The sequence below is a fragment of the Anguilla anguilla genome, chromosome 2 (genome assembly GCF_013347855.1).
Source record: "Anguilla anguilla isolate fAngAng1 chromosome 2, fAngAng1.pri, whole genome shotgun sequence".
Taxonomy (NCBI): domain Eukaryota; kingdom Metazoa; phylum Chordata; class Actinopteri; order Anguilliformes; family Anguillidae; genus Anguilla; species Anguilla anguilla.
In genome coordinates, this window is record NC_049202.1 from 41,692,820 (window position 1) to 41,836,998 (window position 144,179).

Here is a 144,179-nt window from a genome sequence, read left to right on the forward strand (position 1 = left end):
CGATTTTTTTATTCTTTTCATGTTTGATGCAAAAAAAACAATGGTGTAAGAGATTGCTTGATGTTTTGGCCATGGTCACCATTAACTCAGTTGTTGACCATATCAGTGCATCCTTGCAATATGACACAATGCATTCATGTTCACATTTCACACTGTCTTTCGTCCCTGAGCACCACTGTGAGTACTTACCTCCTGCCAATCTGGCCTTGTCTTTGCGCTTGTGAGTGAACACGCTGTACATAACCTCAAAGGATGCAATTTCCTCCAGAGTATTAAACACTTCCTGGGTTGCCCAGGATGGGATCGTCAAGTTGTGAATTCTCTATGAAATAGAACAGACATTCCCATCTTTGTGATTACCATGACATCTGTAGCATAGCATAAACATTAGAATGATTATAATATGGTCATAGAAATTCAGACTGACAAATGTAAATGATTGATTATTTTAGTCATAGCAATGCAATTAGCTAAATACTTTTTCTTCTCTTGATGCAACTCTTACCAATCACGTGTTGAAATATTAGCATTACTTATGATAGTGATTATCACAGAAGTGCCATGATGGTATGTAGATGCATTACTATTATCACAGTTAAAGCTAGCACCAGAAAGTGTGTCCATATCAGTTTTGTATCAACAACTTGAAACTTAAATGACAGAGGCTAGCACTGTTCAGCATTCATCAATGGGGGTCAAGTGCATGTAAATCCTATCGTCAGTACCTGACAGTAGAGGGTGTCATAGACCCTCCACACTTTCCGCACTGCCAGTCTGTCCACTGGGTAGCCAGTGTGGTTTGACAATTCTTGAATGAATCCCTGAGCAGTTTCCATAGAGAGTTGCATGACAGAGAGAACATGAACATGGGTTAAACATTGAGAGAGGAAGTAATGTGCCATTGTAGCAGAACATACATTTTAATGGTCTCTGAGCATGAGAATAGAATGAGGAACAGTGACAAAAGGCAAAAGAGGACATGCAGACAAAAGAGTTCCATTGCTAGAGTTCTGTTGCTAGTAGCAGTGTAGTCAGCAAAACATTCTGCAGTTCTTCAATGTCTCCACCAGAGGGAGAATGAGCTCTACTCATTGGAACCACCTTGGAACAGGCCTCACTAATTCAATCACTGGTTTAATGTGATTCATGATAGCCTGTTTAATTAAAGGCTGTTCAATTTAATTTTGTCACTAATTTAATCCCTTGCTTAATTTTCATATATGAATAGCGAAAGAATTCATGGGAGATTTGAGAAACAATGCAAGATGCAGATTCAGACAGACTGACAAAACAACAGGCTGATGAAGGACCTACAGTAAGACTTTCAAATCACATAAAGAGACAGAAAATATGTGCATGTATATTAATGTTTAAATTATGTGGTCATGCAATTCTTCTTTATATTATTATTATTCTTATTATTATTATTGCTGTTGTTGTTTTTACCCTTTTAACTTAATATTTAAAGAAGCTCTGGTAGAGTTTGTACCATGCTTTTTTATATATATAAATGCCTCTATTCTGTCTAATGGCAGTGTTCTTTATTTCTCTTGTAAATATCATACTGAATATTGTACTAAGGTACATTTTCTAACCTTATAGGTCTTGAGAACTTTCTGGTAGTCTTCACTGCGAAAGGTCTCAGCCATCAAATCTCTGAATTTGGGGCAGTGTTTAAATGGTGTCTTCAGCAACTGAAAGTTTAAAAAACAGTGTCATTTCACATCATACGTTTTTGTTCACACATGAAACTGTGGTTTGGTTATCACACTGACTGCAAAATATCATTAGTACCCTTAAAATAAAATAAAATAAAATAAAATAAAATAAAATAAAATAAAATAAAATAAAATAAAATAAATATAATATAATAAAAACTGAAATATAATGTTAGTAATAGAAATAAAATACAATACGAAGCTCCAAAAATATATTGCAATACTTCACAATGTATTGGAAAATAAGCTAATTATTTTTTAAAAAGACATCGCTCTGAATAAATTTGTCAAAGTCCACATGAATTGCAGTACACATGATTCCCATAAGGGCAGGAAATGTGTTCCCTGGCGGACACACTTCAAATTAAATAGTGCACTACACTGGTTCACACTTTAGAGCTCACGCAAGACAGACAATATAAAACCTTTAGATAGAAAACTGATTGAACAAATACTTAAAACTCAACCATACATTAAAACCAAATGATGCTTAGCACATATTCAAAGTGAATTATTAGTAAAATCCTGCTTTCTCGTGACAAATGAAAATATAGAACACATAAAAATAATGAATATATGGCTACATTAAGGCCTCCTTCACCATTTCTGGTAGAATCAAAATAATAGTATACATTTGTAAGCGGTATTAAATAAGAATAACATTTATTTCACACTTATGTTTTATACTTGAAAAAAATTAGTTTCATGGCTTATTTTATGGCAATAGTGTTTCTCCCATGAGTAAAATAATCCCTTTAGTCCCATTGATACCTGAGTATATAGATTAATCCCTCAATTTTTATTTTTTATTTTTTTTTTTACATCTGATAGATAGGCTATATTATGCCTGTGGCAATAGAAAATAAAAACCTAACTTAAAACATAATGTCGCTGTACTGGTGTGTAGTAAAACTGTCAAAAAAGGGTTAAGGAGATATTATAAAATGACACAATTACCATGAGGTGAAAGCCTTATTTTAAGTGGGCTGAATCTTTACAGTAAGTGCTGCAGTAAGAGGTATGCCCAAAGAAATACTATGTACAGTATCACATGGGCAGCATTGCTTTCTCATTTATACCAGGGCAAATGATTAATTGCCAAATTCAAGCTGTTGTTGTGTACAGCAAAAACAAATGGATACTAGTCATTCTCGTGATAACATGGGAAGTACATTAGTATATGGAGGCAACCAAAATATGGCCAAAGGGCCAATTTCCAATGAAAACACTAGGCGCAGTCACCTTTCCCATCTCCGCTACCCTCTAAATTCAATCAAAACTGCTGTATAGGCATGACCAGGGACACTCCTGCCAGAGGAAACACAGTTATCATGCTACTGGGGCTTATCGGACATTCTGACAGCCGGCCACGATGTGACAGTGGCAATTACAGTGGCAGCAGTGTCACCATCCCCTCACCTTGTCCTGGAATCTGGGGACAGTGTGTACTGGGACCGGACGCCACAGCAGTTGGTGCTGGATGGGAGGCGGGCGCACATTTGGGGGAAACAGCCCCGCCAGATTGGCTTCAGCGCTCATAAGCGTGCGATCGTAGTCGGTGCTGCGCACGTACACCTTTGGGGGCGGGTGGAGAAAGACAGCAGTTACGGAGAGGTCAGGTCTCGCTCTGCATGCCCGAACATGAGTGAACCTGGCTCCCCTCTCAAGCAGACAGCACACCTGTCATATGAAGTAACTCCCTGTCTGCTTGCGGTTGATTACCTGGACTTTGTTGGTCAAGATGTAAATGACAGATTCTATGAGAATGGGCAGATTGTGCATGTTGTCATTGCGGAAAGTGCTGAGTAAGGAGAATTGTGTGTGGGGGTAAGACTGGGAAGGGAGGGGGCAAGGATGAGGTGATGAGGTGAAGGGAGCGGGAAAGGGGAAGGATGAGGTGAAAACTGAGAAAAGGGAGAAGGGAGAGGGAGGGGGAAGAAGAAACCACCAGTCGAGGTTTATGAGTGACAGAAGGGTTGCACAGACAAATGAAGAAGGAGACAGAGACAGAGCGTCAGCAACAGTGGGAAGGAGAGAATTATAATTATGGTAGTAATTACATGTTGCTTCAGAGAGTGAGAATGGAGAGGACAGAAACAGTAGGGGGAATCTGAGCTGTGTAATTACACCATAGACACCTAGTGGGACACAGAGAGCCAAGAAACAGTGTCATCCTACAGTATAACTGGCATAAGTCCTGCAGCCTACATTCATTGCTCACCAATTGTATACACAAACACACACACACACACACACACACAGAGTTGTACAGAACATCATTGTAGTCACATGTACATATACTGCATAATAATTCAGTCATAGAGAACAAAATTACCTCTTTGCAGTTGTAATCTGCACTGAGGAATTTTTCATAGCGTTTCTTCAGAAATCTTCCTAATTCATATTGCTGTCTCATCCCCAACTGAAGACAGAAATAATGATATAACAAGGTTGATTTAAAACTTGATGCAGTAATAAAAATAAATATCAACATAATGCAAACATGTATATATTCCAGATATTCCGTATAAACACAAAATATCATACCCCAGCTGTTTTTCATAAAGGACATCTCTTTCTATAAAACATGAACTTCCATTTTAAGCCCATTAATATGTACCAATACAGTAAAGATGCAATGCACACAAGGGCAGCATAAATATAAGTTTCAAATATACGTCTCCAGATGCTTAATGGACAGGCATATTTGTCATTTAGACTGCTTTTTCAGTTCTTGATTATTTTGTGATATAAAATCAAAGCTCCAGTGAAAGGGTCCATTGTACAGTGGTGGGGTATGATTGTATTGCTTCAAAAAAAACCTGACATTGCACAGATCTTTGATCCTGAGTGCACTGAAATTAAGGTCAGCAGAAGAAAAGGGCAAGTGAAAAGTAAGAGCCCCTAGTACAGTAAACACATGCAGTACTGTACCTCTGTCAGTTGTCCAAAGCCTTGAGCCCACACTTCTTCTTTGTGAGGATCGTTAGGAAAAGACTCTATGGGGGACCGATCGCCGTGCCGAAATACCTACAGTCACATCACAAGACAGGTAAAACGTCAATAACATAGTACAGCAAGCATGTATATCTAGTGCAGAAATATACACCATGTTGTGCATGTGCATGCACACACACACACACACACACACACACACGTAACATATGGCACACAAAACTGACACATGCTGCGCTCTTAAAATGAACATAGTGTTACAAAACACCCTGAAAGTAAAATACCATAAACAGCAGATGAACACCATCCACACGTTCACACGCACAGTCACAGCACAGCAGTTTATAATTCAGCGCAGTAAGATATGGTAGGCAGAAAACATACAGCCACAACAAATTTTAGGATACGTGGCTCTTCTGATGAACAGCAAGAGAGGATCAGAAGAAATCCCAAATACTTCAGTGTTGCCAACATCTTATTCTTCCTGTGTCCTGTTATAGCTGATCAAACACTGCAACCAAGGAGAGAGAAATTGATGAACATACTGAATTGTCTACTAATATGTCCATAAAGGATGTGAAAGTAACCCATACCCCTTACTCAGATTTATTTAATGAAATATATTCCTCTTTAAGTTTGAATTTTATATATATATATATATATATATATATAGTTGTTCATTTTGTTCCACAAACTTTTATTGTTAAATATAGTAGGTTAATACAATATTGAATCATGTGATAATCTGAAATGTCCTTGTTCTTTTATACAATATAGATTTTCTCCATCCTTTACTTTTCCAAGTCCTAAAGTAAACATAAAGCAACCCATTGTATTCCTAAAACAAATAATTTTCCAGAAAATTCAGCACACTATATATATATATATATATATATAGTTTTAAAAAACGGCCATGTAGTTACCTGTCTGCTGCCCTTTCAGTGCCTAAAACGCCATTTGTCCTTCTGTTCCAGCCTGTTCCTGCGCCTCTACTTCATCTCTTCACCTTTATTGACTTGTTTGTGAAAATGAATTTACAGCCTTGGTGTGTTGGAACATACATGCAAACCAAAACTCAAAATGATGCACCAACGCGTTTATAAATCACTTACCTGAAGTTCCCGCCTTTTCTTCGTGCGTATGGCATAAATACCCATTATATTCTCGTATGTCATTCGTTGAGGTTTTGTGAATAAGGGTTTGTCATGCTGTAGATGTGTTTCTTGGTATTTAAAGAACAGTCAGTCTGATGTCTGTATCAGCTAACCTTCAGGTGAAAAAAGTATTGAACAGGTTATATTTATAATAACAACACATAATTATGAGGTCTGAAATTATGTTGGCTTAGTAACCAGTTTTTATTTGTCAAGAGCTGTTTTTTATCTCCATATTTGAACAACTTGTTTCCATGTAAACATGGAAACAAGTTGTTCAGTTATATTAATAAAACAAATTGTTATAAATATTGCTAATACAAAGCTATACCAAAAAGTTTCAGTTAATAAATCACAAAAAAACTATGTAGGCTATAGCCAAGTTAAAAGTTTTAGTTTCTGTGAGTAAATGCCTATATAATATTCCAGCATACATGGCAAAGTTTATTCAATAAGCCAGCTGTTAGGGCCATTCTTTAATAATACGGTTTGAAACTATTAGATATCTTACATAAAAATAATAGGCACAAAATACAAACTTTCATGATTTAGGTTAGTTTACATCATTTTATTTTTTCACTTCATGACTCATAAAAAGCATGTAAAATTTTGTGACATGTTGTCTTCCCTAGCTGGAAAGGATAAAATTTGACACAAAATGAGCTAGGCTGCCTTCATCCAACTGGATTTATGTAATTGGTCCACTACATCGATAACATTTGTTCTGAAACAACACATCCAGTACTACTGTCTCTTCTGGCCTTCTGACCATCACATTATTTTCTAGGCTGTAGGTCCTAGGCTTCTCCTTTCTTAATAAAAGGTGTTCAGGTGAGGTTCATAATAGATGCATGGATTAATTGAACAAAAACAAAACCACATGATTTATATCAGGCCAATTCATGAAATACCATATCTGTGTCATGTTGCCATGTCAGTCCACTCAAGATCATGTCTGATCAATTAATATTGGAACAATGTGCCTATAGCCACGAGCCATGAGAGCACATCAGAAAGGGAGACAGAAATAAAGAGATAAGGAAAGAGTGTGAGAGTCTAATAATGGTAGAGACCATGAATAGGCAGAGTAAAAAGAGAAATCAAAAATAGAGGGTTGAGGAGAAAAGCTTTGGGCACAGAGATGATTGTTCATACACGCACAAACTGAGTGAACACCACAGTACACAACACTACACTGAGAGAGAAGGAGGGAGAGGGGATGAATGCAGCAGTTTTGAAAGAGCTCTTGGCTCAGTTCAAATAGTTACCATGGTTTCAGGATGGTTTCCTTGGAGACGCAAGCAGCCAATAAAATAAATTTGAAGCGAATCTTTGCAGAGAGACAGAGTGGGATGGAATGAGAGGAAGAGGAGGAGCTACAGATACACAGAGTGACTGAACATTACAGAACATTAACACTGCACAAGGGTGGGGTGTGGATATGAGGGGGCAGAATGAGAGATTGGGGTTGGTGGGAGAGAGAAACAGAGTGGCTGGTGGGGAGAGCGGGAGAAACATACTGAGGAAGAGAGGAGCGAGAGGGCTATTTTAGGCTGCAGGTTGTCATGGAAACAGCAGCCACACTACAGAATGGAGAAGCTAAAACACATGGATAGATTAAAATAATTATCAGAATATTTATCTTAAAGTTTATCAAACCATTGTAACCTAATCGATCAATTTTTACAAGTCCTCTCTGTCAGTCATTGCATGTGTAATATAATAGTGTCTAGTCAGTGTGTTATCTATCAGCATTTCCTTCAGTGCAATGTCAAGGCTAATAGGCTGCAGTGTACATTCAGTCTGTCAGTAAGTCAGCCTGTGTGTTTCAATTAACACCAATACTCCACTTCCTCTTTCTCCCGATTTGCTCTCTGAAGGACAGAGGTATTCCCACATTTCTCGGTCGCCATGGCAACGCTGCAGCAAGAAAGAGAGGGTGCAAGAGGAAGGGGGAGGGGACACAGGCAGAGGGATGTGTGCACAATGCTAATGCTACTTCACTGATCATCGATTGTGTATTTATTCTCTTTCTGCCTCTCTGTCCTCCATGTATCCCCGAATTCAGTCTATATCGCAGTCAATTCATCCCTTCATCCACTCTTTATCTACCTTTCTACATAGATTGCTAGTGCGTGCTTATCTTTGTAGTGGTGTGTACACAGCCATTTTTTCATCAGTGTATTCTGGAATGATATGTAGAAAAATCTCCCTTCTGACTGCCTCTCCCATGATAATTCATCTTCATGTGAGAGGAATTTATTATGCATTTAAGCAGTCACACTATCCAACAATGATATGAAATCAGTGTTTTCCCAACAAGAAAATAATTCTAAGAAGTCATTAAACACAGTTGATAGGACTATACCTACTTTCAGTTAAATAAATAAAGGTACTCATTACTGAGGCAAACAGAATCATTACAAGGGAAGTGCTTTGGAGCTCCCCAAGGCTGGTGGACCTCAAAAGCCTGAATCCCAACGAAGAAAAGTGCTAGGGTGTCAAAAGCACATGAACATCCAATATAAGAACACACTGCACAAAAGATTCATGAAGAGAACAGGTCATTTAGCTGCTGCCTCATTATTTTGTTTATAGTTTACTGTGGGCCAGTCTTTGAAAGACTCCATATTCACAGCTGCATCTTGTCTGACTGAAGCTACATGTTGAATATGAATATCTGTCACATATTCTATGCCCGCAGGTTTCCCTATACACAATGGGTATGATGTGTCATATTTCTTTATTTTGCTATGCATGTGTGTCTATCATTTTCTGTGAGTGTGTGCATTTGTGTGTGTATGGGTGTGTGAGCGTGTTTATGCATGCGTGCAAGAGAGCATGCGTGTGTTGGCTCATGTTCGTACGTGCACATGAACGCAGCTATGTGTGTGTGCATGTTTCTAAAGTGCACATGTACACAGCTATGTGTGTGTGTGTGTGTGTGTGTGTGTGTGTGTGTCTGTATCTTGCATTCTGTATGTCACTTCTCCTCCTCCTGCTCCCTGGTTTTTAATCAATAACTCATCTGTCGACGTCGATTCGCCACAGGAAAACAAATGCCCTTCTTAGGGGTAGAGAGGGAAAGGGATATGAGGAAAGGTTCACAAAAGCACACCGGACAAACTTGTTCGGGGCTCACAGATGGAGGCAGGGCTGGTCCGTAGCTAGCCAAAGGGGCCGGTCAGGATGAGAGGAAGAGTGTGAGAGAGGTGTGAAGAGAGGACAAGAAGCCGTGTAAGAGTGCTACAGAATGGCTGGTTAACCCCCATCTCCAAGGTTATTCTTAATAAATGTACTACTGCAGAGAGGGGGGGGAGGGGGACATTCCCATACATTAGCAAGAAGCAAGACAGGGAGATTGATAAGAGGCATCAGGCACACTGACTGACAGACGGAAAACGACAGAGTACCGGCTCGCAGAGAAACAGATTAAAGAAAGAATGTGGCAGAGACGAGGCGAGCGAGGGCCTGATCGAGTAAGAAAGAGAAAATGAGAAAACGTTCCAAATCATCAAACTGCGAGAATTGACCTTTTCAAGTAGGAGAAAAAAATCCTCCATTTTTTGCTCTCTTCATCATTTTGTACACCCCACCTCCACAGCCCTTCATTCTGCATCTTCTTCACTTACCTTCTTTTTCCTTTCCTCAGTCCCCTTCAGCCACCATTTACACTCCACAACCTCACAAAGTGAGATTTCGTATATATCTGTAAATTCCTCCTATATCATTTTTATATTTGTTTGTCATTTTTTATAATTTTTCCCAAATTAATTAGATATAACTCATTCTGGAATGGTTATTTCCCTCTTTATGCGCAGATCCAAGTGTTTCCCACATATTATCACAACTTATGTACACCTTACACTTCATTTCTAAACCAATATTTAAAAGCATCTATTCAATTGTTTTGTATCTTAGACTTTGTAGTAATTTGTATATTAAGATCATTTAAGTACAAAAGTGATTGTTCGTATGAGAGACAACTTGTGATTACTGCACATCACCTTCTCATAAAACCATAAAAGCATAGGCTGTATTTTCCTCATTGTTCTAAATTGGTTGGGGTAAATGTAGTCACACACTGATGCGAACCCAGAACCATCTCAAACTGATACTTGCATCCTTATAGGCCAAAAAGTGGCCCAGCGGTGAAAAATGCAATCAAGCACACAGTCAAACAGATGTGAACACAAGGCACGGTGAACTCTGGGTCAACTGAAAGGTGCCCTGTGGCTAACCAAGAGGGATGGTGTCAAAACAGCATGTAATAATACATAAATACACTGACCTATTCCCTGTAACCATTTACACAACGCACACACACACACACACACACAAACATCCAATTGTGCACACACACAGACTGAAAGACACAAACACATCGTTTTAGAAAACAACAATGTCAATATTTTATTTCATAAAGTTTGCTCAGTATGGCACATTAACATATGATGGTCAGAAAAAATGTTTGGCACGGATCTCTTAACTGGAACATATCTGTAGCCTTTACACATATACTGTATGTGTGTATACACACAGATACACACGTACTTTACACACATACACATATATGCATATATGTGTGCGTGCATACATATTTGTATATATATACACACACACACACATACACACGTAGGTAGATTATATGTGCATATACTTCCATTTGTGAAACCACACTGATCATTATTAGAATCACAAAAAAAACAATAACTATTTTCAAAATCATAAAAAACCAAAACAACAAAAAAACAAAGGAACAGATGGAGGTATTCTTTCATTTAATAGAATAAAAATAGCTGAAACATCAGTAGGTTGTGTTTTTCCTGAGAGAAATGAGATGAGGTTGAACACAAAAAACAAGCATTGCGGTGTAAGGATGTAGGGAGAAGGAAAGAGGGATTCATGTTTTTTTTTTACCTCTGTCTTTCAGAAAAACCAGGACACAATGAAAGAACACGATAAAGAGAGAGCCGTTCCTTTTTATGACTAACTCCCCTTCCTCTCTGCACATCAATCATTAAAATGTACCTTCCATCAAAAGAGGGCCATTGCGCCACTGAAGTTTAAGTTTCAGATGCAGAGTATGAGACAGGGAAAGAAATTAACCTTGATCTTAAACCTCAAAATAACTTCATCAGGACAAAAGCTAACATAGCGATCTTCAGAGTAACCATGGGTATAAAACCACACCAATTTTCTCCTTTCTCAAACATGAGGATTAAAAGTCTTCACCCCCCCCCCCCCCCACGCCTGTCTCTTGCAAGCATTGAGTAATCCAGTTCCTCCCCCTCGCCCCCCTTCCCTACCCCCACCATCCTTGTCTCTCTGCCAACCCTCTTTTCCCCTCCCGACAGCTGACTGATGCTTTGTCATATAGGCTTTTCCTCTGCTCTCGTTGGCTTTGGAGTCACATTCTCCTGTGTTAAACGGGCCATATACCCTGTAGCAGCTTAAAGGACCAGACTGCTGAGTGAGTTACTTGTGGAGGGTGAGTGGAGGAATCTCCTGACTATGAGGGGTAGGACAAATTAAAAACAAAAGCCAGGGAAAGAGACAATAGGAAAGCGGGAGACCATAGAGAAGACATGTGAGGACAAGCAATGTATTAACTGTAACCAGCGAGGAACAAAAAGGTATGTATTGCATGTTTCAAGTACTGATCTATGGGGAATAAAGGTGAAAAACTGTATGTACGATTTATGCTTTAGTTTAGTCGTGATTTCATACCAATGAATAATGCGGCTGTTTCTCTGTCAAGTTGCTGCAGAAAAGTGTACTGGAATCTCAGAAATCATTCCGCTGAAAGCGCTTGCCATTAAAATGCCTACATGCCCTGGATTTTTTTTTTTTTTTTTTTTTGCATTTACTTTTTTTTGGACATCTATTTTTTGGCTCAACCAGTAAAATATCACCTGTACAGCCACCAGTGCAGAAGACCCCAATAGCTGTCTGTCCTGCCAAGGTGGCACATGATCCTCTCCAACTTCCGGGAACATCGACTTCCTTCTTGGGTTTATTGAGTCATTACATGATATAGTCATCTGACATTCTGAGGCAAAGCATTCTTGGAAATTTAAGACTGCCCTTCAAATAATACACACAGCAGCTCACAGCATGCACATCCCAGTTCATTGTGTGGAATTATTTGTGCTGGTGCTGCTTCAGTAAAACCAAAGTCAAATCTTAAGTACTGTAACAGCTAGTCGTAGAGGAATATTATGCAGTAGAAAATGGTGGTTTACTAGAAATTAATATACAAATTTTCCATTGGTACATACATCCTTGGAGGGCAGTATAGAGGATGTACATATGTATAAAGTAACACTGAACAGGTAGAGACCAAATAGATTTTGAAATCATTCTTAATATTCTAAAACACTCTAGAAAGCTCCAGAACACTATATTTTCGCTTTTGGACATAAGGACATATCCTGAGTATGCTTCATTGCCGTTTGTATTTGGAAGTTACAAATGACATCTATTAACTTAATAGTCTATCGAGTTGTATTTTTGAAGTACAATAAAAAGTTTAATGGCAGTAAGTAAACATCAGCATAACATAATTTCAAATGTGATGCAGGAATTGCTTTCCACAAATCACAAGAATCTATACTCTGGCCAGGGTATTAAACAAGTTGTTCTCTGTTGTACAAAGATGCCTCTTTATATTTTCGTAATATCATTACTTGAGCAAAAGATGCATAATAAGTATGAAACGGCAAACAGCAAGACAATGAGCAGCACGATGTCTCTCACCTCCAACAAAGCTTATTACACATCCAAAGCCCAAACTGTTAATTTCTGTGGTATGATTTGTTTATATTTGTAGTCATTTGTAACCTTGGAACTGAACTTCTTGAATATACTACAAGGTAGACTATGTTTCATAAAAATGTGCAAAGATTTTTAAGCTTGGTACATATTTGCACATTGAGAAAGAAGGCAATTTATCTCCAATTCAAGCAACTGATCAACAAAAAAACCACAGTTGAATAATTGCACAGTGCATAAGCTGCACGATGTATAACATATTTTAAGTAACAAAAATACAAGTATGAATTGCATGCATGCACACACTGACACACATACGCACGCACCACACACACAGACAGACAGACAGACACACATGCACACACACATACATTTCCCAACATGTTCCTGCCATGAGTCAGTGTGGATTCACCTCATTCAGAAGGAAGCAGCAGTCTACTTAGTAGCAAGAAAATGAGTGTCAGTTGTTAGCTACAAGCTGCAGAAGGCTCTCATACAGCAAGAACAACAACAAAAAACTTCCTGCTCTTTGTTTTCATTTTCTGAATTTCTACTCCCTAGAAAAGGATGATTTCACCAAAAAAACAAGTTGATGTTGGCACATGGTTAGTTTTACTTTACATCCAGAGAGCTTTGACCGTACCTTATCTGATGTCCTATGATATTTCATGATGAATAAAATTATTTCTGGTGATCTTGCTCAGGCACGTTATACAGCAGGTCATCACACTGAATTATCGCATACACTGCCCCCTACCTATGTACTGCCCCCATATCACTCTGACCCTGGTTCTCTTTGTCGCTGCCTACATTGCTTAAACTGTGAATGAACTTTAATGTTTGGTTTTAGCTAATGGGAGCAGGCGGTGAGCCTCTGAGCCGACTAGCTTGAAATATCCAATATCATTCACGACTTAAATAATGAAAAGCTCTAATTAAGTAAAGTCTCAGATTAATTAAGGGTTCAGTTAAGCAGCAAAGTGCACAGTTGAAACAAAGTCCATGGAACACGAGGGCTCCGCCTCCACAAAGGGCAAGGTTTAAGCAGAGGAGAATTAGACAATTGGGATGACTTGTAACCCAGTGAGGAATGCGGGAGCACAATGCAAGGGAAAACTTAAATAGTTCAAGTACTGCCAATGATATGTTCAGTTAAATGGATATACAAGCGCTTGTAGCCGATTAAAACCTACTGCACTGTTACAGACTGGTAGTCAATGATAGTGATACTTCCATCTCTTTACCTTCTCTTACACATAGAAAAAAAATGAAAGAAAACAAACAAAAAAAGAGAAGCAATCAAAACAAATCAAGCTCTCAGCAATTACATGGCATTTGAAATAATAATGATAATACTGAATTAATCTTCATCACTGTTCTACAAACCAAGAAATGTATGTAATTCTTTCCAAAATTCATATAACTTAATGAAACAATGGCAATCAAACCCTTTACTGCACAGCAAGTGTCCATACGGAAAGGTTTCTGGGTGCATTTACAGTCTTTATCTTTTTCTTCAACCAAATTAATCAAGTCCTAAAGTTAACTGACAGGTCTCAGTGAAAATATCACTGCAAAGTCCTGCTACAGAAATACTGTCATTGAAAGAAATACTTTGGACACCATTTTTACATATTTTCATTCCTTGAAAGAACAAGTTGTATCTTTTCAAGTGATAAAACAGAAATTTCAGAGTAACCACGATGCAGCAATGTGCAACTGGTATTAAGATGTGCTGCTACAGATATAGGGCCAGATTTTTGTTGGAAAGGTGTTGGTATTGCGTAGCACCACAAACAGATCTATGATATTAAGAATAATTCAACAGGAGACAGCAGGGTGACTACCACTAGCTCACTTGCCATATTTTATGCAGGAAAGGATTCTAAATTGTCAGTAGACATTCATATGTGTTTATTCAAAGTATAGGTGGTTGAAGTTAGGAAATGTGATATTTCAATAATACTGAAACTTCTAACTGCCACTTCTTGCTTCACAGAGTACGTCCACCACTTTGTGTGCCAGATTTTCAATTTTGAAGTGACATCTGCTAACAGAACATTTTTTGTAATAATAACCATAATAATATTAATAATAATAACAATAACAATATTACAATTGAGATAACAACACTTAATTTAAAAAAAAGAAAAAATGGAACTAGATAAACACAAAAATGAGAAACACTTGTTATATTTTTGTTTGTTTTTAAAAGAAATCTTCTATAACTGCTTCTATATTTTTTTCATTTAATTGTCCTTTTTTTCTTTTAAAAAACTTGCCAAATGCCATTTCAATCCATCTTGTCTCAAATTCCATCTCGTTCATTAAACGGAATCGCTTACCTTTTGAAAATGTGAAAAAGTTTCCCCCGCTTTCCGCTTTTCTTTTCACTCCATTAGTTCAAACTAACGTGGCATTTAAGTTTCGTTACGACCCACTGTAATCCACCAGTGTTTCTATCTGCTTTATTTTGTTTGAAACAAGCAAGAAAAGGGTGGCTTGACAGGTCAAGTTCTTTGTTGTACAAAACAGAGAGGGGGAGCATGAGGAGGAAGCTTTTTGTCCACCTGGAGAAAGCCCACTGCTGTTTCTTTCTTTATTTCAACATATGAATCATTGTTGTCTTCAAACGCTGTTTCTGTAGGTCCAGTCCGTTTCTTTGTAGCTGTTTTGTGGCTGTGTGATTGTCACCATTGATATCCTTTCCTGTAGACACTAACTCGCAGATCAGATCACTCTCAGGGTTATGTGAAATACACTCATTTTTATGTGTCATCCTCCTATTCTTCTATTTTTTAATGAGTCACATAATAATAAAAGTTATAATAATAATAATAATAATAATAATAATAATAACCATCATCGTCATCACCACCATAATCATCATTATTTTCATTATTATAATGTGCATCGTCTTGTCATCATGATAAAAACAACATGTAAAACAGTGTGGTTGACCCGAATTTATAAAAGTGCAGTTCTCTAAATGTTATATGTTCAATTCAACAAGAAAAGTAGAGATATCCAACTGTTCTTTGTACATTAATGCTTTTAAATATTTCAAGATACAAGTAAATTGAATGGTACAATCTTATTTAAATTTATATGAAGTCATTTTAGAGAATTTTAAAGATCAAGATGGTTGCACAGTACCAGCTTGTTAACCACAATTTATGCGTAATATTACTATGTTACACATATGGCCATCACCTGCATTAACATAAACCAGTGCTAATAGTGACACACATATGGCTGTTATTAGTACACAGGCAAAGAACATCATTAATGTTTAATGCTGTCTTTTGTAATCCCTTGCCAAAATATCAATTTGGTGCAATGGGAACAATACTTTCTATCAATGTGGTAGTCATGAACTGTATAAACAGCACGCTACAATTCATTGCAGTTGTCCTCATTATTATTGTTATTATTATTATTATTATTATTATTATTATCAACTGTAATAATAGCAACAGTAGTAGACATAAACACCCAAATCATATGTAAGTGGGTGAAGCTTGCTGCAAACTCATTCAGCTGTCACAGTGACAAGTATACCAGCACAAACATAAAACACCACCCACTCCATCTCTTCGTAGCAACAATTCAAGAAACCAAAAAAGAAGCCTGTTGTGGATTTGCATGAGAAACGGGCTACTCCTATTATTTTGCATGGCCAAAATGAATGCCAATATACGTCGAGTATTCATTCTTGCATCTTTTCTCTTCTGCTTCTGCCTCACTCCCCTCCTCTCACCTTCTGTCTTCACAAAACCAAGAGAGAAAAACGAGTTTTTAAATCAATCATAATTATAACAGCTGAAACAATACCCGCTCGTACACCTTTTAACATTTGTGTCCGTGAGTCTGTATTGTTAAAGATGTTTCATAATTTATTTCTTCAAATGAAAATATATTTATATATTGTATGCATTTTCACAGTTTTCTTTAATTGTCTTTTTCTCTGTCCAGTTCTTGCGTCTTCACGAATTCTTCATCCCCTTGCAAAGATAACCCTCCTTTAAGTGTATACGAGGGAGAGAGAATGAATGTATGGCACAGGTTTTTCTCCAAAAATCTTTTTTTTTTCTCTGGAGTTCCACTGCACACTACAGTGTTTTATTTTCACTATAATCTTGGTAGAATCAGGATTATAATGAGACTGCATTGTAAGGTGTAAGGTCTCTGAACTGCAGTGTTCTATACTGTGCGTGTCTCAGCTGTGGCAAACAAACTCTTAGAGATTAAACTATCTGGTTGATTTAATATTCTTACAAATATTAATGAAGGGAAAGTTTTGCTTTGGCACAGATTTATGCTGTTGTAGTATGTGTAAGGTACTTCATTGCCATTACCATTCATTAATACAGACACATTTACTCCATTAGAAGTGCCAGTGTTAATTCATGGCTCAGTACATTGTACATGTACAGTATTGTCCACCTGGGAGTGGGTATATTTTGATATCATCCCTCTACATTCTGTTCTTGTATCCCTTTCTTTCCCTCCGATGATGTCAATACACCGTAGTGTCTGACCCTTGACAATAATCCTACCTAGTACTTAAAATACAGTACTACGAAAATACCTTCACCTCCATAAAAATTGATCAAGGGTTAAAATAAGCATGGCCATCAATTCTATTTCTCTATCTCTCTCTCTTTCTCTTTCTTTGTTTCTGCCTTTTTCTCTCTCTCTCTCTCTCTCTCTCTCTCTCTCTGCCTCATTCAGATTTGAGTCTCTTGAACATTTTCCTTGGAACCACTCTTAAACAGAAGTGGTTCAACTTGAGGGTTCTGGCTCTGACTAATTAAACCTTTCAGAGATCCATGTAAACCCATGGGTGGCAGGGGGAGGGGAATTGGGAGAGGAGAGGACACAGCACTGGGGTTAGGGTTAATGCTGTTTCCAGATGTAGTTTGCAAATTGGATGAAGAGACAGGAACTTGTGTGCAGGAAATGGGAGTAGCCAGGGAGGGCTGCGAATGGGGGGATGGGTTGTTGTTATTGTTGAGAACCCCACCACATCCTACACCAGCCCCAGTCCCAATACCCATGCCCATCACATTGTTGTTAAAATGATGTGCCTTGTAATAATGGTTAAGATGCTCTGCTCTCGCTAGATTTGGAAGGTTGACAATTTCCGGATGGTGCAATCTTAAACTCTGCCCTCCACCACTGACTCCACCACCTCCAGAATGCATAGTGGATCCTCCAGAAATTCCACTCCCTCCTCCTACTCCACTTGCCCCTCCAGCTCCAATCTCATCCTCAACATTGATAATCTCGATAGCACGTGCCGGGCCATGGTGTTTGTGCAGCTGATGCTGCTTCCTCAACTTGTAGAAGACCACCAGCATCACTGCCGCCATGAACGTGATGGCCACAAAACAGCCGATGATGATTTTTGTAGTCTTCATCACATCATCCAGACCAGACATGTTGGTGACATCTGTTATTGGAACCGTGAATGCCCTTTCTGATGGCTTGGTTGTTCTGGCAGAAGAGGACGATGAAGAAACAGAAGACGATGTAGTGGCCAAGGTTGTGACCCAAACCTCCCCTGGGCTAGTAGGACCTGAAAAACCCACAAAGGTTTCATTTATGTACTGTCGGGCAGAATTCTCCTCTTGGCCTGTTTCGACAGTTTCCACCGTGACAGTAGTGAAATAGCTGTAGCTGTTACTGACATCAGAGGCCGACACGTTGAGCACGGCTGTCGCTGTGGTGTTGCCAGCCGAGTTAGTCACCATGCAGGTGTACTGGCCTGTATCCTGTACTGTGACATTGGTGAAATTCAATGTGCCATCATGCAGGACTGAGATTCGGACTCTGTAGGACCCATGGGTCATGAGTGTGCCATTTGGGGTGAGCCAGTTGACTGAGGTCATCGAAGTGCCCGTTCTACATTTCAGCTCAGCAGCCATCCCCTCGGTGACATTCAGGTCGGTCGGTGGTTCCACAATCACAGGGGCATAGCAGGTGAAGTGACTCTGATCCAGCTCACCAATGTACCTGCCTTTGAGACCAGGAGGAGCATGGCAGCGGGCACAGCAGGTGGTGTTACTGGGCACAGTCTCCTTCAGCCACCAGCTGAGCCACAGCACATCACAGTTACACACCCAAGGATTGTGGTTGAGGTGGACCCTCTCCAGCTGGTGCAGAGGAGTGAAGAGGTCATGAGGGAGAGAGTGGAGGGAGTTGTGAGACAGGTTCAGCTCCTCCAGGTTCTTGAGATCATCAAAGGCATTCCGCTCAATGACTGACACTTGAGAGTGCATGAGCCAGAGCTTGCGGAGCGACACCAGGCCCTGGAAGGACCCTGGTCGGATGATCTCCAGCCGATTCCCAGAGAGCTCGAGCTCCTCCAGTCGCACCAGGGGTGTGAGGTTGGGGATATCCTTGAGTACGCACATGCCCAGGTTCAGGTAGCGCAGGTTGATGAGGCCCTCGAAGGCAGCCTCAGAGATGTAATCCAGCTTCTTGAGTTCCCCCAGGTCCAACCGCCGCAAAGAGGGCACGCGGTGGAAGGCATAGGCAGGCAGGGTCTCGATGGGGTTGTTGCGCAGCCACAGCTCCCGCAGCTTGCTGAGATACTCAAAGGCCTGGGAGGGGACCAGCGTGAGGCGGTTGTCAAAGAGCTCCAGTGTGTTGAGGTTAGGCAGGCCATTGAATGCCCCAACTTCGATCTGACGGATGTGGTTTTTGGAGAGCTGCAAGATTTCCAGATGCTGCAAGCGCTTGAAAGTATCAGACTTAATCACCTGGTGTAAGAGACAGAGGACAAAAACAGACAGAGAAAAAAAGGGTGAGAGGTGTGTGCATATAAACCATACATGTTTATTAACATGATATAAATTATTTTCTTAACATGACTTTAAATTACAGGATGTGATGTGTTCACTCAATTACTCATAATGAGAGACTGCATCATATTTTGTGCGGTAGCATCAAATTATTGCTAAATCATTCATATTCAAATAGATTTGCAGAAGAGGCACTCACATGGCCTTGTGACAGAGGTGCCCATGTCTGTACGTCATTTTGACAGCATCATTCATATCCAGAGGGACATATGACAGAACAGCTCACATTCATATGGGCGTTTTACAGAGGCATTCAAATTCGTATCAAAATGGCATTCAAAAAGTGCCAGACACCCCTCCAGTGATGCAGCTTTCACTGGCCTTTGAACCATCTGAGAGATCCTGTGACCTGCTACAATGGCACCAGCCAACAGACAACAGCCCACGGCATGCAGAGGGACATCTCAGTGGGAGGATGAGCCGAGCTGTCAAGTGCTCACTCTAAGGGCGCACCGTTATAAGATAGCAAATGAAGCATGCCTAAAGGTGCAAAACACTTTTAGATTTTGAATCATTGCAAAGAAAGCTCCCCGACACAACTAAACCAGAAGAAATCTTTATATTAAGATGTAAATAGGACGCTTAATGCTAATATGTATCTTTTTAATGAGCACCCTCTCAACAGACCATTAAATGTGACTTGGGAGTCTTGGCAGAAAAAGTTGGAGCCAAAAAGGCAGTAATATAGAATAGTAAAAAGAATGCACATAATCTTCATAAAATTTCACATCAGAAGGGTTTCACAACATGGTGGCAGAGTGGAGTAGGGGTTAAGGACCTGGGCTTGGAACTACAGAGCTGTAAGTCCAAGACAAAGGTCTGTACCCTGAATTTAGCCTTACATTAGAAAATATTTCATTTTGGTAACCCTGGAAAAAGGCTAACAAATTAATAATGCAATGTTAAATTAATTTGCATACATGCCACAGTTATGAGTGTTATCTGCTTCACAGGCATTAAAAATTGTTACCCAAATATACACGCAGCCATCTTTTTATATGTGGACAACCTAAAAACTGTAAACATGATAAAAGCCCAAGTTAAATATTTATTCTAAACTATACCCTTCAATGTGTTGCATGTACTGACCAACACCAGAAAAAAATCTGCAACATTGCCTGTGCTGTACAGTATGCCCTGCGCCATATGTAAAATTCTGTACACTTTTCAACATGCCACATGCAACATACATTACGCTTTTCAACATGCGCTGCGAACTACAATACACACTTAAACATAAACTGTACTATATAGTACATTTTCCTACATACCCTATAAAATACATTTTCCTACATGCCCTATAAAATACTCTATGCTCTTTAACATACCCGGGAAAGTAGTTATTGACCATATCCTGCAAAGCACAGTATTCCCTACACCATACCCTGTACCATACTGTAGGCATACTCTACGTTATTACAACACATAAAATTTGGAGACAAGGCTTAACAAACACTGCCAAATATCACAAATCTTAGATTTGGGGGGGGAAGAAAGAGCTTTGACATTTTGTGTCCTTCTGAATGTAAGAGTGCTGAGGGAAAAAAATCATCCCTGACAGCCCCTTGAAATCAATCTAATAAACTTTATTGTTCCATAAATCTCTCCTTTATCCAGGCACTAATGTGCTTATAGAATTTTCCTCCAAGCAAGACTTTGTTTACTTAACCCTTGAATTGTTAACATTGTTAAGAAATTCTGTATTTTACTACAATAACAGTGAAAAGTTACTCCGGTGAACACGGTACTTTATGTAAGTCGACCCAGATTTAGTGCTTCATCAAAACACCTCATTATAGCACTTCATTAGCTGACAATAGTCACACTTTGCAAATAGAAATGTACAAAAAGAATCACAAAAATATGATCTTGTGACAACCGATCAAAAACTTTACTGTCAATTTGATATTACCTTTTGATCAAACTGTATCATGACTGTGAACGCACAACTGTATGAGTTCAGAATGCAAAGATATTAATCACATAATATTATCCTCAAACAATTATTTTACCTGGACCGTCCAGCACAGATATTGGTCAACTGTTACCCTGACAGTACCTCTGATAGTTCCAAATCAATTTTTGGAAAAAAACCTTCCCATATCAATCTATTTGGCCATCTTTGGAAAACATGCAATACTAATCATTGCTTCCAGCAGTATCTTATGAGGGGCTGTTTTGGCCATGAGCCATATCTCACACACACCATTATACTCTCTCTCACACACACCATCATACTCTCTCACACATGCCATTATACTCGCTCACATACACAATTATACTCCCTCACAATCACCATCATACTCTCACACACACCCTTATACTCTCTCATATACACCAGTATACTTTCTCACATACACCATTATACTCTCTCACATTCACATCATACTTTCGCACATACACCATTATACTCTCTCATATACACATCATACTTTCGCGCATACACCATTATACTCTCTCATATACACCATCATACCCTCTCACACACTATAATTCTTCTGACATACACACTATCATACTCTCACAAATAGATGTAAAACCTGTTATGCACACATACTGTATAAAACATCTAACACACAAACCTTTTCACAGACAAGGCCCACCCCCTCTAAGCAACACCTTGAGTGTCCACATTGACAGGGAGCTTCTAAATCAAGCTACAGTTCATTTAAATAACACTTTAAATTCAACAAATTCTAAAGAAAGATAGCAAGGTTGCCATGATTTTTCAGATCATTTACCCTCTTTTCAAGTTGTTTTTGTTTCAGGAGATGAATGGCAATGGAGGACATTATTAAGCTTTAGCAATATAATTTGATGTGTTCATGACATTCTAAATGAAACTGACAGCATGGCTTTGGAAAGGTTATGCAGGGAGCTTGGTGATCCCACAAGGACAGCATCTGCCTTTCTTTCGATTAGCCAGAAATTAGAAGAGTGAGATAGCAGAGAGTAAAATGCACTGCATGCAGTGTAAATATACGCAGCGTACATTTCTCTCCATACTAAATTACCACAAAAGTTCAAGATCAGTTGAAGTGACTCACAGGGCTATGTCTAATTCTTTTGTTCCTCCAACAATTAGAACTGATCATCCAGGTTACCCTCGGTATAACATATTACATGATCAAATTGCTCACAGTATGTCCCTTGGGATGAGTGGGCAAAGAATAACCTTATGTTTTGGGATCAACAAGCAGACACTATACAGGCACACACGGGAACTAGATTTCCTTGAAAACAAATAAGATGTAAACTTAACATCATAAGATTTGTAAAATCAGAGAAGCACAAACCCAAAAGCAGTTTTGTACATGTCGTTTTGCACATACCACCCTCATTTTATGGTTACAAATCATTATGCCTTCAGTTCTCAATTACAAGTCTTGTAGAATGCAATATTCATGTTTTGAGAGTAGTAAAATATGATCTAAAGGTCTTTTTGTGGTTAGAAATAGAGGTTTGTAGTAGGGCTGTCAACATTGGCCAGAAATGATGTTTGAATATTCCTTCTAAACATTTAAGTTTAAATATATTCAAATATATATATTACAATTGTAAATGTTGAATTACATCCCAGAATTTGACCAGGCTGTGTTAATTGTTCGTTATGTCTACAAGACACAAACTAATATAAACTGAACCATTGTTTGACAGCACTAGTTTTTGGTGGCAACATCAGGTCTTAACATAGAAAACTTGTATTGCATGCAATTAAAAGCCACTTGTAGGTTTTTAAAACAGCTTTTGTGTCTGCCTTTCTCTGTTTTAAGATTCTATAATCTCACGTGTTAAGTTTACATATGATTCGTTCTCAATGAAATCTACTCTCATTATAGAATAGCTAAAAAAAAAATCAATGTTCTCTTCTTTGCCATTCAACTCCAGAATCAAACTCTGAGATTGAAAAAGAACATAAGTAATTGGAAAAATCATGGCAACCTTGCCATCTTACTAACAAAACTTGTTGAATTTAAAGTGTTATTTAAACTAGCTGTGGCTTGATTTAGAAGCCCGCTGCCAATGTGGATACTCAGGGTGCCACTGCAAACAGGCAGACGGGCCTCGTCTGTGGCTGTAAGCCAATCAGGAACTGAGAATTTAAACAAAGTCAAAGTACCTTCCGTTTAAATCAAATTCTCAAACACACTACTCTCCTCGCTCACAAACAATCAAATGTTTGTCTAAGACATTTTATATGCGTGCATAATAGGTTTCGCATTTATATGTGAGAATATGTGAGTGTGTATGAGAGGAATAGTAGCGTGTAAGACGGTATGATGGTGTGTGACAGAGTATGATAGTGTGTGTGGGAGAGTATGATGGTGTGTTTAAGAGAGTATAATGGTGCACAGTATGCGAGAGAGTATGATGCTCTGTGTGAGAGTACGATGTTGTGTAAGAGAGAATATAAGGGTGTGTGTGAGATCAAGTATGATTTATAGTCTCATAGTATCTCAGTATATGACACACACCTTTACATATGCACACATGCACACAAAGGCATGACAAGTCACAAATTTACCTGTATTGAATTTTCCTGTAGGTTGAGGTATCGTGTGTTGACAGATATACTTTCAGGCACCTCCTCCAAGTTTCTCCTTGTACAGATGACTCTGCTTGCCTGATTGGAACAGCTGCAGAGGGCAGGGCAAGAAGAGGCAGCCCCTGCCAACTCAGGCCCAGCGGGGAGGAGCCACAAAAGCAGCTGAACCAATAAGAGAAGGAGGGGGGAGGGGTTGGGGAGGCCGGTCACCGTGGCGACATGCATGGCAACTGGGTCATGACCCTCCCCTTTCTTCTGAGTGTGTTGATTGGTTTATTCCAGGCAGAATGGTCTGTTTTCTTCCAGTTTCTTTTTTATCTTGTCATTTATGTGATTTCTGTACTTATTGGCTGTACCTCTTTGAAAAAAGTATGAAAACAGGACAAAAGGTTCTTGTATTTTTTAACATTTCATTTCAAATACTTTCATTTCTTTCTTCCTTTGATACCTTGATGATTTGTAATGTTCGTTTTCTTGCGTTGTATACAAAGATTTTTGTTGTTTGATGACAATGTCATATATTAATAAAAAAGGTGATGTATACACAGATGTTTATTTTTCAGTTTTTCTGGATCTGAGAGGTGCTTCTCCAGTTTTGTTACTGTAAAAAGACAGAAAGAATGAGGTTAATGCAGTCTACAGGAACAAAAGAGGAACAAAGTAGATTCCACAGCACACACGTACAGCAAAGCACCATAACCAGCTACTGAGGGCTGCTGTACATCAACACCGATGAAAGCTAATATTAAACAGGCTAAAAGAGCAAAGTAAGCACTTATTTTCAGATTACTTACACCAGGGAAGATCCATTCCCGGAGGACTATAATGCTGCAGAATTGCAATTAGCGACTGATTTGTAACTGTGACACCAGGCCAGTTGGTTTCCTATCCAAATAATGACTTCAATTAAACAATTACGGGATTAGGCAGGATGGAAACCACCAGACCCTGCGCCCCTCAAGCACTAGACTTGCCCTTCCCCGATTTACTCTGAAATCACCTTGAATAAAGGCATCAGTCAATATTAATTTATAATTACTACTCATGCAATACTGACCTACTGACAGATTGGACAGTACATGCATTAACATCAACAGTGTAAGAAGAGAGGCACAGAGAAAAAGGCTATTAAACTGATAGATGATGACACAGCTAAAGATAGAGAAAGGAAAAATCAACACTAATAGATTAAAACGGAACAGCCGCTGAGAAAGATGGAGGAGGGTAACGCACTTAATGCAAAGCACATTGAGGTGATGCAGGGGACAAAAAGAGAAATGGTGAAAAAGACAGAGAGTGAAGAGAGACATAGGAATGGTATGTGGTATCACTTGAACTTAAATAAAAAGTAGCGCATAAGCAGTGTGCAGTAATATCAACCAAATATCACAATCTATAAAGATACTGCTAAATGTTTTAAATGTGCTTGTGCAGAAAACACATTTTTATGCCTTCCTGAAAGCTAAAGAGGAACACTGGTTTTCCCAGAACAAATGTACAGGAAAAGTGAATTCACACATCATGGTTAATACAATGCATTTCGCTCTATATCAGTTTTGACAATAACCCGGTTCTGCATTTCCACCTATCACTACATATTGTGTAGTTTACATATAAGAATCATCTGCATGAGAAACCTCTCACTTCCGTGTCACTCATGTACATATCAGTTTTTCCTGCTAAGAGAATTCTGGGGTAACTGCCTCAATGAAATTTTGTGCCGCCTCCACAAAATTCAGACGATGTCGACATGAACAAAACATTATAAACACAAGTGCTGTGCATGGTGGAGTTCTGCCATTTGTAACAGCAATGGCGGCATTACTCCGATGTGGCGCTGTATCGTAATCAGCACCATGCACCAGGAAAGGTGCTACTGAAGGAGAATGCAAAGCTACAGCAGCTATATGAACGGAGTGAATTTACCGCATTCAGACACGTAAATCTTGTTTTGTTTAGCACCCGAGCATATCCAATATTTTCATTAAAGTTTCCTACATTACGTCCTATCAGTTTAATGTTTGCAACCAGTGGTCAGGCTAGCCCATGCAATGCTGCACCTTTGGAATGCAGGACATTCAAAATCAGCATTCTACACTAATGCACTTGTGTTCTGCTAAGAGCCACTATTTTTGCTATGACTCACATTAGTAACACAATAAACGTATCTCTTTTTGGCTGTTTTTTCACCTTAAAAATGCATAATCTTGTGTTAACACGACCACTGTCAACTTTGCAGATATGCCTTGTAGAATAACATTTTGTTTTAGAAAGAGAGTTTCCAAGGAGAAGAATGAAGGTGAAAAGAGATTACAGTCATCATCTGATAAATACTGGCCACTACAAAAGTATAATTCACATTGCTACCAAGATGAGGAAAAGTTGATCACGTGATTAGGATTAAAGTACCACCTCTGCCTCATTTTGAGCCAGGAAAAACCCTGCACATGGTATGCACTGTAAACAGAACTCTGAAAGTGCTCTTTTCTGATTATGTATAAATTCTTATTTGTGCCAACAATACCGTCACATGGGAGGGAAAAAAAGAATTGCTGAATATACAGTTCTGCAGAATATGTACTAAATAAGCTAAAGACATCACAGGCAACCTCTGTGAGCCTGTTTATAAACCTGCGACCTAAAGTCTAAAGTATTTCAGTTAACAACTGCCAATACAAGCTCCACCTCCCTCAGAGACTGGTTTCCGTGATATCTAGCTTTTAAAATTAGCATTGTGATTTGTTTTACTTGTGACAGAAATTTCATTCCATAGACATGCCATTTACTTGAACCGCAAAAGGGTCAATTCTATCAATGCACTGGTCTGAAAAACTCTGCATATCTCACACGTTATCCAATAATGCCGAGCCTGCATAACTCCATCACCCTCACCAAATCTGACCTTTCTACCGAATTTCACGAGCGAGCATAACCAGAATGGATCACAAAGGCAGTGTGTGTACCCTGACAGATGACGTGAAGCTCTGCTTGAAGACAGCTTCAGAACTTTCACTCACTGGCCGCCACTGGCAGTTGTGCTACTTAACAAGATGCTTAACATGTCCCTCAGATGTCTGGGCAGTTTGGGAGGTGTACTAAAATTATAACCCTCACGTTAAAAATAGCAGCATGTGCCTCAGATGGGAAATTTTTTTTTAGTACTGTACTGAATTTAAAAGATGCTTACAAGAGTTTACCATGCACATGATAATAATGATGGTTTATATAATTAAGACGATGATTAGGGTCCAGAGAAAATAATGGGTTACCTATTTCAGTCATCCACCCCCAAGGGATCAATAAAGAATTTATTGAAAGCCATATACTGTAGTATGTCCAACAATTGTTCAATTCATTGCAGAGATCATCTCAATTAATCACTCAATTTCCACTTAATCAGACACATGAGAAGAATGACAGCACATTTAAATTAAAACAGGGGAGCTGGGAATATCAAATATTTAAAAGAGGGAAAGGGTCTGCATTTTGTGGTAAATTTAAACATCATTGTCAGTTGTTTTATGGTCTCTACTTTCATTTATTGACAATGTTCAAGTAATATAAATGAAATGTAGTTGAAGCGAACATGTATTTTTTCCACTCATAAGACGTTTTAGTTTAATACAAGTTACAACAGTGGTAACCAATCATGTTCGTGGAGATCTACCACCCTGTAGGTTTTCAATCAAACCCTAACAAAGCACACCTCCTTCAGCAGCTAGAGGTCTAGTTGATCTTCTAATTAGTAGAGTCATGTTTGCCAAATTAGGGTTGAAATGAAAACCTATAGGATGGTAGGTCTCCAGGAACAGGGTTGGTTACCACTGAGTTATAACCAAAAGAGAAATTAGTATGAAAAACTAAATAAAACAATTTATTAGACCTATAGTAAGCTTAGACGGAAACACACAAAGCAAACTAAATCAATGCTCTTCCCCCTCTGCTCATGACATCATTACTTCAATGACACTTCTTTGAAGTACCCTAAATGTGCATGCTGTGACTCTGAGCCTCCTGGACAAGTACATCAAACATGACAAAACTGGCAGTTCACTAATACATTGCCCACCTTATTATTACCAAATTATTATTACTGTTGTTTCTATTCTGAAATCAGCACAATCTGAATCAAAATATTTTACATGGACAAGATATGATCAATCAATCTACAAAGGGACCATTTATTATTATTCTCTTTGTCTGAACTTCAATACAGCTTAATAACAAACCTGATTACAAGATGTTGAATTATCTTGCAATATCCGAAACTTACTTTCTTTTAAAATAGTAATATTTTGTGTCCTGTAATGAATTACCAATTTGTAATGTTCCCGTGTTAGCTAGGGGGGAATAAATTTATGATGAAAACAATTCCAAATTCAGGAATATATATAGTATTACTACAAATAAGCAAGACGTGGTTAATATCAGGTTCAGGTTTGAAATATAAATTATTTGCATTGATCTCTCTCAGCATTTTAAAACAGGGTCACACACATCTTCAATCAGCCAAAAGTTAGAAAAGAGTAGATTACATTTCTCAGTGAATGTTTGCACACAGCCATCGTTGATATTGATGCAAACCTTGTACTGTAATTGTACTTTCGAGAAAATATGAGATGGTCATCCACCTCCACTGGACTATGCTTTGTCACAAAAGAGGGGGAAACAGCAAATGACTGCAATAAAAGAAACAGTCATTTACCAAAGCGAAGGAAGGAACGCACTGGAATGCCATAACGCTTCTGTGGCAAAAGCATCACATTCTTCATTAATGGGGAGGACAATCTACCAGAAAGAAATCAAAAAGCATAAAGCTCTGCTTGGAGAAATATCAGTTCCGCATTGTCTCTTATCATTAATTTAGTGAAGAATGTCAACAAATTAAAAAAATTTTTTTTAACTAAAATACGTCTCCTCAATGTGAATTAATCTTATGATCTCATGCAATAAACAGACTGTCCTGTACGTAATTATCAATACTCCACACAAACAAATCAGATATTTTTGGTTGCATTTTTCCATTAATAATTCATATTCATGGCCTTTAAATTAATTTTATTTTGTAACTATTTTATGCCCAGTGGTAACACAAGGATCCTCTTAAACTGACCCACCTCTGCAGACTCACTTTTAGAGTCAGCTGATGTCAAGGCCCTGGCCACATGCATAGTGAGAGCCTTCACTGGGTGAGCCACTATTTCAAACTGTCCACTGCTTGCTCAGGCTGCAATTCACCTCAGTCAAACCATCTAATTGTCCTTGAATTTCATCTCAGCACTTGCACAGCAGAACAGAGATTAGACTCAATCTAGACTCAAAAGTAATTATCAGTGTTTACTATTCAAATGAAGTCTTGTAAAAAAACAAGCTTAAACCTGAGTAGTATCTTGAAGCTTACTAGAATCTGTGCGTAATGAATATATTGGTCTGTGTGTCTGATGAAAGTCATACCCTGTATATCGACATATTTTTAACTTAACTTGCATCTGCCTTTCTGGAAATCCTTGTGTCTACATACCTACATACCTCCTTTCACAGTCCTTGACTTTGCAAGAAGGTTGCCAGGGATACCTTTTCACCAAACTCCCTTTAGCTGTATTGCTCCCACTTCCGCCTCCCTATTTCTCCTCCTTTCTCTCACCGGAACCCAATCCACATCCAGCCTATCGTAAGGAGAAAGACTAAAAGAGGATACGTGAGGCAAAGACAGCAAAGCTGCACCTTGCACCATTCAGGTATGACATGCAACCACAGCAAGAATTTCATGCCTACAGAACACTAGCAGAATTAATCTAATCTGCATTTTATTTTTGGACTTTTATCTTTGCCACCATGTTATACTGCACACAGTACAATATATATCATGTCTTGGCTTGTGTAACTGACCACCCAGTCAATTTTGCTAATTCATGTATTCAATATTCAGAAAAAGGACTGGCCAGGAATTTTATGCCAATTTGGGAGCATTGCCTAGCTGTAGGACAGAGTTCTGTCCAATGAGTTTGGAGGCATTTGCTTGAACTCGAGAATATAAGCTGCTTCTGTACACTTCAGAATTCATTTTGCTGCTGCTATCAGCAGTTACATCATCACTGACAACATGTGAGCCAGTACCTTTGGCAGCCCTACATGCCCAAACCATAACACCCCAAACACCATGTTTCACAGAAGAGAGGGGATGCTTTGTATCTTGGGCAGTTCCTTTTGGCCTCCACACTTTTCTCTTGCCATCACTCTGCTACATGTGAATCTTGGTGTCATCTTTCCACAAGACCCTTTTACATAACTCAGCATGACGTGTTTCTTAGCAAACTGTAACCTGGCTGTCCTGTTTTTTCAGCTAACTGGTGGTTTGCATCCTAAAGTTTAGCCTCTGTATTTCCTTTTGTAAAGTCTTCAGTAGACAGGAGTCACATACCCATCCATGTCTACCTCCTGAAGAATGTTTCTAATCTGTAGGACCGGCTTTTGGGGGACTTCATTAAGGTGAGAATCTTTCAATCATCAACTGTCTTCCTCAGCCTGCCAGGCCTTTTCTGATTACTGAGCTCACCAGTGATCTCTTTCTTATTAAGGATGTTCCAAACTGTTGATTTTGGCAAGCCTAAGGTTTGGCCTATGTCTCTGGCAGTTTTTTCTTATTTCTCCACCTCATAAGGGCATCCTTGACTCTCAGTGGCACAAGTCTGGTCCTCATGTTCACAAACGCCAATAACAGACTGGCAATCAAAAGGCTAGAATCCAAAGTACATTCTGAATGCTGTCTTATACCTGCACAAAGGAAACAAGTGAACACACGTGAGTTACAAATAACGTGAGTAATGATTTGGCATGGTGTGGTTTAATATCCATTAATTAAATATATGAGTAGGTGTTGAATGAGCCAACAACCTCCTCTGACCCCCAGCTAACTCTCAACATCCCCTGGTCTGGCAACACTAATCTGACTACAGTCTCAGATCATCTATGAGACAACTGGAGTCACATACTGTCCATTAGAACCCCATATTCTCTTCTGATGTGGCATCAAGACCCTAAAAGGACCTTAGGCCTCAGTGGACGTGCTACCCATTTGACCTGCATGTAGTTTCACATTTCTAATTGGGCTTGATAAACTGTGCTAAATGCCAGCATCCACTGGTTGGTAAATCACTAGGGATTGAAACGGTCCAGGAATGCAGACACTGGCCTACAGAAATATACATGGGAAGTGGAAGTGATTATATGGATGTTGGAGCCACCATACAGCATCCCCAGGTGGAGGCTACAGACTGGAAGTGGTAAAAGCAAAGTGCGTGTAATTCCCGCGGGCCCAGAACTTTTCCACGAGAACAGCCTGATGCAAAAGCAATGGAATAACAGATGAGCACTGTTAGGACCATGGCAGGCAGAACTCTAATTCCCTTTGCTTCTCAAATTACATGTCGAAACCTTCAGGAACACAGCAGACTGTTATGGAAATATAATTTAATCATGTACATTACAGTGTGTGTAAAGATATGTAATCTTAATGATATTATTCACTTCCGAAGAGAATACAAAGCAAATAAATTAAGATGTTAAGAAGGCATTCAGAATTAGCTCATGTTTTCTCATATTAATTAGGACTAAACTACAACATCGGTTACAATCATATGATTTGTATTTAAAGTCATATCACCAGTCTAATAATTTTGAAGCAGTCTAACCATTTTAAGAGTGAAAACAAATGGCATTTGAGATTGCATATTACCATTACTCTTGGTAACCATCAAATGCATTTCCAGTCAAAGGTCTGAGGGCATGCACTGAATCTTTGTTTTTTGGACAAACATGATACAGTTCATCTGGACTGCAGTGTGGGAGTGTGAGGCCAGGCAAAATTCACTCATAGTCAGTGCACTGAGATATTCTGAAGAGGAGGCTTTGACTGGTGTAACAAAACGCTTTGTACAGCTAGCTTGGAAAATGTTCTCTGAGAACATGAAATTGTCTTCGCTCTATTCCCTCAACGAATTAACCACAGTACTCCAGCTGCAATTAACTGAAATAACAAGAATTTGTCAGCTGCATGCCTATTAGGGATGTATCCGAATCCGAATACTGTATTCGGGAAAGCACGAATAATGCGATGGAAACAGATATTTCTTCTACCCGAAGTTGCTCGTTATTATTCGGATTCAGAAAAAAAAAAAAAAGTTCTCATAGCCTCTATCTAACGTTACACGGGCCGGGGGGGGGGGGGGCACCAGTTACACACACCAACAAACTTTGAGCCACTGCCCTGCAAAACGTTTAATAAATAAGTTCTATGCGCCAGCCATTATGTTTCTTCAAATCGATTCATATCATTGTGGATGGCCACTAGATTTAAAAAAAAATGCCCATTCAGTTTGCAACATAGGACTTTGATTTCACTAACTAGTCGTTTCATTTACTACACATTATTGAAAAGTGATCGCTACATTTTGTAGTTGCCCCCACCGAGTCAGCGCACAGCAGGCAGCAGGGATGAGAGCTGACCTTTCCCGGCTATCACTCAGGGAAACTCTCACATCGAGGAGGAGGTGCGGAAGCTAGCGAGACACAACCCTGGTGTGGCAGCCGGATTTCTTTCAAACCCCCGCAACCTATACATCAAAACAAGCTTAGAACCGCTGTATGTGTTAATTTCCTCCATTAAAAAAAAAACCCAGTCGAAATATTGAAAAAAAACGACGTTTTACCTTGTATTTCAGTCAATATTCATCCGTTTAAGATGTAACAGTCTATAGTCTGTATGTATCAGTCATAGGTCTTGGCTATAATGAACACGAAATCCATTCATGGTAACAGTTGCCACCAAGGGAAAATATGAAGACATCAGATGGTTTGCAGTCTATCCAAACTTAGTTCAGTAGGGGAAAAAATAAAAAAATAAATAAATAAAACAGGCAAAAAAAGTTCATGTAGGCTATTACTGTTATGTAATTACTGTTGTAAAGTAGTAATTCACGTTTCCCTAGCGAACTGCAGTAACGTTAACACATCAAGAAACGCGAACGCAGCATCATTGAAATTTAAGATTATTCCCTTTTTAGTGTTCTCGTAAGGGTGTAAGAACCGCAGACTAAACATGAAGCTAAACTAATGTCGTTGTCCTTGTACCACAAGACATGGAGAAAGTTGCGGTGGTCTTTGCGCACTATGAAACAGTGGAACATCTGTTGGATGTCTGCTAACACTGCTACTTTCTCTTTCTGAAAGTGGAGAAGAACCCCGATTAGGGTATTATTCAGATCCGGACCGGTTAGCAACACGTCGTTGAGAGAGACACCACAGTACTGGGCGCTAGAGTCAAAGACTACCCTGATCTGGTTGGGCTTTCGAGGATGAAGTACTCCGAACGTAGGAAGGCATTCCTCACCGTCCTTCAGCGGTGGTGCTACCTCGGCGTGTCCATTTTGGAAGATCTTGCCCATGAATGCAACATACTGTTCTTGCATTTCTGGTTTTCTTTTTAGCAGTCTCTGCAGAGACGCAAACCTGCTGACGGCCTGCTCTCTGTTGTTGGGAAGAGGCTGGCGTGGTTCCGTGAAAGGGAGTGGGGCAACCCAACTATTATCATCGTTTCTGTAGATGTTAGCATCCATCCTGTCCAGGAAGATGGTATCCTCAATCGACAGAGCAAGTCTGTTGTTGTGTTTCGTTCTGTTAAACACTGTTTTCCCCAGCGTCTTCTCTGTAGCTTTGGCTGCTCGGTTGAAGCTATCCTATGTTCCCTTGACATGCATTGTGCAGGGTTGAAAAACTGAATGACGACCACCTTCTAAATTGTTGACCGTCAACTTATGAACGTTTTGCAGGCACATTTCTCCCACTACCACCAAGCCAAGGTCTAGGCGTTGTGTGAACGGAGCATTGTGCAGCCTGTTAACCTGCTGTCTGACCTTGTGCGCTCTCAAAATGTCTCCCTATTATTACATGAATTTATATTATTATTATTATTATTATTTATGATTAAAAAACTGGGTGTCTGTGGCGACATTCCCGGGAAGAAATCACAAGCGGTGCATAGATAGTGACGCGTATTCCATCACCCATCAGTGGTTGGTCCGCCAGAGAGGGTAGGCGGAGCTAACGCAACAGGCTTGCTCTTCAACTCACTTGTGTGTGAGCGGCGTACTGGTTTTTCCGGTGTCTGCTAGCGTTAAGATGGGGGGGTTATGGAACCCTAATAAGTTTTTGTGTAACATGAGAGGTCATATTATTTGTTGATGTAGATTTCGTATTACATTTGATGACAATGTAACGGTACTAAATTACATAGCTATTTGCACAGCTAACGCTAGCTACCGGACCATGTCAATAAAGGCAACATTAGTTTAGACAACGTTGCGCACAGTATGCATCTCTCATATCAGGTAACATTGCGTTAGCTAGCTAGCTAATGTAATTAACACAATCTAATGTCAGCTAACGATTAGAAAAAACGCTAGCTAACGCTACCAACCGGTACCGACCTCGCAAACCGTCTCTCGAATGCAATGCTACCTTGTTGCAGCGTTGCAATGTAGCTAACTAAAGGCCAGTTCAGATTAATGATTTGCAACGAGACTGGATGCAACTTGCAAAATTCCAAGACGTCTGATTGTGAACGTTCTAAAACTGCACTTGGCGATTTGACAAGGTGGGTCTTTTGAGACCCCAGGCAACAGCTTCAGACGCTCTGCAACTAACCAGATCACACCGCTGCAATTTTCTCTGCAACATTCAAAAACCGTCTCGTTGCAAATCATTGATGAACTGGCCTTAATGTTACCGTTATTTACGTTGCCATCAAGTTCATCAATATATTGATCTGAATAAAGCCGGGGTATAGGTGGAGCAGAGCGGGGTCTGATTTCTGTGTAAAGATGTCAAGCCGGAGAAAACTAAATAAAAGAATACAGCAGTATGGATTAGCATTGTTATTATTTTATTACGCTTCCTCATATGTTCCTTCAGCCTTGATGCCCTTTTTTGATGAAATCTCCTTTGTTTTTGTTTTCTTCTTCTTCTGATTGCTAATTTAACACCCAGCTCAGCGTACACAAACAGTTTAGCTAGCAAAACCAGAAACAACAAGGCAGTTGTTTCAAAAATATCACACAACAATCATTCACGATGATGATGCATGAGATACATAATTGCACGAGCCACAGCGAATCCCGCAAATTCTTCTCTGCAGTGTAAAGATGTTCATACCGAGCAAAAGGTGGATAAAGAATGTTTCTGGAAATTGATCATCACTAATTCTACCCCAGGTCTGCTACAGCATTTTAACCCGGCTCGGCAGTGTAAAGACAGCTTAAGTTAGCCTAACGTTAGACAATGGTAAATGGACTGCATTTATATAGTGCTTTTATCCAAAGCGCTTTACAATTGATGCCTCTCATTCACCAGAGCAGTTAGGGGTGAGGTGTCTTGCTCAAGGACACTTCGACACGCCCAGGGCGGGGTTTGAACCGGGAACCCTCCGACTGCCAGACAATCGGTCTTACCTCCTGAGCTATGTCGCCCCCCCAATGAATGAGTATGTACATAACGTTACTTGTATAACAACCATTTTTTATTCAGTAAATAAGTGTAATAGTTGGCGTGGCCCAGGTGCCAACTGACAGACGTCACACAGGCGACACTGGTTGGATCCGGTTGGACCTATGGGAAGTGAGGTCCAAAAACACACCTGCAATTACCGCTTCTCGCCATTGGTACCACCAAAGAGAATGAAACGGAAATCTTTGAGATTGTAACTTTAAAAATTAAAAAGAGAGAGAGATGAAAAGTACAGTATGAGGATGTGGAAATATATTTCATAATTAATTATATGCCATTGAATTGCCAATGAATATTAGGTTAGAAAATACAACATTTGCCTGATTTAACGTGACTTCTGGTACAAACCACGCCCACTTCCGGTCTTCTATCCGAATACACATACAGATACAGATAATTTTGTTGGTTGACAGATACAGATACAGATAATGACGTCTCTGCACACCCCTAATGCCTATACTGTGAGTACATCTGCCATTATGATTACTGCATTCTTTTTTGGATATACTGTATGGGGAACACCTGTGCTCACCTGTGGAGACATATTTGCGATATCCCATCAACAAATTTGTCACTTTCAGCCGGAACAGATGTCCACAAAAAGGTATCAATGAACGTCTATGATGCCATCTATGAACTGATTCATTTTAGTCACGTTCTACATCAGTTGTTTCCTTTTTCATAAACGTGGCACAGCATGGTAAAGCATAATGCCAGCTGGACATCTTTTATGGTTATCAAGCTGTGAAAATGGGAGTCCATTTTTAACTGTCTCGCATGCTAGGCTGTGGCAACAGAGAGAAAACATAAGATTCTGAAAACCCCCGATTCTTGTATCCTGTGTTTGTGATCATAAACAGCCCGGCCACTGTTTATAACATCCGGTCTTGGATTTCATGGCAGCTACACCATCATTGTCATGGATGGCCTGCATTTTGACCTTAATGCCTTTTAATAAAACTACCTGTGTGGCGATTTATGCCTTTTTTAATAGTTTACACACAAACCATAAGTCATAAGAATAGAAATATAGAGATATTGGGATGGCAGGTATGCCATCCCGCCAAGTTACGCCTTGGCGGGGGCATGCCCCATACCTATACAGCCACAGACACTCAGCCCTTAAAAACATTAAATTTTGTACATTCTCACCCCATTTCAACAGACAGAATTCATACCCAACTTCACATGTCCACACAATAAAGCCCCTAACTAAGGGGATTTTGCGTTTTCTCCTTCTTCTTCTTCTTCTTCTTCTCATTCTTATTTTTCCTGCCACCTATCCCACTAACAACATGTCTCCCCATTGGACATTTTACCGACACCAGCCAAATCTTCACCTACACGACCCAATCAAAAACTTGCATACACAGGCAAAATACCCATACCTTTTTACTCTGAAACATTTCCAGTTTAAACAGCTAGTCTGCCTGTGGCCTAGTGGGCAAGGTTACAGTCTTGGGAACATGGGGTCCCAGGTTCAAGCCCAGCTAGGAACATGTTTCTTTAACCTGTTTTTACCCTCACTAATAATTGTCTACTACTTCTCAATTATTGCTTTTGCACCATATCTACCCGCCATTCACCAAACGTATACACTGCATTATGACGTACCATCTGCACGTTCAGTTATTAACCAGCTACAATATACTGCAAAGCCATATGGATTCAACGGGAGCTCTTCTGTGCTTACTGGCCTGTGTTCTTCTTTTAAACCACGGGCAGGTTTGCTAATGATATTTCACGCATTGCATAGCTATGTCATGGTGCTGCACTAACAAAGTCACAGACTGGTAAACCTCAGGTTAAAGGATTGAATCCCGCCTTGCCCTCAGGCAGATCATTTCCTCTTTTACACTAACGTTTTCTTACACTTATATTTGCTTTACCAAAACTCACTCACGGCCACCCATATGCATTTCATGACGGCACATGTATTCCTTTTATTAAAAAGTTACACCAGTTCACCACTGTGCCATTTCTACTAACTATATTTCTTCACTTGGCTACCATACAAAACCTTCTTATCAGCAAACGCCACATTTCTACATTCATGTTACCTCGCCCTGTTCTCTATCTAGCCACATACAAACAATTACTACGTATGTACGTTCTGCAACTCCCCATTAAAACATTACATTTAAAATCACCCTCCACTTTAACAACTAATGCTTTATACAGACTGTTATATATACCGTTCGATAAGGAAACTAAGCTCATGCATGGTCACTTCATTTACTTCGCACTATAGTCTGTTATCATGTCAACCTTCACCTACATGCCCATTCTGCTAAAAACATATTGTTTCAACTACGCAATTTCATAATTTCTCCTCATTTCTCTCACACTGTTGTTATTTTCTCATACGCAAAGCCTGCTGGGACATATGCGCCTGCTCCTATTCTCCACTATCAAGTTTTCCGGTTCTAGCTTAGCAAAACAGCAAAGAGGATTCCTACCTGCAGATAAGCCTATCAAAATGCCTTATAAACCTTACAAACACTAAAAGTGCATCTCCACGAAATAACAGACAACGGAGCAGGACAGAAGGGTACACAATTGCGACCTAGGGAGCTCCAATTCTACAGGCTTGCTGATTCTTTTGCCACTCAAGGCTCGTTGGATGGCCGTCAAATCCGTGAGTACATACACTGGCCATATTTCACCTGCGTTTCTGATGCGTTTACACTTACACCACCGCACCCTTTGTCACAGCCACTGTTTTACATATATAGCAAACCGAAACTGCTGAACGGTACACGCTCATCAGACTGTACAAATTCACACAAGGATAGCCATAATCCACAACCGTTTCTTACAGGGTCACTTCGCATTTCTCACTCTCATAATAAAACACTTGGCAAAAAGAAATGATATCTCATAAAAAACACGTTTTCAATGTACAAAAATGCCAAGTTACTCACACATACAAGACATACACCGTCTATAACTCATTCATTCAGACTGCCAAAATCCAGGCCTGCCATTAAAAGTATTGATATCAAAATGACACCAAGTTACGGTACTACAAACAATATAGGCTATCTTGCCACACCGAAATTAAATAAGATGCATTCCAAAGCAATGCTACCAAATATTTCCTCAATTCTTTCAAGTCACTTGGCCCTGTGTTTTGTAATCTTACCATTTTACAATGTCATGCAAACTTTGTGTCAGATCAAAGTGTCAAATATTTAGAATTGCCTCATGGAATAAATTGAAATTCATGTAGAAAACTGCTGGTGAGTAACTACAGAAAGCATATTTCTCCATAAAACATATGTTTATACTTGCTTCTGAACTGAATTTGAGTAAATGTACAAGTGATTGTATATTTGCTACGTACAATAAATACTGTATGTAAAATACATATTGTACATACATACATACAGAACTTCTTTATCCCCATGGGGACATTTCCCTCGCAGCATGTTACATTCACATTTACGAACAGACATTTAAACCAAGAAACATACAATCATTCACGTAACAGAAAGGCTGGGCAGCGAAATACATACATACCAATACAAATTGGACATATAGACGCCTATTCAATCAATCTTGACTGTGAGAAAGCCATCCACACATATGTTTGGCCTGTCCATGTACTGCATGCTAATACACACAGGGCCAAGTGATTTGAAAGAATTGAGGAAATATTGGGTAGCATTGCTTTGGAATACATCTTATTTAATTTCGGTGAGGCAAGATAGCCTATATTGTTTGTAGTACCGTAACCTGGCGTCATTTTGATATCAATACTTTTAATGGCAGGCCTGGATTTTGGCAGTCTGAATGAATAAGTTATAGATGGTGTATGTCTTGTATGTATGTGTGAGTAACTTGGCATTTTTGTACGTTGAAAACGTGTTTTTTATGAGATTATGAATATACTGTAAACAGTGCATAGTAAATAAATATACTGTAAGTACATTACAGTATTGATGGTATGTCAAAAAATATACAGCCATCCACATACAATCAGAGATTATTATTTATTATTTTTACAAAGATGAGTGTACATAGATATCAGTAAATAATAATAAGTCATTTTTACAAAAGGTGCATAAAAAAATAAAAAAGATAAACAATATTAAAATGACCGAAAAGGTGTAGGAAGAAGCCTTAGCTTATTTGACCTACCCTTCTTACAATATATCCTTAACCCTTTAGTAAGTTCAAAAAATGAAAATAAAAAAGGAAATAAAGAAGGAAAAAAAAGAAGAATAAAGAAATAAAAATAACAAACATATTCAAGAGTTTGGATAGTTTGGATAGGGCAATATAAAATTGTATTTCCACCAGTAAATATTGTGATTAATATATAGTTATTAGTATAGTTGTAAATTGTCCTTACGTGGGATTTTAATGTGATGTACTGGATTTCTTTTTTTTTGTGTGTGAATAGAAAACTCACATTTCCGCAATATCAATCATAACAGTAGGACCCCAACGGCAGAGAGCTTAGACTGAGTATTCAGTTATTTAGATATGTTGTATTCTGAAACACTGGTCTACATGAATCTTAATAATAGCTTTTCTTGAATGACTGTACATGCTCACTTCTAGCAGAATTGGTCTTAACTGTCAGAATGCAGGCATGTCAATATTTCCAGTGCACACTTTATAACCTAAAAGGCCCAGTAGTTTGAAGGGTTTCTGAAGATTGACATTTTCAGGCTCCAACCACGCTAACGAAGCCTAAAACCTCTGCAATTATTTACATAGGAGTCATAGGCTCAGATTGCTTATTATGAACAAAAGTAATCGAGTGACATCAGCAGACACAGTGATAAATGAATCGGCATTAATTATATTTAATACTCAGCATTAGCAAGATACTATTATGTAAGGTAAGCTAATAGAAGAAGCCAGTGCCCAGTCATGAATCAAACTATACACAGTATATACAGTAACCATTTACCTTGGTTTAGAGTAAATGCTATGAATCAAATAATTTAGACAGAAGTACAAAAACCTGAGGTTGTACTGTATGTTTTATGGATCTCGTGTTTCCAGCTAGCTGGCAAGGGTATAGTCAGGCTCAACCAAGAACAATCAGATCCAGTCATGCTGAAATCCGACCCGCTCAACTATGCCAACCTCACTCAGTGATAGACTCATTCCTTGGGATACACATTCAGACAGACATACATCATAAAGAATCTGAACAAATACTGCTACGGACACCTCGACTGAAGCTCTGTCTGGCTCTGACTGTAATAGTTTTTTTCATTTCAGACCAAGATCTGTTCAAATGGGAATGACAGAGAGGGGATATACAGAATCAGCTAAGGAATGAAATAATGAAGGGGTGAGGACAATAACTGTCACACATCTGTCCAATAGTGCACCTATCCATTTACCCATCCATCCATCCATCATCCATCTATCGAGGTCTTTGTATAATCTCTCCTCTAGCATTCTCTCTACCTTTCTATGATTTGTCTGTCCCTGTACCACGCTGTGAAATGGAGGCGGACTCTCAGAGACCCTGTTGCCGTGGTAACCGGCACACTCACCATCTTGTGTGTCCCTGGCTCTTCTGCAGGGGCTTGTGCCACCCAGCGCCCTACTCCACAGCACACGACACAGGGCTGCTCCATCACCCGACACAGTAGACCGGGACCCAAGCCTCGCCCCTGACTCTCACTCAAGGTGCAGACTACAATTGTACAAACAAATGCATAAACAGTCAGTTTCCTTCACCTGCTTTGGTAAAAAATAAAAAATAAATAAAAAAATATTAAAGAAATCCTTATTAATATTGATACAACATATTTACACAGTGGCACCAAAGGTTATCTACTTAGCCAATTATAAAGCAGTAGTGCTATAGCCTACTAATACAGCAATGGCATGACATCGTTTCAGTTCCCTGAAGCGTTTGGTGACAAGGATGTCAGTGAGACTGGGCAATTCTCCGTATTCTGCAGAAACATTGCACATGCTCATTGAGGCTTTCTCCTTTTGAGTCAACTGCCTAGGATTCAGCAGAGGCAAGGTTATCCATTATTTCATGAGGATTAAAAATTGAACTCCCGATGTCATTAAGGAATAAGAGGAAGCGTATTAAATTGTGGAGGAACACGGAATTCCTGTAAGAGTATACGATCCCTGAAAGTCCACTGAGACAGCTGCTGCTGAGACCGCAGGCTGTGTGGTCTTCTGGACTGTAAGTGGACCTGGAATCAAAAGAATGCAACTTCAAGCCCCCAGTGGGTCAATGCTGCTGCAGAATCTAACAACACACTAACATGCTCCAGTAAAATAGCCAGCTGTATAAAGGGTTAACATGCAAAACGTGTAAGCTACAGTGTGTATGCTTCCCTGGATAACAGCATGAGTGAGGCAAATAATCACAGCATTACATCCCTCTGCAAGGCACTGACTACGAATCGGAGAATACAGACATCACAGCTTAAACGCACGATTTCCGGTGAATTGTGTTTAAAATGACCAAGCAGGTCACAGGGGCCACCAGCTGCACCTCCTCAAGTATCCCAACAAGGACGGGTTTGATGGTTTCAAACATGTACATAACTGTAGCATCACATCACATCTGTATCTTCCAAATTGTGTTGGTCGTGAGCATGAAATCAGTAGTATTCTTCTACTCTTTAAACATTGTTAATTTGTTTCAGCCGAGCAATGTGTTCTGCAACCAAATTATATGAATTACTGCACAAAAAATCACTGGATATGTGCTACATTAATCCCTAGGATAGAAAATATCAAACAATGGTAGGAAATAAACCTCAAATATACCTCATATAGAAAAAATAATCAAACTCAATCAAGAGATGTATAACATTTACAAATTAATAGCATCCCTATATATCCCTACAAACAAGTGGCAGAGGACTGTAAAGCTGTCCTTTTAAACAGCACCTGCAGAAGTGCATGCCATTGATAGTCTGCAGTATTTTCTTCAGATTCAACATGCTACATGTGCCTTGCTCCTCACTTACAGGGCAGGGCTTTTAAAGGACTGTGTTCTCTTCTGAGAGCTGCTTCTGGCACCACTGAGCTGTGTCTATCCCCCTCAGAATGTGATGATGTGATGCTGCCTGAGTGTTACACATTCCAGGAGATATCAGGAAGCACAGCACAGAAATATCAGTTTTTTCTGGAGTGCCAATATACACTACATGACCAAAAGTATCTGGACGCCCCTAGGTCTGGGGCTGTTTTTCATGGTTCGGCCCCTTAGTTCCAGTGAAGGCAAATCTTAATGTTACAGCATACAATGCATTCTAGATGATTCTGTGCTTCCTCAACAGTTTGAGGAAGGCCCTTTCCTGTCTTAGCATGACATGACGGGTACATATATAAATGGTTTTGTCCAGAACAGTGTGGAAGAACTTGACTAATCTGCACAGAGCCCTGACCTGAACCCCATCCAGCACCTTTGGGATCAGTTGGAAAGCCAACTGCAAGGCAGGCCTAATCGCCCAATCGGTGCCTGACCTCACTAATGCTCTTCTGGCTGAATGCAAACAAATCCCTGCAGCTCCAAAATCTAGTATGAAGCCTTTCCAGAAGAGAGGAGGTTGTTATAGCAGTAAAGGGTGGATCAACTCCATTTTAATTGCCATAATTTTGGATGAAATGTTGGATGTCAGGTGTTCATATACTTTTGGCTATGAGTGTACCAAGAAACACATGAGCAAACTAATATTTACATATTTGTGTATGCACACCTGTGTGCTTCTAGATGTGTACAGAGTACATAAATGCATTTATAATTCAATATTTTCCATGGAAAATTATGTTTTCCCCTTTACATTTTAATTTATACTCCCTTAAAAAAAAAAACAACATCAGCCCATTTTTACTTAGCATGCAAATAGGACTTGAAGTCCACATGCATGTAACTAATGTCCCTCAAGAATCAGCTGCCCTTGAGAAATGCAATTATCCAAATCATGCATGAGATCATAGCACCCCGGTGCTGTGTAAATAAATAATTGGTTTTGCTTACATTGATTTTGCACATACCTACAGTAATATTCAGTTTTAGATAAGCATGTAGGCAAGCTCAAATGGCCCCGTAAGACAGACAAGCCCCAGACACTAAACCAGAGCATTGTGAGGCATGAATGGAGGCCATCACTCTAATGACCATAACAGAGAATTTGACTCACATTTTTTTTACATATCACCTCCTTTGGACAAAATCACACTGGTCACATGTCTCCAAGAATGGAATGTATTCCTTTTTTTTTTTCATAACGCCGATTAAATTTGTTTGGCAGATGAGCAGTATGAACTGAAGACTAAAGTCATTCTTATGATTGTTCCCCAGTACATTCCTTATCATCCCCTGGTCTAGTCACAAACACTAATGCATTCCCAGCACATACACCCTACTTTCTTAATCATATTCTCAACATTTATGCTCTCCAAAACTTAGGACTGCCTCTTTATACTGTGAATAGCATTTACATATGTATATTGTATGTCACAACAGAAATGCGTTCCCAAAAGATTTTTTGTCCCGCAGGCACCAATAAAGTTATTTTATCATATCTTTTCCATTCAAGCACTTGAAATGTATTTTAATTTATTTTTGTCCATCTTGGCAAACTGACTGGGCAATTTTGGAAAATAGTGTCTGATTTACTTTAACCCACAAGCTGCTGAAAAACATATGATGTCATACAAAAATGATAACACAGACGAAGAGGTGTTGAATTCAGTCGTCAACAAGATAATCCACCTTTGCCCAGATCAGGGTGTGCAGGCATGAATTACCAGGCTCTTGTTTGTGAGCATGTATTTACAGAGGCTCATCTACTGTAGGTGTTGCAGTCAGCGTCAAAGGCTACTACCTTTGATGACAAAAACAAATTTTACAATGACACTTTCAGCCTTTAAAGTATTTCTGCCTGGTTAAACATACTATTTTCAAGGCCTTTTAAAAAATTATACGTACAATCTGATAGAGCGCAAGCATGACTAAAAAAAACCACTGTGAACAATCTTTAAAGGGGAATTCCACCACTAAATAACATAAGTTACACCTTGATTTAACAGATCAAGGCGTAAAACTTATTCTCTCTGCATGGCTGGCCGAAGCAATTTATGTAGAAATTGGCCGCAAAAAGAGGTAAAAGTATACGTCATAACGGCACACACTGCTATTCTTCCTCATTTCTGAAGAACTTCACCGGGCGGGTAATTTGAATTTGGAGATACATTCAATGTAGGCGAAGGGGGTGTTGACCAAACTCACGTTAGAAAAAGACTCGGGGTAACTGCTGTGACAAGTAGGTTATTTCACTGTTGTTGTTTCGTTTAGAAAAGCAATGAAAAATGCCAATAAAAGAACAATGAATGAAACAAGCTTGATATTTTTGTCAAATAATTTATTGAAAAATGTAGATGTGGAGAATATCCCTATCAGCCATCGAATGAGGGAATGTCAACCATACATTTCTCCTTGCCTGGCTTAATGACTTTGTCTCCTCTCCCATATTCTTGCTCACATCGGTATTCTATAAAAACGTGTTCTTGCCGAATTCATGATGACAACCACATATTGCACAAGCCGTGACCATGTCTGAAATAACTTGCTATGAAACAACAGCTATTCAAATCATAAACATAAACCAAATCCAGAAGTGGGCAGAAACCTGGCAAATTAAATGCAATATAGCTAAATGCAAGGTTCTGCATGTAGAAAAATAAAAACATAAGGCAGGATTACTTTATGAGAGGAACACAATTTGAATGTGCTCAATTTGAAAAAGACTTGTAATGGTTGCCTTTCAGGTTCTAGGCACTGTGCTGTAACAGTAAAAAAAGAAAGAAAGGCCAATAGGATTCTAGGATATATAGCAAAAAGTATTGAGTATAAATCCAAGGAAGTTATACTTATCTCAGACAATACATTTGTTACCACACTTGGGGTAATGTGTGCAGTTCTGGGGACCGTACTACAAGAAAGATATAGAGGCTCTGGAAATGGTTCAAAGAAGGGCAACCAAATTGATTCCTAGTATGAAAGATAAAAGCTATGAGGAAAGACTTAAAATGCTTAACCTCTTCAGTCTTCATACAAGAATACTTAAGGGGGATTTAATTGCGGCTTTTAAATTCATAAAGGTGATTAACAAAGTGAACTACAAGAGATTCTTCAGGTTGAGTTCTGTTAGTAGAACAAGGGGACATGAATGGAAATTAGCAAAAGGTAAATTCTGAACAGACATTAGGAAGTGTTTTTTTTCACACAGAGTAGTCAATGTGTGGGATAGCCTGCCAGGTCACATAGTAGATGCAAAAACTTGAGGGATTTTCAAGACCAGGCTTGATATGCTGTTAGATACTATCTAGTCAGTAGGTAATCAGAGCACTAGGTACAATTTAGTTAGGAAAATGGTGAGCATTGTTGGGTTAAATGGCCTGTTCTCATCAATATGTTATGTTATGTGATAGTTACATTAAACCCAGGCAATTTGTCCCACTGAAACAAACTTTTCTTTTTATTAGAACCTTAGCAGTAAAATAAACAGAATTGATCACATAAACCTAGATTCTCTTTCGTTAGTGGCCAGCTTGTTACCCTCTTTCCAGCCAATTAGTAATTCCCAGCCCATTTGTATTCAGAAGGAGTGGCAACCTGTGTCAGGGATTGTCTGATGCCTGCCCATGAACTGTGTGAGGATGGCAAGCAGTCACACAGGAGGCCGACAACAGAAATAGGGTGAACAGTGAAATTTATTGTATTTAAAGTGCAAAAACCAACAAACTAAGTAATGACAACACTAAATAAGCAAATAAAAAAAAAAAGGCAATCACTTCCCTAACATTTCCTTTGGGAGAATTGAGTAGGCTCCCCACTCAATCCCAAGCTCTCTCAACTGATCCAAATGGATGAAATAGGTTAACCCCCCTCAGACCATACCATTCTTAGCATTAAAATCGATTAACTAAACATAAATCATAAAAAGTGCAATTTGCTATCCAATCTATAAAACATGAAAATACACAAACTCACACTCAACAAATATGCCTACCCCCCTACGAATACATCACAATTACATAGAACATTAAAACTGATTCCCCCTCTGCAATAAACCACTGTGAACTACACTACCCACAAGGCATACAACCACCATGATGAGTGCAACGCCCTCCTTTGCCCAAATGCTGCAGAAACGATTCACCGTGAGTATAAAGGCTAATTCATGGTCCAGACGTATCATTCACGGACCGGACTCCACTGGGGTCCGCGGTCAAAATGACGAAATAGCGGACCTCAGCGTACGTCCGCCTGGACATGTCCGCGTGAAGCTCAATTTTTGTGACCGTGCGTACCTAGCATACGCGTATCGGTGTCACACAAATCATGGCTCGGTATGAAACTGTTTCACATCGACATGCATTTCATGTGGCACCGGAAACACGTGGTGATGCGGAATATACAAAACAGACATGGAGTCAACATTTGAAGAGAGACTGGCTGAAGAGGTGAGAAGGCACCTATACGATTCATCCCAACAGGATTATAAAGATTTTCAGAAGAACAACAATTCATGGAGAGAAATAAGCACAACGCTGGGCAAGGACGAGGCCATGTTGTTTACAGTCTGTAACTTCCGGCAGAAAGGGAAAATGACGCGCAAAGATTGTGGGAAATGTAGGGCTTGGGTATGCGGTGGTACAACTGGACTATGAAAGGGCAAACGACTGCGGACTGTCCATCCGCACGGCGTATGTGCCCTGTACTTATAGACTATGTAAAAGCCTTTATTCATACTTTCCGCGTCCGCGTGTCCGCGAGGGTCCGCATAACGTAAATGTTGTCATCCGCCCATGTCCGCGTGGACCCCTATGCGGACGTCTGCGCGCAACCCAAAATTTGTGACCTCGCAGACTGTATGCATAGCAAGCGCGCCGACTGCGCATGCTCCAGATAACAAAATGGATGCTTGTTTTGAAGAGAGGTTGTGCAAGGAGATCCACCGTTACCCACATTTATATTGTCTATATGGGTATTCATGAAAATATTCTTTCACCACTCACCATTCTTTCATCATAGCAACAAGATAAACCCGTCAATAGCCCTAAGATATGCCAATATGGCAGTGAAAACGCTGCTCACTGAATAACGAAATAAACGAGACAAAGTTTTTAAAAATGATACCATGTCATTCTACAGTCAATATCTGGGACTAAATATTGAATAACTATACAACCTTCCCATTAGTTTTACGCGTAGAGATGTCCCTTTTGAGACTGAGTGGTCATATATTGTCTTGGACAATCCGGTTGTGAAATACACGCGCATATGTGATGCCTGGGTACCTTCCAAAATTGCTGTGCGTAATACCACACCTGTTGTTTACGGCGTTGTCACCCTTTTTAGTACAGTCTGTCTTGATTGACAATTCATGTATTCAGTAGGTGAGAGTATAAGCTTTCTAACGATGTATACCATGTCTAATTTTGCTTTTGGAATAGCGTTTTATAGGTCAGTGTAACCAAAAATTTTTTTATCATCGCATTCACTTACGCATTCACTCTGTGGTAATGGAACTGGAATGGAGTGTAGATCGGGAAGTGCTCATGCATGGAACGCCAGACCGATGCAGACCCTCAATTGTAGTATGAATGGAACCGCGTGCGCGTCTGCGCTACCGGTACAAGTCCGCAGCTGTCCGCGGACGCGGAACGCGGTAAGTATGTAGCAGCCTTAACCTGGATTTAACATAGCGTACTAGAGATACAAAGTAACGTGTGCACCCGTTAAAATGCATATAAACTGTTTGTAATGATTAAGATTAAAATGTAAGGTTTTGATGGATAACCTACTGACAATTCCCCATACAACTTTAACCAACAAACAAACATGAAACAGATGCGGTATGGCGTATTTAAAATATATACGCATGTAAAAAGACGCGCATAAGCGAGGCGTACTGCGAACTTTGGGGCGGAGAATTAAAAATCAAACAGCAAATTAGTTCTCTGTCACAAACTGTAAGTGCCTGCCTGCTGTAGTCTTTAGTAAAGCAGGTACCTGGCACATGCGCAGTAGTTTGGAGCTATATCTGCACTCGCTACAAGTAGAGAGCTGGTTGAGAGCTCATTTTATTCAGGAGGAGAGCTACTCTTCTACGTGTAAAAGTTCATTTTACGGTGGAATTCCTCTTTAAGGCAAATTATGATGAGATTTGCCAGCCATGGGGAAACTGTAAAAAGGCATAATTAAGATAGCATGCCACATACATGACACATGTAAACCGACTAATGCCTTAATGGGTTAAAAAAATTTAGTAAGTCTGAATTCACACTGGGCAAAGGAAACTGACAGTGCTAAGTGTAAATGAAAACCTATACTGATTCTAATATCCAATGTAGTTGAGTTAATGAATTAGCACTCACACCCTGAGAAAAAATGGCTCTAATACCTAAATTTCCAAACACTATATCAGAGGGAATTGATCCTGGGACTATTGATTGATGCAGGATTATTTATGGTGTGACTACATTTCGGAGGGGGAAAAGCTTGCCTAATAATAGGAGTGTTTCTTCTTCTGCTATTTCAGTGGGGAAAGCCTGTAAAAGCTGTTGCAACACCCCAAAATAGTAGGCAATTTGCTATGGCCTCCAAAATAAGGTTTGCTCACTCTTGAGTGATTGTTCAGAACTTGTTCCTGTTGAACTGTAGGGCCACTTGAGACACATCTTTTGACTACTACCAACTAAGATTCCTTATGGTGAATGTCGTGTGACATGTACACCACATCAACCTATTTTTCGAACATAAATTTCCCTCACAACTGTCTTGTCAGAATGAATCTTCTTGTTGAAAATCAAGCCTCAGAAAAATACATTAATTTCAACACAAAAATATAATAGTTAGGTTATTACACTTATTTAAATGTAAAACTGAACAACCTAAGTTTTAAAAACTAATGGTTTAATGCCATATTATTTGCACCTGTGCTTCCTCATTTCCTCCAAAAAAAAAAAAATACCATTTGATTTTCAAAAAATTTCCCAGCAGTTGTCTGCAGTCCAGTGCCAAACTTCCACACCTGAACAACACAAACACACAAGTGCATAAATAGGATGTACTGAATAATCTGTATTGCAGATGATGAGAAAAATTACCTGCAGGTGCATAATGTCAACATGTTGTCTGCTGGCTAGTCAGCTACTTCCACAGAGGAACAGCACAATCTCTGTAATCTCAAAGGACTACCAACAACTTACTGGAACTACTGCAACTACAGCTGCACTGCATTAGGATCTGTAAACATCCATTAATTAGTAGCTGGGTAATATATAGAGCCGATAACCTACTGGAAATTTCTACATAGAGAACAGGGAACTTGTGTGGTTTCCTGTATCACTGTAAGTGTAGCTTAGTAAATCTCAATACAAACTAAAGCATGACCCAGAAAGAGCAATTCAAACAAACTAATGTTTTTTTTCACAAAGCAATTAAAAAAATAGGAAGCACTACCGGAAGATTACCATTACCACCATTACCTAGACTAGAGTTTCCATTTAAGTTTACTTGGTCAATTTCAAAAGATTATACTTTTTTCTGATCTTTGTCATAGCTGATGTAGGAATACAAAAAGAATGTAATAAGAATGTAATGGTCAATTTTTCATCACTGCCGATTTGAAGATACTTTCAGACCCCATACCCACTGTACGTACTTTGCTATCTGACTTATCTTATACAAAATGAACAGAAAAATAAAACCAGCTGACAGATCATTCACCAGAAAGCATCTTATTGCAATAAACATCACATTTAGTGTTTACAGCATACAATAATTATGCACTGCTACACAGAGTCATTATACGCATTCAGTGCTCTCCTTGCAAGACATTTCAGATGTTATTTATATAATTGCAGAAACATAAAAACATTCCCCAGAGCAAAATAAAACCAAGGCAGGACTAAACTGAATTTTTACCCACCTTGCTAACCAAAAATACATGCTGAACGCAAAAGCAATAGCTTTCAACTAGAATTTTGCAAAAATGAATCATTTTGAATTGTAGATTCACAATCAGAAATTTTTTGTCCTAGGCTGAAAATATGCTTTTTAAGAATAAAATATTCAATATCTCCTTAAATGATTGCTTGAGGAATGTACATGAGAGAGTATAGGATAATGCTGACCCTACACTGGAGCACTTCTAGACAACTAAAGTCTGACACACTCTCACATTTAAAAACATTTATGGGTTTTTAGTCTTAGAGGTGCACACATCTTACGATTCTGCAAAGACTGCGAATCATGCAGCTTCACATTTATAAGACTCAAACAGGATTCTTTTGGAGATTTTTTTTTTACCTTCCGTTGTGCTGATGTCAGAAAAGACCTATTGGCTATTGGCAGTGTGGGATTATAATCACATCATTAACCATCACATATCTTTTGAGCCGAGACAAAAAACTTAAGGTAATATTAAACGTTTGATTTTGTCAGAACGGTCAAGACGAGAAAAAGACTGTCACAAATTAAGCCAGAACCATCTCAATACAATCTCACACTAATTGTGAGTCGGTAAGCCTGGCAAGATTTTACTACAACTGTGAAATCACTCAAAATATCACCAGGTGTAAGGCCAGTATAAGATATGTAACAACGGCCATGATTTCTAAAGTGATATTTCAACTCTGTACAGTATGACCAGCATTTTGCTCAAAAAACGAATCACGAATGTCCAAGACACCTAAAATGCAACTACTCTACTTCTAAATGGTCTATAGGACCCCCTTGAAAATGAGATGCTACATCTCAAGGAGCTATCCTTTAAATAAAATTCAAATTCAAATTAAATGAATGTCAAAATCCATACTGTAGTAGGTCCCAGAACATTACACATATGGGGTTCTATTTTCACAGTCAACATACAAGTGACCAACATGACTAGTGACTCATGACTGTGGCAAATTAAGGCATGTCCAACTCAATTTCAGTAATTTTAGGACTCATTGTTATTTAGCATGATTGCACAGTATGCACACAATGAAACAAAATCACATTCACAAAAACAAAAAATAATCAACAGCTTTGAAAGACATAAAATATATTTGAGAAAATATATTTTGATTGTTACAGGTCTGCAACTGGATTTTCCAGCAAGGAGGGTGGTTTGCCTGATATATACCAGCAGTTGTGTCTTTGCTCTGTTTTATGTGTTCAAACCCATCTGGCAGACTTGAGTCCCAAATTTGTCAACTTGACCCTTGCTTGGCTATATTACATAAATGACTTGACTTGAGTTAGACTTGGGTATTCCTGAATTGGACTAGATAAAGATGACTTGAAAATACTTCCTGTAATGTGCTCTAGGGGCCAGAATTCCAGTGTCCTGAGATTGCTCAATTCAGACATTCATTGGCCAGATCTGGCATCTGAGTGAAGGGGCTAATTGATGTTTTTCTTTCCTTGCTTAGCATTTAATAAAATTTGCTGAAAAATCAATCAATGTTTTTTTCTTTTGATAGCCATACTTTTCTTTACATGACATGATCATGTAACATCTTAAATCTATGGATCATCTTAACTTGTGGATAAATGCAGGCTCTTCATTCTACATGCATGGATTCATGAAGGCTAAGCTAGGTTATGTCTATATACATCTTTTGTGTGAAAATATGGCAAAATAATGCATGTGAAAAAGCACAGGAACTGAATTAAGCACTGTGATCCAAGCTGTATAGTTATACAGCTAACTGTGGGGTTAAGTTAAAAGTTATTCTTTGATTTTTACTCATATATTCGTTTGAATTATCTTACCAGGCATGAAGAAAGAGAATGCTACAATGTGGGACACGGATACTGAGACTTCCACTGTGGTCCTGAGGTAGATTGAAAATAAAATACAACAAAGACATTTTATTTGATTGTTTTTCCACTGTACTCTGTACAATCTATGTTAACTCATGTAAAGCTACTATAATGAGGCTACACATTTTAAGTTCAATGTGAAAACAATCAATAGTACTCTTATGATTTACACTGAAGCAGTACTATTTTCCATACAAATAAGCAATTAATAAATTATGAATAAACTAATGAACAATAATTACTCATAATACTAAAAAAGTAACAATAACGTTTTTCAAGAAATTTAAATTTCTTGATTCAAATTTTGTGGTCAATTTATCATATTAATTCAGGAAACCACAAGCTTACAAAGATGTCCTGTATCAGTCCCTTTTCAACAAATATATAATTTTCTGGCAAAAAAGTATAAGAAAATAAAATAAAAAAATAATTATTTGACATAAAACTTGCACAGTCCTTATAGACACACTCCCGACTGTGTCACCCATCCATATTTACAAAAATAGGTTTATTGCTAACCCTAGCCTTAACTAACCAGGTGAAGGTGAAAAATATTCCCTTTGTGCAGAACAATACTGCCAATTATGCTATTGCCTAAGCATGTTTGTGCTACTGTTGCCACTGAAGTAGGGCCCATGTATGGGTATGATCAGTTTGCCAAGCACAGCGTTGCATGGAGCTAGGCTTTAAGTGGTACTGACCATGCCACCCAAACATACAACCCAAAGTAAGTAAGCATAGTAAGATTCTAAAGTAAGCAGCTCAGTGCTTGGTTAGTGCTTTCTTCCAAAGAAACAAGGGTGCAGCTACTGATGTACCAACCCACAAAAGGGAACCCTTCTCTATGGACCAAACAGCAAATAGAAAGCCAGTACTGGGGATGTTATCCCAAGGTCTTGGCCCACAGTGGCAATTAAAACTGCCAGAGAACTCAGTACATATGGGTGTTTGCTCGTGCCCTTGACCAAAGCTAGCTCTGATTGATACTTCCACTCTAATCTTCTATCTATCTTCTTTAATTGGATAAATAAATAATTGTCTCCCCATCTCAGCAATGTGGAGAAGAGTCTGATGTAAAATAGCTGACCTGCATCGCCCATATGTGCAGCTGACACTGGTGGCTCAGGTAATTCATACCCAGCTCCATCTACTAGGGAAATACTTTGAAATCTTTGAGAAGAGATTTATTAAAGAAAGTTGTCAACATTATTAACCAAAGTAACAACTGAATCTATCTACAGAAAATTTTTGTATGCTCATATTATTCAAGGATAAACATGAGAGATACCAGTTTATCTAATTTATTTCCATGTTACAAGTTATTGGATAAACTCCCTGTTTCAATATATTTTTAGCATTTACATGCTCTTATCCAGAGTGACTTGTTCAGCCTACATTCTTTTACATTATAATCCATTAATACAGTTGGAGGGATTTCATCTGTGTTGGGGGGACATCTGTGTCCCATCATGCACCAGTGACCCCCTCTGATTAATCAGACCCCCACAGTATAACAGCACAAGCTACATATTAAATGTTCCCCTCCAACTTAATTATCTGTGCTTGCCTGGAGTGAAAAAAAACGGTGGTTTATGATCTCAAGTTTTGGAGGAGAGCTCATGCTTGTCTGTATTCTCCCAAATGGCTAGAAGAGGCTGCAGTGATGAGCACTTTAGATCATTTAAAATTTTAAGTGCTAGCAGTAAGCTCATGAAAGTATTCTTAAGAAGAGGCCATGTCTTGTAACCAGATTAGTCAGTGAATAATCTGTGATAGTATAAACTAGGAGGTCCTAGAACTTTCGCCTGAAAACAGGGAACCCAGAAAGTTTCTCAGTTTGGCACTAATGTTATAAAGAACATGTAACATTTCTTAATGAACTGATCCATCTGACTGCAACCCCACCCCACATATTAATCCATAGAAATATAATTGATATCACACTCAAATTCATATTTTTAAAATTGCCAACCCACATTCATTAATTAATAATGTGAAGACTGTTCCACTTTTTCTTGTTCAGTGGTGTAAATTTGATTCCAAAAGGGGGACACATTTTAAGGTACTAGAGATATGAATATGTGTGTCTTTTTGGATGTAAAATAAATACAATTTCTGATCCTAAAAGACCAATAGCTCCCTATTCAATCAAAATTCTTAGAAAAATGGTTTTACTTATTGATTAAACATTGAAGGTTGCTCATCCAGTTAAAACACTTCAGCACAGCTCAAATTGCACCAGCAGCTATACGTTCATTGCTGTCAATTCTCTGTATGTTTGGTCATAATGCCCTTTTAAAAATAACTACCATTTAATCATGTGTGCTATGTTTAATAATCTGTATGGCCGTGCTGTCGCCCTTGCTTTTGGAAACAATTCTATAGAGTGGTTTTTAACTGTATGTCAGGGTGGTGATTTTCAGCAGTGTTTTCCCACAGTATTTCCATCACTTGGACACATACTCTTGGTAGCTGGCTTGTCTCCCAGCTCTTTTATGTCATGCTTCCAAACATTCATGTCAACCACAACCCTGCTGTGTACAGTCACAACAACCTAGCAGCAGAACATCCTTGGGTAGTTCCAGTATATTAGTAATGTTGATTGGAGAAGGATAGGGTTTCTTCGGTGATCACTTTAGCTGCCATTCAGCCTTAGTAAGCTAACTTTAGGAAAGACAGAAATGTATAAATAGGCCTATATCCAGAAATGTAGGCCTAACAGCCATCCACATATAATCTAAGATTTAGAGAGGGCAACGAAAGATTTTATTTACTCAAAGCAACATAAATATTGTGATTAAAATATTAGTACAATATTAGTATGTATTGAGGACATACACTGTCCTTAGGTGGAGTTTTAATATGATACACTGACAATTTTTGAAACTTTAACCCTTTAAGTTTGTTTTATGGATGTGCACCAGCTGTTCCACTCTTACTTCACTCTAGCCTTCGCACAGGTGAAGTTGCCCTTGATATCAGCGTTGATAATCATTGTAATTATTTTAAAAATCACATCACATCAGCGGATCCCGACCACCTTCACCCTACAGCACTTGACAACATGGCTCTGCATTGTGTTTATGTGCTTTGTTTAGCAGCTAATGTTTTTATTTTTTAAAAGCCTAGCCTTTATCTTCAATGTTGCCTGCTTTGGATATCTGACTATTTCATTCAGCTCAATATATACATATACGACAAATACAACAACACTAGATGTCTCTCAGCATGTGTCAGGCACAAGGGGATCTTCAGACTTGTTCGCTAGCTGCACTGTCTATTTCATCTGAGACATGAAGGCTTCATATGTTGATCAAAGAGATAGTCATTACAGCAATCTCCCCAACTGAGCAGTTGTCTGGGTGCTACACAACACAATCCTTATGTGTATACATGCTGTGATTGGTCGGAGTAATGTGGGCATTAGAAAAAATATGTCTTAAAATGTCATTGGCTGTTCTAGTCTCATTTGAAATAAAACAATATGTGGATTTTTTTACCAAATCATGCCACAAGGATTGTCTCAAAAATCCACAAATAAATGCAAGCAACCAGTGACGCACAAATGTGAACCAGCTGCATTTATTTGTGATATAACCTGGAGAAGTTTCTGACATTGCTCCTAATTTGTATATTATTGCTTTAACTATGAAAATGTTTTGTGTTCAATAAATTTACCAAATGCATCTGCCTCACCTGACCTTTCTAAGAAAGCAATGTTATCTCAATTTACATTAAAACTTGTTCAAATCTCTTAGAAGCCTATGAAATTCTGAAATGGAGGGACCTGGACCTTACTAAGGCAATGCACTTCCAAATTTGACTATGATAGATGCAGACAGATAAACCGGCATACAGTCTGTTTGAATGCACAATTTGAGTTTTTCTCTGTGAATTTGTAGCCCTGAAGCTAACTAGCAATGCAAAAACGTATCAACCCAAATTAAATAATAGTGCATTAACACTGAATGCAAAAGGGGTTCTGACTGTCTCTGTGTACATCTATGCTCAATGGTAACAATTAATTGAGACTATGTCTTCCGGATATTGCATTGCTGTCTGTGTTGCTGAGGCCCTTCCATCTTCCAAAGAACTCCCCCAAATATTTGTTACCATTGTATACATACACCCCAAAGCAGATGCTAAATCAGATGCTGACACAATTCTTACAGAGACACAAAATATGCAATCAATCTCTCCCAATGATCCGGTCTTTATGCTGGAAAACTTGTAACCACTCAAATTTGAAGAAATCTAGCAGTTTTTCTCAATATGTAATGTAACTTGTTATACATGCTGCAACAAAACTTTAGATCACTGCTATGGGCTGATTAAGGGAGCATACAAGACTGTCATGGTCCATGTTGAGGAAGGAAATAGGTCCAGAAGAAGTTAAGGTCTTTACTGAGGTTAGTCTCTTCAGCCCTACAAGGATGATTTGAGTGCACGATGAGTACTCTCACAATATAGGTGAACTCACTGATGTTGTTTGCTGTTATTTTTCCCTTTGTAGTGACTCTGTAATCCCAAACAAAGTGATAAAAATCTCCCCAAATAACAAGCTTTGGGTACCTAAAGATCTAAAGGCTAATTCATAAAATGAGGCTAACGTTTAAGGATGTGGACGCAAGTAAACATAGGGAGACTAAAAAGCAACTGAGATCAGGCCAAACTGAAGAACAGCGAAAGATTGAGTTGGAGCTTACAAATAACGCAAGTGCTTTAGGGGTATCAGCTTGGATGGCACTGACTTGAAGAACTGGCAGATGAATTGAATGATTTTTATCTGAGATTCGATCACCCATATACATCTGACATTAATGAGTTATGAGAGAAGACAAAAGCTGGTCCCTCATTTCTTTTTAATATCAATAGTATTAAAAACATTTTGCAGCATCAACATCATCAGGAAGAGTCCTGGGTCTGACAACATTTGTGGCCAGGTTTGCAAGATATGTGCTGTACAACTTTCTCGTGTCTTGTGTTCCATTTTTATGTTATCTCTCCAACTACAGAGGGTTCCAGAATATGGAAACATTCTACAACTAGCCCTGGAGCCAAGAACAATACTCTCATGGTGTTAAATGATTTTATGAAAACATTTAAGAAACAAATTATAAGGGAAGTCTTGCGGCAGGTGGAGGACATGCTAGATCCCCTGAAATTTGCTTACTGGTCCAGGAGCATAGAAGATGTTACCTAAGTCTTAGAAGTCTTAGGTTGGATTTTAGACTTCTTAACTGACAGATCTCTGTTGGTGAGGCAGGTCAGAGCACCATTGGTCATAAGGCGGAATTCTTCAATGCCCACTGGAAATTTCTTCAGCATGCATTCATTCACAATATATGGAATGATCTGACCTTGGTTGCCACAATCACATTCTGAGTTGTCCTGGAGCTACCACTTGAAGACATGGTGTGCAGTCCTGGCATGTAGGCTGTGGATCCTCTTGAGGGCAATCCACTTTCAAATGTCAAGGTTGAGTCCTGGAGCCATCAAGGTAGGATCTTGCACATGCTTCTTGGCAAAAGCCAGGTTTTCCCAGAGATTGCACCAAGCCACCTTTGGATCAAATTCTGCTTCATTCAAAGTATCTACAGTGACCCAGAAGGATTTTCCTGATTTCCCAGGATAGGCAGATTCTCTTGTAGGGATGGGTAATGAATTGATCGATTACTTGTCACATACTTGTGCGTGCCTACATGACCTTTATAATTAAGGCTGGCTATGCATGTATAACTGTGTTTGAACTTGGCTCCACTTATTAATTTATCAAACAGTATGTAAAAATGAAGAAACATTAAAATAGAGCATATTTCTTCATCTAATATGAACAGGATAAAGCAAATCAATTTTGAAATGCATGTTTTGATTGCAACCATGCTGTTTTTTGGTAAGCTGTTTTATAAGCGGGATAATGTCTGAGGGGCTGAGCATTACACAGTTTGAATGCACAGAGGGAAATTGCCAAAGGCAAATGTATAAACTCCGTCAAGTCAATTGTAATGAAAACTTTCATTTCAAAATATGCAATGGAAATATTACTAAAGTATTCCAGCAAATATCCTATACCCAGTACCACTTATAGCAACCATCATCTTTCTAGTACCTCAATCAGGTTACCTAATGTTAAAATCCAGTTTGGTTTTTAGTCAAAATGGTCTCACAGTATGCTTGGATATCTAGCCAGCCAACTACTGCATTATATAAAAAATATTAAAATATAAATATAGCCAAGCTATAGCTAGACTAGCTATTCTCTACACAGTCATTTGTGGACATCAAGCTAACACTGTTGCGAGGATGATATTGTAAGTACAGGCTTGCTTACAAATTTCCACTTTATTTATCGAGTTAGTGATGCACATTAATTTAGAATGGTGACAGAACTTTTGCATATGATGCTTTCATATGCTGCTAGTTGTGTACTTGGATTTGTCAATCAACACATTAAATGCAATGTAGGGATGTTAACAATTTATTGTTGATCGATTAATTATTCTTCATTACACATTCATGTGGATCAAGCTATTTTGGGTAACCTAACATTGCACCCCTCTTTTGGAGAAAATGTAGAGATTAAACTAGTCCATCGGATGGAGATGTATATTTTAACCTACTGAGAGACTTGGACATCTACATTTGGGTACTGATGCAGATACAGTCAGTAATGCGTCCTAGGCAGAGTCAGCAAGAGGGAAAACAATCCCACGTCGATCGCTGTTCTTAAGAGGGACCCATTAAAAATCAAGCTATATATCATTGCTATTTCACTTTAATATCAGCAAACTTAACTGTAATTTAAATATGCTATATTTATAATATTTAAATTGATCTCTTATTTAATTTTAATATCACAATAATATTGAGAGTATTCTCTCTCCACAATTCTGGAGGATAAGAGTAGAGTACGTACAATTGTTGGGGGGGGGGGGGGGGGTTAAAAGGGAAAGCAAATTCAGTGCTAGTCAAAACTAGTTACAACTACACAGATTACACAAACCAATCAGATTACATGATATTTTGCTCAGCCAGCCTCACACAACTATAACTAATTTTTAATATGATTTACAGACATAGAGTCAAGTCTAGTCCTGTTTAGAAGGGCGCAAGACTAATGGTGTACGGACGTCCCGGGGACGAAAAAAAATATGTGTTCGGGAGGATCAGAAACCATCCCCAGGACACCTTTCGTATGACAGGGGGAAAGTTTTCTTTTTTTTTTTTTTTTTTGTTTCTTTTATCCTCATTTGTCACATTACTCAGATTGAGCCAACTGAGCACCCAGCCACTTTCTCTAGTTGACGCTGGCTGACACTGGCAGACAGTATGTGAAAGAGGTGCAAAAATAATATGTCAACAAATCTAATTCCCGCAGTGCCGGCCATTGCGGCCAACCTTCCTCGTACAATAATCATTACTAGCTCAATGCAACGTGTCCCACTATCTGAAGAAAACAGGTATACAGGGGTGTTATTTCAGGAAAAACTTGGAGATGACAAAAAATTGCACAATCAGTTTTTGGTTGCAGAACAGACAACATGTCTATAACAGTGTTTAAGAGACCAGTTATATATCCAAACTCATTCTTATATTCCCAATGTTATATTGACAAGGGGAGTTCACATGAAAATAGTAACTCTAAACATGGTATGAAGCAATAACAAGATGTCCAGTAATACTTGCTGAACATAAACTAAACTGGATGTACTGCAGGATGCTACGTGTGGAACGACGCATAGCTACAGCGTTGAGCAACATAAGCTACCGTAGCCACCGAGTCCGCTAAACATGATTTTAGCCTTTTATTCCCCCTGAAGTCACTTGAAAGAAATAAGAAGTCGAGGGTTGCGGTTTTGGGCAAGGACACTAGCTTTTTTATTAATTCTATTATTAATTTAGGTATTCAACCCCCAGCGCCGGTCTGCAATCATGAAACCCAACCATCGAATCGTAAATCCTGTAGTCGATTGTTTATCGTACCTAATCGTTAGCTGAGTGTATCTTTATGTCCTAATTGAACAGTGATATTCAGACAGTCAGCTGTTTCTAAATCTGACATTTAGCATACTAACAAAAAAACTGACAGTAGTATTCTGCAAATTAGCATAGCCTATTATAGCAATGCAAGCAACAGCCTCATAGCTAGGAATACTGGTTGCCAAGGTACTTTTGACTACAAATTCTATTTTTAGTTACAGCTGTCCTATAGTGCCACCAATAATGTTTTGGACAAAGACATATCTTTTTCTTGATTTGGTTCTGTTCTTCACAATTTTAGATTTGTAATCAAACAATTCACATGGGGTTAAAGTGCAAATTCTCAGATTTTACTATAGGGTATTTTTAAGGCATTTTGGTTTCACCATGTAGAAATTATAGCACTTTTTATACATCCATCCCAATTTCAACTTTTCAAATTTCGGGCAGTCCACACTCAGTCTGGAGCTGTGCAGTATAGACATATTTTCAGCTTCTCTCTTCACCTATACTTGTTGCCAATTTTCCTCCTGTTTTCTTTTCCCCTTCCTGTTCTTCATATTATTAACCCTTCCATGCTTGTTGAATTTGTGGAACATTTTATAAAAGCATGAAGTTCATGGCTTCTTAACATTCAATTCATTCACTAACCTCTGGAGGAATTTTTCTTAAATCTATTTTAATATTTGCAACTGCAGTGCCATCTGAATCCAGTATAGCTGTGAATTTAGTAGGACTTAATAGGACAATATTAATAGCTAGCCAGCTATAGCTATTCACCTTGTAAAATCACACACTGCCTCTACTCCAAGCTTTTTAAGCAATTTAACCATTACCCCACTACTTCTTCGTTTTTGAAACTTTAAACAAATCTTTTCCACTTTTGATAACGATGCCTGTCTATCTGACTGTCATACCAATTGGTTTCCCATTTAAATACACTGGCTAGTGTACCACATCTACAATCTACACATGTATAATTCCCAGAAATACAGTCTTAATTGAATCTTTAAATAATCAGAATCTCTTCAGCCAAAATAAATTCTGAGGTTTTTTCATTGTTGCTTAAAGCTTCTTAATGCTGCAGATATGCATTTCTTCAGTTTAAAAAGGATGCCATCTTGCCCCTGACAAAGGCAGTAGTATTGTTCTTCTCCCTCACTACATCTTTTGATACCACTTTTACTTATTTCCAGTCAAAAATTACCTCTTCACCATAAATTTATTAGAAAATGCTATCATTATACAACCCCCACTTTATCACCTGTTTGACCTTGGTTTCTACCGAGCATTGCAAATACCACTGACAGTAGACACGGCATGAATCAACTTCAGATTCCGATGCCAATATTGACATTTCAAGAAGCTTCTTATTCAGGTACAGTGCAATGCACTGAAAATTAGCCTTCCCTGATAGGCAAGCCTTATGTTCCCATGAGACTGGGGTCACAGGAAAGACTGCTTTTGACTGCAATGTTCTGCATGGTCTTGGTTTACACTTACAAATCATTCACATGTGCAGGCAACACAGCTAAGTGAATCCTGATTATGCTTGATCAAAACATTTCCTCACAACACCACAATACACCTGTGTTTTCGTCGACCTGACTATGTAAAATATTATACATAGTCACAGTGTATTTAACTTGCACACTGCAGTCAACTCATGCACGTTCCTTGTGGTGAAATGACATTCATTGCCATTTTTCAGGGTTTGTAATCAGAAGCTAAACCGTGTCTCAAATGACCCATGTTGTTTGCACTGTGAAAGATCACTGTGCTATTCTTACTATTCTTTGCCTCCACATCTCAAGTTAAGTGCTGCACAACTTTCTAACCCCTTAACTATCTATGTCAAGTGGAAATAATCTATGTCAAAAAGGGCCAAATCTACTCCTGGGGAAATTTGAAACAACAGTGTAAAGACATGTTTCTAACTATATAAGGCATTTTATCTGAGATGGGTATGAAAATAATGAAATTGAGAAATCTCCTTCAATCGATTCAAAACCTCAGCATTGCCGTTAAAAAGCTTCCATTTCAAATGGATAATATAATCACAATTTGGCTCATGTAGGCAAGGCCTGCAAGCTGAATGCTTAGAGAAAAAATGCAAATTTAGGTTAGATTTAATTTATTCATGAAAGCGATTATTTTTTACTTATTTTGCTGATGCACACATCCGCACAAACTTGTCAACAAGACGATGAAACTCACATGTTCACACTACTGCCCACATAAATCTACACAGATGCTACCAAAAGACACTGCAACATAAACAGACTTGTCATATTGCAATATACCCTCTTCTCAATAAGTCACCCATGCATACACCACAGATGCATCACTCTCATTCCCCCCACTAAGGCAACAGTATTTCAAAGCATTTTCCCACCTCATTCCTACAGTGGATGTGTAACTGGAATTTGAATTCAATTTGGTGTTTTCATAGAAGCCATCATGTGTACATATACAGCCGGGTGACAAATTAAAGGAAAAACCAACATAAAGTGTCTTAGTAAGGTTATGGGCCACCATGGGCCACCAGAATAGCTTCAGTGTGCCTTGGCCTAGATTCTGCAAGTCTCTGGAACTCTACTGGAAGGACAGAACACCATCTTCCAAAAAGATATTCCCTCATTTGGTATTTTGACAATGGCGGTGGAGAGTGCTGTCTAAGGCTGGATTCAACCAGATCAGCTTGCTGCAGGGTTGTGCGGCAAAAACGGCTGTCTTCCCATTCATTTGAATGGGGGTAGTGCGTTTAGGCTGCGGCAGTGGTTGACCGCATGGGGTGCCGAAAAAAAACGCAGCGGCCTGCGGCAAGAAAGTTGAACCCGATTCAACTTTTGCCAGAACACAACCCGACGTCACACTGCAGTGGCCAATCGTGTAAGTTGTTTAAATTACCATGTAGCAGTCCGCTGTTTACCGAGCAACTGTCAGATGAATTACTGATGCGATTCATTTCCTAAGATTTGCTTTTATTATCATCATCGTGATTTGACAGTACCTGGTAATGGGACGAGTACCGAAACAATAATTACTAGCCAAATATCAACTCCGAACGTCAGAATTAAACTGTATAAAAGATTCGCTATTTAGCAGTTCTTGCATGTTAGTTTATTGTACCTAGCACTATGGAGTTCATGGACCAAACGATGATACTCTCCCAGTTGTGTCCTCGCTTGGTTTATTTCGTGTACCCAGCTTCGACGTCTGCGTCTGCCTGGCAGTCTACACTGCAAAATAATGATAGCAAGAAGCTTCCTTCGGTTTGCGTTTTTGTCCATTTTTTTTTTTTGAGTTAGCGGACAGGAAATGAAGGGGGGGGGAGTTAAAGTTCACAACATGACGTCACACAAATGGGCCATGTAGTGACACGCCCACATCACCGCACAACCCTGCGGCAAGGTGCCGCACTGCCTGATTTGGTGTGAATGCAGCCTAACACGTCAGTCCAAAATCTCCCATAGGTGTTCAGCTGGGTTGAGATCGGGTGACTGCGAAGACCATAGCATATGCTTCACATCATTTTCAAACTCAACGAACCATTCAGTGACCCCTCATGCCCTGAGGATGGGGGCATTGTCATCCTGAAAGAGACCACTCCCATCAGGATATAAATGTGTTAAATGTTTAGAATAAAGGTGATCACTCAGAATAACTTGGTATTGATTTACAGTGACCCTTCCATCTAAGAGGACAAGTGGACCCAAACCATGCCAGGAAAATTCCCCCCACAGCATAGCAGAGCCACAGGACCCCCTCACTGTAGTGGTCAAGCATTCAGGCCTGTACTGTTCTCTTGGTATACGCCACACATGCACTCACCCACTTGTCGAGACTTTGGTGAAGGATGACTCATCTAACCCATATCACTTTTTCCACATCTCTGTAAACCATTGCCTAAGGTTTTTGCACCATTGAACTCTCAGATGAGAAATCTGTCTTTTAATGAGGTGTATGCACTGCAATCCAACTATAATAGCCCTCTCTATGTAGTTGTCGACAGACTGTTCTTGCTGACACATTCTGATCACGTCCTGCATTGACATTCTCAGTCACCTGAGGAAGAGTTGCTCTTCTGTTTTTCCTTATATATGCACGAGCATCAGTCATCAAATGTGCGCTTTTGACCACAATGTCCGCCCCTATTTACTGATGTCTTTCCCATTGATCTATAGGCACATGCCACTTTAGTCACTGTTTCTATTGAAACATTAGTCAGCTGAGCAGTCTTTGTTAATGAAGCTCCTGCCATCTGTGCCCCAAAAAGTAACCCTCGTTCAAAGTCACAAAGTCTTTTACTCTTGCCATCTTGATCCAAAATCATGGTCAAGTGCACCTGATCAGCATTTTTATACATGCCACAGAGCATTATAGGATGGTAATTGCTTAATTGTATCATGCAGTACACCTGTATGGAAGCAGCTGCATTCGTTATGTTTCTCCACTCATTTATTCAGATTTTTCCTTTAACACCCATCTTTATTTTCAGTGTGTTTTTCCTGACTAGGCTTAAGTTAGTTGATTTTAACAATTCTGGCTAAAACCCTTGCTCAAGAACTACAAACACAGTCACAACATTCACTACATGGCCAAAAGTATGTGGACACCTGACATCCAACATTTAATCCAAAATTATGGTCATTAATATACAGTTGGTCCACCCTTTGCTACTATAACAACCTCTTCTGGAAGGATTTATGCTAGATGTTGGAGCATTTGTGCAGGGATTTGCTTCCATTCAGCCAGAAGAGCATTAGTGTGGATGGGCACTGATTGGGTGATCAGGCCTGGCTTCCAGTTGGCTTTCCAACTGATCCCAAAGGTGTTGGTTGGGGTTGAGGTCAGGCCTCTGTGCAGGCCAGTCAAGTTCTTCTACACCGATCTCAACAAAACTATTTATATATGGACCTCGCTGTGTGCCCAGGGGGACTGTCATGCTGAAACAGAAAAGGGCCTTCCCCAAACTGTTGCCACAATTTTGCAAGCACAGATTCATCCAGAATGTCAGTGAACAAAATGTTCCTTCACAGGAACTAAGGGGCTTATCCCAAACCATGAAAAACAGTCTCAGATCAAGGGGTGTTCAGATACTTTTGGTCATATAGTGTACAATACCAAAAACCTTTCTTGGATAACCTAAAATCTCCCTCAATCCCTATATTCCTTGATAGACCTAGATCACAGTGCATGCACTACAACAGTTATGTGCTTGAGTTTCTTTTTTTTCTTTTTTTTTTGCTGTAGTTGTGAATGGATTTGGTGCAGGAATGAAAGTCAAAATGAAATATTACCTTGCTTGATATATGGCATTAGTGTGAGATTTAAAAAAAGAAAAACTGGTGAAAGTGTGACCTACAGTATGCAAATTGTTAATGAAACACCCCCTTCAGACTGGTTGGAGCTAACTAGCTAGGCACCATGAAAATGTTAAATTTAAGTTAATTAAACAAAATCAAAGGTTTATTTAAATCAAGCAGGCTAGCTATCAGCTAATTTATCATAGCGTTAGCATAAAAGATTTTTCAAAAATTGCATATGCCTCCTGTTTTCTGAAAGAAAACTTCCCAGGGAGTGAAATCTTGTCATTCACTTCACTTTGTCACCACTCCTCATCTTTATACCTCATCCTTACACCTCCTGTATCATCATATCACCTCATTTCACCTCTTTTATGTACCACCAATCCAGATGCCTTTAATCTCTTGAAATGACAGGGCTGTATATTACTTCCTCTCAAATCCCTGTAAACTGCTTCCATTTCTCCATTACCTTTGGCTAATTGTCATACTATCCCCTTCTACCAAATTTTTTCTCTAACAAGTCGAGCCCTCACTCACAGTTTTTTTACTATACAAATATTCATTCATTTGCACCAAACACAAACATACACAAACAACCACACACTAATTATGTTAAAACAGACAAAACTATCCATTTAGACAACATTCATACAGTGCCTTTCCATGATTATCCAACGGAAGATCATCTTTTAATGCTTAGTGCGTTGCTACTGCTTAACTAATGCAAATAAATGATGTCCCTATACACTACACCAGTCTTTTAAAACTCCAGGGTCCCATGAATACATGTTTTAATCCCACATCTTCTGTCTTTTTACTATAGGTTGTATTCACTCTAACCGCAATATCTTGCATCATTGAAAAGCATTTAAATTATTCAAGTAAATAGTGCATGTTTCCAGTTATTTACATTGCATTTTACATTAATTACAAAAACCAGAATATACTGAGAAGTTAAAACATTCTGTAAATACAACACTAAAATCTAAAGACAGGGTGCATTGCAACTGACCACTCACAAAAGTGTTGCACCCCCCCTCCACCTTAGTTAATGTTACCAAGTCAGTCAAGATTTCACCAAAGATTCTACCACTACTACTACAATTTCTCTCAATAACAATCTGCCAGAAATAATAAACCAAACTACTCTGATACTGGACTTATTCAAAAGATGGACTTGTTAAAATTCCATTACATTTTAACCAGTCCATCTAGTTTACCGTGAATGGTTTGCTAGGTTTTTCAACAGGGATGTTTTATAGGTGTGTCATAGGGCAGGAATGTTGGCCCTGCGAGGAAGATGGGACTGACTGTAACATTTTTAAGGACTTAAATATTTAATTGGCTACACTACAAAGGTGCACACAATCACTCTCAGTTGTAATACCAGCAATGTTCTGAATCTGGATATTCAGTTCTGCCCTATTTCTGTTTTAAAATGTCTGCATAACATTTTGGTGCCTTGAATATACGCTTATTTTCCTGAAGGCAGCAACCGGGTCTGCAATGTGTTGTCCACCTGTAGATATACGTGATTTTCAAGTATCAGCATTAACAGATAAGGGGAGACTACAAAAGCCCTAAATTAGCACCCCGAGATAGCTAAATGAGAGAAATCTCACTGGTAGATGGGTATCTAGGAGCATACATGTTCCTACACAGCTAACTAAGGCAGATAAATATCACTTATTTAACCTAGCTTTGAACTGTAACTAGATAGCTGTAACATCACACCTAGTAACACTTTACATATTTTTCCTAGTACGCATAAAAACATCCTTAGGTTAACTTCTCCCAAGTCAGGTTGACACATACCCGGGGGTCTGTGTGAATTGTAAAAACTTCAAGGACTGTCCAACTGGTCACTATGACAATGAGTAGGCTGATTGGGAATTGCCGGCTAGCTATCAAACATTTTGTGCAATCAAAATCATACATTCCTAAAAGTTATTTTATATAATAAAGAAAACAAATACTCTGATATTAAGCTTATTTTATTAATTTGAGATTTTACTTTTTTTCTCTCCTGAAAGCAGCACAGTCCTTATACTGACCATGCCAGTGGCATTTGGTTTTGGTTATTTAGATACTATATTTATCTTCACTGTAAATTAACATGGAACTTACATTTTTAAAAATCAGCAGAGGGACCATTCAGGCCATTCGGATGTGAACTTGAAGTGAATATCCATGCAGCACAGATGGGTTGTGTCAGACCTCCAGCACTCCTACTTAGAATTTACATATGTCACATCAAAATAAATTTTATAATTTGTCTTCTTATGTTTTTGAAACATGTAAGAATATATTTATCTTGTGGCTTAATGGAAACTTTGAATGCAAGAAAAAACTAACTGGGTCATGAGACACTGCTCAATATCAAACAACTGTTGTTAAGGTTGCTATGTACTGATTGGTTAAATTCTCTGTCAGTCACAGTATCAAAGAACATTTGTGAATTGTCAGTGCTTTCAAAGCAGCAAAGTAAAGGTAAAGTATTTTCTTTTTGAACATGTCACTGAAAGCTTTTTCTCATCTTATTGTGGCTTGCAATCTCCTTTTCACTCTCAGGAAGCTTAGCAGAACCCCATGTTAACAGCAAATATGATGGAAGCTGATCAACAATAGTAGCACCATAATTTATCCTGAACTGGCTCTATAAAATAGAAAATGGCTTCCATTATAAATGGACCGCTGAATGAAAATCATAATCTTTTAAGTTATTCCAGTTATGCTGCAAATCTATTCATGGTTCCCCCAAAGCAAACCATGATGTAGCATGAGCATCCCAATGCAGGTTGTGCTCTTCAGGCCTCTTATGTTACGCAAGACTTGGCCTGATAGCAACATGTACCTATGTCTATGAGAAGCCATCTATTGACCATGAATGCATTGTAATACACCAGATATGGCTCTCTGAAACTTACCCCTACTCTGACAAGCTGTGGGATGTTTTGGTATTTGTAATTATTTGGACTATTTGGAGTTAACAATGCACATTTAGAAACTATACTGGCCGGTAGGTATTGCAGAATCCATTCCTGCCACTGTGTAACAAAGCAGTGTGTAGAGCAGTGGTGTCAAACTCGTGCCATGGAGGGCCGTGTGTATGCAGGTTTTCATTCCAACCAATTAATGCTGCCTTAATTGAGTCCAATTACTCATTCAGCCATATGCGTTTAACTGCATTGAAGCACAGAATATAAGAAAATTTTTATTTAGACAATGCGGGTCACCATAGACGTCGGGTCACCATTGTGCACAAACCTGCATCCCTAATTCAGCAAATAATTTAACTAATTATATAATCAAGATCTGAGGCTGGAATGAAAACCTGCATACACACGGCCCTCCATGGCACGAGTTTGACACCACTGGTGTAGAGTGTAATTTACTAACATGCACAATCAATTATAACTTGCCAGGAAAAAACTACTTATTCCTTAATATGCTGCAGCTAATCATACAATACTTCAAGTCTGGCTCCTTATGCTTAGACTGAATATTACACTATTTTTTCTTACACTTATATACATACACATGCACACACATGCATGAACATATGTGCACACACACACACACACTGTATATACACAGTTAAAAGCAAAAGTACTGGGACAGTCACACAACTGTTGTTGTTTTGACTCTGTATCCCTGCACATTGGATTAGAAATAAAACAATGAATATGAGGTGAACATGCAGCATGTCCATTTTAAAGGTATTTACAGCCATACTGGGTGTAGAAATGACAGCCCTTTTCATACAGACCCCCCATTTTAGGGGAGCAAACGTCATGGCACAATTAGATGCTCAGCTATGTGACTGTGCATCATTAGTTCATACACAAAAAAGCTTTAAAAAACGGTCTAGAGATTATTCTAGGTGTGGAATTTGCATTTGGAGTCTGCTGCTGTTGTCTCTCAATGTGAGGACCAAGTAAGTATCAATGCCAGTAAAGCAGGCCATCATGTTGCTGAAAAATCAGAAAAAAATCAATCAGAGACATAGCATTGGGTGTTTGAAAATCAGCTGTTTGATACATTGTTAGGAAGCAAGAATACACTGGTGGGCTCAGCAGTAGCAAACAACCAGTAGGCCATGGAAGACCATTATTTTGGATGACCAAAGAATATGTTCAATTCAGAAAAAAAAACCTTTTCACCTGTTGAACAGATCAAGAACTCTCTCCAGAATGTAGGAATAGATGTGTCAAAGACCGAAAAAGACTATGCCAACATAACCTCAGAGGGTTCACTGCAAGATACAACCCACTGGTAAGCCTCAAGAACATAATGGCCAGGTTACAGTTGGCTTAAAATTACATAAAGAAAACTGTACAGTTCTGGGACAAAAAAGTCTGTGCACAGCTGAGAAACATATTACCCTCTGCCAAAGTGATGAAAAAGGTAAGCAGAGAAAGAAAGGAACTGCTCCAGATCCAAAGCACCCACCCCCCCCCCACCCCGGATCTGTAAAACATGGTAGAAGTAGTGTTATGGCTTGGGCAAGACTGATGGGTGTAACTGGCTCAATTGCCTTCAGTGATTATGTGGCTGTTGACAGCAGCAGGAGGATGAATTCTGAAGTATACATCTCTGCTCAGATCCAAAAACTCAAAACTCATCGGATGTTCTTTACTTTGCAGCAGGACAATGACCCTAAACATACTGCTAAAGCAACCAAGGAGTTTTTCAGGGTCAAAAAGTGTAATGTTGAGTGGCCAAGTCAATCACCCATCCTGAATCCAACTGAACGTGCGTTTCACTTGCTGAAGACAGACTGAAGGCAAAAACGGCCAAGAAACAATCACAAACTGAAGATGGCTGCAGTACAGACCTGGCAGAGCATCAGCAGGGAAGATATCCAGTGTCTGGTGATGTCTATGGGTCACAGACTTCAGGCAGTCATTGAATGCAAAGGATTTAGAACCAAGTACTGAATATGACAACTATTTCAGATTATGTTCATTTGTCCCATTATTTCTGATCCTCAAAAAAGGGGGCCTATGTATAAAAAAGGCTGTAATTCCTACAAAGATCACCCAATATGGATGTAAATACCTTCAAATTGTACCTGGTAGTCTGCACTCTGATGTCATATTCATTATTTTATTTCAAATCCAATGTGATATTTAAAATCATATGTATATACATATCTGACTTTTCTAATAAAAGGTTATAAGAGTGTATCACCTTCATACACTGCCCATGCACCATTCTCATGCTCCTCTGTTAAAATTGCAGACAATAAGCAATGTGACGGCATCAGGATTAATGATATAATTTAGCCATTATTCTCTAATGACTGAAGATAGAATTCCATATGAAATCATATCATGTACAACTTAAGAGAAGTCTTTGACTTTTTGACTTAAGTGTTAGGTCTATGCATAATACAATAATGCAATATGAGGCAACTATGCTATAAATTACATATTTGGAGAATAGATTATGCCAATTGTATCAGTCTGAGTAATTTATTGGAATCTTAAGAACGAAGTAAATTTATGGTAGTAGATATGATACATTTAACAAGACTTTGGCCTGCTTCATTGCCACTTAACCCTAAGTCCACATCCCTGCTTACTATTCAAAATAAAACGGCTCAACAGCACAGCATTTCTGTTGCACAACTCAGCATAAATGTATAATACATCTGTGGTGATCAGCGTGCTCCAAAAACATTCTAATGCAGTGCCCAAACTCAATGTGTGGCAAAATAACATAATGTCAATTTATGAAATAATTAAGAATTTACTTGGATTCTGAGTAAATGTACTTTAGATAATAATATGCAGAGTAGCAGCTAGTTAAGAGTAGCTAATATTGGAACAAAGAAAGATTAAATGAAGGTCAAGGCGCTTAAGGAACAACGACAATTTAAGCACTACTAATGAGAAATACAATGTGGCATTTTGCAATGCTCAGGTGTAGGTTTTCGTTCATCAAGGTTAAGATCACATATTTTTAGTAGTAGTAGGTTGGAATCACTGGGAGGAGTGGTGGGTATTATACTCACAAAGACCATCACAACCCATCAACTCAAAAAATGGAGTCTGTATGCTTAAAATTTTTTTGGTGTAGGCCGCGCACCTATTTCCCAGTCTGTTTTCCGCATTTTAGTGAAAGATGGAGGGGGGGGGGGAAGCTTTCACAATAAAATCACCAACCTCACATCAAAAACAGTATATAATGTTGACCGCGACGATACTGGCACAGGTCATAAACCCCACTCAGTTCGTCATTTCCCTCTCTATATTACCCATTCCCCTCCTCAGAATATGGCTCTATTTTCTCAGTATTGCTAATGAATTGGAACGCACCGTCGTCTTGACAAGGTTTAAATAAATAATCAAGCCAGTTTCATAGAAATATCCCGAGCTCTGCATGCTAGTTATAAATACATGTATTTTCTGGAATTTGACCGAAATTCTGAGAATATGCCTATTTCGACACATACGTTTATTACACAAGGATTTGCGTTTAAGCTGCTGCCTGTTCACAGACGCGGCATCACCAAGAATTACACGAATAAATACAGAAAAACGCCCATGAATAAAACATAATCGCTGGTCAGGATCGCAGTAATCGAACACGCTTTCTCCCTACATGGATTCTCGTAGGCTACATACGATATCAGTCAACTCATGTAAATTTTTTATTTGTTGAAAATGAACATATCTTTCGCTTATTTCCCGTGAGCACAAATGTTTGATAATTAAGCTATATTATGTATATCTTAATGTTTATCCTAATTTAGATACGAATATAGCTATATTATGGCCCTGTAAAATATTAGCCAGCTTGACAAATGCAATCGCTCTCACACAGGCATACACTACACACACAGACTGCCGCATTAATTCTTTTTTAACGATTTCCACAAACCGCCATTTGAAGAACTACGCTATTGAACACGCACACGCATACACACACACACACACACACACACACACATATATATATATATATATATATATATACACACACACACACACACCACATACAAGCTTTACAATGACAATGTTTTCTTAATGGTCATATTGCACATTTGCAGCCTGCCACTACATGCGCAAAGGTGTCTATTTTCTGCCATAGCCTATTCACCATACCTCTTCGCTCGTCTTTTCCTTCAACAGCAGCAGCGTGCATTCGATGTCTTCTCTACCCCTGGCTTTCTCCTTCTCCCTTGCTTGCTCTTAACCCTCCCTCTCTCCCTCAGATTGATTCACCCTTTTGCAAGGCTTCGACCACAACGCTTCTCGTTCTCCAATGTATCGGAGAAGGGACAATCAGACGGCTGAATAAAATAGATAAATCTATAGATGGAAATTAAGAGAAGAAGAGAAAAGGACATACCAATTTGACGAAGAATGTTAATTACAATTCGGAAAAATGGAAAACGGGCCAAAATGAAGAAAATCGTCCTCCCATCTTCGCAGGCAGAGCACGCGAGTGCGCTTGAAAGGGGAAAAAACGCCGCAACTAGCGGTCCAGCATAAACTGCACCTCTACGCCAGATCCGTAGCTCTGCAGTTGAACGGCACAAACACAGCACACACTATGACCGACTGGGATCAACCAGTCTAGGGAGGAAACCTATTCAGAATTGGATATAGGCTACATAAAACCAGCTACATTAATGCGCTGACATCTAATTTCCGCCAATCATTCTCTTCTACAGTATAGACTAGCTGTTAAGGTCGATGCCTACAATTGTACTCTGTGTGGTGTGTTCCACAGCCACATAGCCTATAGTATGCAACACATCCCCTGATAAAATCAATCAGTATTCCGTCCTCATCCGACTTTAACCCAAGCCATTTAGATATTGTGGCCACTTATCGAAATTACGGCAAACAGTGAATGAAATATATGAACAGGGAGATGGTTTTATCACTTGTTGAGGGAAAAGAAGTGTTGAAGGGAAAGTCGCAGGCAACAGGCAGCAAGCTATATCGCGCGGAGGGAGGGTGTGTGCCAGACTAGAATAACGGAATACGTGAACTACGGGAAAAAAACACCTGTGCACAGACAAATAGTCATCTTACATGCCGCACAACCTGCAATACATGATACAATAGTCAGGTAATTTATAAAGCGCCCTGTTGCACCGTAGATAACATGCCATATTTTCCGTTGGTTATTTGAACTAGCCTGCACTTTCAAGCAAGACCAATTATGTCAATCGATGCTCTTTGCTGTATGATGCACAACCCCCCAAACGCGATTGTGTTTTTAGTATGACTGAATGTGTGAGATGTTCCGTGTGTATGTTGCAAATTGCAGGGAAAAATGTTCTAAATATATACGGTTCTGTATTAAATTGAAGTAGCCAACTGATGCGGTTTTACTGGAGAGACAGGAAGATGGAATGAGTACACAGAGCTCTTGGCGTTCCCCTTGGCAACCATCAAGCGCAATTGCTGTACTGTTTTATCCTTGCTCATACTGTCATTTACTGAGCCGACAATCACAAACCTATTCCTTTTTTCTAGTGTATGTAACCTGCCTATAAGGCATTGGTGCGCAGTAAAACATTCAGTGTTAAATCAACTCCTACGGAGTAGGCCTACATATGGTCCCATTGTACTCGTATGTACTCTGTTAGAGTTGAATTAACACTGGGCGTTTTACAGTGTTTGGTTGAAACAGCAGAAAAAAATATTTCTGCAGTCACTGTCCTGTGTTGGTTCGTTTATGTAAAATGCAGTGTTTTATGTACTGATGGCATGTATGTTGATCACTGTAAGGGTCAGTGCAATAAAAGCTCCGTTGTTTATTTTCGGTGACACACCACTCCTGGAAGCTATTGTTTTCAGAATGCCGGTCCCTGATGTGAGTACCAGAGTTGAAGTCAGCTTGTCAATGGCAGATAATCACTGTTTTTTGATGCCGTTTGGAGTATTTAGTGCAAAAGAGCTAATGGGAGAGTGAGTGCTTGGGAATGAGTTGTAAACATACCAAAGTGATTTTACAATTGTTTAAGAAGTCTGAATGGCTCAAGTATTAATTTGTTTAAATGTAACGGGAACCATATTAAATGATAATGTATTCTTGGTTTTCATGATTTTGTATTTATTTATTTATTTATTTATTTATTTATTATTTTTTAGCTTTGCTATTTATTCCTAGCCTATGGATTCAATTGAGTGTGTCACCTATGAAGACACTTTCACCCTGCAACAGAATCAACCTTATTACTGGCTACTGCTAGAACGCTCTTAATTTCATTGGGAGCCCACCAGTAGCCAAAGCAGCACTTTTGAAACTGCCTTTTATACGACAACAAAGGTAGTTTAAATGAGGCTCTGAGTCAAAGATTTTGCAGCATGAATGGAGCCAGTGAATCACTAGCAGTCTTATGATGTGTGCATCGATGCATCAAATATGGTATCATACTGTAAGCACCTGATTGGATTACCCTATCACAGCTCAAAAAGGTTCATGGTCTCTTCCTTACCTACCTGTTATTGTTTTCCTGTTTGTTTGTTTTAGTATTTAGCTATCATTTTTCCAAGTGTCCTTCATTGACTCATAGCTTCATGCAGCGTCCCACTCTTTGTGAACCATGCCATGAAGGATCTCTGAAATTCCATAACTTACAGAATTGACTATTGGTGTTTTATCACAATAAATATGAAGACCATTTGCCTCAATCGAGAGCAGTTTGATATAACCAGGGATGGGCAGTAGTTCAAGCAGATATATTTAAAATATACATTTGTATATGTGTAATTAAACTGATATATTAGTTTGCCTTTTTTGTATTTTTAATATCTCTGTGGCACCTACAAAGCAACCTACAGTACACCTTCACTGTTTTGACTGCAATTTATAGAAACATTTATTTGGGAGGAAATTTGTATTTTTAACAAGACTGTGGTTTTATCCTCATCTCTGAGCATGGAGATTTCCAACAATAAACCATACTACATCACATGCAAAATGTCACATTACAATAAATGTTGTGTCCATACCATTAGAGAGCATTAGCCCTCTTACAGTATGTACAAAACATTGCTTGTAATTAACCTTTATTGGTTAAATGTCTAGAGTCTATTTTCAAAATCTCAAACAAAGTTATTTAAGTTGAGTGATTACTGACATGGCCTTGCCAGGCATATTTGTGAAGATTAACACTTATATGAGACAATGTCTCATATATATATATATATATATATATATATATATATATATATATATATATATATATATATATATATATATATATATATATATATATATATAATTATTATTATTTTTTTTTTAACTAATGTTTTAATTTATTATAAACAACTGCCTATTTTGTTCCATTGATTTACATTGCTTTAGATATAGAGCACTTTTATGAAATGCAGTAATGTATACAGACCAAAAATACAGTAGTTCTCACCTTTGGTTTGACCCCTGAAAAATTTACCTGAATTTCACTGGTATGTGGGTAGTTACCATGTTGTTGCAGTCAATGTGTCTCTTTAATTTAATGAATTAAGAGACAAGTGAAAATGAGGTTGACTACTGCTACAGAAAGAGTTTCTGTGGGAATCTAGGAAAGAGTTTCTGTGGGAATCTAGGGCAGCCAGTTCTTGGGCACACAAACAAGTTAAGGAATATGGAAGTATATTTTTTCTACACTGCCCATAGGCTTTTATAAAGAGAGCTTGAGACAGTTATCTCTATGGTACTGCTCACACTTTGTGACAAAAAACGTGGGCACAGGTATGCCATCTTTTTCATGGGCTGGCTTCTAGAAAGTGAATCTGAGAAAGTGATATCCTTTCAAACTCAGTCAAGCATAAAGGAATTATGAGTGGCCTGACATTTAATATACAGAAATTAAAATGTAAGAATGGAAAGTCACATTAACATCAAGGTTTATTTCAAACGTGTGTTTTTTATCTGCTCTTGGAAATTACGAGTTCCATTAGGCTAGTACTAGGAATAGGTGGAATGATATGAACAGTAAAAAAACAGAGGGTAAGAGTGAGAAAAATATAAAAGATACAGCTAAAAGAAAAAAATGTCTGTGAGTGCAGTGAAAATGGAACGATAGAAAGACAGTCAATGAGGGAAGTGGTGAAAATAAGAAGGGGTGAACAAAAGAGTGACTGATGGTACTTTGATAACATTCTATATTCAGGCTCTGATAATCACTCATCTCTCTCCCTCTATTTTTGTACTAGCATGTGTCTTCACCATGGAACTCCCATTCCTCTCCCAATCTACTGATCTCTTACAAATGATGGCTGAAATACGGATGGAATGCAGGACAGCATGCTCACATCAATTTATTTTCACAGAAATCCAGCACCCATAAGATGGTTTGCACTTTGGAGAGATCTTAGTACCCCGGACAGACGCCTCCTCCCCTTGGCCTGTAAGTTCCAGTGCTATTATCATGATGAAGATGATGGCTGCTGCTAGCTGTGCAGAAGCATCCTGTGGATTTGAAGCAGGACAGGGCCATCTTATTGCAGGGTGCAGCTGGGCCTTGAGTCCGCTTACACCAACTGCATCCTTATTTCCCTCCTCTAAGCTGAAATGTGAATCGCTCCCTCCACTCCCTCCGTCTGTTTGTCCTCACCCCCTATGCCCATCTCCACGCCCCCCCCCCCCCCCCCCCAGACATGCTCTCGCTCTTTCTGCAGCATACAATAGAACACTCACAAGACTGATTCCACAGCTACGCAATTACTTCCTTCTCCAAATCTCCTTCCCCTGTTCGCATCTCCTCCCCCTCCACTTTTATGCAGTAGTGAGCATTGTTCATAACCTATAGCTTTCACCACAAATTCTAAACCAATGTGTAAATGTGTACTCCACTCTTACACTCCGTTCCTTTGCATCTAGCACTGCCCTCCCTTCTCTCTCTCTCTCCCTCTCTCTCTCTCTCTCTCTCTCTCTCACGCTATTAAATTTCCAGTCACACAACAGTGCAGTGGATATCCCTCCCTCCTTCTCCCTCTTCCCCTTCTCTCTCACACACTGCATTTTAAAATGTTCAGTCTCCCCAGATCTTTCTCTCACTACCCCTCTCTCTATCTCTGTGGATCACTCTGTCTCTGTCTCCATCCTCTTCCATCTCTTTTGCTACATGATATTATTTTTCAAATTTTCTCCCCACCTCCCTCTCCTCTCTCAGCGTCAGTGTTAATGCACTGCAGTGTCAGAGCAGGGTGTGTATCTTGGAATAATACCCCTCTCTGTATTGCTCTTGCCATCAGTATGGACAGCATAGCAGACTGAATGGACACTACAGGACATTGATCCTGATTTTGAGAGAGGGGGTGAACACAGTTACAGACTGACTGCAATACATTAGTTACACACTGAATTAAGATCTACGGGGACAGAATGCGTGCAATTTGGTATTGATGTGCCATTCACAGGCCAACATGGTATGCCCAGCACATTTGCGTTTCTTACTGTTTGGATGCTGAGGTGTATCTCTCAATATGTCAGTATGAGGTGGGATAAAATGCATTCACATTAACTGGGAGAGTTGGCGCATGTAATTTTAGAAAGCCAAAATGATTCTGTCCATTGTTAGTTTGCACCCCCCCCACCAACTTATACATTTGAGCACCACTCTTGTATACTTTCCATCAGAAAGAGTTGATTCTACTAGCACTTGCTTACATAGAGAGTGAAGCATACTGGCATCTGATTGAAGCAAGACTGAGAGCCATTTTCAGGGGACCCTGATGGTACTTCATGATCCGCTATTGTGATTGGAGAGATACATTTCAAATGGTGAATACACAGAATTCACAAGGACCAAGAAACAGTTTGATCCATAGACACACTTCAGCTTACATAATGGGTTTTTGACTGGACTGAGCTGGACACAGAGTGAAAACACAAACTAATACTGGATGAACACATCCACAACAACAGAAAGTGCAGCAGGTTCAAATCTCTCTCTGCCAGCAGGAACTAGGCACAATATCATTCTCAGCTATAAAGAGACTATATTTCTTACCTGGGTGTATCTGAAATGCCGCAAACTCTTCAGCAAAACTTTTAAGTTGTTGCCTTGACAAAAGCTTGCTTGAACTTGAATCGAGAACCAGAGATGGTTAACAATCTAGATAGTCTGCAATAGACACTAGCATATTTCTAAAGATACACTGATAAATATACAAAACAGAATTCTTTGGCCAAATGACATATAGCCAGCTGAAGAGAAAACCAGCAAAGCTTACAATCACATCTGTGACTGAGAAAATAACAGAGATGGATAACGAAAGGATTTAGAAATCAAACAATTAATTGTGAGATTACACAGTGTTTCTTACTGTGTGAGGGAGACAGAGAGAAGGCTGAGAGTGAGATGCCAGTGTCACAGTATCCTAGCAACTGCCTCCATCTCCTTGGAGACAGGGACTGACATCATTTCCCGTCTGAGTGTGAGAATGTGTCAATTTGTGTAAATGTGTGCATGTGTGTGTCTAAGTGTGTTTTTGTGTATGCGTGCGTATATGTGTGCCTGTGTGCAAGTTTTTGTACGTTCTTTCTTTACAAGTAATTTAGTGTGTACTGTGTAAGCAAGCAAATATCCCCCATGTGTGTTCAGTGCAACATGTGTGTACATATCATATATTTGCATAAAAAGGAAGATATGTATACTATTGTGTACTTGTAATGTTCACAGTGCTGATACATATAACTCATTGTCATGCATATAAGCTTGTGGCATTTTACACGCCTACAGGCTTTTACATGTGGCACATACTAACATAAAACGTATATTCCCAGTACAGTGAACATGTTAAAACATTGTACATATTTGTGTGGCCAAAATGCATTCAGTGGTTTCCATGAGTCTAAAACGTGTTCTCTGCCAAATTATATTATTGCCAAGTTGTGCCATCTGGTACAGCTACTTGCAGGGAGACGCTATCTGGCATATATTAAGCTTATATGGTTACACAACATATTAGTGTAGTTAAAATTAACACTGTGACACCATTTGGCAGCAAAAGACACTAAATAGCCTCAGTGTTTATCTATTTATGACACTCTCTCTCTCTCTCTCTCTCTCTCTCTCTCTCTGTCTGTCTCTCATATTGAAGCATCCATAACTGGTCCATAACTCTGTGTCACCTCATTTAATTCAGACCAAACTACCTTAATGATTATTTTATCAGGATAACTGATTTCAAATGTTAATTTTGAGAAAAGACTTCATTTGGTGAGTCAGGATGACACATACAAGATCACAAAAATAACCCTGGGCAGCCAGAAATGAATACTGCAGTATGTAATCTATGTGGTTCTGAGGGTTGTTGGCAGCAACAACAACAGGCTAATAATAATAATAACAATAACAACAATAATAATAATAATAATAATAATAATAATAATAATAATAATAATAATGAGACTGTCTGTGTGGATTAATTTCATTTTCAGCCCTGTACAGAATGTTATTTGGCATAATTTATTGATCGTGAGGCATATGCCGTGTTTTCCATGGATCAAACAAGTCTAGGCTAATATGTTGTCTACTGAAAAATGTCTTTGACCACAACAGCAGCAGAGGATGCTGCTGATCTGAATCTTAGACTATTCCTTGAGACCCCATGTGCAGAACCCGTTCAGACCACTGTTGTCAGGGATGGTGGTGTCATCCAGTTCTGTGCACTGTGTACAGCTGGCTAGCTGCTGCTCTTCATACAGCTAGTTATAATGTCCAGCAGCAGCACCTATATCCAGTTGCACTAAAATCATGACATTTATTCAGGGCTGGAATTTCAGTTGTCGCACAATCTGATTTCTGATCTGACAGAGTATTCCAAAATAAACTCAATTGTGCTTTATGCAGCAGATTTGTCGTATTCATAGCCTACCAATATGCCTATGAGTTTAGTAGCCTACTTTATTACTTCTAGACTGCAAGACTGACCTAAAGCAACTTTTTATTAAAAGGGCAAGAAGTTTATGATATTCTTTTCGAAGAGGTTAAAATGCATGTGCTGCTTCATTGTTTTCATTTGGCTAGATTTGTCAAACATGGCCCTATTGTTTGCACTTTGAATGCTCTTGCATTGCCTTGCGCTCTGCATTAAATGATCCAGCACAACCACAGTGGAGAGAAAAGCTGGGTAGTTGAAAAGAATGCAAGATCAGTCCAGGTGGCTACTTGAGGCTGGTGATAGGCTAAACAACTCTGAACTGTTGAACCTTGCAAGGCATTGGACTCACCTTACTTAAAAATGTTTTATAAAGAACTAACACCAAGGCCAGCATCTATGGTAGCCTATGGTACGTCCTGTGGCAATATTACTTTTTCTACCCACCCCCACACCTCCATTCCCAACATAGACTGCAAAGAGCGCAAATAAATAACACATTCACAATTACTGAATGAGTTGCTTGCAAATATGGGAATGCAACTATGGGAATGAAAGCTATGTGCAAAAACAGAAAGCACACAAGTTATATTCTGAAAAATAGCCTATACGTCAGTCAGTATACTACAAGGTCAAACAAAAGAAGGGGTCACTCAAAAAGAAAAGTCACTCAAAATAATCAATGAAATACAAGAAAGAAAATAATTTGCTGATGATTGCACCATTAGCCATTTAGCACACAAACTAGCTAATGTTATAGCTAGCTATTAAGAGCATCACTGATTATGAACCTTTCGCTTGCTAGCTAGCTAGCAAGACTAATGCCTCAGACTGCCATACCACTTGGAGTTCTGGCTTGGAGAGCTGATGAACTCTCTTCATGGCCGTCCCCTGGAACACTGACAGGAACTAGGAAATTAGTCTAGTTTTAACTAGCTTGTGACTAGCAAATTAAATTGTTGTTAATTTGATCCAGCACTCAAACATTTTGCTTTTTTTCCCCCTTATTCGTGTGGTTATTGCAACATTACCACAGAGCAGAAGTTAAAAGCAGGAACATATTTCAGTATTTCAGAGTCATGAATTGTATGTTTAAAGTCAGCAATTGAAAGTCATTTCTCAAGTTTAATATTTTTTGAAGAGTGTTCCAACTGTAAGTTGCAAAATATCTGAAACCCAACTTTCCAAATTCAGTAGAGGGATGAGGCACTTTGAAAAGTATCACATGACTAGAGGTGATAACTATCTGTATTTGTAATTAGCAGACAGCTGAGGGTAATAGAATAATTATTGGGAAATAGAATAATTATTGGCACTTGTTTTAATATACCTCAGCTACAAACTATTTTCTTATTACAAATATGATTAATTTTTTATTAAACTTTTTTGTGAAAGTTAAATGTTTTATCTTTTTTTTAAAAAGATGTAGGCATTTCCCACTGCATCTAAAAAACTAACATGCCCCTGTACAACATTTTAAAATACTGCATCATAATCTAACTGAATTTAACATGCGAGTGTCACTTGCAAACATCGCCATCAATCATCATCTGTGCTTACTTAGTGGCAATTACAATTTATTTACTTTTTAAGCAGATAAATTACTTCCTTGACAAGAACAACATTTTAGAGAAATTCCAGTTGGGCTTCCGTGCAAACCATAGCATGGGAACTGCCTTGGTGAAGATTGTAAATGACCTTTGATTGAGTGTGGATGCTGGGGTTGAATCCGTTCTTGTTCTTCTAGATGTTTCTGATGAATGGTGGTAAGTTGCAATTTTGCTGATGACGCCCAATTGTATATCCCTTTCCTACCTGGTGAAAACAGTGTTGTTAGCTCCTTAGAAATGTGCCTTACTGACGTTTTTTTAAACAAATTTTCTCTGTATGAGTACCCTTTTTCTTATCAAGTTTATTTAGCTATTTAGCTTGTTTTAGTATTATCTTTATGTCTGTTTTAAATTTTTTTGTCATTTATTATTACTCCTGTCTATTTTGTCATTATTTTACTAGATTGAATTATTCTTAATTTTTAAAAATTTCTTTCTATGTCTGCCCATTTATGTTTTTCCATATATGATATATCTGTGTTCCTTCTATGTTAAGCACTTCGGGTTACAATCCTTGTATAAAAATGTGCTATACAAATAAAAATATAAGAATAATAATAATAATAATAATAATTATTATTATTATTATTATTATTATTATTATTATTATAACCAGCTTAGATGATTGAGGTGGTGCAAATGGGATAATTGTTTGAGAAGTGGTTTGCCAAAGCAGATTGCAGAGGACTGAATTACCATGCAAAAATACAAGGGAAAAACAAACTGGTGGCCCTAATTATAAGTATTATAAGTGATCCATTTCTATGCACTTGTAGATACAGAATATATAAAATTGTAGTGTTTTGTTTTTAGGAGATGGTCAGTGACAGTGAGATTGACCACGAGGCAAGTTAGGTTCAGTGCAGCAGTGAAATGGAGAGTATTGTGGTTTCAAATAAGTTGGTGTAAACAAAATCTAGGGCTACACTATCGCCCCACCTTGAAAAAGGTTCTATGTTTCCAGTGTGTCCAAGCTTACAGTATCAAGAAGAGAAGGTTCAGAGACTAACATACCTAGATAATGCAGTTGGTGGTCGATTTACTACGGCATGTATACACTTCAGTAGGCCAAAAATTGGCCTAGGCGTTCTGCGCATGTTCCGTAATTTACATAGCATCTATACACTCACGGTGGCCAAGCGGAATCGATAATGTTTCAGAAAATATATAACTTTAAGAGATTTAATTCAATCTTCTTCTGGGACTCTTGCCGTTTATTGAGGGTATGACCAAAATTTTTGGTGCCGCTGACTATAATCAAATGTTTTTCACATTTACTGTTTGATTGAGCAAGTACGTACTCAAAGTACATTTTTATGGGTTAATGATGTCCGATTGTGCTAGCTACTTCACATTAACCTTGTACGGCGATCAATATAGGCTAACAGCACAGTCCCACTTTATTATTATCACTTCCATCACCACTGTAATGAACTAAAAAAAGGCGACAAACAACCTTTTCAGTGAGAAATGCATTGTCAAGCTCATGCGCATACACTGCTGGCGACATTCTAAAGCTCTGTTTTGCCCTCCCTAGTATCATGGCGAAAAAAACACATTTCTGGATGGACGAGGAGACCAACTTCATGCTATTGCAACTAAAGGAGTTAAATATCCTAAAATACATGGATGGAAGAAAAACACGGAATGGCTAACTATTCAAAAAAGTTGCGACAAAATTGGAGGAAGCAGGATTTATAAGAAGCCTTCGTCAAACCTTGGTCAATAAATCGATTCTTTCCGAGTCATGTATATTGGGACAACGACAATAATCCAATTAAATCTTATCTTTGGCCAAATCGAGCTTTTAATATAGATCGATTTCAACTGTGCATGTAAACGCACTGAGTGTTCTTTGAAAGACAGGTGTGCTTTCCAGTAAGCAGAAGTGTAGCTATCGGTCGGCAAAAAAAAAAAAAAAAAAACCAGGAAGTGTTAAAAGGGCCTATATGACAGCAATGATTTCAGTGCTGAAAAATATATAGAACAGACCAACAGTGATTTCAGTACTGAAAAATAAATAGAATAGATTAGCAGTGATTTTAGTACTGAAAGATAAAGCGAATTGAACAGCATTGATTTACCGTGAATCAGAGGGGAGATCAATATGTTCAGAATAACAATGATTTCTGTATGGATAGATAAAGGGATAGGCAGTGTGATAACAAGTGATTGGTGATTTCTGGACTGAAAGATAGAGAGAAAAGAATAGTGGTGATTTCTGTACTGAGAGATAGAAGAGATCAGTAATGTGAGACCAGAAGTGCTTTCTGTACTGGGAGGGAGGTCAGTGGTGTGCGAACAGTAACTTGATGGCTGGGGCTTGTTCACCAGTTTGTTGCTGTAATATGCAGTAAGAGATTGTCCCTGCTCATCCTTCATCACTGTAACCCAGAGGGAAAAGAAAGAAGAGAAAATGAGAATAAGGAAAGACCAAGGGTAAAGAAAGGACATGTTAACACCATATTCTAGTGTTTTCTTACTTTTTTAGCATTCCTAAATGAAAACCAGACATTGAGTGTTTTTGTTTTTTAATAAATTAATGGCATAATTTTGTCTCTATGCAATGACGTGGGCATCTTTATTTTGTCTTGTACTGTATGCTAGTAAAATAATATCCCTGTAACCTGATCCTTCATGCTCTCTGCTCACTGTAATCTGCAAGAAATCAAACCAGGAGGTATGCAGCTAACCTTGTGAAGGGAAACAAACCGGTCAGTCAACCCCCCACTCCCTTTTTCTATTACAGACAAATCTCAGCAGCCTTACTAAATTCAAGGGCCGGCACTAAAGTGCAAAATCTTGTCATATCAGCATGAGGCAGCATGAAGTGAGGAGCTGTGAGCCCTTGGAGAAAAGCATTGTACTATTTCTGAAAGTATGACACCACTGTGGCTAAGGTTTGTCTCTCTCCTGTATAGTCACACCTCAGAAGTAATACCTGGCGTATACTACGGGATTTTTAGTCACGATTTTGTAGATTTGAAGATCATAAGAAAATTCTAAGAAAATCACCAGTCTTTGCCTCATTGCTACACTCGCCCTCCACCAACAGTCGTTTAATATAAGATGGTCAGAGACTCAATCACAGCTCTCCTGATGCAGTCTTAACCTAGTCTGAGACTCTTGCGAGAGTATCAAACCGATTTGATTTTATCCTAAGTCTTTAGGAATGATTTGTATAAAATGTGTGATATGCTAATCTTTCCACATGAAATCTTCAACAGCCAATAAGCTTTCAGCATCACAATAGCTTGAGGTAAACATGGCATTGATGAAGTTCAGCATGTCACGGGTGTCATGGAACAATGAAGAGGAAGAGCTGTTAGAGCTATGGAAGCAACATCAGTGTCTTTTCCAAATGTATTTGTTAATGATAAGCTACCACAGTCAAATTGAAATGGAGAAGAACTGGGTAGAAATTACTGATGCACTTCAAATACCTGGAGAGTAGGATACAAAGTTTTGTTTGCTACTAGCTGGCTACATTACAGTTTCTCTTGTATGTGATTATGAGAGCAAAATATCTAGTTGACATTCTAGGCTTGTCACCATGTTACTATTTTGACACCGGCATTACCCGATATCAAACTCCCATTTATAGCTTACTGATCATTGTTTCCATTTGACTTTTCATAGATGTCAGTGATGGCAGGGCAGTGGAAAACATTGTTCAGCTTAGAAGTTAGTGTGGCGATATGCTGCAGTTATGATTTAGAATCTAGCGACACTGCTGAGCATGATTGACTGTGTGAAATATAGGTTAACGTTGCAGGGTGTATATAATACCATTAAACAAACAATGTGTTCACAAATTAACTTAGCACATCATGCTAACAAGAGACAAACAACAGCCTCTTTGCTGTAACTATCGAACAGTAGCTCACTCTCAGGTAATTAAAAACATAATCATCTAGCTAGTTATCGATAAACATCTAGCTAGTTAGCAAGCAATCTCATTCTGGAATGTGGTAACGTTATCAGTTTATTATAACGACACCATTTGTAGATTTGTCACGTTACATACTAACTAGCTAGCTAGCTGGGTTTTATTTGCTACAAATTGATTTGTCAGGTACAATATTTTCACTGGTTTATTCCCCTGGTAGGTTGCTGATATGATAATGTCACAAATCACTTCTCACAGGAGCAATGTTTGAACTTTTGTTCATTGCCTGAAATAATAATAATAATAATAATAATAATAATAATACATTTTCCTGTGCAGTAAGCTGTAAATGGCCATTTTTAAGGGTCAAATTTATTTGTAAGTTTGTAGCGTATTACTTGATAAGATATAGTATAGAAGAGCAGTAAGTTATTTAAAATAAATAAATATAACATTCAATAAATTTTTTTAGCTTTGTTATGGAGTTATTTTTATTTTTGTAAAATATTGGTAAAAAATTCTACGTTTTTTGAAAATTACTGGGATTGTGCAGACGTATTCTAGAATTCTACTGGGTTCTAAAGGGTTAATTATTATTCACGGCTTTTATCTTAGCTACTTAAAAAATGCAAGTAACTAAGTGTAAGACAGGATATAAATCTATTTCATAAGTAATCATGTTTACTTCACTCACCACAATGTTATGTAACTGTATTCATAGCACCATGGACAAGCAAATGTCCCCCACCCAATGAAATCGGATGTGGCAACACTGCATCATTGGTGGGGGAAAACATGTTTACTACTTGTTTCATTTTTAAATTGCAATCACGAAATACCAGTATTGATGGCGTGGAGATAACTAAACAGGTGTACGAGCCTGCACCACCCACTACTGGCTAACATTAGCTATCAGTTGAGCTAAGCTTGTTATTATGAGAGCTGCTTGCTAGTCAACACAGCACATGGAGATCTAATTCATTGTGATCCAAAATCCCGTACTGTGTGACCCCCTGTCACCATAGCCTGTGACTATGTGTGTAGTGTGAGCATTCCTAGGATGGAAATGCCAGCCATTTTAAGGCATACTATGCAGGACTTTCACCCTTGAAAATATAAAACAACCAAGCTCAGTCATTACTATGATATGCAGTGTGTTGTTCTGCCAAGTTCTTTCTTGTCTGTCTGGATTTGTTATTCTAAAAATCATTTCAGATGTTTCTGGGCATGACCCCTTTTCTTTGTGGGCAGCATCTAAAATGCAGGTGGCTGATAGAAGAAGAAGAAAGTGTGCGTTTTCAGCTGGGTTAGTGCTACAGAGATGGCTCGCCGGTGGCTAATGCTAACCAAGTGGCTGGCCAGCATTTGGTAACATTAGATAGCTGTCGTTATTGGATAACTAAATTCAGTTATGTTTGACATTAGTTGGCTGGCCATGATGGCCCGAGAATGTTCTGTCGGTATGTTCTATTTTACAAAGTAAGAACTTCAGGCTGAATACAATTTCAGTCCACTTGTCGGCTCATATGGGCATGGTAGCTATCATTAGCTAGCTAATATGGGTGAAGCGACCAGTTGGAAAATTCTACAATCTCTTTATAAATTAGATTTTTGATTTTTTTTTCTGGATATGTAGGGCAGCACGTTGGTTTGCATGTGCTCCCTGTGTTCTCCTCGTGTCCACGAGGGTTTCCTCCGAGTACTCCAATTTCCTCCCACAGTCCAAAGACATGCTGGTAGGCTAATTGGAGATTTTAAATTGATTCTAAAAGGTAGATTGGCGGCCTGTCCAGGGTGTATTACTGCCTCTCGACCAATGCACGCTGGAATAGACTCCAGACCCTGCCCAGGATAGGTGGGTATAGATAATGGATGGATGGACAGATATAACTGTAATTTGACTACTACAGACCAACATCCATCATGAGAGACACATTGCATTTTCACTAAATTCACACACTACATGGTCAAAGGTATCTGGACACCCATTAGTCTGGGCCTATTTTTCATGGTTTGGGCTGGGCCCTTTAGTTCCACTGAAGGCAAATCTTAATGTTACAACACACAATGACATTCTTGATGATTCTGTGCTTCCCCAGCAGTTTAGGGAAGGCCTTTTCCTATTTCAGCATGACTATGCCCCTGGGCACATAGCAAGGTCCATATAGAAATGGTTTTGTCGAGAATGGTGAGGAAGAACTGGCCTATACAGAGCCCTGACTTCAAGCCCATCCAAAACCTTTTGGATCAACTGGAAAGCCAACTGTGAGCCAGGCCTAATCGCCTAATCTGTGCCCGACCTCACTAATGTTCTTCTGGCTGAATGGCATCTAGTATAAAACCTTCCCAGAAGAGAGGAGGTTGTTATAGCAGCAAAACGTGGACCAACATATTAATGTCCATAATTTTGGATGAGATGTTGGAAATCAGGTGACCACATATTTTTGGCCATGTTGCATCTAGTATAAAACCTTCCCAGAAGAGAGGAGGTTGTTATAGCAGCAAAACGTGGACCAACATATTAATGTCCATAATTTTGGATGAGATGTTGGAAATCAGGTGACCACATATTTTTGGCCATGTTGTGTATATTAGGTGAATGTACCTTTGTTGCTGCAGAGTTTGGCTGGAGAGCTTCCAGGCTGTTTCCCTAATCTGCTGATGCGAGCATTGAGCTATGCAGCGAGAGAGGCGTACAACTTTGCTGCAATAGATACACAAAGCTAGATGAAAAAACCCCAATAAAATCAACAATGAATTAATATGTTTGTGAATGTGCGTGCTTCTGTTACAGAATTTTGCCATGCTTCTAGGCAGGCTAGAGCAGACTGAAACCCGCTGGTGCTGTGCTAGTAGCGGCTAGCATAGGTCCTTTCCATCACCACTGAGCTAAAGCTTGCTACCCAATTTGCTTTTTGCTGCATATCACATATGCATATCAAGTTTTTTTCCATCGGATATATTGGTAGAGCATTTTGACTTACTTGTGACTGTCTGACTGCTTTGAATGCAGCTATTGCTATATTTTAGAAAGAGACGTGATTCTAACAGTCTGCAACACAATGTTATAAAGCTACCGATATAGCTAGCTAGGGCTATATCTAGTTGGTTTGTTGGTGTGTGAGCTCCATCATATTGGCAGTAGTAGGCAGGGCTGAGAACACAAGAGATGTTTTAGATTGTAAATACGGAAGCAAAGTAAGGAAAGAAATCCTGCATAATATGCCTTTAAGAGACATTAAATGTGAGATGCTCTCAACTGTTATGCAGTGTACATATGGCATAACTGCACACATTGCAGCCATGGAGGGTGTAAATGTCAGAGACTGACAAGTACTGACAAGTGTGCTTTTTACAACTCAAAAACCTTGGAATGGCCATTAATTTCACTGCAGAATTGTATATACAGAGAGAGATATTTTGCGCATTGATGTTCAACTGATAATGATTTGACTTTCAGGAACACTATGGATTTCTTTAGAACTGTAATAGGTAGAGAATGTGATGTTTTTCCCTCAAGAACATAACCCTGAAAAAGACTAACTTTTCAATGAATGGATATTTCCTTATCTTTGTTACCTTTGCAGCATACTAAAAATACACAAAAATGCTAATAACAGGAGCATATATGGTGCTCTCTCTTCAGATGGTAGACACTGAGAGCTCAGGTCACTACACACTAAAGAACAGCATTGCTCCTCTTACTGGTAGAAGGACATCACTGCAGCTGTTTTAAGCACAGCAACACTCTCGACACTACTGTCCAGCAGAATAGACATTCAGCTTGCTCAGTTCTGCTGCCACCTGCTGTGTATATAGAAATACTACATTATTTAACTGAACTAAAACAAGTTCACAAAAATACAGAGATAATCATTTCATCCAGGAAAAACAGACCCACAAACCAAACAAGAAGTTACATTCTGAAATAAGAATTTATATTGAGTTTGTTATGCAGTCTGTGGAAAAAAACTCTAGATATTATCACCCTCTTATTTTTTTCACTGAGTAGGGCTGTTCTTCACTTTAAATATATGCCCCTAGGCCATGGCTGCCCAGCCCTGTTCCTGGAGATTTACTGTCCTGTAGGTTTTCATTTAAACCCTAATTTGGTGCACCTGATCTACTAATTAGCAGCTTGACGAGAAAGCTGCTGAATGAAGTGTGCTTTGTTACAGTTGGAGTGAAAACCTACAGGATAGTAGATCTCCAGGAACCGGGTTGCCTAGAACTAGAGCCCTGCCCTAGAGGACAGGATTAGCTCACATAGGAAAGCTTACAGCATGAGTGAGCACTACGGTCTCAGATGGAATCTGGACCATGCCAGTGCCGACTGTGGCCAGCAGCCCTGCAGGGGTGGAACTCAATTGGCTTTGCATCGCCCAAAGGATACATAGGCGAGATTCAGTCGGCGGAATAATGGCTCGAATGACCCCTGTTGGCCGTCTGGGCGTCCGTGACTTGCTCTCTGTGCACACATATGATTGGGTCTCTTCTGCTCCTGCTCAGTGCAAATGTGGCTTGTGGGTGTGAAAAGAAGTAGCTGGCTGGCATCATGTGCATTGGAGGAGAGACAAGAGTTGTCTTCACTCTCCTGAGCCGGCAGCAGGGGCATGTATGAGGACACTTGTACATAATTCACAAATTGCACATTCCAAATTTGGGTGGAATTGGAGATGCCAACTTAAATATACAGTTTATATGCCCTTCCTGGGCAGCACGATCATGCTAGCAGTGTCACCTCAAAGTAAGGTCCTGGGTTTGAATCGGGCCTGGGGGGCCATTCTGTGTGGAGTTTGCATGTTATCCCCATGTCCGTGGCACTCCGGTTTCCTCCCACAGTCCAGAGACATGCAGGAAGGCTAATTGGAGACTCTAAAGTTCCCATAGGTATGAATGTGTGAGTGAACGGTGTGTGTGCCCTGCAATAGATTGGCGGCCTGTCCAGGGTGTATTCCTGCTTCTTGCGAAAAGCATGCTGGGTTAGGCTCCAACATCCCCGTAAGGAGTACCCAGTAAGTATGCAGTACCATCCTCTGTGTTCTACACTGTTTTATATTGCAAGTATGCAGTACTACCCTCTGTGTGCTACAGTGTTTAGAGAAAAATTTAATGGATGACCTACAAATTTAATCAAGATGAAGCCAGCATAAGCAAGCATGTCCAAAACAGCCTTCACAATCCTGTGATTTCCAACAGAGCAGTTCCTAAACAGGAACACAATTCTTCAATGACCATGCTTTTCCTGGAACTGTTAACTGCATTAACTCATAAAAGCTGAAAAAATGTCATTCTGCTCTGTTCTCCGAATTCATTAAAAGCCTGAACCAGTGATGCATTATGTGTGGACACACGCACATCTCACACCGTATGCTTCTGTTGCCCACTCTAAGTATTTTAAGTGCCAAGCAACATAATACAATTCTGCTGGATCAGAGTAAGTAAGAAGCGCAGTAGCACTGGGTCATATTTGCCATATTGGGCAAAGCTCTATATGGCATTGGAAATTAATGAATAATGTTGTGAAAATGACCTAATGTGAAGTGTGTTGCTAGATTTTCATGTTATTCCTGTAGCTACGTACAGTGAACGATACATAATTAATTAATAGTTGCCAAATTCTAAACAGTTGGACATAAATAAATCATTAGCCTAAAATTAAATAGAAATTTCAAGTCACATTGCACATTTATAAAGTGCAATTTGGTGCTATGGGTAGCACTGTTGCCTCCAGAAGCACTGAATGTCCTGGGTTCGGATCCTGGCCTGGACCTTTCTGTGTGTAGTTTGTATGTTCTCCCTGTGTCCATGTGGGTTTCCTCTGGTTTCCTCCCACAGTCCCAAGACATGCAGGTTATGTTAATTGGAGAAACTAAATTGCCCCTAGGTATGACTGTGAGTGAATGAGTGTATGAGTGGTGTGTGTGCCCTGTGATGGACTAGCGACCTGTCCAGGTTGCATTCCTGCCTCTCACTCAATGCATGCTGGGATTGGTTCCAGCACCCCCGTGACCCTGACCAGGAATAAGCGGGTTAGATAATGGATGAATGGAAGAATGTGAATAGCTATTTATATATTGAAATGAATTCATGCAGCAAAGTGTATGATCCCACATCAGATGCATGTATTGGCAGAAACATTCAATGCAATTGAAAATCAATTCAAAGAATCTAACAAGTTAAATGTAATAAGAATGCAACTAGTTAATTGTGCAAATTGTGGGACATCGGGGTCTGTTTCAGAATTCTGTCTCAGCTTCCCCAACAGGACAGGAATTTTAACACCACCAAAAGCTTCAGAAGTGACCTTAAAAAAAAAACTGCTTTGTGAAAGCTTTGTGCTGTTTATTCAAGCATTCACAACTGGAATTTTGAAAAGCTGTGTTTTTCAAAATTCATTAGTTTTTCAAAAAACATTAAACATCCACTGAGTGTAGGCTATCCATTTCCATTCAAGTGAAAATTAAATTAAATGTGTTTAATTTCTGAATTGAGCCGTTACAGCTAACATCCCCGTTTAATGTTTGGCACTCTGAATCCCAAACACAAGTAGATCAACACTTAAAACCCCTCACTTTTCGTACATGTAAAGTAAATTTGGTTCAATTTCTTAATAATTATCTGATATCAATTATCAATTAAGTCACTGAATTCATTGACAGGCAGAGTACCCTGTTGGATCAACTTTTATCAAAATGTACAACTCACAATCAGATGAAAATTAAGAGGCTTATTACAAATAGTTACAAATATGCAACTCCAATCTAAAAATGATGGTTGACTGCCTTAAAAAAGGCAATTAATGTTACATAGACAAGTTATTGTAACAAAAGAAATGAATGAAAGAAGATACCAAACCATAGCTTGTCTCTCCCAAGATAATCCCAAAAATGTCAAATCCGGCTCCTAGAAGGAAGATTTAATTTTTCTACTGTGGTGAATTAATTGGATAGTACACCACTGAAATTTCCCATCTGGACACAGCCTACTACTATGGAACATTACAGTGATGAAATGGGAATAAATTCAACAGGTATGAAAATAAAGTTGAACTCTATCCCCGGCTAGTCAACCATGTAACGTAACCAACCACGTGATATTTAGATGTATCAGTTGCAGATGGGGAGGTTTGTAAACTGGTGGGCTGTTTTAGCAAACTGCTTGTGAAGTTTGCGCTGGGGGCTTCCACACACTGTCAAAACGTGTCTTTTTGTTCATCTTGTTCGAAAAAACACATTTCATTTTCAGTATACTGGCACCTTAATAGTATGACATTTGCCAGCGTAAAGCTTCCCAGGCCATTCCTGTTGACACACACAATTTCACACATGCATACCCATACCCATGCACACACGCAAATTTGTACTTCTACATGGCTACCCACCAATACCTGCTCTGTATGTCTTATCTTTTCTTGGGCATAACCCTTGACGTTTCCTAGGGCCTGAAAATGAATTGAAAGTGAATTGGCGGTTCCTGGCAGGCCCATCCAAAACTATGATGTCATCTAGGTAGACTAGGCATTTAGTCTGCAGGTCTGTCAACACAAGATCCATCAGTCATAAGACACTGACTTCCCATAAACCAGTATCTGGGATAAAAGCTGTCTTGGGTCTGTCCTGGAGGTATATCTCAGCTTGCCAATACCCAGTACTCACTGAGGTGCCATCTTAATGTATTTTGCCCACATTCAGTGTCAATTTGGTGAAGGGTCAGGGGGTCCCACTGTAGTCAGAACCATCCCTACTGAAAAGGAGAAAAAAGGAATTATGAAGAAAAATTATGAATTTTCTTTAATTTCCTGTAGCTCAGATGGGCTGAAGCCCCTCTCACCTAACCACAACTGCTGTAAAAGAGCGTGTGTGGACCTGTGTACTGAGACCAGTGTATGAAAGTCGGGGTAGGAGAGAGGTTTTTTGTCATCAGAAAACAAATGATAAGACAGTCCATGGGAGGAGATGACAGAGATGCAAGAAGAGGAGAGGACCATGGGTCGAACCCTGGGGGACACCTGTTCAGAGGTTTTGAGGTGTCAGAACACATTTTACCTGAAAGGATCTACTACCCAGGTAGGAAGCATATTAGTCAGGGATGACAGCAGGAGGTAGTGGTCAGCTGTGTCAACAGAGAGCTGTGGCTTGGAATAAAAGTGACAGGCCCAGCTCAGCTTTTACAGCACTGTGTATGATGAACGTGCTCTACTCCGATGAATGTGCAACAAAACCTCACAAAGTGTTTAGCATAAGTGCAGAGGAAAAGGCTCCAATCCACTCTGCCTTGAAAAATATGCAAACATTCTATATACTGTGCAAAGGCATAGAGTGCATTAGTTGAACTGAAGCATACATTGCTGCAGACTAATGTCTGTGGGTTGCCTGATTTGTGCAGCTGTTTGGTGGCAGTGAAAAGCCTTTCTGTCCCCATTTTTGCTCTGCGCTCCTTTATTTTAGGAATTAAACTATAGTCGGGAGTTTTTTCTCTGAATGAAAAGCGCAGTTGTGCATGTCATTCATTCATTTCCTGGGATCGCAGCAGGACTCCAAATAGATGAACAAAGAGAAATCCCCCACATTTGTGTCAGCCTTTGCCTCTCATCAGTTCATCCAGTTTAATGTCTACAGCAGATGGACATCTGTCTGCCATCTTACCTATAGTAGCAACTATCTGCTTTCTTTGGGATCCACATGTCAGGTATACACTGGTCCTACACCTGCTGAAGCATACCCAGAAGTGTGATATTGCCTAATTGTTATAAAAAATGAGCAATACTGTGATTTCATCATATTCGGTATTGTGATTCATTCTCTCTCAGCTCATCTTATTTTATTCTGTGTGCTGGCTGCTGAGAGTGCACATGGGCTTTTGTTCACCATTATATTGTGGACACATTAAATATTGTGATTGTCCAAATCTAAATATATTAAAAGTCTGTTTTCTATAGTTATGTGATCATGATTTGGTGTGCGGTACAGTGCAAAGTTTTCAGATGTTTAGAGTTATTTAAAAAATTTAAACCTGGAAATGACTGAAGTGTTATTTTTTGGAAAGCACACTAAATTGGTTAACATATGTTGACTATGTTTACCTATGTTTTCCATTAATCTGTTCAATTGCATTGATTGCAGATTAAATACCACTGACTTTGTGAGGTGTCACAACTGAAACAGCAGACCAGATAAATTACACTGTCATGAAGATTAAGGAACTGGCCATGGAATTTTGAAATGAAGTTGTTAGGAGGCTATGAGTTGACGATCATAAAAATGACTGGCTGAAGAATGGCACAACTCAGACACCACCAATATTAGGCCATCCTATACAACTGAGCACCTGAACACGAAGGGCAGTTGTCAAAGAAGTGAATACAAGAGCGTAACTTAACAGCAAAAAAAACCATGTTCTTTCCTTCCGTGACGGACGGAATTAAGCAGGTAAATGCACCACGCTATCAATGTATTTTGTTCATATGCTGTTCCTAGCAGCTGGCAACTGCCTGTTGAATTTATTTATTGTTTCTTTAGAAATGTCAAGCATTTGTTACTGTTTCTAAAGTTGTGTATGTAATTTCAATAATTTCCCATTGCTGCACATGAGAGCTGTTAATTCGTTCAATCAATGCACGTTAAAAATCTCTTCCTTTCAGTTTCAACTTCTTTTTTTTGTGATTGTCAACAATTTTGTCTGACTGCTTCGCAACTACATCTAATATTTTTTGTGAGAAACACCCAGCAGCCTTACTGATTAGTACGCTGAGGTATTGTCCCCTTTGAACTCGCCAGAAACAGTCGCTTCATAGCTGTTCTATTAATAATTTTCTCCATATAATTTGGCAGAGTTAGAGGGAATTTGCATGGAGGAATGGCCAAAAATTATAAAATCTAAATGTTCATAAGACATAATAAAAGACTCAGAGCTATAATTGCTGCCAAAGGCCTATCTACAAAGTAATGACTCTGGGAAGGGGTCAATACTCTTGTAAATGAGAAATGTTTTTAATTTTTCAGAGAGAAATTGGCATTGCAAAAGTGTTGAATTTCTTGTGTTAAAGAAGGGGGGGGGGGGAATATTAATATTTCAAACCATTAAAATTTTGAGGTGTACCCAACCAAAATGTGAAAAGAGGTGAATACTTTCTTCAGGCACTGTATTTATAAAATAGTCAACGGTCTAGTTTCAAGCCCCTCCATGCAATGGGGAATATGTATATACTGTATATTGGTCTTTCTGGAGTTAGTTTAATTCTTATCTATCTGATTGGTCATTTTCTTTGTCTATTAGTGAGCATACAGTGAGTTCCCTTATGTTTGGGGCAAAGACATATTTTTTATCTTGATTTGTCTCTGTACTCCCCAATTTTAGATTTGTACTCAAACAATTCACATATGGTTAAAGTGCTGATTCTCAGCTTTATGGTATTTTTATGCATTTTTTTTAAAAACAGATAGAAATTATAGCACTTTTTATACATATTCAGAATTCAGCAGCTCGGCTTTTAACAAGAACTAAAATTTCAAATAATTTTATTCAGTTTTCTTCTATTGTTTTATTACAGTGGTTCCAAAACTCACTCCTGGGGCCCCCCTGTGCATGCTGCTTTGTGTTCCAACCACAATGGCAATCCCAGCATTGTAACAAGCTGTTAAATTTTCTTAATTAGATGCTTTTCATGCTTAGAGGGATTATTTATGCTCTCATTCCACATTGTTTGCAATACAGCACAATAAACAGAACATGAACATGGCAATTTTATTCATGGCATACATAGCTGTTTCTGACATAATGTGGCTTAAGAGGGTAAACAAACCCTCTAAACATGAAAAGCAAGTAATTAAGAAAAATGAACAACTTGTTAAAATTCTTGGATTGCAATTGTGGTTGGAACGAGACCAGCATACACAGGGGGGCCCTAGGATCGAGTCTGGGAACCACTGTCTTATTATATATTGTCTTTTAGCACTATAATATATGTTTTACCTTGACTTTTACTGTTGCTATTATCTTTTTACCTTGGCTTTACTTGCACCTTCCACTATATTTAAAACTGTATTTGCTTCTTTTTTGTTTTGTTAAATATTCTGAATGCATGTATTATCATTATTATTATTATTGTTGTTCTTATTATAGAATTAGCAAAAAGATAAAGTGCAATGGTTTTCCAGACTACTCATACCTTTAGACTTACAGCTATTTGCTTAAAAATAATCAAGGTACAACACTTTGTACATATCAAGTGCACTTGTAGGCAACTATCTATTAAAAAGCATGCTGCTCCCATTGATGTCATAGGCTTAAAATTATACTACTCATAGCGGTTAGCCATTGACACAAACATAGCCTCATTAATTAGAAGAAAAATGTTGAAAATGACATCAGATCATTCTTTTATCCTCCAGCGGAAGACTTTGAAGATCAAAAAAAATGTTTTCACTCAGTTCAGTTCACTTTATTTGTCCCAAGCACACAAATTAAGTTTGTAGTCACGGTTTCAAAAAACATCATAAAAATGTGCAATATGAGACAGCTATTGGAAACAAATAATCAACATTGCTACATAAAAGGTCAGGTGCTGAAAATAGAGGTACATCTTTAGCTAAGTGCAATCAGTAAATTAAGTTTCAGCAGCAGTTGTCAGGACACATTACCAATGCAAATATAAAATGCAAAGGGGTTGAACACATTAAGACAGCTTAACACATCAGTATATTCATTGGGTTTTGTCCTCCTAAAATCAATCATCATGTCCTTGGATTCAGAGGCATTTAAGTTGGGGAAGGATTTGTCACACCAAGAAACAAAGTCATCCACTGCAGGCCTGTGGTTTGTGTCATTCTGATGTAGAAGTCTCATAGCAATAGTACCATTGGCAAATTTCAAGACATGTCTGTTCTCATGGTTACTCCGATAGTCATTTGTATACAAAATGTAGAGGAGAATGCACCCCTGTGGAGATCCTGTGAGGGAGTAAAGCTTGCCATTAACTCTAACACTCTGTGACCACAATTTTTAAATCTAATTTGAGATTAGACATCACCTTTTCACCCAGAAGTTGAGGTTGGATACTATTAAATGCTGAAGAGAAGTCAATAAAAGCCTAGCATGAGTCATAGGCAGGGCCGTCGTTTAGGGGTGAAAGGTGATGACAATTCTAGGGGCCCACAGCCCTTGGGGGGGGGGGGGCACAAAAACCCCAGTAGCCTATTATGTAGGCCCCCCTTTCTATGACTAAAGTATTATGCACAGGCCTAACTAATACTCATACTAATGCATCAGAGTTAAAACAAAGCCACAGAATCATGCAATATTGATGAAAGACGTTCCTATTTTCCGACCAGGAGCCCAGAATATAACAGATTTTTTTTCGAAGAAAGGTGAGAGTATTAAGCTAGCTGTACAGGTGCCCTGTGGCTGCCTGGGGTTTAGCCAGCTACTAACGTTACTATGTTAACCGAATGACACTAACGTTTAACGTTACATGCGGTCAGCGGTGTAAAATAATCACCTGACAAGGCTGACATTACTAAATTATCCACTAAATATCATCCACAGAAAAGATCAGTAACGTTATAATTCGCCAAACGATACGCTGTCAAAAAAAATCCAGTAGCAGCAGAACACATTTTTCCATTCTTCATGAGTGTTTACTAAAACTAAACTGCTACATTAGCCTGTTGACATGAGTCTTGTTAACGTTAAGCAGGGACTAATCTTACAGCTTGCCTTCCTCATACAATAATAAAGTGTAAACCATAAATGTGTACAAAAGCAATATGAAATTGAACAATTAAACATTTGAGTACTAACAGCTCCACCTTGTGGAGTATCTTGAGCCAGTATAATGTGAGTTTGGGTGTGTTGCACCAGGTGCTTGATTTTTACATAATAATACCCAGTGACTCTTTGTTGAGTGGTTAATTGAAAAAAGAAAACTAATTGGGTGTATTGCGTCAGGCACTGTCAAGAACATAGAGGAACAGAAAAATAAAGAAAAAATGATTATACATAGTCTAAGAAAAAAAGTTGTGTAAAATTGACCTTTGGCGATGAAAATTCGGGGGGCGGGGGCCCACACCAATATTATTTCAGGGGATCCAGAATTCCTAGCAATGGCCCTGGTCATAGGACCCTGTAGGTGCTAGAATAATAATGAATCTTGAATGGTGAGGGTTATGTCTTCAACACCTCTACTAGCCCTGTATGCAAACTGTAGGGAATATAGTTGGTTCCCCACCTGCTTTAGACTTCTCTTTTAATCTATTTTTCAGAAGTTTTCATAACCAAGGATGTGAGAGTGACAGGTCGATAATCATAAAGTACTTCGGGAAAATGGATCATGGGAACAGGATAAATAGTAGCATGTTTCCGAATGTTTGGAATTCCTGGCAATTTGAGAGATTCCATGAATATGTACTGAAAGATGATGCTAAGCTGATCAGCACCTATCTTTAACGCACACCCACAGATATTATCAGGCCCTGGACGTTTCTTTTCCTTGATTTGTGTAAAAAGGTTTTTAGCACTATGTACTTGGTTATTAATGCAGCACAGGTCTGTCATAAAATCTTTAAAATCAAATCTAAGATTAAAGTCAGAGTTCATCTGTCAGCTTTTTATTACAAGAACAGCCATCAAGAGCAAGTGGAGTATTATCTCTAACATGAGAGCCTGCATTTCAGGCAGTTTTTAAATTGTTACTACTCAGCTTGTTCAATCTTTCTCTTCAACTTAAGTTTGGCCTTCCAAGCATCAGCCCTAATCTCCTTTTTGATTTCCCTCGCATTCACTGCTTTCTTACAAAGGAGACTCTTTCGTGATTTGGATAATATTTTGCATTTTTTGATGGAATCATAGAGTCCACACAAAATTATATGTAGCCACACACCACATCAGTTATTTAATCAATACTAGTGGGTAACTCTAGAAAGACAGACCAATCTGTGTAATCAAACCATCCCTGCAGAGGAAGAGAGCTGTCATTAGTCCAAAATTTATCTTGACGTTTTTCCACCTTACGCCTTCTCAGCACAGTCCTATACCTACGGTATACTGAAGCAGGTGAACAGCATCAGAGATCATGTCACGTTACATACTGGAAGTTATATCACTGCTCAGTCACAGTACCCCATAGGGGAAAACGATTGTTCTGTCATTTCTTTTTAATCTATTGTCTGACCCCTGCGATGGACAGGCGACCTGTCCAAGGTGTATTCCTGCTTCACGCCCAAGCCCCCCCTGCGACCCTTACCTGGAATAAGAAGGCTAAATTGTGGATCGAAGGATGTCAGACTTCCTCCTACCTCCCCTGTTTCCTGACATGACAGGATTTTACGAAGTAATTTGTGAAAATGTGATCACAGCAAAGTAAGAGCCCAAAGAATTATCCGGTCACAATCTGGCGATTCTGTTGCAGTCTAAGAAGAAACTCACATGCACACTGGATCCGATTTGTTTGTTGACCATACAGTTCCAATGTGAAGTTCAGATTAATTGCCATAATGAATACGAAGATGAGCCCCATTTCAGCTTGATCTCAGGACACATGAAATAACACTTCCACTTCCAGTAGTCACAAGGGACAACACTGATCACAAAAATACACTCATACATGAACACTCATAACAGCTTCCACAAACACTCAGGATGCACAAACACAAATGCACATACTGTACCTTCTGCCAGTCGCCACAATAGCAGTGCCCAACTGAATTTATAATCATTATTATATGTCAAGACATGATGTGTATATTTGTACCACTTATAATCAGAACCAACTTCCTGCATAAACGGCCTATGCAGTCATTTTAGGCTGCAACCACGGATGGGCTACACAATTCCGTTTTTCAAATGTTTTTTATTTTTTTGCAAACAATTAGGGCTGGCCCGTCCTACATGCAAGGTACGCATTGCGTGAAGGGCCCCGCCTCCCTCCAAAGAGCCCCACCTCCCTCCAAAGGGCCCCGCCTCCCTCCAAAGGGCCCCGCCTCCCTCCAAAGAGCCCCACCTCCCTCCAAAGAGCCCCGCCTCCCTCCAAAGGGCCCCGCCTCCCTCCAAAGAGCCCCGCCTCCCTCCAAAGGGCCCCGCCTCCCTCCAAAGAGCCCCGCCTCCCTCCAAAGGGCCCCGCCTCCCTCCAAAGAGCCCCGCCTCCCTCCAAAGGGCCCCGCCTCCCTCCAAAGAGCCCCGCCTCCCTCCAAAGGGCCCTACAGCTCTTGGCTTATGGTCAGGTGTAGAAAGACAGACCTATGTAATCACACAATTCACACTATTGACTGCAGCATCATCAGCAACAACATTCATTGTTAATGAGAGCTTAGAGACAAACTTAATCTATTTGGCCAATATGATGATGCATATAGATACGATTTACAGGATGTTCATCTTAGGTTCAGGTGAGAGCAAATATTTATTAATTTGTTGATTCAAAGAACAGTAAATCAATCAAATAATGCTTATAATGTGACATTTAGATGTAGCTTTTTTGGGGAGCATTTTATTTTCTTTTCTTTTGGCTGGGGGGGGGGGGTCTCATATCAATACAAATATATTGCCACCTTCTGGTGAAATAAAGACATAGATACTGTTTGAATGGGAACACATGGAACGAGTGATCTTTTTGATATCTGTTGAAGGAAAATAAATGTAAGATTAATTCATTACTATAACCCACCCTCCACCCCCTCCCAGAATGGTATTGGTATGAAAGATATTGGAATGAATGATATTGATTCAATTCCCCCTGGGCTGTGCTTGCAATCATCTGCACAATCATCTAGTCCATCATAACATCCCCTTAATATACAAGGCTGTTATGCTTCAGGAACTAGATACAACCACCAGATGGCAGCACAGTCTATATTCAGAGACAAAAGACTGAGCTGCCAATCAGGGATGCTGGAGTGGCAGATTGACAATTGTGGGAAGGGGGTACAGATCAATTGTATGGGACCACATATTGCTTTGACTATCATATAATATCAAGCGAAAGGGTATTTACATATTTTATGGAATAATAAGGGAGACAGGGAAATGCTTGGGGGTGATATGAGCAAGGAAAGGATCCTGAAGGAACACAGAGCTAAGCCAGGGACAAAGAGGCTTTTCATTGCCACTAAATAGCAGCTGCACATACAGGCAACTCACATTAGCTTCACTTCACTTCAGTTAATATACTGCATCCCCTAGTATTATGCATTTATGCATGCCTTCCACAGCAGTACATAACTCCACACATTCTGTGCAATATCATCTCCCTCTCAACACTGAAAACCAGCCAGTCAAGCTACACAGCAGAGAGCTTTATAGCACATCAAGCTGAAAGGCCCAAGCAGCGATGTTGTTACCTTTCAATTTAAACCAGAAATAAAAACCATGTGTGACTCTATAACTACACCAGCTCTTCACTTCACTAAACAAGAGTGGTGCCATGTACAAAAAAAGGGCCACAATGTGTCATACTGGGAGCTAAGGGATAGAAAAACAAATATGCATCAACAAAGACAGATCTGAACAGTTGCCCAGGAACATCTCTAAAAGCAATCTTGGGGATTTGAGAGAGATGAGAATACAGATACAGTAGCATTCTGGTGCAGGCACAGAACACTTCACTGTATTAAACAACAACAAAAAAACATATCTTGGCACAGTTTAATAGCCAGACACCTGACCTGTGGATCCTACAGAGAGCAGACAGAAGCTGCTATAAGTAGGATGGCAGACAGGTGTCCATCTGCTGTAGAGATTAAACAACCACAACCAAATTAACTGACGAGAGAGGCAAAGGCTGACACAAATGTGGGAGATTTCTCTTTGTTCATCTATTTTCAGTCCTGCTATGCTCCCAGGAAATGAGTGAAAGTCATGCACAACTGGGCTTTTTGTGCAGAGAAAAAACTCTATAGTGATTATTGTCAATCATGCTAGACAAAGAGTCAAGTGAATCAGTCACAGAGAGACCGCCTGTGACTCAGTGGGGCCCTCAGTGAGATCTTGAAAATGCGCCCCAAAGTAATAAATAATAAAAATGATAAATAAAAAAGACCACATAGGGGCCCCTTACCCAGACCAAGGCTCTAGGCGGTCGCCTATATGGCCTAATGGATGGGCGTATAGTCACATACATACAAGCATAATCATATTCTCCCATACAACAAAGATTTTCATCATCCAAGCCCCACATTTCTGTTGTCTTAATTCTTCTCAGTTCTCCCCCACACTTTCATGTGCCTGGGTATACTTAATTTCTGTCTTACCCTCTCTCTTTCACACACTCACACACACACACACACACTTCCTTCTCAGTCTAACCCCCCCCCCCCCCCCCCGCCCCTCCCCTTGCAGCTCACTGAACTGAATGAAATGTCTTTCCGACTAAATGATTTTTTTGCACGGTGAGAACGTTGCCATGGAAACAGCAGCTCCTGTCACCCCTCCCTCTTTCTCTTGGCTGAGGGAGCTGCCCAGTACGCAGGGCTGAAACGGTGCTAACTGCCATGTCTGTACTTCCCTGACATCTCTCAACCTTATTTTCAAGCTACTTTCAATGTTAATGGACTGTGTGGGACCAAGTCAATGGCCAAAATATAGTATTGTTTTCCCATTCATTATGTGTGTGCCTCTGTGGTACTCTCATACCCTGTGCTAGTGTCAGCATTAGCATACAGCAATACCCAGGCTTCAGTCAACATGAGTGAATTAATTCACAAATAGCTGAAAGCTCTCATATACCTGCAAGAAGGAAGCAATGAACACACCTGACTAATCAGAAATATTTGTGATGCCATTTGTCCCAAACATTATGGTGACAATAGGGGGGGGGACTATGTATAGAAAGTGCTGTTATTTCTACATGGAGTAACCAAAATGTATGAAATACCCTTTAATAAAAGCTCATAATCTGCGCTTTAACCACAAATTAATTGATTGATTATGAATCTTAAGTTATGGAGTACAGAGACAAATCAAGAAAAATATGGATTTGACTTTTTTATGGAGCTCACTGTATATATAAATACACAGAAACATTGAGTGAGACAGAGAGAGAGAGCCATCAATAGAGTGTAAAAGAGAAAAGCTCACAGAAAAACTTTTCAATTTCAAATTTTAAATTCTGATTTTCCAGAGAGAGCCCAGAGAGAAGTGAGTCATAATATTTGAGGAAGGTTGATGATAGAAAGATGATAATATCTTGCTGAGTTCAGGACCAAAACATTGCCTGAGACGACAGGCGAGTGGGAAAGACAGATGTTTGAACGAGTTTGATAAAAACCTTGAGGGTGGGGAGAAAGAGAGCATGATAGGTTGGGTGAGGACTGACGACTGCTTCAATTAGGTGAAGGAAACAGGAATGCCGGAAGCTGACGCAGAGGCAAAGCAGTGAAGCACACACCCACATACAGTGCTATCCTGTAATGAAAGAGAGACAGAGAGAGAGAAAACCATGGGGGTGGACGGAGAGTGTGAGAAGGAAAGCAGGAGACTTTCAGAATGAGAGCAACAGTATGGGCCCAAAATATTGGGATGGCAGGTATTCCACCCCGCCAAGTTATGTCTTGACGGAGCGGCATGCCCCATACCTATACAGCACCAAGAGGGTTCCCTACAGAAATAACCACAATGACCAGACTCTGAGTCCTTAAAAACATTCATGTCTGTACCTTCTGACCTCATTTCAACAGACAGAATTCAACTTCAGACAATTAAGCCCCAAACTTTTTTTGCGGATTATGCGTCTTCTTTTTCTTGGCGATTGCATCATCACAAATGCTTCAAGCCCATTAAGAATACATCTCCCCATTGGACATTTAGCTACATCAGCCAATAAAAACATTGGATACACATGCAAAATGTAAATACTGTATATAGAAGTTAGTGTTGTCACGAAACTGTCACATTCACCACTGTGCCTGTATTGGAAACTACTTTTTAACTAGGTGACTGTAGCTGCCCTGTAACGCTACATTTCTAAATTAATGTTAGCTAGGACTATAGATCCCCTACTGACATACAAACAATTAGTAGGTCTGTCATGTACAATAGCCCATTAAAAACACTTCCATTTAAAAATATGACATACACTTTCATTTATTTGTTATTCATGGTAAAGGAAAAATAATGATTGAATCCATGTCTATGTGTTTATTTCAGCTACAACGTAGGCTATATGTGTTCACATACATGTAAGTGTATGCATATCTCTCATAGCCTTTATTTATATGAATTCCTATTATCACACATAACAGAGCACAAAAAGAAATGACATCTGATGAAAGACATTTTCAAAAATGTCAAGTCACTCACACATACAAAGAACTCTCTATAAGTCATTAATTCAAACTGGCAAAATCTTGGCCTGCCATTAAAATAATTGATATAAAAATTACGCCAAGTTACAAGAAACAATATTGGCTATCTTAGCTCACAAAAATTAAACAAGCTGTATTCCAAAGCAAAACCCCAATGTTTCCTAAATTGATTTTAGGCCTTGCCAGTTTCAATTCACAACTTACAGACAGTGCTTTGTATGTTTAAGTAACTTGCCATTTTTGAACATTGAAAACGTGTTTTTCACTTCTAAATATGTTGTGCATGTAGTGCTGCTGCAAAAAATCTGTAATTACAAAAATGGCAACAAGGAACAAAATTCATATTGTATTTCCTTTATTTCAACTTTCAAGGCTTCCAAGCACTGTAATCATTGCGGTTCTTGTAAAATCATTGTCTCTATAAATTGTATTTCTCCACTGCCCGTTCATCAAATTTCTGGCTCCAGAATCTTACAGATTCTGTTTTCAACAAAATAAACTTATTTCAAAGGAAAACATAAAAAAACAAATATAAATACAATTTTATACATAATACAGTATTAACAATGTTATCATACTGGTCACTGTTACTATTTATATTTTTTCATTATCATCATTAGTAGTATTAGTATCAAGTTTGTTGCCTGTTTTTGCATTGAGCATCAGTTATTTAATTTTCACGGTATCGAATTGACATCATTCATGCTAGTATAAGCATGCAAACATTTTTCACCATAGCCATTCTGAACTGCACTGACACTGAACTGAGAGATAGCAACAGAGAGAAAAATAGAGTGTGAGAGAAAATGACAGAGAGAACAAGAGAGAGCATGGGTGTCCAGAGGCAGACACAGAGAGAAAGAGAGAGAGAGAGAGATTACAACAGCACTAACACTACAGTCCAAGACTCAAGAACACACAACAATGGCAGTACACAAAGTGTGAGGTAGAGAAACTAGAATGACAAAATTGAGATGTGGAGGTTAAGCAGGAGACAAAACAATGAAGACAGATAGATGTGCCCATGATGACACTAACTGCATGATGTAACAGACATAACTCCTGCCATCTTACATACCAAAATATAATTCATGGCATATGGGGGAAGTTCACACTGCCCCATACTAAGACCAGCGTGTATGAAGCACACTGAGAGTAGTGCCTATTATAGGACATATGCCTTGGTGAGAAGGTGTAATATTTGCAGATACATTGGACACTTCTGTGAATCAATACCTGAGTGGCTTTTCACATTTATGTATCAATGCAGGCAGTTTTGAGCAGCTAGTGAGACTGTAGTATGAGGGAACAGAAATAGCGAACAGCTCATAGAGAAGTACTCCAAACAGACAAACTCACAAAAGCATGATGTGTCAGCAAGATATGCCATTTAGAAGCACTGTCCAGTCAGCTAAGTTCAACCTTGAGGTGTCAAATTTCTCTCCAAATAAACTGAATGGTACATACACCATTCAAATAAGAACAGATGGAAAAAGTAGAAGCAGTAGGTGTAAGCAGAAGTAGTGATAGTAACATCCAAATGAATTTAGTTAACAATTAGCATAGTCATTGTTCTATAGTTGCAGTTTAAGTGTAAATTCAGACTGCAAAATATAAAAGAGACTCATTATAAGCTAGCTTTTAAGCTATGGCCACTTAAGGGACTCTAGAAGACCATGTATAGGCCGTTTCAAACTGACAACAATAACAAACGCTACAGCGCATGTGCATCAACCAAGACCCTTTTAAACTTCCAGTTTACTCCGGAAAAATATTGGGTATCGTAGGTCCCGACCACTGTCTCAGCTTTTCTGTGAACAAGCCTGGCCTGAGTAATAGGCCTAAAAATAATGAGAAACCGTGATGGAAATTCCCACAGTGAAAAAGGCAATCTATTTTGCAGGAATAGCCTCCCAAGGAACTCACTGTTACTTTATTGATAGAATAAACATTGATATTGTAGACAGATTGATTGGTTATAGGCTATCCAGGGCTAGCCTCATGAAAATGCCTCTGTCACATCTTAAACACAATTTTGAAAGACACACACGTTTTGCTGGTATAACGTTAGCCTAAACTACACATTTCGACATTTCTTCTATTGAAATAAAATGATTCCTCATGGGAAACTTGGTTTCAGTTAGCTTATGCCCATTTAAATTATGGCTGAGAGACAGGCCAAGACTGGTGCATTCTGACAATTAGTTTTCAGTGTAGCCTTTATTCCAAAATGCCGTCACAAAAATGAATAAATCATCTGCAAATAGTTACTAAAATAATTGTTTATTTAGCTATTTGGGTAACTATATTAATGAACAGTTTGGAACTGTTCTGTTATTTAACATTTGAATACATTGCTCACCATTATGTTGGTTACCGTTATGTTGTGCAACAAAATAAAAATCAATTTACCCAACAAGCTATATTTTATACTTGAGATGTAAAATCTGTCCTCAGAAGTATTACACAAGTCAAAGCATTAGAAACCATTTTATTATGAACATGATAATAACACTGGCTATTGCCGCTAGCTAAACTAGCAAACTAAACCGTTAGCTAACATTAAGCAGTAAGCTAGTCAGCTGTAGGATATGTCGCCTTTCCACTTCTTTAAAAAAAGTAAATAACCACTTGTTCCCGACCCCAAAGAACACCCCACTATACAACAAGAGCAATATGATTTACTCGTAATAACCTGCTAGCTTGCAGGTTTGCTATCCTTAATGTTAGCTAGTCTGCTAAAACAACTAAATCCTTAATCCTAATGTTAGCTAGTCTACTAAAACAACAATTGTTTGCTACACCGGAAGTTTGGAAGGATCTTGGGGTATAACATGGCAATGCGCGAGCGTTCCCCTGAAAGCGTCTATTGAAGAAAAAATGCATAGAATCAAGGTTTATTATAATTTCATGATGATGATGATTATGATGTTATCTTACTGATGTTACAAATAGAGTAATTCATTTTGTGATTAATGATAAGGCCCTCTACAGCCATCTTCTTCACACTGTGTTAACCTCCAGATCTCTGTATGTATTTGTTTGAAATAAAGTAGGTCATACTTGAGTTCCACTCCGACCCAAGAGATTTAGTTCAGCTCTATTTATAGAACATATAAAGTTTTAGTTCCCTTGAAATTGTAGCCATTAGTACCCCCTTATATATAAACACATAATAAAAAAGTACACACATAGACCAGAGGTGGGCAATAAGGACTGTATCTATCTCTAGTTTTCATGCCTAATTTTGACCTTAATTATTTAATCAGCCCTAACATTTATGCAATGACACTTAAGCTACATTTCTTGATAAGTGCATGACTGACAGCCGAAGACTGTTCTTGTATCCGTGTAAAACATTTTACTGTGATCTAATCTATTAGTGAACCAGCGTTGGTGTATACAGCCAATTACCTAATTTAGCCAGGGTAATTGGTGGAAACAAAACTTACATACACATCGGCCCTCCAGGACCAGAATTGCCCACCCCTGACATAGACAATTACATGGAGGCAGAAGGCGCACGCTGAGTGGTGCACTCTGAGTGGTGATACTGACTGGGCTCCATACACAAACTATTCCAATAACATATAGAACAGAACACAAGAGTTTGAATTTACAAATGACTAGAGAGTGAAAACGAGCAGGATGACAAAATTATGCCTACATATAGCCACACATACGGATGCACGCAAACACAGAAACACACTCACAAATGCAGAAACACACTCATAAACACTCATAATACACACTGAAATGCACACATGCACACACACACGCACACACACACAGAAAGGCAACAAAACAGTTAGTGTATCCTGGCATTATCCAACTCGGAGATTTTTGAAGTACAATGAGCTCCTCTTCTCAATAAAATGTCTTTTAGAAACAAAGGTTCTCAAAAGATTGTATCATAGAATAGACTGATAAAAAAATAAAGTAGATGATCAATCCTTTCCCGAAATACATGTTGCACATATGTATAATAACTGTGCAATAAGCAAGCTGATGCACCCAAAATGTAGGTCCCTTGGCAAATACGGCAGTTCAAACCATCGGTCCTTTAAATTTTCTTCAGAAAGGAAGTTTGCATGTCAGACAAAATGGGTGACATGGTTTGCCATGACACACTGACAGAGCAACTTTCCAGTGCTCTCTTTGTGGCATTCCCTTTTCTTTCAGGATAAAAATAAAAAAATACAATGAGGAACTGTTTATATGTTGACTATTTAACTAAATCATACAACATAAAAGCATAAACTGTATCCGCATGAGTTCTGAGAAGATGAAACATTTTTATATGGCATATAGTGATACATTTCAAGGCTGGTACATATGAAATATTTCATCATGCTCGCTCCAGCTGAATCAGTCAGTCCACGTTTCTTACTCCTCTGACACAAACTGCAACATGACAAAATATTTTCACTGGCTGAGAAAGGTAAATATTGCTTCTGGGTGGCTCATTCAGTTAAGGCACCACACTGTGGTGCAAGGATGAGCCCCACTGTCTTGAATTGAATCCAGACCGTGCCAGTGCCCGGTAGCTCCGTAGGGCAACATGCAAGTGCGTTGCCCAGGGTACGAGAGGGTTCAGTCAGTCAGCGGTCCGCGTTCATTGCTTTCTAGCACCCCCACTGGTCAAACAGGCACCCATGGACTACATGTCAAAGATGCATATGCTGTCTTCCTCTGACTCTACCCTATGCAAGCTTAACTATAGTCTGCAGTGTGAAAAGAAGCAGAGTGGCAACACAGATGTCTACACTCTCCCAAATCAGCAGTGGGGTTCGCTCATGAACGTGGCTGCGTTTGCAGATGGTTGGAAATTCCAAATTAGGGTGGGAATTGGACGTGTTGAGCCCCACATTGGGTGCCAAATTTTAAAAAAGAAAGAATGTATTAAATAAACATAATACTCATAATTTAATAAAAACTCTTATTATAGTTTAAAAGTCTACATAGATGTAATCATTTTGACTCAGGCTGTTTAAAACAAACCAAATACTTTTATGGAGAGAAATGTTTAACACACTATAAACTCCACCATGGTGAATCCTTTACTGTATGTTTATATACATCAAATCTTTAGATATCCACAAAATACTTTCTTCAGAATGTAGGTACATGTGTGGTCTACATGTTATCTGTGCATTGCACCAATATACTGCGCAGTCTATTTTGTTTGCACTGAGTCTCTGTGTATGTGAGTACTTGGATATGTACTGTGTGTGTGTGTGTGTGTGTGTGTGTGTGTGTGTGTCCGTGTGTGCATGTTCTGTCTATGTTCTGTGGCAGAACAAAGCTAGTTTATTCAAAGTGTCGGCTCCGCATTCTCTGTTCTGTGTGAAACTTAAGGTCTCTCTGCGCCTCCCTCTCCGCCTTTCTGAAATATAGATAATTAATTACACATGAGAAGGAGATTGGAGTCTGAAGTTGGAAGGAGGACAGTGCCTGAGAACCCTAAGAGAAAGAGAGAAAGAAAGAAAAATCAAACTGAATCAGTCTTTTATTGATGCCATTGATTTCCAGAATTGAGAAGTCCTTTCTAATTCAGGCCTGCAATTAGAGAGAAAGTTTATATAGGAAGTGCTGACATTTATATTGACTAGAGGGAATTGCGGTGAACTGAGGGGACACTAAGGCTAAACTGAGAGGAACGGAAACTTCTCGCAAAAGCAATTTACACAAGAACACAGCAGCGAGATGTTTTTACATTCCTCCAAAAAGACATGAAGCCATACAACCTCCTAGCTAGATGGTTCGTGACTGGAAAAAAAGGTTAGCCATGCACCAGTATTGACACAGACACATTTCTACAGCTCACACACAGGGCCTCTGGAGAGAACAAGGGTCACTTACAGACGCTGCCCATGATGCACCTCCTCTGTCTGATACAGGCAGACTGTGAGCCATGCACATACTCAAAGGTTTCTCTGGTTTAGAATGAGGCTACACGCCTGCAGTATAATCAAATAGAGATGTTAAGAAAGAATGGCTCACCGCTCTACTCAGAGTGAGGACTGTCCACTACAATGTTAGGCTTTGGGGACGCTGACGTGCTCTTTGACACAAACGTATTCATGGTCTTCTCCTGGTGAGGGAAAAGAAAGAAGTAAATGTATTTTGGGTGCATTTCCTATGATGAACTGAACAGAGATGTTATTAAAACTGATACAGTCACACAAAGCAAAAGACCTACAGTACAAACACTGAAACTACTGTAGATTAGATGTCAGATGAAAAACAGCATTTACATTCACAAATGTTTTTTTTAAATAATTGAGTAGAATTCTATTGGAACAGTTCAGGAGAACAGTGGACCTATTAAAAGAGAAACTGCATTCCTGAGTCGTGATTCTCAGAACATTACATGCACAGCACGACCATTTAAAAGATATATTCAAAATGAGTAACATGCTATGTTCAGTGACCATGATCCAGAAGGCACTATATATAGGCACACCGTCTTGTTTTCTCCCTTCAGTGTTATTTTCCTGTATTATTAAATGCAGTCTGGCAATTCTTTGCTCCAGAAGACATGCTAACAATCTTAGCTGATATTTTTTTATTTGCTATTTGATTCAGCAATGTTTTCTCTTGGCTCTCTTGCTAGCTGAAGAGTGTTAGAAAAGGTAAGAAAATATGAATATTAAAAGCAAGTAATTGGTTCTATTTGTATAGTATGATGCTGGCAACATGCACATTATTGATGCAATCTGAACAAAACATGACTTCATGAATTTTCAAACCGCAGACTGTGCAAGCAACACCGTTGTAATAAGAAAAGGACAGGTGAAAAATACTTCAGCAGTTTAACTCAGCAAGCACAGTAAAGTTAGACCACAATCAGACCTGCCAACCTTAGGAAAATATTTTGAGTACCACAATAGTCAGTGTAACGCTTAGTTCACATGCTTCCGCACCACTTCGCTTTGCACGCACACACAAGCCTTTATTCATAATTCTAGTTTCGACTGTAGAAGAGATCAGGCAAAATTGTATAATTTGACCTGATTCTAAAATATCACTTGCACCGCACTGGGCTATATTATGATATACTTTCAAGTCAAAAGTTCGAGTACACCTGCTTAAAACAATTTTTTCATGATTAATATTTCATATGATACGTGTGTGTATACAAACTGATAACCATAAGTGAATTGCATTCACTTATTTAATAAAAATGGAAATAATTTATTTTGTATATTGTAACATGTTTTCATTTTCAAGTATTTACAGAAACTTATGTTGTAATGTAAAAAAAAAGCTTATGTTGCGATGTAAAACACTGTCAATTATGAAAAAATCCAAGTTTCTGTTCATGATTTCCATTTTTATTTAATAATTAAATAATTGAATCAGCTTATATAGGCACACATCATATAGGCCTAATGAAAAAAATAGTATTCAATTGAAAAATTATCTAGGAATGTAGGCTTTTGTAACTAGAGGTTTAGCCAAATTATTACCTGAAGCTCCTTGGTGGCTAATGTCAAAATCATAATTGCACAATGTGCAAAATGCATGGTACGGACGTTTTGAGGGGCGGAGGCACGGCCATTGCTCCTGATATTTTGCAAGGAACTTCTGGGGGGCATGGACTCTCTTCTTTTTAGTAGGTCAGCTGCTGCTGCTCTCTCTCTCTCTCTCTCTCTCTCTCTCTCACTCCTTGTTAGTATCCTCGTCATCTGACGTCATGATTATTTTCTAACTGCAAGGCTGGTCGGGTGACTGGCTGCAATAATAGAATTTATTTGGTACGTTAGCAGTCTATAGTCAAACACCTTTGCAATGGTCACTTTGCTCCGACAGAGCGTGCGCGATTCAAAGTTTGAAGAGGGAGTCTCCGTAGCGTTTGAGTTACTGCAGCTAAATTACTCCATCAGTTATTCACACGTCTCGTAACGAGGCTAAATCGCATGCGAGCTACTACTACGGCTAACTATAGACACAAATTTATCTCATTAGGATATACCCCTTGAAATGCATCATCTCGTAAAGTTACCGAACATGTTTTACCGTTTTATATGTTAACATTACGGTCACATTTTTGTGCTTGATTATTACTCCCCACTTCCCATTTTACCTCAGCAATGCAGCGTTACGCCTCGGTGGATAATAAAGTACCGCTGCGTATCAGTGGATGTTGAGTGGGTCGGGGAGGGGTTACAGAACCACAAGCACGGTCGTAGCATCTGGTTCAATCCGAGGGATGTAGTTGAAATACCGAATAAATGTACGGTATTGTTTTGTATTCATTGGTTGTTTTCCGTAATTAAATTACAATAATATATTTTTTTTGGGTAGTTTCAGCTGGCATTTCGTACCTGCGTATTTTGACCAAGAAGTGCGTGGTTGGTACACAAAATGCGTGCAGGTTAGCAGGTCTGCACAATTAACTTCTCCACAGGAGTTGCAGAACTAAAGTACTAAAGTACTGTGCTTGCTGTTTTGGTTGCATTGACATGACAGAAATTTGGCAGTAAAGTGCTGACCTCAAGTGAGAATTAAAAAAGGAATGGGCGAAACCTCTAAATAATTAATATTCAAACTCCAAAAATATAAGTAAAATAGAAAAAAGCACCCTTTCCTGAACATCTGTGGTATTGTACAGCATTATCCATACAGCAATTATTGACATCAAGATAACAACAGACAACCAATTGATAGAATATTAAATGGCTTAAATATCTTATTGAAGCAGTTCTAGTTTCATAAATTGTATGGCACATAATTACATTTTATTATACTTGGAAGATGTCTGCATTTTAGATACTTAGCTTACAGCCTAAAATAGATATTAGTTTATACATATTTACTGAAGCAAAACCCTTGTTTAAGGGTCCAATACCCAACCTGATAATTTAACCAGGAACCTTGTCCTTACACATCCAATTATTAAACTGAGCTGTGCACACATGAATCATTCTTTTAATTTCACTATTCAGTATAATAATGTGTAAAGGATGGAGAAGTACAGAATATTTGATTTTCAATCAATGCAGTGACAAAAAGTAATTCTGATAGAATAAAAATTTTAAATTAAGTACAGTAATGAAGCTTGGATTATTGCAAGAGATAAATTCTTGCAGAATGGTGTGCCATACTTGCAATGGCATAATGTAAGGAAGGATACAGGTCACAAGCCCTTACTGTGATTCTAAAAGATAATTTCTCATTCCTGAGACGTTTTGGATAATTTCATGGCAACCAATGAAACATGCACCGCACACTCTGAAGCAGTGATCATGAAGATTATAGGAAGGCATTGGAAGTTGGCCAGGTCTTTACCTCCATCAGCTGGTGCCAGTGCTCAATGGGCTTCCGAGGATTGGCTAACATGGCCGTCCAATGTTCCCTGCCAGGTCCGTCTGCGTCACTGCCTACACGGCACATGCCTATCACTTCATTGTGACCAATGCTAACAGAAAAGGGGAGAGGGAGAGAGACAGAGAGAGAGAGAAAGTGAGGGAGAGAAAGAGCAAGGGAGTTACATGCTACTGACTCAGTCACAGTGGACAGACCATTTATTTCTGCTGAATTGGCATTTGAGAGGAACACAGAAAATGAGCCAGGGATATATTACAGACACTCTGACAGAATGACACAGCATTTTGTTGTCAACCAAACGCCACTGATTCATTTGGCTAATGTTTTATCCAGACCTACTGAACAGCAGCAAAATGGAGCTGGCCTATCAGACTGGTTTGCACAGCAATAATGGCTCACTGACAAATGAGTCACCTTATTCAAGGGTACAATAAATTATTTTATTGTTTCACAAAACTGTCTTGACCCCTCTCCAGAGTGCCTGTTTTACTATCCCATAGGGGTTGTAATCTACCCCCAGTGATGCTGAGGAGACACAGATGTTCAATATACCTTCTTTTTCATATAATTTATTTTCCTGAACCAGTGGAACCCAATCAATGCCATGAGGGGACAAGAGAATGCAGGTTTTTATTCTAACCAATCACTTCACCTGCTGATTTTACTCATGTGTTCTCCCTCCTCACTGGTTGAAGGCGTGTTAATTAGCGAAATCAGCAGGTGTAGAAATGAAAACCTACATACGCTCGGCCCTCCATGGCACGATTGGACACCACTGTCCTAAACCCTTCTCCCCCTTGCCCCTTGCCTGGAACAGTGCTTGACCATCTGGTGCTCTAACACTGCCTATTTGTTGCTCCATTCTATTAATATGTTCTGTGTCACTGTGTTCTATTTCCTCACCAGTCATAGTCCATGACAGCGATGATCAAGGACACACTGTCAATGTTCTCGTGAGGTATGTCAAAGACCAGCGCCTCATTGTAGACGGGGTTGAGGGTGTTCTTCTTGATAGATGTCTTTCTCTTCTTCAGCCTACGGCCGTCGCAAATCAGTGATGCTTTCACATATGGATCTGTCAGTGACAGTGTGTGATAAATAAATGAAATATCAAAAAAATGGAAAAAAGCAACAAAAGCACATTTTTATTCAGCTTTAGATCCAATGGCATCATGACAAAATTGTGACTGCTCGACATAGTCCCTCAAGAGCGCATCCTTTATTAAAAGCTAGTAATAAAAACTAACTACTTACACTCTTGGTAGCAATACTATCTTATCAATGTCATACTCATTATACATCCAATCTGTGAGAGGATTCATAATTAAAATGCCGAGGTTCAAGCAAGTTTCATTAATTGACATCAGCATGAATTGTAATGCTACAATAATTGTGCTCCCAATCCAATTACATGTACATGACTTGATTGATTGCTTAGTTAATTACCTGAGAAGCCAGTGAGGTCCATGGCTTTCAGATTAGTGGCCTTGATGACGGTAGCAGTGAGTCGGCCGGCCGTGGGTAGGTAACACAGGGAAAAGTTTAGCTCTCCCAGGTCTGCCTTTTCCTGAGTATGGAGACAGAGATAGAGAACAACCAGGGTACTCAATAAAATGCACTTGGACTGTTTAAGGGCATGCAATTTAATCAAACTCTCCAGTACTGCAACTGGAAGTAAGACATTCATGGCCATGGAAATTTGTTTTACTGAGCAACTGACATGGATTAATTCTGGTTGGTCATTTAGAATGTACTGGAAGTGCCTTTTTGTGCTAGTGTTGTCTGGGTCACAAATTTCCTGCATGCTCAATCGAGGGCAATGTTCTCTGTAGCACAGGAAGATGTAAAACTGCAGTTAAATTAACTGTTGCTACTTCAAGATGACCTGGTAAAGTGATAAAAAAAGATCAGGGGTTAATGATTTAATTTTATTTAATTAGTTAAATTTTGTGAAATAATACAATACTGGGATAATGTCAACTCTGCTTCTGTTCATTACAGCCTAATGCTTTAATCTACCATAGCTTAAAGACACAAGGGTTCATATTTGCACTTCATTGCTAGGAGTTTTAAAACAGTGTAATTTAGGCTACACCCAGCAAGCTATTTCATCAATAACTGGTGTGCACATGGTTAACTTTATCATTCTGTACAAGTTTTTGGAAATGCAATATATTATACAGATTTTATTGCAGTATTATATATAAAATAACACAAAAGTTTACATCAACCTTCTAGTAGTTGGAAGTCCAAGGTCATTGATTTGTACGGACTGCTTTGCTTTAACCGTCTATAAAACTGTGGTGAGAAACTTGCATTCCGTTAAAAATAAGTTTATTATTATGCGGTGCCACAAAGCATGACAAAATACAGGCTGCTAGGTACACTATTCCATGTAGTAAAGCATTCTGACTTCTTTGTCTTCAGGAAGTAGAGGTAACGCTACTGTTACGACTAACCTTTTCAAAAAGGTGCAAGCCACGGTATGTGTATATGTGGCATCTGCTGACAATTCTGAACGGTTTTATCATCATTAAAATGTTTAATTCATGTTACCAGCATTCCTGAACTATTACTTAATTGTGTCATGCTGAAACCAATAATACTTTAAGGAAATTGTTTCGCAGTTGAAATAATCTTTACTCTACACAACTTATTTTGACTGTGTGCTTGTTTCGCTCAAATTAATTACAAAATTGAAATTATTTTCTGTCTACTGTATACCCCAGATATTCAAGACTTAAGTAGGAAAATTCTACATATTTAAAGTTATTGTAAAGGTAAATCCGTGAACGGCTTCAGACTAAGTTGCATGGGGTTACTATGGTATATATCAGTCATCAGCAACAGTACGAGAAATTAACTGCATTGCAATATCGAACCATAAGATCTTTGTGTATCAAGGATACCGTTTGGGTAGGTCTAATGTGTGTTTGTTTAGCTACCTGTGTTTGTTTACTTGTGGGTGGGACTATTTAGGAGGAGTTCAGTGGGGAGGTGGGGCATCTTGACCACACCCACACAATCCAGAGGTTTTTTTCAACATGGATTTTAGGCCTGATTTGAAATATGTGTTATAAAGTTATTGACATTACTTTGAATAGATATTAGGTGTTGTGGATACATCCCTCAGTTATAATTTATGGTTACATCAACTATTTTCAGCCACTTTAGAATCACTTCAATTATTTTATTCCTAAAATGACACATAAATAAAGATGGTATTGCTCAATTAAATAATTATTTATAAACTTCCTTCTTTGGTTGTGGCTTATTTTATTAATTGCATTAAAACATTTAAGAATCATAATTTTTCAGTTTTAATCACTATTCCAGTTTGTTTGATATAGGGTGCAGTAATATTATGATTTTTTCTATATCAATACATTGATGGCACGTGATTGTACTGTAAATAGAATACTACATGGTTTGGCAATAATTTATTTGTTTACATTCCCCCTCCCACTTTTTCAGTTAACATAAATGTTAAAAAACAGTATTGTGACAAATCATTTAACAATACATATGGCATTCTGACTTGGAGAGTTAAATGCAGACCTGAGCACATTTTATGCACTTGACTCGGAACTGAAGTTTGACACACCCTCAGAACCTTATTGCCTGAATAACTGAAAACTGAAAATTGAAAATTGATGGGACACACCCTCTGAACATCTTCAGAGGCTTAACACAACCACCCAGCAGACTACAGAATACTTTGTCTCTGTCAATCATACAATCTAGTTAATTCCTTCGCACATGCCCCCTCGTGGCCAGGATGCCGACATCCTGAGACTGATCCATTTAGACATTCAGTGCTCCTGCAACCAAACTATGAATGGAAACAATAAACTCTGTTCTAGCTTTATTAGTAGACAGTACATGACAACTAAGCCACACACAGAGTTTCTAAGTGCCAACGTTGCCCTGTAGTTCAACCATTTAATTTCATATAGGCCCCAATTAGATGCTGGCGTCTAAAAATAGCATTCTCTTAAATTATTACTTTCATCTGTCACTGATTCAATGTGCACTGCTGTAACACCTACATTGTTGTAAAGCATAGACTCTTCACACTTTGATACAAAAACCCATCTCGGTCGGTAAAATTGGATAGACTTTAAACTATCCAAAGGCTGATTGTTGGAAAGCAAGCAAGCACTAGATAATTGGTTAGTTGGCTAGCTAGACCTGCCAACATAACCCAAGAAGATACCATTCATTTCATTAAAAGATTTTAATTCAATATATTCTATATTTCAATATCAGTGAAATTGACATATCGCCAATGTCGATATGAGCTTCATATCAAAAAATAGCAATACATTGAAATATCGCTGGAACCTACTTTTATTGAATCTCAAAAATCCAATTTGATTGAATTGCATATATCTTTAAACCAGCTAAGTGTCCTCTGGCTCTGTGTTCTTTCACCTTACCGTACAAAGAGAATCAAAGTCATCTCTCAAACATGATTAGTGTTTCTGCCTCAGAGCGACTTGAATTTGTGCTGGCTAACAAACACATAAAAATGAGAGGCAAAAATAAGCATGGTCACATGGTCACAATGTACTCACCGCTGTCCCCTCCACAATGTCTCGCCACACAGGCTTCTCCCCACTCCCCTCGCTGAAGTCCAGAAGGTTGTCCACCACCACTTGTCCTATGAGGTCGTGTCTGGAAAACCGGTCAAAGTCGTAAACAGAGAAGTGGAGCTTCCGTGAGTGCAGCTCAGCGAGGGGCACCCCAAATTGAAATGTTTCATTGAAGATGGGATTTAATGTCTTTCTGTGGACCTGAAGCATGGGAGAAAAAAGGGAGAGAGGAAGGGAGAAAGAGAGGGAGGTATCAGAGTCCATCATTTCAGAAAACTCTTCAGAAGACAGGCATTAATCCCATTGTTTGTCCATGAAAGGCAATGAAGTAAATAAAAAACACCAGCTGTTGATGGCTAGGACATGGGCCAGTATCCAGGAGCAATTCAACGGGTGTCTTCAATGTGCCACCTGTATGGACAATTCAATAGTTCTCACAGCAAACAGTTCTAAGGCAAATCTTTTTCATATACCACTGGACTTTCTGGTTGAGGTCCATCTGATTTCACATTTGGTGAAGTATTAAATATTTAAGAAGCAGGAGACAATAACAATAAAAGTGTATAATTAACTTCAAGCTGAATGTTGCAGTGTATCTACACTAACTCATTTGAATCACACAGGCTAACTACCTTTGTCTGAAATTTCTTCTTTCTGTCAGGCAGCAAGTAGATCTTGACATAGGGGTCAGAGAATCCGTTCGCATCTTTCGCCGGCAGGTCCAAAGCTTTTAGGATCTTAACAACCAGCTGCTCAGTGCTGCAAGATAACATGCATCCAGACAGAGTATCACAATGAAGCAGACAGAACAAACATAAACACAGTGAGACACTGCCTGCCCTTTGGTCAGTCTCTATCAGAGCTGATGCTTATTGGCCTTTGATTGAGACTCCACTGTGTGATGCATGAATATTTACAAAATATAAAGAATTGCACAGAGGAAGATGCAAAAACAGATGTCCGCCGAATACAGCTGTAGGCTACTGAGTGTGCTACAGGTTTACTTGAGTGCACGCTGAAGATTGTGCAGACATTGCTAATCAGTTGTGAACTGAATTCCATTTATAGTGCCTTTAAAACTCATATTTAAACTGCCAGGATTACATCACCAGAGGCATAACAATGGGCAGGGAAGCAAACATAATACTGTTATTTCCTTCTGTCCCAACAGGCTGCTTTAGGTCTCTATATTCAGCAATAGTTAGGATACAATCTTGTTCACATTAGGAACGCATGTCTGAGGAACTAGATCACTAAATCCAAGAATTATGGAGTACTGTCAATTGTAGTTATTCCTACCCAACCTTCACTGTATGTTATATTGTCTATAACATTACACATATTATGACATTATACATGTTATGAATACCCGTTTAACCATGAATTGTCTGAAACTGTTTATTGTTTTTTCAATGAAACAAGCTTGCAATTCATATTTACTGAATTGTGTCTAATGTGGCAGGAGCATATTTAAGTACTTAAAGTATTATCATTATTTCAGAGAGAGATCAGGTTACATACATTTCCAGGACTACACATAGGTTATTGATTTATTTTAACTTAAAATATATGTTGTTCATAATGATTGAATGATTGTGTTTTACACAATGACACAGAAATTGTATTACGTGTAAATACGTAAAAAAATGTATCACCTAATCGGTGACCCTTGTTTAATTTTCCATGTTTGTTAATGGTGGGATTCAATCAAAAGGTAGTTCAGGATAATTATTAAATTATGTTTCCCATGTGAAATTACTGCTATACACGTACTGTATATTCTTGTTCAATAATTTCATAACAACAGAGTTCTCAGTTCTCAACTGCTAGTCTGCTATAAAAGTTAGATCGGTGTTCATCTGACAAAGTCACACAGCGTCACAATATCCAGTTTACATTTAAAAGCATAGCTGAAACAGTGCATTTCAAATTCCACAACTGCAATGATGCACATTTAGACATATATACAGCTTTGGCTTAAACTGAAAGCATTTCTTGAAGACCAACAAAACTATTCAAGATCTGAAAGACGATGCGTTATAAATGGCTTTAGGTACATTTCCCTCAGAGTACAGCTCTTAGTGCCATCCATAGAAAAGAAATTCACACTTCATTTCCCAAGAGGCAATAGTTCAAAACTATTTGCAATTCCCAGGGCGTTAATGTGTCTTCCTCTTGCAGAAGTGTCAATAGCACTACATTTCCCAGGAGGCCTTTACATGTCTCTGACTTTGATGTACTGCTAATGGACTACAATTTCCAAGATACACTTTGGTCTTACACACTGACTTTGATGTACTGCAAATTGATGACAACTCCAGAGCTGCAACCATTCCAATCAAATATTAACACAGAAAACCACTATGGAACAGAGACAAGCAATATGGCACTACAACAGATACCCATAATACAAAGCAAAGGCAGTGCAGTTAATCACAGATAGAGCAGAGAAAACAAGGAATATTCTGTAAATTGTATAGAAAAAGCTATATCATGTGATTTCCTTAACTAGAATATGGCCACCATATACAAGCTTTTTGAATCCACAGTACTAGAGTATACAAAATGTTTAGCGCTCCATCTATTTTTTAATTTCTTAATCTCTCTTTCCCCTCACTCCTAGTCTGCCTTTCTCATTTCTGAATATTAAACAGTGAGGTGTTATTACGTGTTGACTGTGTTCGCTCTTTAAAGTGGAAGTTCATATATAATTCATGACAACACTACCTCTCGCTCTCTCGATTTTTCAAACATCAGCAGATTCTGCTTTTTAAATGGTCCTTACTGCGACTGTAAAAAGGACCTAAACAGCACCTTATAGTTGCCCGGGCAGAGCCTGACTACAAATACATGTCTCATTAATGCCCTTCTTTTATTTCTTCTTTATATATTTACCGCTTTTCTTTTCAGGTTTTTCTGTGTTTGTACAATATTGTGTTGTTAAATAGAAACATTTACACATCCACACATAGCAGCTGAAACAATAGTGCAGAACATATGATTGGCTAACAAAAGAGATTTACACCAAGCTCATTCTTGCCTACATCACTCACTTGAAGGCATAGCGCAATAGAAAACTGATCTTGCCGCAGTTGTCCCCCTGTTTCCCGTCCCCCTGCTCCCCCTGCCGCAGTCTGTACAGTTCTGGCTTGATCTGACCAATGCTCGTCACTTGTTCAGTCTTCTCATCACCATGGAAATCAGGGCTGGAGAGTTGGTGGGTCATGGGGCGTGGCCTACCAGAGTGAGAGAGAGAGGAATAACGCAGTATGAGGAATACAAGTGTAATGCTTATATTTCTTTAAACACTGAAAGAGAGGGCTACTCCAGCCAATGCACTATGAGTGGCTGGCATGTGGAAACACAACTCTGCATCAAGACTAAGGGGAGTGGTTAGAGTTAATGCAGAATTGATGTAGCAGAAAAAGCATGTGCAGAAAATTGGGTCTGCAGGATGGCTCCCTGGTCAGTTGCACTACAAAGTTAATACTGACCGTGCAGAGACCTGCTGTTGCGAGTGGGCATTGGGCAAGTCTCTATGCAACTGTGAGGCAGGGCCTGACTCAGAGTTTGGAGGCAGTTCTGGAGAGGTCTGGCTCAGCTTCAACCCGCCTATGCAGGAGAGGTCCAAGAGAGAGGGGCATTACAAGATGACACATATTTACAATGATTCGTCAAAGAGACCCGTTATGTAATACATTGAGTGGGCACCATCGCTGGTCTGTTCATTGCCACAGACGCACTAAAATTAGCATTTAGTAGTAAACCGTTCTGCTGATATCAATGCAAAATAAACTCTGTCTTTGTCTGATTCACCTTCTATTTGACTCAAACAGTGCATTCTTAACTCTTATATGTCCCTTATACCTAATCACCTTTCCATGTGTTCCCTTTCTGCCAGTGACATTATGACTGTGGCATTAAACGCAAGCCCGTACAAATGGATTAAAAGACTTTCACTTAGCAGGCGATTGTGCTGAAATCTCACCCCCCGCACTGTTGGGGTAGGAGTCCATGTCCAGGTAGGAATGCTCCTGCATCTCCTGTGGACCCCCCACCACTCCTCCTATGGGGGTCCTCTCTGGACCGCCGATCACTCCTCCCTCACACCTTTCCACCGTTAGCATATCAGCGAAGTGGGGATGGTGCTGAGCAGGCTGGGCTAGAGACGGGTAGAGGGAGGAGGAGGAGTGCGTCTCCTTCCTCTGCATGAGGGGGGGAAGAAGGGACGACCCCCCGCCCACTCCCCCTCCCCCAGGGAGGAGCCCCGATGTCAGGCTGAGGCCTCCTCCCTCTTTGTCCCTCCAGGGTAGCCAGCAGAGCTTCCATGAGACGAAGAGAGAGACAGAGAGCAAAACAATGCCGCAGAACGTCACTATGACTGAGAGGAGGCTGACGGAGATCTCTGAGAGAGAAGGGAAGGGGGGGGGGGGTGGGAGGAGAAAAAATATGAACGTTAGCTGCACTTTCATCACTATTTCTAGTCAGGCATATTCCAAGACAGATATGGATTTGAGATTTAGAGACAGAGAATTGAAAAGAGGATCCCATGAGACAGAGAGGAACAGGAGACAGATTCTAGAGACAATAGCTGGTCTAATAAAATTGTGAAGGACAGTATATTAGAAAAAAGAAGGAAAACGTATTCAAGAAACAGAGTAGATATTTCATTAGATACTGAGTAGATGTATAAATTGGAACTTTGCTGGATGCCTACTGTAATAATATATTTCAAAAGGCAAATTAATGGTCATCAATCTGTCTCTAGAAATCTATGGTGATTTACTATTGTCTTTTACATACATGTATAAGGACCCTGCATCTTGTAAAAACCTGTTTGTGCCAGCAATACTGACAAGGAAGTGGATCCACCTTACATGATGCAAACAGTCCATCAACCAAATATTAACATGCATACACAAATGCCTGATGTTTATGAAAAATGATTGCACAACCTGGAGTAGTACATATTCAAACACATGCCATAACCCTTTTAACATGTACCCTCAGTGTTAATCAACACGTAGTTTCACATCCTGTGCCATGATTCCACATTCTTCAGCAATCATTCAGAAACTGTTAAAGGGAGGGGTTTGTGGAATTTGTTTCCTGCCATTTAAAGCAAATCAATCAATAAACATTTTTCTGCATGGTAGTGTACTGGGGAGCCATTCTGCACCACTGTGGCAGCCAGTAAATCAACCGTGTTATACTGAGTTACCACAAGAACACGTTTCAGTAGGTCTGTAAGTATGTCAGTCTGATTTGGCATCTGTCAGTCTGCCATTGTCATCCTCTCACTGTTTTTCACTGTCTCTCTTTCTCTGCCTTTCTTCTTGTCTCCCCCACCCCCTCCCCCTTCATTCATCACTGTCCCTCATTGCCTTTTGTGAATTATTCAACAGTCTGCATGTATGTCATTAATTCAGCTGTTGTTCAGCAGATATGATCAGAGAGACTGACAGAGATAAAGAATGGTAGGTGGAAGAAGAGGGAGAGAAAGAGGGTGAATTGATTTGTCACTGCAGAGAAGAAGACACAGCTGTGAGACGAGAGAGAAAAAGAGAGAGAAAGGTGAGAGGAGGGAGGGGTCAATGGTGAAAGAAACAGATTAGTATACATGTTGAAAAAGACATACAGGCTGACTAGGCACCAGTGAATTAATTCCTCACTGGATAAAAGGGAAGGGGAAAGGTTAACATAACCAGAAACAGATGGCAATAGCACTGTGCTATGTTTTAATTTTGCAAGGGACACAGAGAGGAACAACAATTAGGAGAAAAATAAAGGGGTTATGTGTTCAGGAATAAACGTATTGATCTTTTACAGATAAATAAAACAACTTGCACTGATGTCAGCACCACTGTTTAGCAGTCATTGAACACGATATCCAGCTACTATAACTCTCAAAACAATTGGGAGGGACAGGACATGTATTAGCAATGAGTTGTTAGGAGAACTATATATATATATATATATATATGTATACACAGTGAGCTCCATAATGTTTGGGACAAAGACATATTTTTCTTCATTTGGCTCTGTACTTCACAATTTAGATGCAATGAAACAATTCACATATACATTTTGGATTCACCATGTAGAAATTGCACTTTTATACATAGTCCCTCCATGTCGGGGCATCATAATGTTTGTGACAAATGGCGTCACAGGTGTTTATGATTAGTTAGGTTTGTTCAGTTGCTTCCTTAGTGCAGTTATAAGAGAGCTTTCCGTATCTGCCTTTTGATTGCCCTTGGGGTCTGTTATTGGCTTTTGTCAACACGAGGACCAGATTTGAGCCAATGAAAGTCAAGGAAGGCATTACAAGGCTGAGAAACAACAAAAAAACATAGGTTAAACATTAGGCTCACCAAAATCAATTGTTTGGAAAATCACTAAGAAGAAAGACAGCTCCAGTGAGCTCAGAAATCACAAACGGCCTGGTAGGCCCAGGAAAACCTCTACAAAAGAATTCTCACCATCATGAAGAAAAATCCCCAAACAGCTGTCTGACAGATCAGAAACACTCTTCAGAAGGCAGGCCTGAATGTGATAGTGTCAACTGTCCGCAGAAGACTTAACAGAACTACAGAGGCTACACTGCAAGATGCAAACCACTGATTACCTGCAAAAACAGGATTACCAGGTTACAGTTTGATATGAAGCACCTAAAAGAGCCTGCATAGTTCTTGAAAAAGGTATTGTGGACAGATTAGACCAAGATTCACTTGTCTCAGAGTGATGGCAACAGCAAAATGAGGAGGCCGATAGGAAGTACCCAAGATCCAAAGTACTCCCCCTCATCTGTAAAACATGGTGGTGGTGGTGGTGGGGGGGGGGGGGGGGGGGGGGGGGGTTATGGTTTCAGCATCTATGGCTGCCACAGATACTGGCTCACTTGTTTTCATCGATGATGTAACTGCTGACAGCAGCAGCAGAATTAATTGTGAAATGTACAGGAGCATCTTACAGTATATACTCAAGTTCAACCATACTCAGCACCTGGTGATGTCTAGGGGTCACAGACTTCAAACAGTCATTGAATGCAAAGGATATGCAACAAAATACTAAACATGACTACTTTCATTCACATAATCTTAACATTATGATGCCCTGAAATGGGGGTACTATGTATAAAAAGTGCTGTCATTTCTATATGGTGAAACCAAAATGTAAAAAATACCTTGTATGTGCAATTTAACCACATGTGAATTGCTTCATTACAAATCTAAAATTGTGGAGTATAGAGCCCAATCAATCACTCTGTACTCCAGTAGATTGGATTTAAAATTAAAAAATGAATACGAGGTTAAAGTTTCGACTGTCAGCTTTAATTTCAGCTTTTTACTCTCTTATCAGGTAATCGGTACACACACACAGCACACTTTACTACAGAACAGACGGATCAACAGATCAATGCAGTACAGTGACAGTGACTGTACTACATTGAATATTCTCTGCTTTGGTGTAACTTCAGTGTTGGCCAAAACCTCTTGTCTTCTTGCACTGTACCTAAGACAGTCGGCATGCATGAACTATAGTTCCCTTTCATCAAATATTCCACCATTCTGTGTGATGTCAGCAGTCTTACTATCTTACCTGTGTCAGGCTGCCTGTTGCGGCCCCTAAGCATATAGCTAAACTCCTGGCAATGCTCATTCTGGCTGTAGTCCTCCGTTGAGCGGAAGCACAGCTCCTCCACCAGCATGAGGGCCTTCTTGCACAGGTCTTCATCCCAGTCCCCCGACATCCTCCAATCAGCATCACATTCCCTGCCTCAGTTGGACAATTGCAGGACACCACTTTGACTAAGCTGAAGGTCCTTGTGAGGAGAGGATCTGTTCAGTTTGTTTGCGACAAGTCTAGTGGGGCTCTTCTGACAAGCTGAGGGCTCTTTGGAGACACTGTCCACCTTGGCTGTGTCAATCAAAGGTCCACCCTGAGGACAAAACCCATAAATGTGCAAGTTAGAGAGTCACACCCACTGTGATGTTTTCAGCCTGTTTTCTGGCACACTGTGAAAAGGAGGAGGGGAGAAGATATGGTGTACACATGACATGGAAACTGTGTGACTGGGGGACATGCATAAATATATGATGGAAAACACCATAGACAGGAGGAAAAGACAGGGCAGAACAATAAGAGGGGGGTGAGAGAAAGAGATGGATTAATGTTGACACTGATAAATTGTTGTACAGTAACTTGACCACAAAACCAGAAAAACACGAAAAATTAACAAGATAAACAATAAAACAAACAATAAATTCAGAAAAATAAATAAAATACATTTTGTGGTGGGGATATCACTCCTAATAGTTATAGTAGTATGGCTTACCTTAATTAAAAAAGTCTAAAAAGCCAAAGATGAAGTCCCATGTTTGGGTCATTCTTGAGCTCCAGTATCCCTGCATAAATTTCCAGCAGGAGTATTTTTTTTGCGTGTGTCTCTTGTTCAAGCCCCCTTTTCCTGAGAATTCCAAACATCCAGTTGGCTCTCGTATTCCACTAACTCCCAATAAAAAATCCCTGAAAACCCATTAACACTGGGAAAAAGGTCATATAAGATGTATTTCTTAAGGTAACATCTGCCTGTGGTTAAGGGTTCAGTGCTGAATTCTGGATCATGTAGTTCCTGTGGGAATTGTACTTGTAATTGTAGAGATTTTCCTGGTTTTCAGCACAAACCGTAATGGGGATTGTGGTTTTCAGTTAGGTTTGAGGAATGTCTTAAAATAGCTCCAACACTTTGCCTGAAAGAAAAAAAACAGAAACATAACAATCCCCCTCTTTGAATTACTATGCATATAAACACATCCTCTTTTATGTCATTAAAATGTCATAGAGTCTCTACCTGTGTGTGCATTTGCGCATACCATAAAAAAGGGGAGTGCACATAAAAGAGCATTCTCTTTGCATCGTCCTCATTCTGTCTCAGAAAGCAGGTCAATGCCTGTTCTTTCTTTTTCTCTCCCTCTCACTTCCTCTCTCGTGTGTGTCTATGTACTACTATTTAGTTACTGGAACTACTTCTCTCTTCAAAATCAAATAAATCTGTCAATATGTGTACATTTATTTGCTTGCATGAATTTCATTGACTTTCAGCAACCACATAATATTGTCATCAACCTGTAGTGGTAACTTCATAGACAATGTTATGGTCTATCTGGTAATCACTGCCCCATAAATATAGAACACATACCAAGTATGGTGCCAATCTGCTCGTGAGTATATGTTTAATGTAATAGTATGGTCTACTGAAACATCATGTTCTCTGTTGGTCCTCTATTATGTAAAATACTATGCGTCATATGAATGTGAGCTCTGTCTTTCAGGACAAAACATACATGTTTCCTCCATGACTTTTTATGTCATTTACACAACCTCTCTCTCTGTCTGGGGCTACAGACCATTATACTTGTTTATTAAGCAGAGGGGAATTTCCATCAATATATCAATCTATCTGCACATTTAGGAAGCAAAAAGTACTCCAATCAGTCCATTGATTTGTTTATCTCAAGAAACCAGTCAGAAGGATAAAGAGTCCAAGATTAGTGCATTAAATATGCCTGCCACACACATCCCCCAGTCCCGTTACTCTAACAGTAAATCTGTCACTGCTTTCGGTTTAAAATCCAGCATATTTCACATTGAAAAATTGCTGTCTGGCAAACAGGTCTGTACATCACAAAGAAAGCCAGGAGGAACTGCATTGCTTATAGAGCAAAGTTTCTTGCAGGGAATGATACCATTAGACAGAAAAGGAAAAGAGGTAGGCAAATGGAATGAGAATGATGAAGGGGAGCATGAGAAAATAAAGGATGAGGAAATGTGGAAATGATGGGATATGAGGATGGAGAGAGGAAGATAGAAAAAGGAGGGCATAAACAAAAAGTGAAAGGGGGTTTGGACAGGGAACAAGTTGAAAGTGGAAAAAGTGAGAGAAGACAAAAACACCAACATCAACTGATTTGTAAAACTGATTACATATTTCAGTAATGTAAGCAATACACGTTCCACTGTCCACTAAATAGCCTATGTCCTGACCTCAGCAATGTAACCAAGTATACACACTATATCTGCCACACATTGACATTACATGGGCAACTTTGTGTCAAGAACTTGGACAATACAAAAATGTACAAAACAAAACACCTTATCTTGACAGAGATATTGCAATGCACAAAGAGACAGGTGAAAAGCAAGTCCAGAGGCAGGCTTTCCACTGACTATGATTCAAGTCAATATTTGCAAGTCTAGCAATAGGTAAGTAATTTCTCAGGACAGAGAAAGTGGTTCTCAACCTTGGTCCTGGGGCCCACTGTGTATGCTGGTTTTCGTTCCGACCACAATTGCAATCTCAGAATTTCAACAAGCTGTTCATTTTTCTTAATTAGGTGTTTTTCATGTTAAGAGGAATTATTTACTCTCTTAAGCCACATTATGTCAGAAATTGCTATGCATGGCATGAAGAATAAAATCCCATTGTGTTATTGTGTTGCTTTTTAAGTGATTGTAAACAATAACTTAAAAAGAGGTAACATTCTTAACAGATAAAATTAACGAGGGGAATTAATAGGCTCCTAATTAGGTTGCTGAACACGTGTTTAAGAGCTCTAATATTTCCCTTCAACTAATTATAACAAGACAGGTTTGACTCGTTATTATTTTCTTTGTTTTTGAATTATTTGTTATCTATAAAATGATTAGATTTAGTGGCCAGGTGTCCACACTTTCCCCAATTAGGAACCTGTTGATTTGCCTCAGTCTTTATTTTGATTAGTGAAAAAGTTTTATTAACCCCCTTACGTAATCGTCCACAATATAGCACAATGTTAATATGGGACTTTTATCTTTATGGCATGCATAGCTATTTATGACACAAGGTGGCTTAAGTGGGCAAATAATCCCTCTGACATGAGAAGCACCTAATTAAGGAAAAATAATAGCTTGTTACAATTTCGGGATTGTAATTGTGGTTGGAACAAAAAACCAGCATCCGCAGTGGGCCCCCAGGACCAAGGTTGAGAACCACTGTCCTAGAGCTACTCTGAAGCTAAATTGTGCAGAGTTACTATCATTCCTGGGATATTCTGTTATACACTGTCTAGTGCAGCCATTAATACCTTCCCTCCAGCTACTATCCAAACTTTCAAACCTGAGGAAATTATGAAATAATCAAAACACAGACATTATATTATACAGACCAAAAACAAGCCCTATGTTTATGTACCAAGGCTGGGTGCAGCCCATAAAATACAGAACACTAATGTAATAAATCAAGCCTCAGTTGCAAAACAGGTTTTTTTGGGTGGCAAAATTAGATTTATTCCAGTTGCTTATCTCATATGCGTATCTTACAATAACAAATAATCTTATGTCCTTTTCATTTATATTTATGCATATAACAATTTTTTTATTATTAATTTTTTTTTTACAATACTAAATGCTATGTTACAGCACAAGCATATTAGAAGTATACCATATGCCTTATGTTAAGCTTCAAGACCTAGTCTGAATCACAGCCTCAGGAGTTCTATAGATTTCACAAAACTCTGAATAATGATTACAAAATGCATTATTCACACACACACACACACACACACACACACACACAGAGAGAGAGAGAAAGAGGGTGAAAGATACACACAAATGCATGCAGTTTTAAAAAAAAATACTTTATACATGACATTTACAGTATCAAACCAGGAGATATATGTCATGCCAATATTCATGATGGTCCAGATTTTTGCTATCTGGGTTGGCACTGAAATCGTTGCTTTCAAAGTACCAAGCCTGTGATTGAACGCTGGCATCATTAACCATGTATAATAAATATGTATAATAAAAAATAATTTCTTCAAATGATATTTTACAAACAATACAAACCTATTTGTTCTACATGATCAGCTATTATATGCAACTACATTTTAAACCACATAGTCTATTATAGCAATTATAACAATAATTGTCTGAGCAACACTACTGCCCACTGTATCTGGCTACACCAGACAATACAAGTGCTGAGGGATTAGGCAGCTCTGTCAAATGTGTACTGACCTCAACTGTTTAATTTTCCAGTCCATTGAAAGCAATCATAAAAAAACAATATTGGCCTGTTGCAAGTGAGCCGCCAGGTCACTGTTAGCTAGCTAACCAAGCAAGCTAGCTCACTAGCTAGCAACTGTTACAAATCTCCCTCACATGTTTTCCCTCCCAATTATGTTTGAGCAGGATGTGGATGGTTTAAGATATAGTTAAATATCTAAAGTGTGAAAAATAGATCATGAAAATTGGACAGCATAGCACTACTGACACAACCCATTAGGCTAGTTATCCACAGCACACAAAGCTAATGCATGGCAAAAACAAATTATGGTTTATTGTGCACCTTGCCATACCTAAATGACATCTCTAGCCAACTAAGCTGGCATCACTATTATATGGACATTAATTAAGTAGCACCATTAAATGTTAACTACTTGTAACTAGCCACTGAGCTATAATATAAAAACTAGTTAGCTAGCAAGCGAACTACCGAATGTCTTTGAACTTATCTAAAAAAATATAATGTGCTGCAGGCTACTAATTGAATACGTGCTAGCTAGTTTCCTGCAACACAACCAGTCCAATTTTGATTTCCTTAATATTTTTCTGTCCTTCAAGGAACCTAAACAGCATGCACAAATATAAAAAAATGAATAAAATGTCACTTCCCCCTTTTCAGCTATTCTGGTATGAATTAAATACTACTCCCAGGAGATGAATGGCAGCTGATTTAAACAGAGGTGGTTATAGACAGTTTCAATTACAGTAACCACAGCAATCAAAATGAACTGCCTAGAAGTAACTAGATAGATAGACTTCTAGTTAGCAAGCTAACTAATTACCCAACCCAGATCCTGTTGCCCTCTCATATTATAGAAATACCCAAAATTTAAACAGATAGCTGCAGCCAGATTTAATGACATCTCTGCAGCTTGATTATACAGCTATCATAGTTTACTGAATAATTATACTGTATATTAATTTGCAGATGGCTAGCTAATAATCTACACATGCGCTAGTGTTACTGAAATTGTGTTACAGAAACTGTAAATATTGCAATAAATATGTTTAGCTGATTGTTATTACCTAATGTCAACAATGTACTGGGGGATTGTACAGTTTTCGAAGCTTCAAGGCAGCCAAAGTTAGCGTCGCCTCCATTTTGGATGGCACGTCTCTGAGAATAAAGGTCCCTGCCCATTGTGATACCATTGGTTGTGAATTCATAGGTTACAGTTTGCAGAGGCTGAAATTATTTTAACTTTGGGTGCAAGGGTGCTACACTCGACACTGGGTCCCACCCCCATCCTTTCATCTGCTGTTCTTCCTCTTCCATTGAAAAGAATGGGTTACAAAGCACAGGGGGGCATTAGCGCATTTCATGTGAAAGCGCCATTAGTGGATGCTACAGTACATTTTTCACCAGAAGCCCAACAGCAGAGCTGTTCAGAGGCAAGTGTCCCAGAAGTGGAGTGTAAGACGGAAGTCACACAGAAACATCCCTATTCAATTCAGGTGAAAAAATACTGAAGCAAAATCACTGAGAAAATGTGGTATATTTCTTATATTTTTCTCTTTACTGTTACATCTCCTAGAATCATTCTGTGAAATTTGTTTTGGAAGATAATTCTAATGAGCACAAAAGCATGATTTAAAAAGACAAGAGATAGTTTTCAATGCTTTGAGTTCCCTTTCCCTCCCAGTTACAAATACACTGATTTTAAAATTATTTAGCACAAAGTGTTCATTTGTCACTCCCAAAGTTATTTTAGAATACTTAAAGTTATCTTTGATATGTCCTCATTGGAGATATTGTGAACCAATGTAATCTTGTCAACGTGAAACCTGTTCTAATTGTCAAGACCATGAAAGGCAAGTATTTTCGTGGGAAACAACTCCTCTCTGTGAAGTAATGGCGGGCATTTCAAAGTTGAAGATCACATGCTGCTTATGTTACACTCTACTTTACCAACCTTTGATAACCCCCAGGCAGGCATATACAATGAGAACACACAGATTCTTGCTATTTATTCCTTATGTAAATGCACACACACACACACCTATGGTGTATATTAAGATGTGCACACATTTATTGACAACTGTTGCAATTTGTCATACACATACATCAAGGCATATTCCATTGTAAATGATAATTTGTGACTGCTTAGTTCAATCCTAATTTGCGTTTGTTACCATTAATTAAAGTATTGTTTTCATTGCATTGAGCTTTCTGGCACGTTATTTTGATTACGTTTAACTAGTTTGTACAGTCTACACTGAAAGAGGATATGCTCGTTTTAAAATAAGCGCTCCTTTCTCTAATAATATGGTACTGTTAATCTCATGCACTTATTGATGACAGTTGTTTAGTCATACAAAGCACTACACTCGCGTTCACTGGAATTGTTCAAGATCAAACCCCCCCTCCCCCACCCCACCCCCCACCCCCCAAGTATCCAACATAAAACTGAAATACAGGTCTGTGCTGTTTGCTAACAAAACAAAGTATTGTATTTTACTGGCGTATGTCCTATGTGCAATATCATAAAATATAGGCTAGTAGCTTCTACATAATAGACCACATCTCTTTTGCAAGACTCCTCTACAGTAGGTTATGGCACAAATTGCTATCTATGCTATATATAATCAGTCGTAACTACTAATAAATCGCTAGAAAAATGTTTTCATAATCCACACAATACCACACTCAATACATGATTCAATCCTACCTCCTATAAATGTGTGCTCCATACTTAAACAGTGCATTACTTTTTTATATATGTTTTTATATGTAGGCTATAGATTTTTGTTTAGCCTACATAATTACTATGCTTACTAATGCCAGCGTGTTTACAGTGCGAATAAAGGGAGGGGTCTGTCAGTTGAAGATGAAAGACCCTGGCATTGTTCACGTTGCATTTGTTACATATACCATCCCTCCCTCTTTTACCTTAAACGTATGTTCCTATACAGTATGTCGGCCCTCGCTGTAAATTGAACTGGGTGATAGCCACAGACCCTCAAAATGAATGAATTCTTTCGCACGTAAATGCTCTGTAGGCACATAAACCGAGCGACCTTACTGCACATATAGCTACTGTATAGGAATATTCGTGCTCGATTACAACAATACATGCTGTATAGTACAATAACCTACAATCAGAAAGGTTTCAATCACGAATACACCTGTCGTGTACTATACGAGTGAATATTACTTGCAAATGGTATGCGAAGATAAGGATAAAACGCGGACATACAGCCTAAATACAGTAATAAATTCACGCAATCCATTTAGAATGCTGTGCATGCTCATATAGCCTATTATAAGTTAAAATCGATGTATTTCATTTTAGACTCGCTAACTGTAGCTAACATATTGAACCTTTGATTTCAAACCAACAGCCTTTGGGGTTTTAATAATAGGTCTATGTAAATCAATTCAATGCATAGTGCGTTTTCTCCGAACATGTATTGCTCCAATTCAGCATCAGTATAGAAAACAAGCCGACATACTGTACCTGAGATCAACGGAGGGGATGCAGGGACAGACTGAGAGAAATAATTGGACAATATGGATATCCGTTAGTTCTCTCCTCTTCCCCTCTCCAGTTCCTCTTCTCAGAGTAATTATTTTGTCGGAGTCTTCCAACCCTCTCTCTCTCTCTCTCTCTCTCTCTCTCTCTCTCTCCGCTTGTGAACAGAATACTAAGCGGTTCCTTGTCTCCCCCGACTGTGCTGCGTGACTCGTACTAAAGACATGCAGAGAAAACGTGGAGGGAGCTTGGATTGACAGGGGAATGGATGAGAGAAGGGTGGTAGGAGCTCAGGAAAAGCCGAAATTATCAACAAAGCTCCTGAGTCTGCCGCGAGAGGGAGACAAGGCGGGATAGCGAATAAGTGCCATGTCACGTGAGAATCGACATGCGTGTTTCTAAATTGGGATCATCAATTGTTCGGTTATGGGTCATCTTTTTTATCATTGGCACTCTCTAGAAGTATATGTCTGCATAACTGCCAAATGGTTACTTATAATTCTGCTATTGCTGATAGCACTTACCAAAGAAATGTAGGCAATAGGCTACCATCTTCAGAATTACAAGTACAGTTGCAGGACTAGCTTATATTTTTTCTACTGGACCACAACAAGCGGTCCAAATGACAATTTTTAAGAGATATAATCCATATAAAAAATGCAATTTTCTTGTTCTTTTCAAGTTTTAAAAAACACCATCCTGAACTTCCCATATGGAAAAAATGGTATATGGGAACACCCTCTGCCAAATTACACTTTACACAAATTATACATGCCCCATACCTATACAGCACTAAGAGTTCCTTACAGAAATATCCACAGTGACCACAGACTCTCAGCCTTTAAAGGGAACCCCATCTGTTAAGACTTCTATGGCTTAATATGTTGTAAATGCCCTCAAATATGGAAATATGTTGTAAAAACCACACAAAAGATTTCTGTTATTTTTTAAATAACCCAGCCTTTAATCGAAATTTTGACCTATGGAGGTCGCCATTATTTTAGATGCGCAATACACTTTGGGTAGATGATGTCAAATGGTTCACTGGAGCTTAGCTCAGTTGTTTTGTCCAGACGTTGCAGTTATTAATAGTGAACAATATCAATACAATGACACATAATCTGTGAATAGGATGGATTCAATTAAACATCTTAGTGTATCAGCACGTATTATCGTTTAGGGGTTATGCATTTAAAGGAGGTATTATCACCGGTTTATGTTCATGTTGTAATATTATTGATCCACATCGTAGATATATATGACATGGATCAATAACATTACGCTAATTAAATTAATGGAGATGAAGACACATTTCAGTTTCACCAAAAACAATAATTTGATCCATATGGTCAAGTGGCCTTGAACAGCGGCTGCTAGAAAGCGCAACTCTTTACAACAGGCAACTTTTCCATCTCTGTTTTGCATAGGCGAGCAGTCGCTGCACAGACACCATCTCTAGTCTTATTCCCTACTCTCGTCTCCTCCAATCTTTATCGCTGTGATTTATTTGATAAGGGCTGTCCTTGATGCTTTCCTCCTGAGCAATGCCCTGCTCTGGCTTGAATCGAAAACAGAACACATTTTCAATGCCGAGACTAGTGCAACCATTTGACGTCACTACCCAGAGTGCATTGCGACGGTAATAAGAATGGCGACCTACGAATTGAAGGTTTTTTTAAATAACTAAAATATTCCATGTGGTTTTAATAACATATTTATATAATTGAAGGCATTTACAACATGTTCAGGCCTACACGTCTTAACAGGCGGGGCTCCCTTTAAGAACATTAACTTCTGTACTTTCTGACCTCATGTAAATACACAGAATTCAGATACAACATCAAATGTCCACACAATAAAGCCCCAAAATTTAATTATTTTGTGTGTTTTTACTAGAGATGAGTATTGTTTAGATTTTGACAATGTCCATGCTAAAGCGATAACTTCTGAAATGGTACGATGCCTGAAATAGTAGTCTACCTCCTTTAAAATAAAGAGCAAACAACAACATTAAAGAACATTGTTTTATGGCGAAGGCACATCCCATTGTTTGAATCCTTTTGGGTGAAATGCAGCTACACTCTACATAGTTTTGCTTCGGCCATTTTGACCAAGTTTCACATTATCTAGCTGGCTAACACAACAGAGCACGTGTAACGTTAGTGGAGATGGCACCAAAATGAACCACCAAATTCTGTGTTGTGATTCGGTCTGGTAGGTAGGCCAATCGGTCGTATGTGAACCGGGCGCCATGGTGCTGCCGCTTTTTGCTACCCAACCCTATTCATGACCTCGACAGGTACATGACTACAAGATAGTCCGTGAAACCTGGGACTCCTATTGCAGGCTTCCCTTTGGAGCCTTTTCTTACAAGCAGAAATCAAAATTCTCAAGAATACAGGCAAGGTAAATGACGGTCAATTTGACCACTCGTGGCCATTTAAGTAAGGAAGTGTTTATAACTTTATTTTCTTATGCAGTGTTGTTATTTAAATTATATCAGAATGTTCAATGCATATCTTTAGGAAAAGTTACCAAGGTGGAGGCATATGGATTTCACGATGACAGATTTATTGATTTTGTTAAAGTGACAATGGTCAAAGTGACCACTGTGGTGTTTCTACTGTAACTACTTTTTAACTAGCTGATTGTAGTTGTTGCAAATGGCACATTTTAAAATAATTGTTAGCCAGGCCTATAGATTATGTACCAATTCACAATTATTTGGTCTATTGTATATACACTGCCTGGCCAAAAGCAATGTCGCCGTTTGGATTTTTTTGGACATGTGGCTGATTGCCACCATATTTACAGAGCTTGGACCTACTCTAAGCCTCAGTACAACTGCAAAGTTTGTTGCATTGTTGTCAGCCTCTGTTGATATTATAGACCTCGGTGTTCAAAACAGGCTGATGAAAAAGTGAAAAATAAACCATCAAAAATGGTAACCAATTAATGATAACTGATTTTATGTGAAGTTTTGAATTAATTCATACATTTAGCTCAATAGCACCACCATGTTTTAAAATTTGGCCAATAATGTAAAGTGTTTACCTTTGTGTGCCTGTCAATGTACAGATGGGTGATAAATTAAAGGAAAAACCTGAATAAGTGAGTGGAGAAACATAACAAATGCAGATGCTTCCATACAGGTGTACTGCATGATAGAATTAGGCAATTAACATTCTATCATGCGCTGTGACATGTATAAAAATGCTGAGCAGGCCCAAATTTTGGATTGAAATGGCAAAAGGAAAAGATCTACGTGACTTAGTGAGTGAAAGAGGGTTCATTATTGGGGCATGGATGGCAGGAGCTGGCTAGTGTTTCAATAGGAACACTGAATAAAGTGACATCTGCATTTTGATCTATGGGAAAGACATTGGTAAATAGGGTCGGAGACTGGTCGGAAGCATACATTCGATGACCACGATGCTGGTGCATTAGTGTGATATGCAAGGAAAAACAGAAGAGCAAATCTTCCTCAGGTGACGTAGAATGTCAATGCAGGACTTGATCAGACTGTGCTAGCAAGAACAGTCTGTGGACAACTACATAGAGAGGGATATTATAGTAGGGATGCAGTGCATAAACCTTTTATTGCAAAGATGAATGCACATTTGAGAGTTCAGTGATGCAGAACCATAGGCACTGGTCTACAGAGATGTGGAAAAGAGTGATATGGTCAGATGAGTCATCCTTCACTATATTCTCTACAAGTGGGTGAGTGCATGTGTGGCGTACACCAAGAAAAAAGTACAGGCCTGAATGCTTGACCCCTACAGTGAGGGGGTCTCGTGGCTCTGTTGTGCAGTGGGGGGTCATTTTTCTGGCATGGTTTGAGTCCACTTGTCCCCTTAGAGGGAAGGGTCACTACAAATCAATCCAAAATTATTCTGAGTGATCACCTTTATTCTATGATGAAATATTTCTATTCTGATGGGTGTGGTCCCTTCCAGGATGACAATGTGTCCACAGGGCACAAGGGGTAACTGAATGGTTTGATGAGTATAAAAATTATGTGAATAATATGCTATGGCCTTCACAGTCACCAGATCTCAATCCAATTGAACACCTATGGGAGATTTTGGACTGACATGTTAGACAGCGCTCTTCACCTCCATCATCAAAACACCAAATGAGGCAATATCTTTTGGAAGAATGGTGTTCCATCCCTCCAGTAGAGTTCCAGAGACTGGTAGAATTTATGCCACGGTGCATTGTAGCTGTTCTGGCGGCTTGTGGTGGCCCAATACCTTACTAAGACATTTTATGTCAGTTTTTCCTTTCATTTGTCACGCATCTGTATATTCTAAGTAGCATCAATTAGCGTTTTTGTAAAAAGCCACTCCCACTGAAAGTTCAATGACTTACTTTCATTTTGAAATATCAGCTACTGATTCAGCACCTTCCATTGGTTTTGGGGATTTTTATAATCAATGGTTCAGAAGTATGGCCTAAAGAGCTGCAAACTCTATTTCAGAATATTCAGTCTACACCATTGCTTGAATTATACAGTGGTTGCTTGCATCCTCTGGGTAAGTGAGCGGTCAAGAAAAGAGTGTTCACCTCTAACATTCAAAATTTGAAATTCTGAAGGAACTTATATTGTTATTACACAACTATCACTTTTTTGTCCTCTCTACTCTATGACCGGGTACCTGAGTTGGCACCCCCACGCGAGCCCTGATGAGCCTCTCCATCACTGGGAATATCATAACGAGATTCTTTTGAACCAGGTTGCTGTCCACTTCTGTCTCATTTGTCTGCTACTCAATCTGATGTAAAATATAGCAAATATAGTTCCCTCAAGAATTGGTGGTACCCTTTGTAAAGATGAGGAAAACAGGACATTTAAAAAATGTTATTGTTGTTTATCAGTATGATCTTGCACTCAACATATGAGTGAAATCCAACCTCCGGGTCTTGAAGAAATATTTTTCTTAGAAAGTAAGTCATAATTATTGGCACCCATATAAATTCTTAAGAACAAAATCTAATGTAAGTATATTTCTGATTTCACATTTTTAAGTTTGTCTGAGTCTTTAAGAACTCTTAAGTGGTCACCCATGACTTCCTGTTTCACTGGGTTATAAATATGAGGTTGCACATGAGCCAACCTCCCTTAGTCATCCATCAACACTTGGAAGGTCAGAGAACACACAAATGAAATGAGACAAAAGGTTGTTAACATAAATCAGGCAATGGTGAGACAAAATGCCCAAAAAGACCCATCTCTACTATTGGGTAATAAATAAGAAGGTCGCAAGGTTACTTTAACCCAGTACATTGTGTGGAGGATGTTTTGAGTACCAAAAAATTATGCAAGGATTACAGTTGGATAATTCCAGAAGTTGGCTGCACGTGGAGTCCATGAATTCATCAAATTCCAAACATAGTAATTTTCTGAACCTCATTAGAATGTTGATTGAACCCAGATTCAGTTGAGACAAAACAGATCTTTTTGGCCACAAATACCAGAGGTGGGTTTGATGCAAAAAGAGGAATGGTGTTTTTTTTTTTATTCATTTACTTTTTTTGCTAATTCCTGTTAGCTTGTTAAAGCTAGCATCCTGAAACTCATCCGACAACCAACAGACATTATTTCATAAGATCACGATTGGCCTAAAGGTGACACTATAGTTATCTTACAAGCTTCCACTTTTTTAGTGAACAGGCCATTCAGCCCAACAATGCTCACCATTTTCCTAACGGAATTGTACCTAGTGCTCTGATTACCTACAGACTAGATAGTATTTAACACTGTGTCATGCCTGGTCAAATTCCGCAGAGTTTCTGCCTCTACTACGTGACATGGCAGGCTATTCCACACATTGACTACTCTCTGCATGAAACATAAAATCATAAAAAGGTCTGTACGGAATTTACCATTTGCTAATTTACATTTATGTCCCCTCATTCTACTAACAGAACTTGCGAAGAATCTCTTGTAGTTCACTTTGTTAATCCCCTATATGAATTTAAAAACCTCAGTCAAATCACCCCTTAGTCTCCTTTTACTAAATTTGAAGAGATTAAAAATAGCTTAATCTCTTCAAAGCTTTTATTTTTCATAACAAAAATCAGATTTGGTTGCCCTTCTTTGAACCTCTCTATATCTTTTTTGTAGTATAGTCCTCAGAACTGCACACAATACTCTAAGTGTGGTTTAACAAATGTATTTCATAATATAAGTATAAATTCCTTGGATTTATACTCAATACGTTTGGCCATATATCCCAGCATCATGTAGGCTTTTTAAATACTACAGCAGAGTGCCGAGAACCAGAAATGCTTTATTCAACCATTACTCCTGAGTCATTTTCAAATAGAAAAATGTACAAAAAACAAAGTAAGCCTGCCTTGTGTGTTTATTTCCCACATGCAGAACTTTACATTTCGCTATATTGAATTTCATTTGTCAGGTTTCTGCCCACTTCTGGATTTATTTTTGTATCGCCTTGCATTACTTTTGTAGATTCCAAACTATTAGCTGGGCCCCCCAATTTTTTATCATCTGCAAATTTTACTAATGTACTTTCTGTGCCCCTGTCAAGGTCATTGAAATAAATGAACAAGAGCAGTAGAGTACCAGCACCAATCCTTATGGGACTCCACTTCCTACAGTTCCCTGCTCAGATAATATCCCTCCTACTACTCATTGCATTCTACCCTGTAACCTGTTCCAGACCCATTCTGAAATACCTCCTGTAATTCCTGCTGTCTTCATTTTGCTAATAAGTCTCTCACGTACCTTATTAAATTATTTTCGGAAATTTAAGTATATAATAGCACAAGCTTTGTTATAGTCAAAACACTTGGTAGCTTCTTCAAAAAAATACCTGAAGGTCTGTCAGGCATGACCTTCCCTTGCAAAAACCATGCTGGATATCTCTTAGGATGTTGGTATTTTCAAGAAACACTTCTAACTTGTCTTTAATGATAGACTCCAGTATTGTACATGTGTTACAAGTGAAACTGATAGGCCTGTAGTTTCCTGGATCAGTGCAGTCCCCTTTCTTATATATTGGTATTATATTACCTTGCTTCCAGTCCTCAGGTATTTCTCCAGTTTCTAAAGACTGTATAAAAATAGACAGTCTTTAGAAACTGGAGAAATACTTGAGGACCGGAAGCAAGGTAATTGATTGATGGAATTAAATAATAAGGATAATATTCTTTCTGAGGCTTTCAACATAGCTTGGACTGTCATACTCCACCCCTTACAACCCCTCAACCTTCCAACACACTAACTGGGGTGTGGCCTAGTTGGTTTAAATCCCACAGCTACCATTTCCAAGACATGAGCAGTCAGCTAACAAGAAGCTGTCTGTGAAATTTTGCACAAGTTGGTTTTAGTTTGTATTTTTCTTGTCATGCTCCTATCATGAAATAGAGTTATGGGGAGTCATGCAAATACAGGGTAAAACCTGAATCAGTAGAAAAAATAAAGGGGAATCCCTGGGAGAAGATTTAAGTGTGATCCTCCCCCAGGCAGCTGAGTCATTCTGCTCTTTCTTGAAATTATTTTTTAACTCCATAATTGATGGCTTCTGCTTTCTCCCTGCACCGTTTTTGTGTGCTGAATAGTTCAGTCAGCAAGGGTGAGTGTACTATTTTACCTCCCTCCTCTGAGGGTCAGAGTTAATGTATTGTGTCCTGTCAGTCAGCAAGTACCACCATATCGACCAGCTGTCAGTGTTGGTGCTAACACGATGCTCTGTCCACTCTGTCAGCATGGACTTTACCATGTCAACACTCTCTCAAAATATGTCCCTCATGCTGTCCGCCACTCCTGCATTTCCATTTTGTTACCATGGCAATAGTCTCCCAGGGCAAGTCACCCACGTCTCTTCTCTTGTACTTATCTTTCACTTTACTTACTGTATGTTTGCCTTTCCTCATTATCTCATTTTCCTTCTGCTCTGTTCCCACCCACCATCTCTCTCTCTCTCTCTGTCTGTCTGTCTTTCATTGATTTAAAGTCTTTCTTCTGCTGTTTAATTTTGTTCTTGCATCATAATGTTTTTGGTTTTACAGACCATGTTGTCCCAGGCAACTTGCTAGCTTCACTACCATGAATACTCACAACCAGTTTTATTACCAAGGCTACCGAGAGATCCACTGGTCTCACTGCCCCAGTTCATACTTGCTGTTGGCAGGACCCATGCTCCAGGCAATGAGGCTTCACAAGGAGACTTCTCGTGTTACCCTGACGGTAGTGGGTATCCCATTATCCCAAAAGTCAAAGATGATAAAGAGTTTAAAATCTTCTTCATAAACTACAGGTGTATTTATTTGTTGTTGTAATAATAATAATAATCATTATTATTATTATTATTATTATTATTATTATTATTATTATTATTATAACAATAATAATAATCACTTATCATAATCCACCATTCACACAATTTCTGTTCTCCAAAGTGTAAGGCCTACATCATACTGTAGGGTGGAGCGCTGCAATGTTAATTCACTGTACTTTGCATTATACTGTTTCCTGGTAAGCCATGTTTTCAGCTTAATGACACATGGGTAAGAGCCTATGCTTATAATTACAGGACTATGCTATATTCCAGAAGAGTGCAGTAAACCCTGAGAATCTGAGGTTATTATTGTAAGTGCATGTAATTGTACATTTCCCCATACCCCTCTGAACACCCTGTTCTTTTCCATTCTTTATTTCTCCACCACTGCACAACAGTCAATACATCAAAATGTGTGCTTGTTTTCAGAAATCCAACCTACTTAATAAGATTAACCACTCAGAAGAACTGCGTATGTATGAAAGGCCCCTTAGCTCAGAGGCTATAGTGTGTAAGATGTATGCGGAGAGGGTGCTGGAAGTCATTAGTGAGAAGTGGGATTACACACCATTGGGTGTGAACTCTGACCCAGCTGAGAATAGGAATGTTTTAATTGTTTGTATTTATATTGGAGATGTTACTTGTTGAAATGATTCTCAATTATGAAATTAATAACTAGGCTAAATTTCTGTATATTCTGTTCTGTATTGGGGTAATTGCATTGCATAAGCTTTGTTTAAGTGCATTATTGTGCTGTAAATATGTCAAGAGGCAGCAGGCTTAATGGCAGCTCGAACTCAATTCATTCTTCCTCCCATTTACCATTAGCTATGATCTTTACTGTACATCACTAACTGGCAAATTTGGCTCAATCTGTTAATCTGTGTGTCCATCATTGCTTTGTTGTTATGCTAGGGTTGAACACTTCTTGCAAGGGCGAAGCATTTCTGTTGGCCTTTCTGTGTGTGTGTGTGTGTGTGTGTGTGTGTCTGTGTGTGTCTGTGTGTCTCA

At 38.9% G+C, this 144,179-nt stretch overlaps 3 protein-coding genes across 13 annotated transcripts in view; all 3 read right to left on the reverse strand.

Annotated features, from left to right (window-relative positions):
- The window catches only part of LOC118221562 (testicular acid phosphatase homolog), a 12,583-nt gene extending 6,863 nt beyond the window's left edge, over positions 1-5,720 (reverse strand). The window contains exons 1-8 of the mRNA XM_035406758.1: positions 5,597-5,720; positions 5,058-5,184; positions 4,653-4,748; positions 4,054-4,140; positions 3,138-3,293; positions 1,596-1,694; positions 726-821; positions 190-322 (exon numbers count right to left, since the gene is read on the reverse strand). Coding sequence (XP_035262649.1) covers positions 190-322; positions 726-821; positions 1,596-1,694; positions 3,138-3,293; positions 4,054-4,140; positions 4,653-4,748; positions 5,058-5,147 — 757 coding nt within the window. The 5' untranslated portion in view covers positions 5,148-5,184; positions 5,597-5,720. The remainder of the gene's footprint in view (positions 1-189; positions 323-725; positions 822-1,595; positions 1,695-3,137; positions 3,294-4,053; positions 4,141-4,652; positions 4,749-5,057; positions 5,185-5,596) is intronic.
- A 4,950-nt stretch (positions 5,721-10,670) lies between these two features.
- Positions 10,671-79,000, reverse strand: LOC118221690 (leucine-rich repeat-containing protein 4B-like). 8 transcript variants are annotated; one of them, XM_035406980.1, is made up of 5 exons: positions 73,058-73,465; positions 52,356-52,417; positions 41,098-41,240; positions 23,996-24,617; positions 10,671-19,368 (listed from the first exon to the last, which is right to left on the reverse strand). In XM_035406980.1, the coding sequence occupies exons 4-5, from the start codon at positions 24,239-24,241 to the stop codon at positions 17,332-17,334; spliced, it is 2,283 nt and encodes a 760-aa protein (XP_035262871.1). In that variant the 5' UTR covers positions 24,242-24,617; positions 41,098-41,240; positions 52,356-52,417; positions 73,058-73,465; the 3' UTR covers positions 10,671-17,331. The 8 variants fall into 8 exon arrangements, with proteins under 8 accessions (XP_035262871.1, XP_035262872.1, XP_035262873.1 ...); XM_035406981.1 differs by lacking the exon at positions 73,058-73,465 and adding an exon at positions 72,811-72,889; XM_035406982.1 differs by lacking the exons at positions 52,356-52,417; positions 73,058-73,465 and adding an exon at positions 78,684-79,000.
- A 26,688-nt stretch (positions 79,001-105,688) lies between these two features.
- Positions 105,689-135,187, reverse strand: LOC118221871 (synaptotagmin-C-like). 4 transcript variants are annotated; one of them, XM_035407294.1, is made up of 13 exons: positions 134,845-135,187; positions 127,617-128,031; positions 126,881-127,220; positions 123,267-123,683; positions 122,773-122,890; positions 122,332-122,514; positions 119,911-120,037; positions 119,261-119,479; positions 116,130-116,250; positions 115,587-115,758; positions 114,645-114,774; positions 111,354-111,444; positions 105,689-110,804 (listed from the first exon to the last, which is right to left on the reverse strand). In XM_035407294.1, the coding sequence occupies exons 3-12, from the start codon at positions 127,029-127,031 to the stop codon at positions 111,358-111,360; spliced, it is 1,725 nt and encodes a 574-aa protein (XP_035263185.1). In that variant the 5' UTR covers positions 127,032-127,220; positions 127,617-128,031; positions 134,845-135,187; the 3' UTR covers positions 105,689-110,804; positions 111,354-111,357. The 4 variants fall into 4 exon arrangements, with proteins under 4 accessions (XP_035263185.1, XP_035263184.1, XP_035263186.1 ...); XM_035407293.1 differs by having other exon boundaries at positions 105,689-110,813; positions 134,845-135,186; XM_035407295.1 differs by lacking the exon at positions 127,617-128,031 and having other exon boundaries at positions 105,689-110,813; positions 134,845-135,186.
- Positions 135,188-144,179: the final 8,992 nt, after the last annotated feature.

Excerpts from the sequence above, each read along its gene's own strand:
- LOC118221690 (XM_035406985.1), bottom strand. The coding sequence starts at position 24,241 with ATGCATGTCGCCACGGTGACCGGCCTCCCCAACCCCTCCCCCCTCCTT. Across the intron at positions 19,369-23,995 it reads TACAGGAAAATTCAATACAG|GTGATTAAGTCTGATACTTT; the intron begins GTAAATTTGTGA and ends CTCTTACACCAG.
- LOC118221871 (XM_035407294.1), bottom strand. The coding sequence starts at position 127,031 with ATGTCGGGGGACTGGGATGAAGACCTGTGCAAGAAGGCCCTCATGCTG. Across the intron at positions 116,251-119,260 it reads ACATTGTGGAGGGGACAGCG|GAAAAGGCAGACCTGGGAGA; the intron begins GTGAGTACATTG and ends CTCCATACTCAG. Across the intron at positions 114,775-115,586 it reads GCTGTCATGGACTATGACTG|CATTGGTCACAATGAAGTGA; the intron begins GTGAGGAAATAG and ends CTTTTCTGTTAG.